Source organism: Acomys russatus, chromosome 19 (assembly GCF_903995435.1).
Source record: "Acomys russatus chromosome 19, mAcoRus1.1, whole genome shotgun sequence".
Classification (NCBI taxonomy): Eukaryota; Metazoa; Chordata; class Mammalia; order Rodentia; family Muridae; genus Acomys; species Acomys russatus.
The window spans coordinates 9951909-10096087 of record NC_067155.1 but is presented as its reverse complement, the minus strand read 5'-3'; the positions used below and the strand labels follow the sequence as shown (position 1 = coordinate 10096087).

General features: G+C 38.3%; 2 protein-coding genes across 2 annotated transcripts; both read right to left on the bottom strand.

Annotated features, from left to right (window-relative positions):
• Window positions 1-62600: 62600 nt before the first annotated feature.
• Window positions 62601-98950, bottom strand: LOC127203615 (sulfotransferase 2A1-like). The gene is made up of 4 exons (XM_051162438.1): window positions 98772-98950; window positions 82224-82432; window positions 80560-80686; window positions 62601-62791 (listed from the first exon to the last, which is right to left on the bottom strand). The coding sequence occupies exons 1-4, from the start codon at window positions 98905-98907 to the stop codon at window positions 62679-62681; spliced, it is 585 nt and encodes a 194-aa protein (XP_051018395.1). The 5' UTR covers window positions 98908-98950; the 3' UTR covers window positions 62601-62678.
• Window positions 98951-111797: 12847 nt separating this feature from the next.
• Window positions 111798-131824, bottom strand: LOC127203083 (sulfotransferase 2A1-like). Its single transcript, XM_051161889.1, has 5 exons — window positions 131588-131824; window positions 127452-127578; window positions 125159-125253; window positions 117842-118013; window positions 111798-112025 (listed from the first exon to the last, which is right to left on the bottom strand). Exons 1-5 carry the CDS (start codon window positions 131822-131824, stop codon window positions 111913-111915), a joined length of 744 nt encoding a protein of 247 aa, XP_051017846.1. The 3' UTR covers window positions 111798-111912.
• Between the last annotated feature and the right edge of the window lie 12355 nt (window positions 131825-144179).

Sequence of the window (144179 nt, the reverse complement as noted above, 5' to 3'; positions counted from 1 at the left end):
ATCATACAACACAGAATTTCATCAATTATGTTCATAGCATCTTCATTTGTTATATTCAGCATCTGGAAATAATCTAGAATAGATATAGAAACTGTGGTACATTTACACAAAAGGATACTATTCATCTATGAAAAACAAGGGAATCTTGCAATTTGCAGACAAATGGATTGAACAAGAAATTATCATCCTGAGTGAGGTAACTAAAACCTAGAAAGACACACATGGTATATACTCATTTATAAGCAGATAGTAGCCACAGTAATGACAGGACAATACACAGACCTAAAGAAGCTAAATAAAAAAGAAGGACCCTAGGAAGAATGTTTAATGTTCATTCAGAAGGGCAAATAGAATAGAAACCAGAAACTGTTGAAAATAAGGAACAGAATAGGAGCTCACCATAGAGGTCCTTTGAAAAAAATCCATCTAGCAGGGGGTAGAAGCAGGTGTTGAAACTCAGCCAAATTTGTGGGTAGCGTGCAGGTTGTCTTGTGGAAGAGTTGGGGGATAGAAGGGCCTGGGGGAGTAGGAGCTCCACAAGGGGACCAATGAAACCAACAAATCCAGGCAGTGGGGGAGGGGTGCTTCAGATACTGATGCATCAACCAAGGACCACCACTGGTGAGGACCTACATCCTCTGTTCATATGTAGTCAGTAGGCAGCACAGTCTCTTCGTGGGCTCCATAATATTGAGTGTTGCAGATACTTCTGACATGGACTCTGGTGCCCACTAGTTGATCACTGGTGGGTCAGCCTTGCCAGACAAAAGAGGAAAAGGTTGCAGGCAGTCCAGATGAGACATAGTAGGCTGAGGTCAGATGATTTGGGAGGGATCCCCCTTTCTGATGACTAGGGGATGGTTAGAATGGGGTTTGAGGGTGAGAGGATGGAGGGGGGAAGGCAGGCCCAGGAGGAGATGATGGAAGGAAATACAGTGGTATATAAAGTGAACAAATTAAAAAAATTTAAAAGAAAAAAACTTTCTAATAATTCATGACCTGTTACCTCCCACCATGGGTCTTTGATCATGCTGACAGCACCAGATCTGAGATTTTCTTATGTAGTGTGGATCTCAATATTAGTCATGAAATGATTTGTTACTTCTATACTACAATTGCCATTATTGCATTAGTGCACATATCTTGTAAGGCTGGATCTCACTGTCCACAGCTAGTGAGGGCTGCTGATAACAATCTCCAACTTGCAGCCTGCAAAGTACCTTCTGACTCTATGTGGGCTAATCAACATTTTTTAGCCCTGTCCCAGTTTGCTTTCCTTATGTCCTATGACATGTGGGTGATGATATCTTTAACAATAGGGTCTTACCAATAGGTTTTTTGAGCAAGTGAAAACTGATAATTACCTATAATATTTTGATCCTCAGGTACTTTCCAGGCAGCAGTTCCTAGAGCACCATCCCATATCTACCAATGGTGTTTTTTAATTTAATAACCTATAATTTCTGGAAGCACTATTGTCCATTAATGCAGTGCCTTTACTTAAACTCTTTTATCTTTTTTATGAATGTACAAACTAGTGGGTTTCCATAAGGTATATACACATTCATAGTTTTGCTTAATTTACCCCCATTTTCCCGACTCAGTCTTTGCATAAATCCCCTTACTCTTGTATTCTCTTCCTCAACTTTCAAATTACAGGTGTTCCAAAACTTCTTGTTCCTTAATTTCTCTTTTTTGTTCTCCATCTAATGATGCTCTATTTGTACTTCAAGTTAAAAACACTAAGAATTTTGTGAGGATGCTCATACAAGAGATAAATGGTAGTGTTTATCTCACTAAGTATATCATTTTGGTAATACTGTTGAGCCTCATAGCCCAGTATTTGCTCCAGCTATTTGTTTTATTGATACTGAGTTTTTAATTTGTCGTATATACTAGATACATATTATTGGTGAACAGTTAGCTGGCCAAGATTTTCTCCTATTCTGTATTCTGCTACTTCACATGATTAATTATTTATGCTCATTAACTGAAATTTTTTAATTTTATAAGGTGCCATATGTTGATGATTAGCTGTAGTTTTCTGACTGAGATATATCCTATTCAGGAAGTTCTTACCTGCTTCTATCTCAAAGTGCACTTCCTACATTTTTCTCTATCAGGTTCAGAATTTGGAGTCTTCTGTTGAGGCTCTTGATACATTTGGGATTAGTGTGTGTGTGTGTGTGTGTGTGTGTGTGTGTGTGTGTAATGACAGATTAAAATATAAATTTATTCTTGTCTATATAGCTATCCATTTTATAAAGCACCATTTACTGAACATCCTGTATTTTCTCCAATGTATACTTTTGGCATTTTGTCCAAAATCAGGTGCCTGCCATAATGAAAATTGTTTTGGTTTTCTAGTCCATCAATCTGTTCATCTTTTTTTTTGTGTGTTGGTGCCACGTTGGCTTTATTACTATATCTCTGTAGTGTAACTTATAATAAGGTATGATTTTCCCTAGATGGATTTCATTTTTTGTTATCTTGTGTGTGTGTTTATATAAATTATATTACTGAACTTTTTCTTTGAAAATTATACATGCACAAAATATATTACATTAATTGAAACATTTTACTATCTTTAATCTCTCTCTCATCTTTATTAACCACCATTCCCTATAGTTATTTTTAATACATTCATGTAACATATTTAGTTTATCCATTATTAGGCCCATCTATATGACAGTTTTTTTAAACCTGGTAGACAGCTTAGTAAGTATACAGTTGATTATCTGGTATGTGTTTGCGTGTGAGTGTGTGTTTCATATACATTTTTTGTAGTGTATATAAACATGTTTTTATTTGATCCCAAGTATGGAATGGGGAACAGACTTGTGAGAAAACAGGTGATATTTATCCACTTAGAAGTCAAACCTCCTTGTGGGGGGCTTGTTTTTTTCCAGCTGAAACATATCTTAGTACAGACTCTGAGGGGATGTATATACATCCAAAACAGGAGGTTGGGGCTGCTGTTCCAGGTTCCAGCCGCAACTTTGGTGGAATTGCTGGTCTACTGAAATCCTGCCAACTATGCCAGGAGAATCGCTCCCAGGAACTGAATTCAACAAGGTGCACTTCTCATGTTCCTATTAACCTTTTTTCTCTTCCATCTAGGGTAAGTGAGTTGGAAGGGAGGTATACACATTACAGAACCCCAAATAAAGTAGGTTTGGAAAAGGTGATGCCTACATGTGGTGCCCAATGTGCTTTGGGCATAATGGGTAACCTAACTTCTAATGTCATGAAGATAGAGGTTTTGAAGAGTTAGAAATGCTGTTTCAGGGTGTCAGCAGACTTGCAGTTGCTGTTGCAAATTTCTTTCCTACTTTATACCCAGAGGAATTTTTTTTTGTTTTTTTGTTTTGTCTTTTTACTGTATTAATTTTTTAAGAAGATTGGAAGAAAGACCTATAAGATACAAAACCTGGAAGGGTCAGTAAATTCTATCATCCTGAAAAGGATTGCAGAGTTGGATATACAACCAGAGTATTTTTTGAATAGAAGTTGAAGCACTTTGAAAACAAAAGGTGCCATTGGTAAAGGAAAACCACCTGGTAACTGAGAGCCAGTGTTTCACACTATTGCTGCCTAGCTCTGCTCCATGGTCTAGGTGGTCAGAGCACCAGTATGTGAGAGAGGGCAGAGGAAAACAGGAAGTAGGAGAGACTGTAAGTATTCTAGAGGAAGAGGAAAGCAGACAGGCCAAAAGGGCTTTGGACACAAGTACTCTGATAGAGGAATTCTCTAGGGCCACACAGACGCCATCAGCTTTTCCAGTCTTTGTGCAGCATTATCCCTGCTAGATGGTGGTGAGGCTTATGATGAGATGGCATGGTGTCCAGTAGATATGCAAAGAGGGGATACAATTATCTACTTGGGCTATAAAATAGCCCAACAAAAAATTCGACCACAACAGGTATAGATCCATAGAGATCAGATGTAAAATATTAATGATTTAAAAAGATAATTGCCCTGGAGGGGGAGACCTGGTGGCACTCAGAGGAAGGACAGCAGGTTGCCAAGAAGAGACTTGATACCCTATGAGCATATACAGGGGGAGGTAATCCCCCTCAGGAACAGTCATAGGGGAGGGGAATAATGGGAAAATGGGAGGGAGGGAAGAATGGGAAGATACAAGGGATGGGATAAACATTGAGATGTAACAAGAATAAACTAATAAAAAATTAAAAAAAATAATTGGAAGACATTAACTGGCTGAGGCCTACAATGGGATTATCTTCTTTTGAGTTAACTAATTTATTTCCAACATTACAAGGAGACTTAGATTTATACAGTCCACAGAGACTAATGGCTGAAGCAGAAAATGAATTATTCCTCATAGAACAAAGACTTCAAGATGCGTATGTGGATAGAATTGATCCTGAGCTTGATTGTATTTTGGTTATTTTTCTTTCAACTCCTTCTCCTGCAGGGTTCATTATGCAAAGAGAAGATAAAATCATGGAATGGATTTTCTTAGCACGTAAACAAAGTAAAAATTGAGGATATACATAGAAAATTTTCTGAATTAATTACAAAGCTTAGAGTAAGACTGTGTCAACTGTCAGGAACATACCCAGATGAAATTTTACTGCTTCTTACTAATGCTGAGATATGTCATTATGTGTAATCAATGAAGATTGGCAAAGAGCATGTAGTAACTACTTGGGAAAAATTAATGACAAATACCCAAAAAGAAAGTGTATATTGTTCATAAAAAGAACTATTGGATTCTTCCACATATTGTGAAGAGATCATCAATTCCAGAGGCACCAATGTTCTATCCTGATGCAAACAGGATGGAAATGGCAGGTTATAAATCAGATAAAATACCTAAGGTGATCAAAAGCCAATATACTTCAGTTCCCAAATCAGAATTGTATGCAATCCTTATGGTTTTGTTATGTATTCCTGAATCTCTTAATATAATTACTGACTATCAATTTGCAGAAAGAGTGTTTTATTTTTCATATATAACACGCTGAATTTACTCTTAGAAGTTTAAAATTATTTTGTTAATCTTTTACTTAATGTACTGTACATATGCAACTCATTTGAAAATGTGGTGTAAAGTTCTAGTCTTATGAAAACTAACTACTGCAAACTGTTCAGCATGGTTGGAGATGAAGTTAGTGGGATCTTACTTGTAGTCTTGTTAGATAATAATCTAGGTAACTACAGAATAAGCTTTATTTAGTCTCTTGTTTATGTTTGCAAGGTAAAGCAGATAGTACATGGCTAGAAACAAGCAATGTTTGTCTATTTATGTATACTGAGATATAGATAAGTCAATTGATTGCTAAATAGATGAATATATAGATAGATAAACGTGTATGATTATGCACTATAGTAAATAGATAGACGGTCTTCAAACACTTCAGTGATCCACAGAATATGGCATTTTATAAGAAGGTTTTTTTTTTTCTGATACAGAGATGTATCTGCTCCTGGCAGCATCTCCAATCTACTTCAATTAAGATGATGGGCATCAGAGAAACAAATGTGTCAAAATAGACACTGGACCAAAAAACTGTTCTTATCTCTACTGCTGATAGCAGACTGACTGTCCAAACTGTGATTAAGCATGACAATGGAAATTGACTGTCCAGTTTTGCAGAGACTAGGTGGCATGTCCTTTAGAATTCCTGCTTCACAGAAATGTCTGTCAGATATTACTGGGCTAGTAGGATGAAGATTGGATGCCCCAATGATACAGAAAAAAACTTTGGTAACTGTCTAGGCAGTCAACTGTCTCTGTCTATACTTTTGGAAGATGCTCGTTTGCACTTCCTCATATTAGATAATATTTCCTTCTTAAGTCCCTAAAGGAGTTGAAAACTAGGTAGGCATAGAATGAGTCCAATGAAGTTTTAGTTGTTCAGGTTCTAAAAACATGTTTATAGGTTGCTAAATGTAAGTTATAAGAAAGTGATTTAGGGAAACTTTGGACACTATGATAGGACTCACTAGGATAGGATAGATATTGGAATAATTTCTGCAAGATTGTCAAACACAAATGGACTGGACCTTGTAAATGTAACTTTTACTGGATAATCTCATATTCTTATTGCATGTAGTATTTTAATAGAAAGAGGGATAGGTAGTAGATGTAAACATGTTTTTGCTTTGAACCCAAGAGTGGGATATGAAACAGACTTGTGTAAGGGTGTGGTATTTTTCCACTGAAAACAAACTTATGAGAGAACAGGTGATGTTTGTCCATTGGAAGAACTGCCTCTTGTTGGGATATGGTCTTAGCCAACTGATAAACATTCTAGTAAGGACCCTGAGAGGATGTTCTGCAAACAAGAGGCTGGGCTTTTTGGTCTTGGCTGTTTATCACTCCACTTTGAGATGCTCCTAGAGAGAACCACTCAAATGAATGCTTTTATGTCCAGATGCTACTCTTGCCTCTGGATTCTGTTCCAGGTTCCAGTGGCTATGGTTACAGCCACCTTCACTGAATTGTTGGTTTGCTGGCCTATTGGAATCCTGCCAACTATGCCAGTGGAACATCTCCAAGCAACTGAATCTAAAAGAGGTCTATTTCTTCTGCTCCTATTAACTTCTTTCCTCTCCTATCTAGGGTAGGTGGTTTGGAAGGGAGGTCTAAGCATTAAAGAACCCCAAATAAAGTAGGTTTGAAAAAGTTCAAAGCCTACAGGTATTGTTTCTCTAATTTTCTTTCTTAGCCTATTTGCCTTGTGAAATGGCTATTGATTTTTTGAGTTGAATTTGTATCCTGCCACTTTGCTGAGTGTGTGTATCAGTTGTAGAAGGTTTTTGATAGAATTTTTGGGCCACTTTTGTATGCTATCATATCATCTATGAGTAGTGATACTTTGACTTCTTACTTTCCAGTTTGTTTCCCCTTGATCTCATTTATTTTTCTTATTCCTCTAGCTAGGATTTCAAGTGCTATATAGAAATGGTATGGAAAGAGTTGGCGCTTCTGTATCTGTAAGCCCCCCATCAGGGACCAGGTTAGTTGAGTCTGTTGGTCTTCTTGTGAAGTTCCTGTCTTATCTTGGTTATTCTATCCTTCACTCTCACTCTTTCACACGGCTCCCTGCTCTTTGTCCAATGTTTAAGTGTGAATCTCAGAATCTGTTTCAATCCATTACTTGGTGGAGCCTCCCAGGGGACAGCTAAGTTAGGCTCCTGCATAGTAGCATATCAGAGTGTCATTAACAGTGTCAAGGGTTGGTTCTCTCCCTTGGCGTGGGTCTTAGGTTGAGTGAGACATTGTTTGGATGTTCCCTCAATCTCTACTCTATCTTTATCCCTGTACATCTTGTTGGCAGTGTAAATTTTGAGTTGAAAGTTTTTTGAGTGGCTTGGTGTTCTCTTGACCTTACTAAGAACCCTGTCTGGTTAGAGGGTGGCCTCTTCAGTCTCCATGAACGCTGCTACTAGGGGTCTCTTCTGCTGAGTATATTGCTCCCTGGATGAGTCCAAGTTCATGCTTTCTGCTGGTCTATGGGTGTCTGTGCTCTGCTCTGGAGAAACTCACTATCAGTAGGTATGAATTTCAGAAGTTACTACTGGAGCAAGAGGTGAATACGATTTTCTTGTTATATCTCTAAAAAAATCTATATACATCTGGAATTCCAAAAGATGTTTTCATTTGAGGGATAGCTTTGCACAGCCCTGACTGGCCTCAAACTCACGATATAAACCAGAATAACCTTCAACTAGTGATCATCATTCCTTCACACACTGATTGCTAAATATTACATTTACGTACAGTGCAACTTTTTTATACAGCACTAGGGACTGAACTCTATGCTAGAGAAGTATTTTATCCATTGAAATTTATTCCTAACCTTACATTTTCTTTTCCTTTTGTTTTTGGCTAAAACAAAATGGATAATATGAAATCCAGCTCTTGAAATCCAGAATAAACCAGAGTAGCAACTCTGTGCCAATGTTAGATTTCAAAGCTTTATATTACATGTCTTTCCACTGTTTTCCACAGCTGTGATAAACACCATGACCAAAAGCAACCTGGGAAGAAAATGGTTTATTTCCTTTACAGTCCATCATGGAGGGAAGTCAGGTGAAGAATAAGAGGCAAGAATTAAATAAATAAAGTTCATTCACATTCAAGGGTAAAATAAAAAAAAACCTCTATAAATGCTACCCCAATATCTAATTTTTGTTCAAGGATGTATGGCGAACTAGGAACATCCCATAGCTTATATTGGGAATGACACATTGTCATAAGATCATCTATGGGAATATCCAATGGTGCCCATTTCATGTTTGCTGTATATGAGGTTTTCTCTGGAGAAACACAAAATTTTCCAAACCTGAAATTATGTGCTGCCAAATTGCTGAGAAGAAATTGTTGCCTCTCTATGGAAAAGGAGAGATGTCTGCTTAAAACTGAAGAGGCTATCAAAGATCACATCTACCTAACTGGCTCCTCATGGATTGCATATTCTGCTTTTATATACAAACCAAGAGTAACTTCCCAGAGTAGGCACTAATAACAACACTGGAGTAGGCTCTCCCACAGCAATCAATCAATAAAATGGAAAAGACTTGACTGTATGCCAGTCAGTTAGAGGAATTTTCAAAATAGAGATTACCTCTTTCCAGTTGCCCCAGGCATATGTTAAGATGACTAAAAAGTAACCATCATATATAAGTTTTTAATGAATAAGCAATGAATTTATCATTCAGTCATTAATGAACCAAATAGCTAATGGTTGCTCCTAAGGCCATGCACATATGAGCAACACTAAATTGACTCAATAGGCATAGAAAGAAGCTACTTTTTTTTCTAGAATCAGCTCACAGATGTTAAAGAAGAGAAAGATAGTGTGCAATATACCTTCTTTCTATTTTAAAGCTTTGATTGTTTACAGCTGTACTTTTTGGTTATCTAAACTCAAGTGGTCACTTCTAGGGACATGTACATATTAATGACACTAAATTGACTCAGTAAGAATAATATATTATACATGCACACACATGTGCACACAAACATGCATGCACATGCACACACACATGCAAAGTGTTTAAGTAACAAAATTTAGGGAAGATAATTTTCTGAATTTCAGAGAGAGAGAGAGAGAGTTGAAGGACAGAAGAGGACTAGAAGTAAAAAAAAAGGGGATAGGATTTAAAATTCTACAAATGCAATATTCATATAGGAGATTCTCAGAATGGTAAAAATGATTAAAATTTTAAAAATTAAAAATTTAAAGGTAGAGACTTTATGTTAAACTACAAGAAGGATTACAAATTAGATTTGGGACTTTGGAATATGACGTATGTCACTGCTAATGGATGAATGAATTAAGGAGAATAATTCTAGCCTGTGTGAAGCTCTTGGATGGTAGAAGGCTTTATTAGACATATGTTTACATTTTCCACGGAATAATGGACAGTGAATTGGCACAGTTATGCTTTGCTGTGAGAATGATAAGACACCAAGTGTGACAAAGGCTGTGAGAGGGCCACTTTAAATTAAAGTGCTTCTGTGTACTGCTCCACACACAATGATTTTCTTACTACTACAAGAGATCTAATATGCTCTTCTGAACTGGGTGGGAAACTTTATGAATGTACACATAGTAATCAAACAAGAAATCATATATAAGCTGGGTGTGGTGGTGCACGCCTTTAATCCCAGCGCTAGGGAGGCAGAGGCAAGCAGATCGCTGTGAGTTCGAGGCCAGTCTGGTCTACAGAGTGAGTCCAGGACAGCCAAGGCTAACACAGAGAGACCTTGTCTTGACAAAAAATAAAAAATAAAAGAGAAAGCATATAATGAACACAATTTTTTTAAAACAAGGAAAAATTGTAATCTGCAATGGATTCTTCAACATTTAAGCTATTGACTGTGTTTTTGTTTTCCATTGTTTCTCTCTCTCTCTCTCTCTCTCTCTCTCTTACTCTCTCTCTCTCTCTGAAGATACATTCCCATCCAAAACAACTCACTCCCACAAGTGCACTGATGAAGGCACTAATTTGAATATGAGGTGGCTTTCCTGGCCCAGGAATTACAATAAGATGAAAGTGGGAGTAATGTATCCTTGGGAAGTAATATATTCAGGAAATCATGGAACAAGTGATGAAAGTCAGAGGAGAACTCTTGGATTGAATAGTGGAGGACCCTTGAAGCACAACCTACTTTCAAATACACGCTTAGCAAGGCATAACATCCATCATAATATTCAGTTCTTACATTTTGATGTTCATAGTAATAGGAAGATTTTCTTTTGGATGTTTAGATGAGGATGAGATGGTCATGAAGAAGAGACACCATTACAAACTGGTAGAGGTGGTCCCTCAGAGAACTCTCTGCAGGCAGAAGCCTTAAGCTTACCTCAGAGGGAAACATCTAGTTCCTGTCAGAATACCCAGGTCCTCCACTTCTCTGCAATGGTAGCCAATATCCAAACATAAAAGAGTGAGCATCGCTGTGTTCCTATTTAATATGGTCTAAGATTCCAAAGTTTGAGTCTCCTCTATTTGGTCACATTTTCCCTTAGGTGATAGAAATGCACCCAAGTAAGACATTCAAGCTGAGAATGGAGACAAACCTAGATTTGGTCTTTATGCTGGCATTAGCATTTGGCTTGGATAATTAATCCTTGAACGAAGCCTCATGAACAATGAGTTTTGTTTCCACTAGAAAGCTAAAAAATGGAAAATAAGGAGAGCAAGCAAGAATCTGGTCTCAGGGCAGCTGTGGAGATACAACATGTCAAAGAAAACATTACAAAAAAGCCAATGCTGCAATACGGATAGTTACAAGAGTATGTCAATTTCCTGGATAATATATAAGTCATATTTACACAGCTCATAAAGTGTGCAGTAATCTTGTATATTAACACATGATTGAATTTAAACATTTGTTCAAATTTTACCATTAATGTAAGATATTGAGAAAAATGTTGCTCACAGAGTCATTCACCTCAACATTGAAAGAAAAATATTTTGAACCAGAAAAATTAATATTTTTATACAATAAAATAAAGTGCAAGAAAGGAAGAAACAGTCATACGGAAGAAGAGGTTTATTCAGTAGTTGTTAATTTTAATTTTCAGCTTGACACTATGTGGCATGACATGATAAAAGCTGAAATGAAGAATTTTGTGGATAAAGGTATTCCATTGGTATGTCTATGCTGGGCTGTCTAGATTCCATTAATTGATGAGGGAAGACTGATCCTGAAAGTAGGTGGCACCAGGTTCTGAGTTGGGGTCCTGCACTGTATGAAGTAGGAGAAAGTGAGCTGAGCAGTAAACATCGATTTATTCAGATGTGACTCTTTTCTCTTAAATGCAACTATAACTAGCTGTTTTAAGACCTTGCCAGCTTGACATTCACAATAATGATGAGCTGCAATCTAGAAGTATAATATAAAATAAACCCTTCCCTTCTAAACTGTTTCTGTCAGATAGTCTATCACAGCAACAGAAATAAGCCAGACACTGGTAGATTAACTACTTCACACACAGCATAATATGTATCTACAGTTAAACATCAGCAACTCAAGGAAGGAATGGAAATGTACCATGAATATTTTCTCCAAGTTTATATTTTTAATCCACTGCTGATTAAATCCCCCAAAAGAAGCCTCAGCATCCATCCTGAATTATGCTAATTTTGCTTTTTGCTCTATAACCCTGAATTTAACTTGGTTTTTTAACCTATCCCTTTTATTATTAGAACAGCAATTCTTCATGTTAATCTTACAGATATTTTGGATTAAGGCACTCAGAAATAAAGATGGGAAGATACAAGAAAGACAAACCTGTGTTTCAGAATACCTCACCTAATAGTTATTAGCAAATGTGAGAATGACCACTGTGAGTATGTCATTATTTAGAGTCATTATTGCCATCAGAGGGAGGAGACAGGCCCTGGAAACAGGTGGTAGCCAATTGTTTGTTAATATAAATGGAACTCATATCTATGCATATGATCAGCATTGGCTCATAAGCTATCTTTGTTTACAATTAATATTTGAAACAATATGTTGTTAATTTGCCTGATGGCCTCAGTGTCAATATTCTCCTGCTTTTGAATCTTAGATACATGGAAAGATGGATAGATGGTTGACAGATGATAGATAGATGATAGATAGGTAGATAGGTAGATAGACAGACAGACAGACAGACAGATAGATAATGAATAGTGTATTGTTCTAGTTATTTGTACCACACATTTATTTTGATTCTGTAACTTGGTCTTATATTAACTCAGCTACTTTTCTATTGTTCAGATAAAGCATGACCAAGGCAATTTATATAAGAAAACAGTTAATTTGGTTGATGGTTTCAGAGGGACAGAGTTCCTGATGGGAGAGAGTAGGGACAATTCCAGGAACACATCTTTTTATCCAGAAACAAGGCTGAGAGGAATAATACCAATCTTTTGAAACCTAAAGCCCACACCCAATGACTCCTCTTGCAACAAGGCCAAATCTCCTACTCTTTTCGAAAAAACATCCACCATTCTGGGCTATATTCACATATGTTATATTAAGTATCTTAAGAACTGAAGAGTAGTGTGTACTTGTGAATCAGTTCAACTGCATGTGGAGTACAAAGTATCCCTTTGTAGGAATACAGGATCATGCCAAATGGTCATTGCAGTCCTCTGCCAAAAGAAGAGTGCTACTTTCTCTGCATTTCCTATGTCACCATGTACAGTGACACCCAGTATCACAGCATGAGAGAATAATAGTAACTGTAGACTTACATACCTCAGAAAGGAGTGTAATAAAATATTGTGGAGACATATGTGAGAAAATGAAAAACAATCTTCATTGTTTCTATATTTTACTTATTGATTAAAATTTTTGACACAATTAGGAATCACAATTGTATGCGATTCATTACTCTATGCTTTTGAAGTATTAATACGATTTAAAAATTACATTAATTTATTTATTTTGTAGGTGGTGCTATCATGTTATATGTGTGTAAGTCAGAGGAAAACTTTTGCATTTCGTTTGCCTACTATTATCTTGGTGTCAGAATTAAACTCACATCCTCATGCTTGGAGGCAAGTGTTTTTACCCGTGAGCCATTTTTCCACTGCAATATTTGATGATAAAAGGATTTTATGTAAAATAATAGGTTTTATGCCATGACACTAAGCCATATACATGTTCAAGGACAGCAGAACATATGAAGTATCCCTGTAAGATTCAGATACTTTATACTATTCCCATGGAAACAGCTCTTTAGGAAAATTTGCCATCTTCTCCTCAAATATTTTATCAAATTCTTCAGCCTGGGCTACTGTGAAGTGATTCTTCCAGTCCCCAACAATGCCTGGAAAACATAGAGAAGAATATTGAAGCAGATCTTTTGATAGGTTTGAGGTCCAGTCTATCCCTAATTTATCTATGTAAATATTTCTACATAGATGCCTAATGCTCCCAATCTAACTAAAAATTGTATAAATGCCACAGACATAAACATTCACATTTTCTTGTCTTTACACACTCCTTCCAAAGTTCAAACGTTCTTTCAGAGAAAAATGTGCAATAGTCTTTGTGAACTAAAAAGTACGTGTTTGTTCTAGAAAATTAAAGCAAGTAGAAAGCTGAGATCTCTTGTTTTCTGGGGTTTGTTCCTATTTAGAGCACTAGGGACAAATCTGTTTCAGGCTTTTCCACTCAGCCTGTATATGGCTGCCTTCTTCCTGTGCCATCACTTCATTTTAGTTGTTTCCTTATGAAAACTTCCTCTTTTAAAAACACTTGTTCAATGTGTATAGTCTCCTAGTTACCACATCTGCTCATTCTAATTTAATTGTCTTTGCAAAAGTACTGTCTCTAAGAAGTGAGGCAATAGCTCAGCAATACAGCACTGTCCACGAACTCAGCATTAAGTATTCTATTCAGGGAGGCTTAGTGTAGATCCCTGCCTATAATCCTCCAGCGAGGAGCATAGGTTAGTGGTAGCTTATCTTTTGAGTATGTGTATGCCCTGTATTAAATATCAAAATAATAGAAATAAACTACCCAGATGCACATAGACAGTGTCTCCAAATAGAGTCACAGTCAAAGTTATTTAAAACTACTTTTTAAACGTATGTAACTGTGAGAAATTATGATTCAGATATATCCTGAGAGAAAAACCATTTCCTAAGAGCTATGTAAAAACAATAAAAGAATGGACTGGGGAGGTGACTCAAGAGATAAGGCACTCATATATCTTGCAGAGGAATTTTCATTTAGTTTGAAGCACCCAGGCTAGACACTGTGCAATTTCCTATAGTGATAGATCCAGGAAATTTAATGTCTCTCCTGGCATTTCAGGTACATGCATGCAAGTAACATGCACTTTTTTACACATAGATTGTGTCACAGTTCTTTTTGCCATAGGTAATCTATTGTATATTTGTGAAATAATATAAATGTATATGTACAAAAATAAAATAATTAAAAAACAAGCAATTTAAAAATTAAGGGTTTTAAGGATTATTGAAGAATTAATAGCACTAAATATTTTTCCAGGTTATCAGCGTTCTATTTCCAGCACTTAAATGGCAGTCACAAGCAGCTCTCCTTCCAGTTCCAGAATATTTGAAGCCCTCTACTTGCCTTCATGGGTACAGTATGCATATGATACACAGATTTACAAGAAGATAAAACATCCATACGTATAAAATAAAAAGTAAAAATCATGATAAGCACACATATGCATATTCTTAAAAAGTGAAATAATTCCTCCTCTATGAGTAACTTTTCTGTGGGCTTTTGATATGAAAAATCTAGAGTGACGATGGCACCAAAATTTAAATGTAGGTCTTTAGAGCCAAGGCAATTTTCATACTTCCTCTCAGTGTTACCTGAGAACTCCTATACTCAGATCGACAGAAATGTCAGAAACACAAGAGAAGATAATACAAAGTGGTTGCAGGTGAGGTAAGAGATATCAAAAGTGACTACAAAAGAGAAATATAGCTTTCCAGAATGATTCCAAAGTCATTTGTCAGTGGTTTAAGCTGGTTCCCATAGATCTACCTTGTAGAGCACATGCCAAGGTATATTGTTTTTTCCCCTAGTAAACTGCTCTGCGTTCTCTGTCTCCATCCTCTAACCCATTTCACTATAACATGCTGTACTGTGTGAATGAATGGCTTCTCAGAAAGTCCATGTGAATTCCATCTCAGATGTCCTAAATTCTTAACCCACTATAGCCTCAACTCTCAGTTCTAAATATTAACTGGGTGTGATATGATAGGAGTATCTTCTTCCTAGGAGGATGATGTTACAGGCCAGGATAAATAATCCCATACAGATGATGAAACATCATGGTCCTGAGACATAAAGGGCCTAACTGGGCAAAGCTACCTTGATTGTTGAGGAATAATCCTTGATATTTTGTTTGTCTGGTCAACTGAATGGCATCAGGTCTGTCATTTGTAAGCATCCAGTGTGTTTCTGGAATGGCTTACCATCTCAGATACTTGAACTGTATCTAGGAATTGTTTTTTCAAAAGTGGATTCTTGTTCCAGTGAGATAGATCAAGATTTAAGAAATTAAATCATATTTGCCTTCAGAGGTCCCGTCTTCACACTCAAGAACTGCCATGAAGGCTTACAAATTAGTGTAACTCTAATCCCAGAGAACCCAATGCCTTCCTCAGCCTATGTGGATTCTGCACATAGGTAGTATACAAATATGTCTGAAAGCAAAACACCCATACATAAAGAATAAATTAAATACAAAAGTAGATGCATTGGAGGAAGGGGTAGCTTTGGCTTTGTTGTGCTAATAGTACAATTCATTTTTATTTGCATGTGTGTGCATCTGTATATATGTATGTGGGCAGGTGCCATGGTGCCTGGAAAGAACAGAAGACAACTTTCAGTAGTCAGTTCTCCTTCTATGAACTGGGTTCCAGTTCATCAAGTTGGATATAAGTCGCTTTTACTACTGAGCATTCTCCTTGGCCCTTCTGTAAAGATTTTGAGGACGCGATCTCATTTAGTACATGGTGATTTAAAAGTTGCTATGTAGCTAAGTTCTTAAACTCCTGATCCTAAAATCTTCACCTGCTGAGTGCTAAGATTAGATGCAGGCTGTTCCTTGCTTCATTTATGCAGTGTTTAGGATAAAAACCAGGGATCCATCGATTCTAGAAAAGCACTTTGACAGGTGGGCTACATCCCAACCCCAAAATAGGTTTGTTGAGAACAGGAAGTGTGCACTTTCATAGAGTGACGTTTATTGATGCAATGATCATCTGGTTCTTTTTGTTTCTCTCTCTCTCTCTCTCTCTCTCTCTCTCTCTCTCTCTCTCTCTCTTTCTCTCTCTCTCTGTCGTGTGTGTTTGTGTGTGTCTGTGTTTTTGCTTTTCTCTTGTTGATTGTTATTTTATTTTTTCCTCTGTTTTAGGAGAGTGTCTCAGATGTTGAAAGTGGCTTCAAATTGGTTGTGTCCCAAAGGATAACCTTAATTCATGATTCTTCTGCCTCCATCTAGCCATTGAAGATGCCTTAGAGAATCTCATAGTCATCTTTTTCAATTGTTTTTATCTTGTTATGTGCTTATGCTCTGGAGCATGCTCTCTAGGCTATTTCATACATGTTTACACTAACATCTCTATCTCCAGCCTGATTTTGATTTTTCACTCCCACACTCAATAAACATACTTCAAGTACCTGGAGCATATATCAGTTCTTTTAAAATATTCCCAGATGCAGGGATGTAAGGATATCTCAGAGTGACAGTAATTAGTGTTGATACATACCTACAGAACCACAGTATTTGTCAGTATATGGTTAGCAGTTGAACTGAACTCTCAATTCTCAAAATACAAATGACCAGCAAATTTTTTGAAGTTCTTAACATATTTAGCTATAATGTAATGCAAATTAAATATACTTGGAGACACTATCATGCCCCAGGCAGAATGTTCATGATGAAGGGTAGCAACAGCCGGTAAAAATATGCAGTAAGGGGAACCTTATTCTCCCTGGGATGTAATGTGCAATGTAAAATATGAGTGTGTAAACCTGTGCAGCTATATGAATGTCAGTATGGATATTTCCCACGAAATCCAAAATAGGCCTACATCATGACCTATATGTACACTTCTTGGGAATACATGCAAAGAATCCTTTATGCAGAAAGAGAAATTCTTTGCATCAATGTTTATAGTTATACTATTCAAAGTATCAAGGAAATGGAACAATCATAGATGTCATCAGCGGATGAGCAGAGAGTGAAAAAATGCAATAAACATATGGTGGAGATGTATTGAGCTACAAAGAAAAACGGACCTTGAAGAAAACTAAACATATCTGGAAACAATGATATTATGTTTAGCGATACATATTCAGAAAAGCAAATGCTGCATGTTCTCTCTTATATGTGGAGCTGGGCTTTTTCCCCGTTATGTATCTATTTATGGATATGATGTAGGAATGAGAGTGTGCATAAATCATAAAATTAGAAATAAAACAAAAAAAAAGAAGAAAGGGGAGCAGGAGAAAGTTGGACACAAAATACATGAAAGCTGAAATGAGTGCACTGCCTTTGGAAGAATATAAGTTGGGAAAGAAGAGAGAAGGAGTAGCAATGGGAGTAAATTATGTTTTAACATACCACAATGGAATGTTGCACTTTGTTTTTAAGTTTTTCAAGTGATAAAAATTTAAGTTTGAGAAAATGATGTCTCCATGCATGAGTGATTTTCCAATCAAGCAAAAATAACTGGGGGAAAACCCCACATATCTCCCTTAAAAGCAGAGCAGGTATGGTAATAACCTGTAATCTCAGCTTTTGGGGAATGAGACTGGGGATCTCCTGTGTAAGATTTCTAGACAGAGGGACTGGAATCATCGTGCTGTGAGTTCAGCTAAAGATCTTGCTTCGACAGATAAAATGGTAAGCATTTTAGCTCCCCTTTATTTTCATTTGGTTTTATTTCTAGTTTTATGACATATGCCCATGCACAGTACTACATATATAAATACATATGCAGCAAAAGCACAGATTCCCATATGAGAGAGAACATGCACCAAACCTGAATTTATTCCCCCCCACACGTATGAATACATACACCAGTTGCATAAACAGGAATAGAAAAATATATAAAATAAGTTGACACATACAAACACCGAAAGTCTTAGCATCCTTTCCAAATAACAAGAAAGATCTCATACATTCAGAGGCATATTACAACTATGACATTTATCCACCTTTTCTCATTACGGAAAAATGGGTTTCCTTATGAATTAGAGTGCTGGTCTCAGGGTTCCTGATTTCTTTCATGACATGGAAGGAGCTGTTCTTTATCACCAGATCCAGTTCCCTTGGTTCCAATGTCTTTCCTAGAAACTCACAGATCTTCTTGATGGCACTCCTAACGTCCTAAAGGAAAACAAAAATACCAGTGAGGATGTGAACCTGAATGACAGCAGAGACAGGAAGTTAGGAGGAAGGAAATCAAAGGATAAAGAGAAAGAGGAGCAACAAACGGAAGTAAGCAAGGAAAGGATGAAAAGGTTTAAAGAGGAGGGAGAACCAGAGAGAGAAGAGACTCCTTTAGTTCTTTTCTACCTTCCACATGTGCACCCCAAACATACACTTTTTAACACATAAACATTATATGCACACAATCACATAAAAACACACACACAAATGCACATGCATGTACACACATTGTATCCACATCCACACACATATGCACACTTAGATGCACAACATATACCCTGACACACACACACGCACAAACACACAAAATACTAATAACTTTTAAAAGAATAAGTAGGCTAACAGGTGGCTTTGCTATGGATGATTGCATTTGTTTCCATAATAGCTCACAGCTACTTATAACATAATTTCTGAAGAATCAATTCTCTCTTATTTTTCTCTGGAAGTATTGACACTCAAGGAAAAAAAACTTATGAACTTTCTCTCTCTCACTCCTTCCTTCTCTCTCTCTCTCTCTCTCTCTCTCTCTCTCTCTCTCTCTCTCTCTCTCTCTGTCAGAAATAAATCTTTAGTCAGGAGAGCCAATGTTTTCAAATGGATAGAAACACACACTTACATAACAAGTAAGTAAGAATTAAAGGAAAAAATCTTATTAATAATGTGACATAGGTGAAACCAGAAGAATCCAGAGTTCAAGGGCATCCTCAGATGCACAGTGAGTTTGAGACTAGCCTGGATCCATGACACTCTGTCTCCAGAACACCAAGCTGAGAAAATAGAAGCACAGGAGGGCAGCATTCAGTAAGACCTATTATCTCTGCTTGAGTGAGGCTGAGGCTGGAGTATGGACCATGAGTGAGGACAACTACCTTCTTACGCTAGGTCCTGGGAAGTATCCTGTTTCTTGAGATGTACGTGTGTTGTGTGCGTGTGTGTGTGTGTGTGTGTGTGTGTGTGTGTATGTATGTATGTATGAATGTAAGTGTGTGTGTGTGTATGTATGTATGTATGAATGTAAGTGTGTGTGTGTGTGAATGTACATGTGTCCTTGTGTGTGTACATGTGTGTGTGTTGCATGCACATTAGTGTGCATGTGAATGTGCCCATAGGCAAAAATGCACGGTATAATCACTGAGTGTTTTCTTCTACTAGTCTTTGCCTTACTATCTTTAGACAGATTCTTCCTGAACCTGAAACTCTGATTTAGTTAGGCTGCCTCACCACTGAGTTCTTGAGATTTACTTATGTTTGCTGCCACATCTTCTGGGTTAAATGCATGTATAGCCACTCCTAACCTTTAAGTAGGTGCTGTGAATTGGATCTCAGGTTTTTATACTGGCACAGCAATGGTTCTTACCCACTGAGTAATTTCCACACACCCAGCAAGAAACATTTACAACCCAAAGTGCAAGTGGAATCTGCTGTGTACTAACACCATATGCAGTAAAAATATTTTTAAAAATATTTTTTGTTTTTTACATACACTTTTATATAATTACACATATGTAATATAAACTATATACAGCAAGAAGAATGACAAAAATCAGAAATTATATTAATACATTCATAGTGTTTTGGCTATTTGTATTTGGCAACCTTGAAGAAAACATTTTCCTATCTTGAGTCAAAAATTCTGAATGTAACTCAATATCTATCATATCTCATCTCTAACAACTTAAAACATCTACCTAGACCTTAGAATATCTTAACCCTTGACAACTAAACTTAATTGTAAAACTAAAATATTTGGTCTTCAACCACATCAGAGACTTGAGAAGGAATAAAATTAATTACCTGAGTATACAGGAAGTGGATGTTAGCAGCTTTCAAGTGACAGAGATAGTTTGCTGCCTGAACAGTCACACAAAACTCTCTAAAGCTTGAGAGCATTGTCCTCAGCCTTCTGGCCCAGTATAACTGACTTACATATTTGTGAGGCAGGAACTATTGAAGACTTGCCTACCCTGTCTTGGTATAGTTTGGCCATCATCTGCCTGAATCCAAGCTTTCTATTTTTAGGCAGAATTCTGTCAGTCTTACACAGTTCTTTAAACCAATGTCTAGATATGGAGATAATGGTGTTGTGGTGCAATTTATGAATGAGATAAATAAAAGGCAACAGTAAGGTGTCCACAAAGTATCCTCATGGCTTCAATACCTTCCTATACAGATCACAGCATGCTATATTTGATTCCAGTGATGTCTACCATGATGTTTTTCTACTAAATGACAGGCTTGTGTACAGAATTATGTCAAAATAAGTAAAAATTAAAAAACAAATGCCACTTAAAAATTAACTGAGATTCAACCATAGTATTTTAGTAAACAACTACATATATACTTATATGCCAAGAGGTTCAAAAGCCAATATTATGAGCCATTCCTGATAGGCATTTTTGGCCAATACTATATGCTAAGAATTGTGTGAAATACTAGAGATAGGAAGAGTAATTGTTTCACCATCACAGTAATAATGTCAATAAAAATAGTATCTGGTCATATGTTGGGTTAATTTTTACAAACAATTTTTTTGCACACACTTTCCCTACCTCACAAAAGTTTTTGAAAGATCTTTCACATACCAATATTTAATTGCAATCTTCCAGTGGTAGAACTGAGTTGTAACTGCATGTACCTATCTGTGCCTCAGTTTAGCTTTCTGAAAATGGGAATAATTGTACTGCCAAACACATATGTACATAAGTAAATACAATAAGTAAAGGAGTTCCCATGCATATAAGGTCCTATGTTAGGACGTGTTTTGAAAACACATAAAGAAAATAGATTATGGAACCATATTAACTATGAGAATAATTTGTTTTACTTATGTACATTGTCATAGCAAAAGTACCAAGAACCTAAATACTATCATTTTTAGTTAATTTTAACATATACATTTATATTCTTACACATGAATAAACCATATACAGCAGGAAGAACCATGAGACAATCAGGAGTTATATAAATGTTACATTCATAATGATTTGGCTCTTTGTATTTGTAAAATTTGAAGAAAGCATTTTTCCTATCTTATCAGGTCCAAACTTCTGAATGAAAATCAATATCTGTCATATCTCACTTCTATTAACTTAAAACATCTATGTTGATCTAAAAACATCTTAACCCCTAACCAACTAAACTTAATTGTAAGACTAAACTATCTGGTCTTCTACCTCATCAGAGATTTGAGAAGGCATAAAACTAAAATACCTGAGTGAACTGGAAGTATAGGTTAGCAGCTTTCAAAATGAAAAAGAGTGACTGAGACAGTTTGCTGCATGAATAAACCCTCTCTATAATGTAGGAGCATCTTCTTCTGCCTTCAAGTCCAGTATCTCTGACAGACATATTAGTAAGGCAGGAACTGTTAAGGATGTGCGTACCCTGTCTTGGCATAGTTTGGCCGTCGGTTCTGTCTGTATCTATGCTTGCCCATTTTTAGGCAGAATTCTGTCTGTGGCAGAAACAAGGACATTTTGCCTAATGGCTTCTTTGCCACATTTGAAGCCAACTCTGTAAGGAGGCTCTTTGATGTTGATCATCTTCTTTGAGGTAGGCTGGGTGTTTCCGGGAGTTAACTTGTCTTGTTATCAAAGAATCTTTAGAATAATTAAAACACCTTTAAATGCCATATTCTGTAGGTCTCTGACGCTTTTGAAGACCTCATTCAACTATTTTACCTTATGTGTCTATAGAATCATATCTATCTGTTAGACTTGGATATATATTCTTGTGATAAAATTAGACTAGTTTTTGACATGACTATGATTTGCACCAATATACAAAATTTTGTATCAATGAATTGAAAATAACCTTATTTGTGAGTAACAGTTAAGTCCTTGAGTTGTGGAGTAGATTCAATAATCTACATTTTATTTTATGCTCCCTCAATAGTTCTATACCCCCCCATTATTTCTTTTCAGTTCCCATCTCCTTACCTATGAAAGAAAGATAAAGAAAAAGAGAGATGTCCCTGAGTCCAACCTAGTTTTCTCTTTGTCTAAAACCAATAGTAGCTTATAACCACCTCCTGATGAAAATAAGCATCTTCATCACAAAAGAGCAAACAGAAACCTACCCAACTTCCGTTAGAGGAACTGAGAAGTCGTTCTTTTAAGGTTTCTTCAGGCTAACTTAAGGCAAATAATACTTTTGACGGCCCCCCGCAAAAAAAAAAAAATGGGGAAAGATGTTTAAGCAAACCAGGGATAGCATTTGTGGTCCAGTTTCTAAATGCTGAGAATTTCCAGTCTTAATAGGATTCCTGTTTGACACAGTCTGAAATGCTGGATCAATTGGGGTCAGATGTTTTCCTCAATGCTGTCCTGGAAGCTGTCCAATTATGATGGGTGACAGCAACTGAGGCACCTGGGCTAGAAACTGGAGGATGCAGAATGTCAGTGTGCAGCATGCTGAGAGCAATGAATCCTGTCAGATCTGATCCAGCATCAGTGTCCAGTTTTTTTTATTCTGAAAACATAATTTCTCACAAGCATTATACAGTTCTAATATTATAATTGTATGAAGTATGCAGGATATGCAGAGCAACTAAGGCTGATTCTCTGCTCATTGTATGTGCAGAAGTAAGATACGTGCAAATCTTCCTTCATGCCATACTAGGAATGGCCTCTAATGATAAGTCACAGGGCATCCGTGTCCAACATGAAACCTTTTCTATTCATAGACATTCATATCTCAGCCAGTGTCAGAGCTATTCTGATGTAGTAGAATTAGCAAAAATAAGTTACCTGATTGTTCTGTAGTTTGAATTCTTTACATTCCGACTGCAGCCCCCTTTCTCCTCCTCTCCCTCATCCCCTTTCCCTCCCTCCCTTAGTCCTTAGAAAGGGGAATCCTCCTTCCATAACATCTGACATCAGCTTATCCAGTGTCCTCTGTACTACATGTAACCTCTTCTTCTGTGGCCTTTCAAGGTCATCCTGCAACTCTCAGACCTCTGTCCAGTGTCCAGAATGCAGTCTCAATAACTGTCCCTACTCCATACTGTGTGGAGTCTCTCAGAGGACATCCATGTTGGAGTAAAATCCACTTATAAGTGAGTATACACAATGGGTGTCTTTGGGGTTTGGGTTATCTCGCTTAGGATTATCATTTTTAGGTCTATCCATTTGCCTGCAAATTTCAAGACTTTCTTGGTTTAATAGCTGAGTAGTATTCCATTGTGTAGATGTACCACAGTTTCTTTATCCATTCTTCAGTTGAGGTACATCTAGGTTGTTTCCAGATTCTGACTATTATGAATAAAGCTGCTATAACACAGTTGAGCAAATGTCTTTGTTGTATGGAGGAGCATCTTTCAGATATATGCTGAGGAGTGGTATAGCTGGGTCTTGGGGTAGAACTTTTCAAATATTCTGAGAAAGTGCCACATTGATTTCCAAAGTGGTTGTCCAAGTTTGCACTCCCACCAGCAGTGGAGGATTGTTCCCCTTTCTCCACATCCTCGCCTACATGTGTTGTAATTTGGGTTATCAATCTTTTCCATTCAGATAATGAAAGATGGAATCTTAAGGTCTGTTTGATTTTCATTTCCCTGATGATTAGGGATGTTGAACATTTTTTATGTGTTTCATAGGCATTTGGTATTCCTCTAATTCCGTGTTTAGTTCTGTACCCCATTTTTAATTGGATTATTTGCTTTGGTGGTGTTTAATTTCTAGAGTTATTTATATATTTTGGATATTAGCCCTTTGTGAGATGTAGGGTTGGTGAATATATTTTCACAGTCTGTAGGCTGTCATATTTTTGTGCTCACAGTGTCTTTTACCTTAGAGAAGAATTTAAGTTTCATGATGTTCCACTTAGTAGTTGTTGATTTTAGAGCCTGAGGTGTTGGTGTTCTGTTCAGGAATTTGCCTCTTGTACCAATGAGTTCTAGCCTCTTGCCCACTTTTTCTTCTAAAAGATTTAGTGTGTCTGGTTTTATGTTGAGGCCTTTAATTCACTTGGACTTTAATATCCTACAGGTGATAAATATTGATCTATTTGAAATTTTTACAAATAGATATCCAGTTAGACCAGCACCATTTGTTGAAGATACCGTCTTTTTTCCATTGTATGGTTTTGGCTTCTTTGCCAAAAATCAAATGACCATAGGTGTGTGGATTTATTTCTGGGTCTTCAATTCAATTCCATTGGTCAAGTGGCCTATTTCTATGCTGGTGTCCTATGGTTTTCATTACTGTTGCTCTATAGTACAACTTGAGATCAGGGATGGAGCCTCTCTCTGCAGATCTTTTATTATACAGGATTGTTTTAGCTACCCTGGGTTTAATTTTTCCATATGAAGCTGAGAAATTATATTTCCAGTTTTGTAAAATATTGTGCTGGTATTATGATAGGGGTTGCACTGAATCTATACATTGCTTTTGTTAGGATGGCCATTTTTACTATGTTGATTCTCTCAATCCATGAGTATGAGAGATCTTTCCATTTTGTGAGATCTTTTTCTATTTTCTTCTGTAGACACTTGAAGTTTTTTTTTTCATATAAATTTTTTACTTGCTTGGTTAGTTTTATACCAAGATACTTTATGTTATTTAAAGCTACTGTGAAGGGTGTGGTTTCCTTAATTTCCTTCTCAGCCCTATTGTCACATGAGTATAGGAGAGCTACTGACTTTTTTGTGTTAATTTTGTATCCCACCATTTTGATGAATTTTTTTTTAATCAAATGTAAGAGTTGTTTGGTAGAATATTGAGGGTCACTGATATATACTATCATATCATCTGTGAATAGGGACACTTCAACTTCTTAATTTCCTATTTGTATCCCCTTGATGTCCTTCAGCTCTCTTACTGCTCTAGCTAGGACTTCAAGTACTATATTGAGGAGAAATGGAGAGAGTGGACAGCCTTGTCATGTCCCTGATTTCAGTGGGATTGACTTAAGTTTCTCTGCATTCAGTTTGATGTTGGCTGCAGGCTTGCTGTATATTGCCTTTGTAGTGTTGCAGGATGTGCCTGGAAAGACCTGAAGGAAGAATCCAGGACTTGAAAGAGGACAAACAAGAGAGAGCAAAGACCACTTTTATGATTCTCCCTAAGCCTAGCATTGACAGAACATGTGGAATAGGGACCCCGAGGATGGAGAATGGTGCATGGAGTGAGGTGGTGAGAGACTGTGTGTTGAGGGTGAGAATGATTCTTACCTTTTTCAGCTCTTCATAACTAAGCAGCAGGATGTTGTCTCTGTCTCTCAAGGACAACCAGCCACGTGTGTGCTCAAACCACAATCCAAATGGTACTGTGCCAGGGAGAGCAGAATGTGAAGAGTAAAGAGAAAAGTCAGGAGATCTGGTCAGATAGATGGCTTAGTGATTACATTTGGTTAATGATAAGCTTCATTTCTTGAGTTTGATACCTCTGACCTACTAAGTTTAAAAAATAACTCAACCCTCAAGTTAACCTCCACAGACGTGCTGTATCACACACCTGCACAGACACGAACAATAATAGAATAAATAAAAGTGAGCATTTAAAAAGAAGTCAGGGACCATCTATTTTTCACTAATCATAACCACTGCACACATTTCTAATCTGATATATACAAACAAATCTTGTTCCTATTTACAGTCATATGATTGTATCTTAAAATTACATTTTTAAGTGTTTATATTGAGATTCATTAGGCCTATATCATTTCTCTATTCATGATCTCACAGACATAAGCAGAAGTGGTGTAAAAGAGAATCTCCTGGAAGAATCAATCAGCACAAATGTGTGTGGAGAAAGCAGGGATCTCTATACAGAAACAAACAGGGACCATGTGATTTAATACAATACTCCCTGAGAAATTATCTTAGCTACATCTAAAAAGAGTTTTTGGTCTTGCCTACTCAGTCTCAACATTTTAAAATATAATTCTAATTGCATTTTTACTGTGTACATTACATGTATGTAGGCGTATGTGTATATGTATAATGCATTATGTGTGAGGGTACAGGAGAACATGCAAAGTATATATACATATGGAGCCTGAAAGCTAACATCAAAGTTATTTCCCTAGTTTTCTCCTCTACTTACTCTAATATGCACATTATTTGAGCCAAACATTTGACAATTTTATCACAGTCTGGCCAGCCAACTTTGTGTGGGGTCTCGTACCTGTCTGTCTATTTCTGTGTTATAGGCACTATGAGGCCTGTCTGGCTTTTTAAAAAAATATTTTATTAATTTATTCATATTACATCTAAATTGTTATCCCATCCCTTGTATCCTCCCATTCCTCCCTCCATCCCACTTTTGCTTTATTCCCTCCCCTATGACTGTGACTGAGAGGGACCTCCTCCCCCTGTATTTGTTCATAGGGTATCAAGTCTCTTCTTGGTAGCCTGCTATCCTTCCTCTGAGTGCCACCTGGTGCCCCCATCCAGGAGATGTGGTCAAATATGGGGCACTAGAGTTCATGTGAAAGTCAGTCCCCACTCTCCACTCAACTGTGGAGAATATCCAGTCCATTGGCTAGATCCTTGTAGGGGTTCAAAGTTTACTGCACATGTTTTCCTTGGCTGGCGCCATAGTTTGAACAGGACACCTAGGCCCAGATATGCCCATCATAATGTTCTACGTGGAGGTTTCTAGGAACATCTGGGTCCTTCTATTTCCCCATTTTCCCATGCTTCTCTCACCTAAAGTCCCAATAGGATTTCCTTCCCTCTGTACCATTTTCCTGGTAAGTGAAGACTTTCATGGGACATGCCCCTTGGGCTAGTGTTCAGATATAAGTGAGTATATACCATTTGTCTCTTTCTGCTTCTGGGTTAACTCACTCATTATGATCATTTCTAGTTCCATCCATTTGTCCACAAATTTTGGGAATTCCTTGTTTTTAATAGCTGAGTAGTATTCCATAGTGTAAATGTACCACAGTTTCTTTATCCATTCTTCTACCGAGGGACACATAGGCTGTTTCCAGGTCCTGGCTGTTATGAATAAGGCTGTTATGAACATGGGTGAGCAAATTTTCTTGTTGTGTGCTGGAGCATCTTCTGGGTATATTCCAAGGAGTGGAATAGCTGGGTCTTGAGGAAGCCCTATTCCCGTTTTTCTGAGATAGCACCAGATAGATTTCCAAAGTGTCTTTACTAGTTTGCATTCTCACCAGCAATGAAAGAGTGTTCCTCTCTCCCCACATCCTCACCAGCATGCGGTGTCACTTAAATTTTTTAAATTTAACCATTCTGATGGGTGTAAGATGGAATCTCAGAGTTGTTTTGATTTGCATTTCCCTGATGACTAAGGAGGTTGAGCATTTCTTTAAGTGTTTCTCAGCCATTCAATATTCCTCTGTTGAGAATTCTCTGTTTAGTCCCAAGCCCCATTTCTCAATTGGGTTATTTGGTTTGATGGTGTTTAATTTCTTGAGTTCATTATATATTTTGGATATTAGACCTTTGTCAGATATAGGGTTGGTGAAGAACTTTTCCCAGTCTGCAGGCTGTCACTTTGCTCTGTTGACAGTGTCTCCTGCCTTACAGGAGCTTCTCAGCCTCATGAGATCCCATTTATTAATGGTTGACATTAAGGCCTGGGCTGTTGGTGTTCTGTTCAGGAAGTTGTCTCCTGTGCCAATGTGTTCCAGGCTCTTCCTCATTTTTTTCTTCTAACTGACTTAGTGTCTCTGGTTTTATGTTGAGATCTTTGATCCACTTGGACTTGAGTTTTGTGCATGGTGACAAATATGGGTCCAGTTGTATTTTTTATACTTAGACACCCAGTTAGACCAACACCATTTGTTGAAGATGCTATCCTTTTTCCTTTGAATGGATTCGGCTTCTTTGTCAAAAATCAAGTGACCATATGTGTGTGGATTCATATCTGGGTCTTTGATTAGATTCCAGTGATCAAGCAGCCTATTGCTGTGCCAGTACCACGCTGTTTTAATTACTGTTGCTTTATAGTCCAGTTTGAGATCAGGTATGGAGATTCCTCTGGAGGATGTTTTATTGTACAAGATTGTTTTAGCTATTCTGGGTTTTTTTGTTTTTCCATATGAAGTTGAGAATTGTAATTTCTATGTTTTTTTTAATTGTGTAGGTATTTTGATAGGGATTGCATTGAATCTGTGAATTGCTTTTGGTAAGATGGCCATTTTTAGTGTGTTAATTCTCCTGATCCATGAGCAAGGAAGATCATTCCATCTTCTTATATCATCTTCATTCTCTTTCTTCAGAGTTTTGAAAATTTCTCAAACAAGTCTTTCACTTCCTTGATTAGAGTAACTCTTAAATATTTTAGATTGCTTGTGGCTAACATGAGGGGTGTAGTTTTCCTAATTTCTTCCTCTGCGTGTTTGTCATTTGTGTATAGGAAGGCTACTGACTTTTTTGAGTTAATTTTGTATCCAGCCATTTTGCTGAAGGTGTTTGTCAGCTCTAGGAGTTCTTTGGTTGAATTTTGGGGGTCACGTATGTACACTATCATATCATCTGCAAATAGGGAAAATTTTACTTCCTTTTTCCCGTATGGAACCCTTGATCTTCTTTTGTTGTCTTATTACTGTGGCTAGAACTTCGAGTACTATATTGAAGAGATATGGAGAGAGTGGACAGCCTTTACTTTTTCCTGATTTTACAGGAATTTTCTTGAGTATCTCTCCATTTAATTTGATTTTGGCTATTGGCTTTATCACCATGGTCACTTATCTCTTTGGAGCTGTTAGCAGAAATAAACTCCCTGCTATAACTATTCATGGCCATGGTGTTACATCACATCAAAATAAAAATTACTTAATACTGCCAGATATTCTCCTGTCTCTCCTTCCTAATACTATAGCACCAGGGCCACTAGTCTATGAAAATCTACTTCCACATTATATGGGTGACGGGGTCTTAATTTTGGTGTTCATAGTTGTTCATATATTACCTCTACCCACTGAACTGTAGCTCACATATGTTCATCTTACATGTTATGACTCTTCAGCATCCGAATGAGTGAACATTCTACAGAGTGACAAAGTAGATATTGGTTTGGTTAGATTGTAAGTCTCTTAAATATAACCTGGGCAATCAAAAGAAGAGAAAAAGAAGAGGTGCTGATAGATATGGGGATAGAGTACTTGGTTGAAATGTGTGGGCTTTTTGGTACTGAAATTTCCAAAGATTTGGAACACCTGGGATATTTAACCATAGGGCAGGCAGAGGGTGGACTACTGTTTTGTCACTCATTTGATCTACTTTCCAGTGTTTATGAAGCCCACAGGCTGCTGGGACAACCAGAAAGATTACAGAAAATTAGGGTTTCCCAGACCAACACTCACACTCATCACATTCTACACAGCATACTCACCATTTCCTTGAATGAAATCCTTAAAGAATTCTTCCAGTGACTCTGGTTTCCTAATGTAATTTGTGGAACGCCAGAAGTAGTAACCGGACACAAGAGCATCTTTGGGATTTCTTAATAGATAAATCATCTTCAATACAAAAATTCAAGAATGAAAACCACAGCACTTAGTTTCCAACATCTTCATATGGTTTCCCCGAAAATTTAATAAAATTCCCTGCAAATACCAATGGATTACTCCTTTTTATTTTGTGCCACTGTATTTGAGCATGTTTGTATGTGTTTGTTTGTGTGTCTGTGTGTGTTGTTGTTTTTATGTGTATAGTGTTTAGACTATATATATGGAAGTCAGAGAGGAACCGTCTAATCTGAGGTCTGTCCTTTTACTATTACCTTAAGACCATGGATCTCTTCTAGCCTCCCCTGCCTGAGAAGAAACTTAACTTCTTATGCAATCTCTCTCTCTTTTTGGGGGGTGAAAAGTCTGGTATAGTGATGGCAGGCCTCAAATTAGTGGTATAGATAATAATTATCATGAACTGATTTTGTTCTTTTTACCTCCCAATTACTTTGATTAATGGCATGTACCAGGACCCCTGACCTTCAATGAATTTTGCTATAAATGGTTTACAGTGTGCTTTAAACAGTTATATATGGTAAAAATTTCATGGACCTGTCTGATAAAATTGGAGCAATGTAAAAACATGATGGGTATTCCACTGGGCCACAGAATAAAACTCCAGGGATGGTTCAAAAGACAATTGGGTTTTAATAATACTTTAATGTATATGTGTCTGTTCCTGTGTTTGTATTTTCATATGTGTGCAGTGTCTAAGAGGCAGTAAGAGGGAGTCAGATCTTCCTGAACTGGAATTATAAGATGTTGTGTTTGAGGTTCATCTGGTGTATTTTGATGCTAATTACTGCTTGCTGTCTCTGTGTCTGTGCCTTACCACTACCTTGCCTAAGAGCCTAACCTGTTTTACCAGTAAAAAGCTTCACACCCGGGCAAGGAAAATAGTTAGGTGTGGCTATGGGTCCAGGGCTTGGGGAGACATAGAGAATCTTGGGATGGAGCAAGACCTGAGGATTGGGGAGGAGAAGAAGGCTGGGCCATGGGTTAGGTGTAGAAGAAGCACATGTCTGGCATGGATGGAGACTTGTCCCAGATGATAACAATTAGCAAGTATTTGAGATTATGGATGGGAGGTATCGTGATAGACATTATTAAAAGCAGATGGCATGGGGGTTGGAGCAGGTATGGGATACTTGCCCCACTATGGGAAGTAGTTTAGGGGATTAAATCTGCCCTGCACCAAGTTTACTAAGGCTATTAAAAATTATAACAGGTGTCTGTGTCTTGATTGATAGCTAAGGGTTTAGAGAACACTGCCATGATAATAATTATAGGCCTAATAATAAACATTTTTAGGCCATACTGGCAAAATAACTGCAACAGGTTGTGAGCCAATGAATGTGGATGCTGAGAATGAAAGCCAGATCCTCTGCAACTTCAGCAGATCCTCTTAACCTCTGACACATCCCTCCATGTAATGCAAATGTAGATGGTTTTACATTTGTTGTGTGATGGAAAATCACTAGCAGTGTCCTGGTTCATAAAGTGTGCAGTGTTCACATGCAAGCCTGTTCACAGAGACACAGCACTGTTCAGTCACATACTTAGACTGCAGTTTAATAATAAGTTTAATAATAATGATCCGTCCTAGCTCTTATATCCAGTTCTCCTCATCACTTCTTGTTTTGCTTTGTTGGCCACAGTAAAGGAATGAAGAATGCTGATCTCATTGGACATCTAGACTCAGTTTGTGTAAAATCAGCCATGAAACCACATCAGTCCAGAGGGTTAAAATACTAGCACTGAAACAACATGCTGCATACCCAGCCATCAACTAACAGTAGTAAGTCATTACATGGTACAGGAGCAACTTATTTAGTTAAACTTGACTAATTGTAAGCCAGTGAAATAGCATAGCACATAAAATGCTATCCACCAAACATGACATTCTTAGTTTGTGCCCCTGGAATCCTGTTATTAGAAAAGAGAACTGACTTCAGAACAGTTGTCAATTGATACTATCCACAAGCATACACACACACACACACACACACACACACCCCACACACACATACTCAATACACACAGACACATACACATGCAAGCATGCATTAAAATCACACACATGAACCTACCCAAATGCATAGATACACACATGATGCACATACATATAACTATACACACTCATGGAGACATATATGCATACCCGCAAATAAACATGCATACACACTAAAACATGCACAAATACATATACACATTAACATGTTCATATGTACACACCACTATGTAAAATAAAAACTTAAAGGTAGAGTAATTCTTTGAATCAATATAAAAGGAGTATTTAGTATACAATACCATATAAGCTCTTGCATGTTGGGCACAGTAGCATAACCCTATAATTCTAGGACTCATGAATTGGAATAGAGGGATCATATGCTCTGTGTTATTGTCAGCTACACAGTGAGGTCAAGGCCAGTGTGGGCTTCAAGATTCTGTCTCAAAAATATCAATAAATTAAACTGGATGGTAATATATTCTTTTTTTTTTTAGTCTATTTTTTTTATTAATTTATTCTTGTTACATCTCAATGTTTATCCCGTCCCTTGTATCCTCCCATTCCTCCCCCCCCCATTTTCCCATTATTCCCCTCCCCTATGACTGTTCCTGAGGGGGATTATGTCCCCCTATATATTCTCATTGGGTATCAAGTCTCTTCTTGGCTACTTGCTGTCCTTCCTCTGAGTGCAACCAGGTCTCCCCCTCCAGGGGACATGGTCAAATGTGAGGCACCAGAGTACGTGAGAAAGTCGTATCACACTCTCCACTCAACTGTGGAGAATATTCTGACCATTGGCTAGATCTGGGAAGGGGTTTAAAGTTTACCTCCTGTATTGTCCTTGGCTGGTGCCTTAGTTTGAGCGGGACCCCTGGGCCCAAATCTGCCTATCATATTGTTCTACTTGTAGATTTCTAGGACCCTCTGGATCCTTTTATTTTGCTGTTCTCCCATGCGTCTCTCATTTAGAGTCCCAATAGGATGCCTTCCCTTCTGTCCCAGTTTCCTGGTAAGTGAAGGCTTTCGTGGGACATGCCCCTTGGGCTAGTATGCAGATATAAGTGAGTATATACCATTTGATTCTTTCTGCTTCTGTCTTAACTCACTCATTATGATCATTTCTAGCTCAATCCATTTATCCACAAATTTCGGGAATTCCTTGTTTTTAATAGCTGAGTAGTATTCCATAGCGTATATGTACCACAGTTTCTTTATCCACTCTTCTACTGAGGGACACATAGGCTGTTTCCATGTCCTGGCTATTATGAATAAGGCTGCTATGAACATGGTTGAGCAAATTTTCTTGTTGTGTGCTGGAGCATCTTCTGGGTATATTCCAAGGAGTGGAATAGCTGGGTCTTGAGGAAGCCCTATTCCCATTTTTCTGAGATAGCACCAGATAGATTTCCAAAGTGGCTGTACTAGTTTGCATTCCCACCAGCAATGAAGGAGTGTTCCTCTCTCCCCACATCCTCGCCAGCATGTGGTGTCGCTTGAATTTTTGATCTTAGCCATTCTGATGGGTGTAAGATGGAATCTCAGAGTTGTTTTGATTTGCATTTCCCTGATGACTAAGGAGGTTGAGCATTTCTTTAAGTGTTTCTCAGCCATTTGATACTCCTCTGTTGAGAATTCTCTGTTTAGTTCCAAGCCCCATTTCTCAATTGGGTTATTCGGTTTGGTGGTGTTTAATTTCTTGAGTTCTTTATATATTTTGGATATTAGACCTTTGTCAGATGTAGGGTTGGTGAAGATTTTTTCCCAGTCTGTAGGCTGTCGCTTTGTTCTCTTGACAGTGTCTCCTGCTTTACAGGAGCTTCTCAGCCTCATGAGGTCCCATTTATTAATTGTTGACATTAAGGCCTGGGCCGTTGGTGTTCTGTTCAGGAAGTTGTCTCCTGTGCCAATATGTTCCAGGCTCTTTCCCACTTTTTCTTCTAAGTGGCTTAGTGTCTCTGGTTTTATGTTGAGGTCTTTAATCCACTTGGATTTGAGTTTTGTGCAAGGTGACAAATATGGGTCCAGTTTCATTTTTTTACACATAGACCTCCAGTTAGACCAGCACCATTTGTTGAAGATGCTATCCTTTTTCCATTGAATGGATTTGGCTTCTTTGTCAAAAATCAAGTGACCATATGTGTGTGGATTCATATCTGGGTCTTCGATTCTATTCCACTGATCAACCAGCCTGTTGCTGTGCCAGTACCATGCTGTTTTAAGTACTATTGCTTTATAGTACAGTTTGAGATCAGGTATGGAGATTCCTCCGGAGCACCTTTTATTGTACAAGATTGTTTTAGCTATTCTGGGTTTTTTGTTTTTCCATATGAAGTTCAGAATTGAACTTTCAATGTCTTTAAAAAATTGTGTAGTTATTTTGATAGGGATTGCATTGAATCTGTAGATTGCTTTTGGTAGGATGGCCATTTTTACTATGTTAATTCTCCCGATCCATGAGCAAGGAAGATCACGCCATCTTAGGTCATCTTCAATCTCTTTCTTCAGAGTTTTGAAATTTTTTTCATACAAGTCCTTCACTTGCTTAGTTAGGGTAACTCCTAGATATTTTATATTGCTTGTGGCTAATGTGAAGGGTGTGGTTTTCCTAATTTCTTCCTCTGCAAGCTTGTCATTTGTGTATAGGAAGGCTACAGACTTTTTTGAGTTAATTTTGTATGCAGCCAATTTGCTGAAGGTGTTTATCAGCTTTAGGAGTTCTCTGGTGGAGTTTTGAGGGTCACTTATGTACACTATCATATCATCTGCAAAGAGGGATAATTTGACTTCCTCCTTTCCCATTTGGATACCCTTGATCTCCTTTTGTTGTCTTATTGCTCTGGCTAGAACTTCGAGTACTATATTGAAGAGATATGGAGAGAGTGGGCAGCCTTGCCTTGTTCCCGATTTGAGAGGAATTTCCTTGAGTATCTCACCATTTACTTTGATTTTGGCTATTGGCTTGCTGTATATAGCCTTTATTATGTTGAGGAAAGTGCCTTGTATCCCCGCTCTCTCTAAAACTTTAAACATGAATGGGTGTTGAATTTTATCAAATGCTTTCTCTGCATCCAAGGAGATGATCATGTGGTTTTTTATTTTCAGTTTGTTTATATGGTGGAGTACATTGATGGATTTCCATTTATTAAACCATCCCTGCATGCCTGGAATGAAGCCTACTTGGTCATGATGAATGATATCTTTGATGTGTTCCTGTATTCGTTTTGCAAGTATTTTATTTAGTATTTTTGCATCTATATTCATAAGAGAAATTGGTCTGAAATTCTCTTTCTTTGTTGAGTCTTTGTGAGGTTTAGGTATCAATGAGACTATGGCCTCCTAGAATGAATTTGGTAATGTTCCATCCATTTCTATCTTTTGGAGTAGCTTGAAGAGTATCGGTATTAGCTCGCCTTTAAAGGTCTGGTAGAATTCTGCACTGAAACCATCTGGCCCTGGGCTTTTTTTGGTTGGGAGACCATCGATGATTGCTTCTATTTCTGTAGGGGAAATGGGACTATTTAGCTTGTTTATCTGTTCTTCATTCAACTTTGGCAAGTGAAATTGTTGAAGAAAATCGTCCATTTCCCTTAGATTTTCAAATTTTGTGGCGTATATGCCTTCAAAGTAGGATCTTATGATTCTTTGAATTTCTTCAGTGTCTGTTGTTATGTCTCCCTTTTCATTTCTGATTTTGTTGATTTCAATACTGTCTCTCTGCCTTTTAGTTAGTTTGGCTAATGGTCTGTCTATCTTGTTGATTTTCTCAAAGAACCAGCTTTTGGTTTTGTTGATTCTTTGGACTGTTTTCTTAGTTTCTAACTTGTTAATTTCAGCCCTGAGTTTGATTATTTCCAGGCGTCTACTCCTCTTGGGTGTTTCTGCTTCTTTTTTTTCTAGGGCTTCCAGTTGTGTTGTTAAGATGCTTATGTGCGATGTTTCCAATTTCTTTTTAAAGGCACTTAGTGCTATGAATTTTCCTCTTAGCACTGCTTTCAATGTATCCCACAAATTTGGGTATGTTGTTTCTTCATTTTCATTGAATTTCAGAAACTCCTTGATTTCTTTCTTTATTTCTTCCCTGACCCAGGTGTCATTTAGCAGAGAGTTGTTTAGTTTCCACAAACGTGTAGGCTTTTTGTTATTTCTGTTGTTGTTGAATTGCAGCCTAAGAGCATGGTGATCTGATAGGATACAAGGTATTATTTCAATCCTCTTGTATCTGTTGAGGCTTGCTTTGTGACCTACGATGTGATCAATTTTGGAAAAGGTTCCATGGGGTGCAGAGAAGAAGGTGTATTCTTTCTTGTTTGGGTGAAAGGTTCCATAGATATCTGTTAGATCCATTTGACCCATGGCATTGGTTAATGATGTTATTTCTCGGCTTAGTTTCTGTTTCAATGACTTATCCTTCAGTGAGAGTGGGGTGTTGAAGTCTCCCACTATTATTGTGTGGGGATCGATGTGTGGTTTAAGCTTTTTTAGGAGATCTTTTACATATGTGGGTGCCCTTGTATTGGGAGCATAGATGTTCAGAATTGTGATGTCATCTTGGTTGACTTTACCTTTGATGAGTATGAAGTGTCCTTCCTCATCCCTTTTGATTAATTTTGGTTGAAAGTTTATTTTATTCGATACTAAAATGGCTACACCTGCTTGCTTCTTGTGACCATTTGCTTGGAATATTTTTTTCCAACCTTTTACCCTGAGGTAATGCCTTTCATTATGGGTGAGATGTGTTTCTTGGATGCAGAAGAATGTTGGGTCTTGTTTATGTACCCATTCAGTTAGTCTGTGTCTTTTTATTGGAGAATTGAGGCCATTGATGTTGAGAGATATTAATGACCAGTGACTGTTAAGAGTCTTAATTTTGATGTTGTTTCCAGTCGAGCGTTTGTGTAGTTGTGTTTTTGCCATGGGATAGTTATCTATTTCCTGGGTAGTTTTGGTTGTAGCTTGACCCTTTGGGATGGAGTTTTCCTTCTAGTACCTTCTGTAAAGCTGGGTTTGTGGATAGGTACTGTTTGAATTTGTTTTTGTCATGGAATATTTTGTTTTCTTTATCAATGGTTATTGATAATTTTGCTGGGTAAAGTAGTCTGGCCTGGCATCTGTGTTCTCTTAGGGTTTGCAGGATCTCTGTCCAGGCCCTTCTGGCTTTTATGGTCTCTGCTGAGAAGTCAGGTGTAATTCTGATAGGTTTACCATTAAATGTTATTTGGCCCTTTTCCCTTGCAGCTTTTAATATTTTTTCTTTGTTCTGCATGTTTTGTGTTTTGATTAATATGTGGCGGGCAGTTTTTCTTTTCTGGTCAATTCTATTTGGTGTTCTGTAGGCCTCTTGTACGTTTATAGGCATCTCTTTCTTTAGATTGGGGAAATTTTCTTCTATGATTTTGTTGAGAATAGTTTCTGGGCCCTGGAGTTTGATGTCTTCTCTTTCTTCAATGCCTATTATCCTCAGATTTCTTCTTTTCATGGTGTCCTTAATTTCTTGGATGTTTTGTGTCAGGAGTTTTCCAGATTTGGCATTTTCTTTAATGGTTGATTCAATATCTGTGATTGTATCTTCTAGCCCTGAGATTCGTTCTTCCATCTCTTGGATTCTATTAGAAAAGCTCACCTCTGTGTTGCTCGCCTTCTTCTCTGAGGTCTCACATTCTCGTTTTTCTTCTGTCTGTGTGTTTATCATTGAATCCATTTTCATTTTCAGATCTTGAACTGATTTTTTGATTTCTTTCATCTGATTTTTTGTATATTCCTGAGTTTCTTCCATTGCCTCTTTATAGGTCTTCAGAGCTTGAACCGTTTTACTTATTTCTTTCATCTGGTTGTTTGCATTTTCCTGCAATTTTTCCAGTTCCACTCTATGTGCTTCTTTTATGTCTCTCACCTGCTTGTCTGCGTCTTCCTGCATTTGATTACGAATTTTATTTGTTTCCTCCATTATCATCCTCATTACTAAGGATTTGAGGTCATTTTCTTGTATTTCCGTTGTATTTGAGTTCTCTGGGTGGTTTTCTTTGGGATAGCTGGAAACTGGAGACGCCATGTTGTTTTGCGTTTTTTTGCGTATGCTTTTTCGTTGTCCTTTAGACATCTTGCCATCTTTGTTTTTGTTGGGTAGCTTCCAGAGTTGAATGGAGGGTGTCTGACGATAGATTCACTTGTTTTCTTTCGATTTCCCTAGGCTGCGAGCTCAAAGCTTCACTGGTGTGGATGTTAGGAGGTTAGCCCTGTTGTTCTGGTCTCTCACAGCCAGTGATCCTCAGTCCCCCTCTGCTGTGGATCCTGCAATTGTTCTGGGTCTCTGAATGAGCGTTGGGTCAGGCCAAGGTATCCACAGCCTTCTGTGTTCCCTGCCAAGTCCAGCCAGGAGCACTGGGACCGAACCACGGGCAGAACTCAGCTAGATTCTCAGGGCCTGAACTGTCTGCCAAGCTCAGCTAGGGATTTTGGGCCCAAAATGCACACAGGGTCCAGCCAGAATTTTTGGGCTGGGACTACGCACCAAGCTCCACTAGGGCCTTTTGGCCCAAAGTGCGTGCTGTGGTCAGTTATTGACTCAGGGCCCGAACTGACCACCAATCTCAGCCAGGAATTCTGGATTCAAACTGCACACTGTGTCCAACCAGAGTCTTAGAGCTGGTGGAACCGAGAGCTCTGTCCAGCCTGTGCCACAGCAGGAGAACTGCGGCTGCTCTGAGTTAGCGCCAGTGGTGGAACAAGTGCTCTGCCCGGACTGTGTCACCGCAGGGGAGCTGCTGCTGAGCTGAGCTGGTGCCTAGGATGGAACCGAGCACGTCACCAAGCCTGCGCCACAGCAGGAGAACTGCGGCTGCTCTGAGTTAGCGCCAGTGGTGGAACAAGTGCTCCGCCCAGACTGTGTCACCGCAGGGGAGCTGCCGCTGAGCTGAGGTGGTGCCTAGGATGGAACCGAGCACATCACCAAGCCTGCGCCACAGCAGGAGAACTGCGGCTGCTCTGAGTTAGCGCCAGTGGTGGAACAAGTGCTCCGCCCAGACTGTGTCACCGCAGGGGAGCTGCCGCTGAGCTGAGGTGGTGCCTAGGATGGAACCGAGCACGTCACCAAGCCTGCGCCACAGCAGGAGAACTTCAGCTGCTCTGAGTTAGCGCCTGTGGTGAAACCAAGTGCTCCGCCCAGACTGTGTCACCGCAGGGGAGCTGCCGCTGAGCTGAGGTGGTGCCTAGTGTGGAGCATCGTGCTCAACTAAGCCTGCGCCACAGCAGGGGAGCTATGGCCACGCTGAGTTAGTGCCTCAGGCAGAATTGTTTGCTGGGCCGGGCCAATACCCGGGACTCTGGGGCCGAACTGTCCGCCGAGTCCAGTCTGGGTCCAAAGGCTCCACGCGACCCAAATCCTGCCCCGAGTCCCCTCTCCCGCAGCAATTCCCACCAGCCACCACACCAATCGCCTCCACCGGAAGGCTATGAGCTGCAAACCTCAGCCGCCGCTGCTGGTGCCGCTGGTGCTGCTGCCTCTGCCGCTGCCGCTCCGATCAGAGAAAAACCACACTCCTCCCGTGTGCAGGGGCACACAGGTTCTCTGCACCCTGGTCCCTCCGAACCGTGGAGCACTCCTGCTGCCGTGATGTTTGGACCTCGGTGTTCCTGGCTCAGAAATCTGTGCAATTCCCTGAATTGTTCACTGGAGCCTCCAAACGCGGTCCACACTGCTCGCCGCCATCTTGGATCCCCCCGGTAATATATTCTTAAGACTGAGAGATGCACACAAATATTTGCTCACACACATAGCACACAGTCATACAATTGTGATCTTATACCAATACACCTGACCCACAGCAGAGTCAAACATGCATTTATTCACCAAATACACATACATGCACATATTACACATCTTTCTGTGTTACAGACACACACACATATATGTACATATATATATATATACACACACATATATAAGCACCAATTTATATGCAATCATGTACACAAATGTGCACATACCACACCATAAACTTACATATATGTGTAACATACAATAAACTTATTTGTGGTTAATATTTGGTTTTCTGAGTTCTACCATTATATCTTTTTTGTTTCTTGAGATATATTTTAATATTAGTTATTATAAGTAACAAATAAACTCCAACTAGTTATTGTTCTTAGTTTTCCACCCTTTCCAAGCTTTCCCCTTTCTACCAGTCACACTGTTACTACCTACGTCTATACTTTTCATTCTTAATGGTATCCCATTGTATCACTCATTTATCTGTTCCTAAAATTTCTTAGATTCTTTCTTTTCTCATGGAGCACATTTTCAATCCTCCTCTTGTAATTATATACCTCCCTATGGATTGTTTGAATAGCACAGTATAGGTAAATGCCCTCTGCTAACTAATTACTCTAATATACAACACATTTGCCACTATATCTTGACACTGGCACTTAACGGGGTGTGAGGTGTATGAGCTACACATGATTGGTCAACAGTGTGGCCAGAGGGCAAAAATCCACTATCACCCAAGGCCTGAAATTCTTAGGCAATACCTCAAAATTCTCAGAGAGATAGGTATTCAGCAATATCCCCAAAGCCTGGTTATGCATGAGAGAGTTACAAAGCCCTCCCTCGGGGATGTGGGTCAGTGGGTAAAGTTGCTGATTACCACATCCAAGGATTTGGGTTCAATTTCCTGTCCAGATCTTGCAAATTGTCCTCTGCTCTCCTTATAACTTCCATGGCCTGAAAACACACACACACACACACACACACAGACCCATGAACACATAGACACATGAACACACAGAGACTTTTAAAGACAGTGTCTAGGAGCTGGAGATATGCTTGTTTGGTTATCAGAGTTCATTGCTCTAGCAAAGGAACTGCGTTTAGTTCACAGCATCCACTTTAAGTTTCACAACCATCTAAGTTGGTAATCTAGCACCCTCTTATGATATTTGCAGGCACTCATGTGTGTGGTACAAATGATGAGAGGCATGCCCATGCACACAATGATCCATACACACACACACACACACACACACACACACACACACACACACACACACTAAATAGGTAATAAGTAAAGCATAGATCACATAACTCTGGACACTAACACTGACCTTGGCTTTGGAACAGAAGAAAGACTTGGGGAAAAGTTGGACAGGAAGATGAGAGGTGATGAGACGTGGGTCCTCCTTATTTTTTAGTGTTCTACTATATTCACCAATTTCTATCCATGGAGCACGCTCCTCGACAGGCAGAGATTTTATCCATGTAGGATCCCCCTTGGAATGAATCAAACAAACAATCTCCATCAACCAGTTCGTTCCTGTATGAGAAAGAAGAGTAGAAGTCTTTCATTTTAACTAGACTTACAAAAAGCTCACATCAAGTTGACACTGTAGCCAATTCCCATGAAGAATCAGATCTTTTTGTTCTCTCTCTTTCTGAATGTTTGTGTTTCTGTCTGTGTCTCTCTGTCTCCTCAACTGTACAATCTCATATAGTGCAGGCTTCCCTAGAATTCTCTATGTAGCCAATGATAATGTTGAACTTCTAGTTTCCTTGACTCTTCCTCTGGAATGCATTGATCACAGGCATGGACCATCCTGATCTGTTTGCCATGCTCTCGAGATGAAACCCATGGATTAATGCATGCTAACAAAGCCTGCTACCAACTGTGCTTCATGCCCATGTCTACAAATTCTATGTGTCTAATAAATAGTGTGGGGTGGTTTGATCATTTAAATATCTGGCCTATTCTGATAGATAATCAGCCACAATAGCATACAGTCACATTAGTGAATATATGTATGCGGCTGTGGTAAGTGTTGTGAAGCTTATTACAATTGTGGTGCTGTTGGTGTCTGTGTTCATATTGACCGAGCATCTCTACTTCATGGAGACCACCTCCTTGCTCCTCCTCCCCTGCACCTGACAACCACATTCTTTTCTTGTTACCATGAGTCTGAAACTCATTACTTCTTGTGGGTGGTATCACTTACCATCTCTTCTTTTCTGATCTGCTTGTTTTGTTGAGCACAACACTTTCATAATCTTGTCCTAGTGTCAGATGTTCTTCTTGTTTAAGGCTAATTCACATATGTGCATGTGTCTATAAACTAGAGTTTTTTTTAAAATTTTTTTTATTAATTTATTCTTGTTACATCTCAATGGTTATCCCATCCCGTGCATCCTCCCATTCTTCCCTCCCTCCCATTTTCCCATTATTCCCCTCCCCTATGACTGTTCCTGAGGGGGATTACCTCCCCTTGTATATGCTCATAGGGTATCAAGTCTCTTCTTGGTAACCTGCTGTCCTTCCTCTGAGTGCCACCAGGTCTCCCCCTCCAGGGGACATGGTCAAATGTGAGTCACCAGAGTACGTGAGAAAGTCATATCCCACTCTTCACTCAACTGTGGAGAATGTTCTGACCATTGGCTAGATCTGGGCAGGGGTTTAAAGTTTACTGCCTGTATTGTCCTTGGCTGGTGCCTAAGTTTGAGCAGGACCCCTGGGCCCGAATCTGCCTATCATAATGTTCTACTTGTAGGTTTCTAGGACCCTCTGGATCCTTCTACTTTGCTATTCTCCCATGCTTCTCTCATTTAGAGTCCCAATAGGATGTCCTCCCCTCTGTCCCAGTTTCCTGGTAAGTGAAGGCTTTCGTGGGACATGCCCCTTGGCTAGTATGCAGATATAAGTGAGTATATACCATTTAAGTCTTTCTGCTTCTTGGTTAACTCACTCATTATGATCATTTCTAGCTCAATCAATTTATCCACAAATTTCGGGAATTCCTTGTTTTTAATAGCTGAGTAGTATTCCATAGTGTATATGTACCACAGTTTCTTTATCCACTCTTCTACTGAGGGACACCGGCTGTTTCTGTGTTCTGGCTATTATGAATAAGGCTGCTATGAACATGGTTGAGCAAATTTTCTTGTTGTGTGCTGGAGCATCTTCTGGGTATATTCCAAAGAGTGGAATAGCTGGGTCTTGAGGCAGCCCTATTCCCATTTTTCTGAGATAGCACCAGATAGATTTCCAAAGTGGCTGTACTAGTTTGCATTCCCACCAGCAATGAAGGAGTGTTTCTCTCTCCCCACATCCTCGCCAGCATGTGGTGTCGCTTGAGTTTTTGATCTTAGCCATTCTGATGGGTGTAAGATGGAATCTCAGAGTTGTTTTGATTTGCATTTCCCTGATGACTAAGGAGGTTGAGCATTTCTTTAAGTGTTTCTCAGCCATTTGATACTCCTTTGTTGAGAATTCTCTGTTTAGTTCCAAGCCCAATTTAGAGTTTTTTTCATACAATTATCTGGTGATGTACATTTTGTATTTTTCTTTTAAAAACATGGCCTTTTAAGATTAGAGTTCGTGGAACCCAGAATGTCTTTGAATTCCTGAACCTCCAGGCTCCATCACTCTGGAGGTAGGATAATAGGCCAACCACATATTACTCTGAAATTTCTTTTGAAAAAAAAAAGCATTAAATTTAAAAATATTGATTTATTTAATTTTATGTATATGATTGAATGTATGAATATTTACCATGACTACTGGAGCCCCCAGATGTCAAAGGAGGTGTCTGACCCACTGGATCTGGAGATTGTTTTAAGATGCCCTGAGAATTCTGAGAATAAAACTTGGGTATTCTGCAAAAGCATCCAGTTCTCTTAAATACTGAACCATGACTAAAATTCCACTTAGAAAGATGTATGTATGTATGTATGTATGTATGTATGTATGTATGTATGTATGTATACAGGGTCTCTCTATGTAGTCCTGACCACCCTTGTAGTTGTTATGTGGACCAAGATACCTAAGAATTCACAATGATCACCCTACCTCTGCCTCCTGATTGCTGTCATGAAATGTTTACTCCAGTCTACCATGCCCAGTTTTATTTTGTATTAATGGATATGGATGCTTTTGTATGGCATGCTGTGCATGTATCAATAAGCTAGGAGAGTCAATACCCTGTTGAGTATGAGTTGCTCAGTGTGAGTGCTAGAATCCCAATCTGGTCCTCTGGAAGAGCAGCCCCCAAATCCACTTAATATATTCCTATTGGCCTTGAGTTTCATCTCCACTCCTATCTCCATGACACTGCCCTAAACTTGGAGGATTTTGTCATGTTTCTACCTCCAGCCTCCATTTCATGCATTTCCATTTTCTTGAATTTGCCTATCTCTGTTCCTTCCCCTGGTAACCACCTGTGAGGACTCCTCTGTGCAATAATGACCTCTTAGTTTCTTCATAAAACCCAGAGGCCTTATAAAATTATGGCCTAATTGTAAACAAGTTAGCTGGGACTAGTGACTGGATACTCAGGTAAAGGTGACTTTGTTTATCAGTTCTATTTTCTGAAGTAACATTAACATTTAACAAGCCAAGATGCAATAATTGTAAGTAGGCATGCAAGGAGTCACTATTGAGAGATTTTAAAGAGAGAATCCCTCCCTCCCTCCCTCAATGCCTCCCTGTATTCCTGCCTCCCTCCTTCTTTCATCCTCCTCTTCAACATTCATTCCCCCCTTTATCAATAAAATCATCTAATTAGAGCTTTTTTCAAGCACTTCATGTCTACCTCCTCCTTCTATGTCAGAGTCAAGTGAAAATGGCACAGACATAACTAATAGCAACAGTGAAAGTCACAAAGCCAGCACAGGTGTTTGAGAAAGTGCCAGAAAAGATGACTCAAATGATGCAGTCATCATTTGATGATGATGCTGTGGTGCAGTCTCCCTCTTTTTGGCCTTCATATCCATCCATGCTTTGGTGGATTTTATTATTCATACAACTTGGGGCTATTGTTTTCATAGACATTTTCTTATGAATCAGTTGTAACTTCTCTCTGGAGTACTGCTTCTAAGGTTCTCCAAGAAAGTCCTGATCACATTACCTTTATGACTTTTGGGGAGATCACCTTACCTGTCCCAACTTGAAGGTCTTCCTTATACCCTGAGGTTGTAACTCAAATAATTATGCCAGAGACTTCATTATAAGGCTCTGACTCAAAGATACACTTGGCACATCTGTCCCTGCACTTACTGAGGAACAAGATAATCAGAATGAAGTCAACTTTAAATGGTCAACAATATTCAGTAGGCCAAAGAATTTTGCAGCAGATCAAATTAATAGCCTATTCCTCATATTCATGGACAAAGAATTTTGTGGATAAATGATAAAATAATAATGTATTAAGAGATCCTTTTTTTTTTTAAAGAAAAGTTAACTAATACCCAGCCACCATGGTGTTGTTTGACTTAGTAAAAAAATAGTTAGACATATAAATCAGGCCTACAAATATAAAAATATAAACAATTTATTACGACAGAAATTGAATAACTACAGGCACATTTGCCTGAAGTGTTTTCTTGGGCCAAGTGAGAATTTGGACTCTGAGTATTAACAGTTGATATTACATTTCTTGGGACATGACAATCTGCCTAGGCTGGATTTGAGATTTTCTTTCAGTCTAGTGCCCTTGAAACCACAAGAACTATTTACTTGTGAGCAGGCTGTCATGTTTTGGCAAAATTTTCCCCTGAAGCTGCAATATTGTTAAAATTTGGGTCATAGGGTTGATGTGGGAAAATGATTGTAAAAGGCAATTCTGCTATGTCCATGGTTTATCAATGATGACTAAACTTATGACAAAGGAGATGTTAAAAGATGGGTCCAAGTACAAAAATTATATGATCTATGCTTTAAAGCAACATGCATATAGCTCTGCCTACTGCCTTCTGTATAAATAAAGAAGCACCATGACTGCCAATCAGTCAGGATGTAAAACTCCTCCCTATCCTCTGGCCTGACTCATTCCTTTTTGATGCTCTTGTATCCACCTTTCTTTAGTCCCTGGCCTCACTTGTAGTTGGACCTTAGAAGCTGACACTTGAACAGGGATGCTGAAGATAGGATAATTTTCTCCCTTCCTGTCTCTATGTGAGATGGACTTACCAGGATGTTACAGACCCTCTGGTGTAATATAAGATGGATAAGAAAGATAAAAATAAAAATGGAACAGACTAACTCCTCTGAGAGACATACGTATAGAGCTATCTCTAAGAAGTCCTAGGAAGAAAAAAATTAAAGTTCAGGAAAGTAACTTGTTAGAATTTTTACAACTTGTACAAAAGATTAGCCCCTGGGTTCTAGATAACATGACTTCAAATTTAAAAACCTGGAACAGATTCAGAAAAGAGATTCAAGTTTGATATCAAGAGCTTGGATGTGAAACTGTGCCTGCTGAGACATTGTCTTATTGAAAGGTGCTTAGATAGGCTGCTAATGTGCCTAACAGCGCCCAAATAGTAAAATGATCAAATGAGGAAGGCTCATGGGAGACCCCGACTCATAAACTCAAAAAACTTAAACAGGCCACTGCAGATTATGGCCACACCTATCCACATGCTACTTTAGTTGAAAGTTTCAAGAGTAGATAGATGACCTCCTATGCTATAGACTGGGGTTCAGGTTTGATAAAAGTATTTTTTAGAGATGCCTGTTAATGGGTGCTATTCATTACTTGGAAATCTGACACTCCTTTGATATGTTAGTTGATGTTTTTCATGCGGGTTTTTATGTTATTTCTACTGTACATTTGGTGTTTGATTATTATGTGCTGATGGGACTTTCAGTTTTGGAAGTGTCTCCTTGTTGTTCTGTTTGCTTCCTGTACTTTGATAAGCATCTCAGTCTTTAACTTTTGTAGGCTTTCTTCTATGCCTATTTTGTGTGCCTTCTTTCACTATTTCTATTGTTCTTTGATCTGATCTTTTCATAGCATCCTAGAATTCATGAAAATTTTGTGCCAGGTGTGTTTGTTTTTTTATTTAAGGTATTTTTGTGCTGTAGTATCTATTTCATTTAAATTTTTATTTATTACAATTTATTCCTATTACATCTGGATTGTTATCCCATAACTCTCATATATTTCATATCTGACCCTCCCTTCTTTTTCCACCCTGTTCCCCTCCCCTAGACTTCTGGGAGGTAGGACCCTCCTCATCTGCCATTTGACCACATCTTATCTAGTGTCATCTGAATTTTCTGCATTCCTTCCTCTGTGTCCATGCAGGGCCTGCCTGCCAATGCGAAGTGATCAAATTGTGGATACAAGAGTTTATGTCAGAGACAGTCCCTGCTCACTTCCATCTCTACATGAAGAATGAGCTGATTATTGTCTATATCTAAACAGGATATCCAGGTTCTCTGCATGAATTTTCCTTGGTTAGTGCATCAGTCTGTGCAAGCTCCCCTAGGTCTAGATCCAGTGGCCTTGATAGTATCCCTATGGGGCTCCTGACCACTCAGGGTCCTTCCATACCCACAATCTTCCATACAATTCTCAGAGCTCCACCCAGAGTCTAACTTTTAGTTCCAGCATCTGTCCTGATCCCTTGCTCAGTGGAGTCTCTCAGAGGATATCTATGTGAGGCTAATATCCACTTATATGTGAGTATATACCATGCATTTCGTTGTGTATCTGTGTTACTCAGGGTGATCTTTTCTAGTTCCATACATTTGCTTGTAAATTTCAAGATTTTCTTGTTTGTAGTATATGAGAAGTCTTCCATTGTTTAAATGTTACCACAATTGCTTTATCCATTCTTTGGCCGAGGAATGTCTAGGTTGTTTCCAGATTCTGGCTACTATTAATAAAGCTATTATGAACAAAGTTGTATGCTGAAGCAATTTTGGGTACATGCACATGAGTGGTATAGCTGGGTCTTGTGGTAGTATTATTCCCAATTTTCTGAGAAGAAGCTATATTGATGTTCAAAGTGATTGTACAAATTTTCACTACCAACACCAATGGAGGGCTATTCCCCTTTCTCCACCTCCTTGAAAACATGTGCTGTCACTTGAATTTTTTTATTTTAGCCATTCTGAGATGTGTAAGATGAAACATCAGAGTCATTTTCATTTTCATTTCCCTGATAACTAAGGACACTGAGCATTTCTTTAAGTGTTTCTCAGTCATTTGATTTGTACATAACTAAACAGCATCCATTTCTTGTATCTTGTGGTCAAAGCCTGTGATTCTTTCATCTATCTTTTGTATCCTGTCATTGAGTACTGTCTCTGACATTTCTGTTAGAATTATTAAGTTTATATCCACTTTTAGCTCAGAATGGGTTTTCTTTATTAATTCTATGCCCACTTTCATGTCTTGAGCAGTTTCGTTCATCTTATTCCACTATTTGGTTGTATTTTCATAGATTGCTATCACCTTTAATGCCCTTGATTATATCTGTGGTACCTATCATTTATGCTTCAGCTCTATTCCATTTCATGGAGCTCTCTGTTGTAAGGTTCTGTGCTCTAGTAAAGACATATCTCCTGAATATTTTGGCTATGCTTTTATTCTGGCTTTTAGGTATCTGGATTTGGAATAAATATAATTCAGTGTGTTGACACCTGGTCTTATCATTATTGTGTGTGTTTTCCAATCTGCTAGGAGAAAAAGTGGGAAGAGTCTTGAACTCATTGGCACAGGAAACAATTTCCTTAACAGAACACCAACAGCTCAGACCCTAAGATCAACCATTAATAAACGAGACCTTATGAAACTAAGAAGCTTCTGTAATGTGAAGGAGGATGTCAACGGAACAATATTTCTCCCTACAAACTGGGAATTTTTTTTCACAAACTCTACATATGACAAAGAGCTAATATCCAAAATAAATAACTCAAGAAATTAAACACCACCAAAATAAATAATCCAATTAAAATGAGTTATAGAATTAAACAGAGAATTCTCAACAGAGAAACATCAAATGTCTGTGAAACACTTAAAGAAATGCTCAACATCCCTACTTATTAGGGAAATGCAACTCAAAACTACTCTAATATTCGATGTCACAAGTCAAAATGGCTAAGACCAAAAACGAAAATGACAGCACATGCTGGTGATGATGTGGAGAAAGGGGAATACTCCTCCATTGCTGGTGTTAGTGCAAACTGGTACAACCACTTTGGAAATTATACTTGAGGTTCCTAAGAATACAGTTCAAAGTATCAATGAAACTAAGAGCTAGTTCTTTGAGAAAATAAACAAGATTGACAAACCTTTAGCCAAACTAACTAAAAGGCACAGGGAGAGTATTCAAATCAACAAAAGCAGAAAAGAAAAGGGAAACATAATAACAGACACTGAGGAAATCCAAAGAATCATCATGTCTTACTTCAAAATCCTATATGCCACAAAATTTGAAAACCTAAATGAAATGGACAATTTTCATGATAGGTACCAACTACCAAAAATGAATCGATATCAGGTAAATGAATTGAATAATCTTATCACACCTTAGGAAATAGATGCAGTCACCAAAAGTCTCCCAACAACAACAACAACAACAACAACAACAAAAGCCCACTACCAGAGGGATTCAAGGCAGAATTCTACCAGACCTTCAAAGAAGAGCTACTGCTATTCTGTAAAATTGAAACAGAAAGAATATTACCAAACTCATTCTATAAGGCCACAGTCTTATTAATACCTAAACCACAGCAAGACTCAACAAAGAAAGAGAATATCAGACCAATTACTCTTATGAACATTGATGTGAAAAATACTCAATAAAATACTCAAAACCTGAATTCAAGAACACATCAAATCTATCATTCACCATGACCAAGTAGGCTTCATCCCAGGCATGCAGGAATGGTTTGATATGGGGAAACCCATCAGTGTAATTCGTCATGTAAACAAACTGAAAGAAATAAACCACATGATCATTTCAGATGCCAAAAACCATTCAACAAAAGCCAACACTCATTCATGTTCAAAGTCTTGGAGAGAGCAGGGATATAAGGCACCTACCTAAACATAATAAAGGTCATATAGAGCAAGCCTATAGCTAATATCAAACTAAATGGAGAGAAACTTAAATCAATTCCACTGAAATCAGGCACTAGAAAAGGCTGTCCTCTCTCTGCATATCTCTTCAATATAGTACTCGAAGTCCAAGCTAGAGCAATAAGACAACTAAGACAGATCAAGGGGGGATACAAATTGGAAAAGAAGAGGTCAAACCATCACTATTTGCATATGAAATGATAGTATACATAACTGACCCCAAAATTCCATCAAGGAACTCCTATAGCTGATGTTCACCTTCAGCAAAGTGGCTGGATACAAAATCAACTAAAAAAATCAGTAGCCTTCCTGTATGCAGGTGACAAACACTCTGCATGGCCCTTAGAACCTTTTATTTGGTGATAGTGTAGACCTAGAAGCAGGGAGAGAGTGTAATGCCCAAAATTAATGTGTAAGGAGAACCTGATCAGAAGCTAGGTAACCATGGAATGCTAGTTATTGTTGTTTTGGTGAATAAATAAAACCTCATGGGAAGTCATTGTGTCTATAAGTTTGTTCTTATAATCCCTGCATTGGTGCCTCAAGGCCATTCCAGATGGTTTGGGGGAATGGTCCTGACCAAAATGCAACACTTGAACACTATTTAATATAGAACACGTTCTTGCTTTAAAGTTGGCACAAAAGTTGCAAAGTTGGTTTCTCTGGAAAATCTCAGGACTAACCTAAGGAAACCCACAGTGGTATCAAACCACACTAAATCTTTAAGTTTATTCTTCACGTCAAAATATGATAGAGAGTTGGGGTCCTATGCATTCCGAAGGTGAGTGGCCACACTGGGAGGAAAACAGTAAGGGGTTTTTTAAACCTAGCTTTCTGTTGTTTCTGGATTCTGGTTATGAGGTACCCTATCTTGGACGAAGAGGCCCCAATGAAACTCCCCAAATCATTTGTCTGGAGCATAAAATGGTGTTCTGCAGCCTACAAATGTTTTTCAACAGAATTACAAAGACCATAAATCATCCTCTGTTTTATATGAATTTGAAATCCAAAGTTGAGGCTTTGGATAGGCCCAACATGGACCTGGGGAGCCAAGAAATACTAGGAATGGCCCTCCTTAATGGGTCCCTAGCACCTGGGTTGTACAGGAAGAAACTGTTAAATATTTTATTTTGCTATTGTCACTTTGGTTTTATGCCTTGTCTTCTAAAAATATATTCTGACTTGTGATTATATTGTGTGCATCCCCAGATAATCAATCCATGTGGGGCTGTGTTGTCCTGTACCAATCTGTGTCCTACTGGCAGTAAAGCTGAGCCTTAGACAACTACACAGCTCCTACTCCAGGAAGTTCATGAATCTGTGGCTTCCATGCCTTCTATATTCATTTCAACAGATTTTCACTTTTCTGACAGAATATATCCAGAGATAAGCTACAGACTTCCAACTGCTCTGCTCTAGAAGTGGTGAAAGCTGACATAAACCAGCCCAGGAAATGTGATTGTGCTCTATCTCTTCATCTGCATCAGCTAATCAGATGCTTCTGAGAAATACCCCATTACCCAGGCTTTGACTAGCCTTTGTACCTTCCTAGTCTCCAATAACAACATCCCAATATCAACTGGAAGCAGTTACAGAATAGACTATATTGTATATTTTCCCACCTAACAGGCTAAAATATTAAGTCAAAAGGAAACTTCCTGGCATAAGGGACAAAATGCTACCTATAATGGTAATTAACATAGCAAAAATGGGCCCATTTTTTGTCAACAAGTAGATTCATTTGCTTAAATAGTTCTCCAGTATGATAGAACACATAACTTGCTTTAGGCAAAACAAAGAAACAGTATACATTTTAAAAACATAATTTCTGTACAAACCATTTGGGATTATAATCAAATATTACAAAGGGGGACCTTAGATAAAACAGATGAATTGTGCCCCATCCATATCCAGGTGCATTCTAGATAATAACTCAGATGGTTGTGAGATTTAAAAACCAAACAACTGTCCATTAAAGGGTCAAACACTTCACCCAGTAATCAATTCTGGATGTGTGTGTGTGTGTGTGTGTGTGTGTGTGTGTGTGTGTGTGTGTGTGTGTGTGAAGTAATGACAAATGTAACTTGTAAACCTCATCTACTCTGGGACCAGGTAACTCCCTACAATTCTGGGAATTATACTTCTTGGGAAATAACAAAACATCTTGGGAAAGTGTGGTGGCCTATATATTTGTCCTTATAACACATGAAACATGTGACTTGAGGCTATTCCAGTGGTGAAATTCCTTAATCATTGTCCTGATCAGGGTCCAGCTCTTGGCCAGTATTCAACATTTAGTAAATGCTTGCTTAGTAAATGTTTGTCCCATAATGATGGGGATTATTTTTCTGGAAAATATCAGACTGAACAAAAGAAGCAAGAATAAACATGCAGAGTAGTTAGCATTCGTCACTTCTGTCAGATACTGTGCAGGCAGAGTTTCTAGCCAAACAGGAGCTGTTTGTTCAATATCCATGAATGTATTAAGCTAAGGAAACAACCATCATGTTGCAGCATTCCTAGTTTAAGCAGACATATTCCTCCCAAGATCATAAACAATGATGTAAAGGACCATAGTTCTCACTGCAGGATAGTGTAGGAAAGTCTGTGTTATGCACAGGCAATATTCTACCTGAACACACCACTCATAATCTAACAATTTCAAGTTCCTTCATTTAATTTACATTTACACATGGTTTCTTAATCTAGGACCATCCTTTCCCTCTTCTTCAGTCATCTCCAAGAATACAGTGTGAGTGTCTCCTGTTCCTGGATCTATTCCTTTTGTTGTGTGTATTTCCTTGGATGGTCAACTGAACTGTCACTTCACCATATCTTTGTTATATTTGATTGTCACTATCTTGATGGGAAATGATGTTAGTTTAACTTTTCTGTTACTCAGACATTGAGCATGGTTATAAATGTGTTAGCACTGATACACTGAGTGCAAGAGAGCAAAGATATGACACTCAAAATGGGTGCTTTGCATTTCCAACTCTCTACTTTGGGAGCAGGAACTACAGCTCAGTGACAAGCACTTCCTTAGCAAGCACAAGGCCTTAACTTTAACCGCAATTTTGGATAGAAAAAAATTAACACTTACCTGATTTGGGATAGGTCACCATGTATATATCTTCATCCCTGACCACAAATGTGTCACAGAGTTCCCTTATGATGTCAGGTGAGAACCATATTGGAGGCACAGGGATTCCTTCTATCCATGTGTAGTTGTCTGACATAATTATAAGCTCAGAGTATTTTGTGTTTGGTGTTCAGCTCAACCCACTGTTGTAGCTGGTGACAGAGGACCAAAGACTATTATGTAGTGAGAACTAAAAAGTCAGTTACTAGATGTCACTCGTTATGCAATCATGTGGTTAATAAAAGCAAATAGTTACTGTGAGATTGGCTTATAACCTTTGTACTCAGTTACTGTTAATGTTTTCATCTGAGTTCCATGACATGTTAGAAAAACAAAGAAATACCAGGGGTCTGGTGTGAAGGCTTTTGTTGGATTTGTTTTTGTTATAACTCTGTCCAGGCAGAAACAGCTTGGAATCTGTCTGATATGGTAGAAAATTACTTGGTTTGTTATGTTCTATTTCATTTGAAGCATTCTTAGGGACTCTAAAAGTCGTCATTAAATTTATCATTTCTGTGTAAATTTGTGGTATGTATACATGAGTTTCAGTGCTTGTGCTACTCAATGCAACTTTGATTTCTTCTTGACAACTTGTGTTCAAGAGGAAGTGCAGAGAACATCATTCAGAATTGTATTCTATCCTAATGTGAGAATGAGGAGTGGAAACCAGGTCTTCAGGCTTGAATGATGACAATATTTGTCAGCAAGCATGACAACCCAAGTCCATCCCTATGTCTTACAAGGTGTAAGGAGATAATTTGCTACCACAATCTTTCCTCTTTGTTGCACATGAGTTCAATATACAAGTCAAACAGTTTAAAATCATTATATATATATATATATATATATATATATATATATATATATATATATATATATATATTCAATATGTATATATCCCATGATTAATCATAGGTGTGAAGAGAATGATGCTTAAAAGAAATTAAATAGTTCTCAGGATGGGTTCTGGTTTCTCTAAGAAGAGTTGCTTTGAAGAATTACTTTTATAATATGTCATATGTTACCAGGGCTAGGCTCAGTCTGTTGCTTCTGTATCTTCATGTAGAAGCAACGTCCACTGCTTGGTAGGAGTCATGAAGCCAGCACAGATGCTTGAATCAATTCCATCAAATATCAGCAGCTTGATACAATTACTTTCTTTCTATCTGTAAGTTTGGGTTTTTCTCTACCTGTTGCATTATTGGGAACTTTCTTCATTAAGATTCAAGTTACATATTTTCCTGAGAAAATTTATATCTGAATCATTTTGGGAAAATATAAAGTTAACTTTATCTTGGCACTATTTGGAAGAGTTTCTTATGCCCTGGAGAACACTAAGCACAGATAAACACATAGTTAGATGTGGCCATGACTTCAGAACTATTCTTGGAATATTTTCCCCTGATATCATACAAAATGTGTATTTATTCCATGTAAAGAGGCAATTGACACACCCCGACTAGCCATAAGAATAATTTCCATATTCAAGGTCTCTTTTTATTATAGGCTTAGAGGTCTCTAGAAATGTAGTTTAAAGATGGTGGGTAACATGTGGTACACTCTTGAAGGAATAAAAATTTAAAAAGTAAGATAGATTGAATAAAGTAAAAATTTTCTACTTTAAATGATAGATGATGGAACATATGGTAAAATACATTCGGTATTAATACTTGCTGCTCATAAAAGGTCCAGTTCAGATATTTTCTGTTTGTATGGTGTGTTATCAAACTACAAACATTGCCAGCCTATAAGCATGCTGTTATATATTTAATGTGTTCACTTTGGAGGAGACATTCTTTATATTCTTTAATTGGAGTTATAGGGCTAATTCTTAATAATAATAATAATAATAATAATAATAATAATAATAATAATAATAAGTTCTGTTCATTTTTTTTACATGTAGCTGAACTTGTAACCCTGCACATGTAATGAAAAATGATAAACATACCCTGTACCACTCTGAGAAACATTAGTCTATCTCTCTTCTGTAAAACTTATATAAGTAAAAAGCATCTGGTTGCTAGAAGTCAGAGCTGTGACCATAATGCTGGGTTCACTTTTTTCCCTCACTGACTCCTCTGAAGGCTGCCCTGTCAGCAAAGAACCTATGAGTCATTTGTGACAAGAAAGTTCCCCTAGAAAGTACTTCCACATGTCGCCGTAATCCTAGATGTAGCTTGGAATATTTGCTCCCTGATTCACTATATGGATAAATATGGAAATATTTTAAGGTGTTTAAAATGGGTATTTCCCCATCCCATTTCTTTTTGTATGAGAGGTCATATATCCAGGTTGGCCTCAGTCAAATACATAATGTAACCAAGATGACATTAAACTCTTGATTAATGAGTTCCTTTCCAGGAGTTTCTTCTGAGAAAGTTTGTCACTATGTCACACTCGGTAGTGTGAAACTCCATGTAAGGCCAACGTGTCCTGAAAGTCATAGAGATCTACATGCCTTTATCTCCTGAGTTATGGGCTCAAAGACACATGCTATTACATTCAGAAATGGCGACTGACTTCATTAGTGTTTTATTGCTGTGAAAAGACATCATAATCAATGTAACTCTTACCAAATAAAACATTTAATTGGCGCTTGGTTATGGTTTCAGAGGCTTAGTCCATTATTATTATGCCAAGGAGTATTGTGACAAGCAGGCAGACATGTTGCTAGACAAGTAGTTTAAGATTCAAGGACTAGACATGCAGTCAGTGGAGAAAGAAAGACCCAATCTGCCTAGCATAGATTTCTAAAACCTCTAAAAGCCCAGCTTTAATGACATACTTCCTCTAAAGAGCCCACAGCTACCCTCACAAGGCCATGACTCCCAATATTTCTAAGTATTTTCATCTCCTGATGACAAAGAATTCAAATTATATGAGCCTAATGGGGTTATTCGTACTCAAATCACCACAGTGGGCATCTCATCAATTGGTATGTCTTTGAAGAGAATGTCTCTTTCTTCCATAACATTTTTATCTGCCCGTAGATCATCATGGAGGACTGGGAGCCTTATGACTTCGATGATGAAAGGCTTATGGAGCCAATTTTATGCAGCTAATTGTTAAATCCTATGCAAGAACTCTAATGTTGATTGACGTCCGCCGATACTCAGAAGTTGGTGGATGGCAAGTACTCCCTGTGATCCATGTTCTTATCCATTGGCTGTGGGATTATAAGTAAGTGTTGTAGCTCTGAGTCATGAACTTCAGCTCTTCACTGGAGTTCCTAGGCAGGCGCTCTACTACTGAACTACAGGTATCCCCTCTACCGCACTGGGTGATTCTAGTCAAATATTACCTGCATTGAACCATGCACTGATCATACGACTTAAACAGAGAATATGTAAATCTAATCATACACTAAATATGACAGTGAGCCTTCATAGATGATTTAGTGACAGTATCTGAATATCTAAGCAAACATCTTTGAGAGAGAAACATGTGACATTTATCTCTGTGAATATGGGTTATCACACTGAAAATGATTGTTTCTAGTTCTATCCATTTACCTGATAATTTCACTTTTCTTGATGTCTAAATAATATTCTTTTGTATAAATGTACATTTTACTTATTATTTCACTCTTACCCAGTTGTGGACTATGTGAGCTACCCGAATACTAGCCTTGCAGGACATGCATATTAGTGGAATAGTGACCAGTCTCTTCCACTTTACAAGATAACAGCCACTCATGTCACAATTACTGGGCAAAGAATTTATGCTTAGATGGGCCTTAGACACTATGGGAGAACCTAGTTATATCATTCTTCTAAGTGCACATAGTAGTAAGACAACTCTTAATGACTTATTGTTATAGTTATAGATTAAAGCATCTCCCATTCTTTATCATTTTTATTTGCAATATCCTGAAACTAAAACAGAGACCCATTCCCAGCCAAGGTACAGAGAATAAGAAACTCAGTGATGTGCAGCCTTAAATGAGACATCTACATAGCACCCCTTCCTCTAAAGGCTTAGGGATCATTTTGGGGAGAAGGCAGAAAGAGTGTTCAAGTCATAAATGGTAACAAGATAAGATGAATCAGTGTGTTCTGAAGTCCCAGTGGTGTGTCATCCTTAACAAGCTGAATACAAATAATTTTCTGGTATGAAGAGAGGTAGGCATGAAGTCCTCCTAGTAGAAGAGTTGATAAGCTAAGGGAGAGAGAGAGAGAGAGAGAGAGGGGGGGGGGGGAGAGAGAGGAGAGAGAGAGAGACAGAGAGAGAGGAGAGAGGACAGAGAGACAGAGAGACAGAGAGAGAGACAGAGTGAGAGACAGAGAGACAGAGAGAGAGACAGAAAGACAGAGACAGAGAGACAGAGAGAGACAGAGACAAAAGAGAGACAAGAGAGAGACAGAGAGAGACAGAGAGACAGAGAGAGAGACAGAAAGACAGAGACAGAGAGACAGAGAGAGACAGAGAACAGAGACACAGAGAAACAGAGAAAGAGACAGAGACAGAGACAGAATTATCTTCAAGACTGTATCCAATGCAAGGTCACCACATGCAAGTACATGGAGACAGTACAAAGTGGACTTTATGGGATAGGAATAAAACAAACAGAGAGTTGGGTGAGGAGAAAAAGGTGAGGGCATCTGGAAGGCATTGGAAGGTGGTGTTAGCGCTATCAAAACACATTGTAAATAATACTAAAGAAAAAGTAAAAATTACCAGCACTAGATTGACACAGCATGTCAGAAAGCACCATGAAACAGGCTTCAGTGAAATCATTTAGGTCTAGAATTGGATTCATTAGATGGCACAGCTACCAATACACAAGAATGGCTACCAGACCATAACTGGGGCAGTTGGAAATTAGGAAAAAAATTACCCTGAGCATTTCTCAAAAACATTGAGTGACAAACTCTAGACCTCCTAAATTGCATTCTGCTAGAGGTAAAAGTATATTTGCTACCCATAAAATGGTCTAATTGTGTCAGACACAGAATCTAGTTCTGGCAGACACCACCCATGGTTCCTGTTCTAAGAAAGAAAGAAAAAATCTACCCAGAGGGATATATGTACCGTTTAGCCTCAGAAATTCTGTAAAGTCTATTGTCCCTTAAAGGATGGGATACTGTTCTCTATACTTATGACGCAGACTGGCAGCTTGCCTTTCATAAACCTTTTTTTCCAACTATGGAGTGGTCTTGTAAAGAGGGTTCATGTATTCACATACAGAATCCGAAGAAGAATGGTCAAGGCAGAGTGACGTTCAGTGCATTGCATGTTGGGAGACTTATTGAAGCAGGACTCGGTGATTTCCCCCCCCCCCCCCTGAAGAGTTGAAAACGCATTTTTCCTCCAGAAGAGGAACAGGAAGAAAATGTATTCTCTGAGTCACAGCAACAGTATTGAGAACTGGTCGCATGTGTTATTCAGAGAAATTTGATTTTGATCCCAGGCAGGCTTCTGTATTCTGGGAAGCAATGGAAACACTTGTTTTAAGACAGGGAACATCCTTGGGCTGGGCAACACATTGGTTGGACAATCACCCAATATCTGCTCTATCTTTACTCCTTCAGGTCTTGTAGGCAGGTTAAATTTTAGGTAGAAGTTTTTGTGAGTGGCTTGATGTTCTCCTCTCTCCTCTAGGAGTCTTGTTTAGTTACAGGGTGTCCTTTTCAATCTCCATGGACCTTGCTACAAAGTGTCTCAGCTAAGGTCACCCTCATATCCTCCCAGGAAACTATGCTGATTTAGTTCTCCACCCTGATGGAAGAGAGTCAAATCCCTGATGCTATTATGGATACTGTGCTATGCTTGCAGACAGGAGCCTAGCAGCTACCGAGGTGTAGCTTTTATGGAAGTTTCAGTTCCTTTAAAAACTCATTTATGTTATGTTAACATTCTTTTAAAATTCCAAGTATGGGATACAAGGGCTGTTCCAGTTCGTTCACAGCTGATAACAACCTTGTGAGATGGAACATGATCATTGTCAAAGAGAACTGCCTCCTGCAGAGGTTTGGTGTTTGCTAGTTGGAAAAATATGAGAGCAGGAGAGAGAGAGAGAGAGAGAGAGAGAGAGAGAGAGAGAGAGAGAGAGAGAGAGAGAGAGAGAGAGAGAGAGATTCTTTAGACATATTTACTGTAGTGTGGTTATCCTATATTACATGGCTGATATATACTTATACATGTGTACATAGCTTGCATTGCTTTCTGGATCATAGTTACCTCTTTCAGGATGGTCTTTTCTATTTCCGTCCATTTGCCTTTAATTTTCATATTTTCCAAAATTTCAACATTTGGCTGTTTTTCATATACTTTGGAAGAGCAGACAGTGCTCTTAACCTCTGAACCATCTCTCCAGCCCAATGTTCCCCATTTTTTAATTGGATTATTTGGGTTTGTGGTGTTTAGTTTCTTGGCTTTGGATATTTGCCCTGTGTCAGTTGTAGTGTTGGTTAAGATATTTTCCCAATCTGTAGGCTGTCATTTCGTTCTGTTGACAGTGTCTTTTGCATTACAGACACTTTTCATTTTCATGAGCTTCCTTTTATTAGTTGTTGATCTTAGAGGCTGAGCTGTTGGTGATCTGCCCAGGAAGTTGTTTCCTATGCCAGTGAATTCGCACCTTTCCCCAATTGTTTTCTGACAGATTTAGTGCATCTAGTTTTATATTGAGGTCTTTAATCCATTTGGACTCCCGTAACAGCAAAGGTATATGGAGTACGATTAATAATTTTTTTTTGTTCTCTTTAGTTTGTGTTTTTATTTCCCCTCAGGTGAAATAGGAATAAGTGTCTATTGTGACAAATTTTTATTTACCTAATGACTGGACATGGGTGACATCAGTCTTCTATACGGCATTGGCTTTATGGCATCTGTGGTTAGTGCCCAGCTATTATATAGCAGTAGCATGAATTAAAGAGGTACAAGAGAAACAAGTATTAAGAATGTATTCAAGACATTTTATTTGGGTACTGAGAAATTTGAGTTCTAACTTTTTTAGGATGATATGGATCAATTGATGAAATGTGTTGCATTGAGCAGTGACATGGTGAAAGTGTCAGTGGCAGTGATTTTACCAGCTAATGCATTGCTATCAGAAATCGGTTCAGGAATGGGTGAGTATGACCATATATGGCTAACAAAGATAAGACTTGTTCTGGCCTGGAGTATATTTGAGATTTTTATCAGTAGAGGACAACGAGAGTTGCCATCAAGTCTAACATAGGACTGAGCTAACCACAGGAGCAGGTTAATTACATTAATGTTGTGGTATTTTAAAACAAGAAAAATGGCACATAGTTTTTAAATGGGGAGGTTTATCTGGGAAAAAGAAGAGATGGGAGACAGGATTATTGTTCCCTTGGTATATTGAATATGTGGCTCTCTGCTGCCCCTGAATCTGTGAAAGTCAAAGAGGCATGAATGATGGGGGATCGGGAGAAGTGGAGAGTAGGGCACCAACCCCAGCAGTGGCATAGATATCAAGAGTTTATCCTTGGGTTAATTGTTGTCTATTTTTTTCTGAGAAGCAAATAAGGCTATTAGCAAAAGAGGTGTGGCTTCTCAGGAGTCGCTGGATATCTGGGAGGGGAAGGGTAAGTAATTATGTCAGATTCTTTGCATATAATTTATAAAGTATGACCTCTTCAGGTCTTTACCATAGTGGATAAAGCATTGGTTTCAGTTAGTAGCCAACAGCTCCCCCTATTGGTGTATGAAGCTGTTCTAGAACTCTCTCAATTTGATAGAAAACTCAACTATTTGGGGGGAAGAACTGAATATAAGAATTTTGACTTAGTGCTGTGAATTAAATAGCAAGCCAGGGAGGCATTTTAATGAGATTGGTAATTTAAAAAGGGGGCTTCCCTGGCTACTTGTGTCAAGGAACAAGTGGAAGTGGGCTTTTGTTGCATTTAAGTAAGTAAAGGCATTAATTGGCTAGTAGGTATAGTGTCTTAGCCAATTAATGTTGCCCAAGAAATGTTGAAGAATATTTAGGGTTAATGGGTCAGGGAAGTCAATGACAGGTTTATCTGGTTGTATTGAGGTTAGGATAATTTTGATTCCTACAAATGTCATATAGGAATGAGCTGGATTTTTTCTTGTTCTATGGGAAAACTTCTGTTTTCTAGGACTTTTATAGCTTGTTGTTTGAGATATTTTAGAGTAAAAATTTTGATTCTGTCTTTTGCCTTGCCACATTAACAGGTCATCCATGTTTCTATCCTCTACTTGACATTCGTCTCTAAAAAGAGCCTCCCATTGTACTGGGCAGAGGAGATAAGCACATATCTTGGCAGTGTTGGGGAGTTAAAAGGTTGCCATTGAAACTTTGTAAAGTAAATTTGGTTGATGAGGCATGGATTCCTTCCTTATCAACAGGTTGGAATAGCTCTTTTAACTCTGTTGCCAGGAAGGAATACCAGGCCAATAGGTATTATCTTGTTAAATATAAATTATCAGAGAAGATCTTTATGGATGGAAGTTCTGTGTTCCTGGGCCATTGAGGCTGAGGTGGGTGAGGACAATTGTTCACAGGCTAGAGATAACTGTTCCCAGTATCCCTAAGATTACAGAGCTGTTTATGGCCATGGGAGGAGGTGCCACAGGCAGAAGCAATATAGATCAGCAGTTATTTGGAGATCTCTCTGTGATGATGTCAAGTTTCCCATTATAGAAAAGAAAGAAAGTGCTGTTTGAGGTGTCTAAAATTCCCGAGGCAAACTCAACTCCTCTAGCGCAATCACCTCTGGGGAGGGAGAAGCCTAAAGTAGGAGAAGATTGCAAAGCAAGTAAAAATCCAAGCAGTACTCAGAATGGGAAAGTAAGGCAGAGGTGGTGCTGCTCACTTGGTAGTGGCAGTGGCAGAGCAAGGGAGGGGTAGTACTCACAAACTCCTGTCCTTCTGGAGTCTGTTGGGGCACCAGCTGTGGGTCTCCTATTCCCTCTGGAGACATTGGCCACTGGGTTCTGGTTTCAGAGTGCTAGAATTCGTGATGGGAGAGAGTAGGCCCATTTCCAGGAACACATCTTTTTATCCAGAAACCAGGATGGGAGGAAAAGTACTTAGTAATACCAAACTTTTGAAAGTTAAAGCCTACACTTCTCTTGCAACAAGGTCAAATCTCCTTCCCTTTCCGAGACACTTCCACCATTGTGGACTATATTCAAATATGTCATATTAAGTATCTTACAACTGACTAGTAGTGTGCACATATGAATCAGTTCAACTGTATGTGCCAACACTTTTCACAATGTGGAGTACAGAGTATTCTTTTGTAGGAATACAAGATCATCCCAAATGGTCATTTCAGTCCTCTCCAAAAAGAAGAGTGCTAGTTTCACTACATTTCCTATGTCATCATGAACAGTGACATTTAATACCACAGAGCAAGAGGGCAAAAGTACCTGTAGACTTACATATGCGTAATAAAAAATGTGGAGACATATGTGAGAAAATGAAAAACCATCTTCATTATTTCTATATTTTATTTATTGACTAAAAATTTGAAACAGGAATCATAATTGTATGAGCTTCACTATTCTGTTTTTGAAATATTAATAAGATTTTAAATTGCATTAATTTACTTATTTTGTAGGTGGCCCCATCATATTGTATGTGTGTAAGGCAGAGGAAAACTTTTGCGTTTTGGTTGCCTACTATCATCTTAGTGTCAGAATTAAACTCACATCCTCATGCTTGGAGGCAAGTGTTTTAACCCTGTGAGCCATTTCACCACCCCAATATTTGGTGATTAAAAGGATTTGAGTTAAAATAGGGTTTATGCTATGGCACTAAGCCATAGACATGTTCAAGGACATATGAAGTATCACTGTAAGATTCATATACTTTATACTATTCCCATGGAAACAGCTCTTTAGGAAAATCTGCCATCTTCTCCTCAAATATTTTATCGAATTCTTCAGCCTGGGCTACTGTGAAGTGATCCTTCCAGTCCCCAACGATGCCTGGAAAACATAGAGAAGAATATTGAAGCAGATCTCGAGATAGGTTTGAAGTCCAGATGACCTCCTAATTTATTTATGTAAATATTTCTACACAGCTGCCTAAAGTTCCCAATTTATCTAACTGAAAATTGTATAAATCACACAGACATAAACATTTGTATTTTCTTGTCTTTAAAATTCTTCCAGAGTTCAAATGTTCTTTCACAGAAAAATGTGCAATAGTTTTTGTGAAATAAAGGTATGTGTTTGTTCTACAAAATTAGATCAATTAGAAATATGAGATCTGCTGGTTTTTTTGCAGTTTGTTTCTGTTTAGAGCTTCAGGGACAAATCTGTTTCAGGCTTTTCCACTTGGTCTGTACATGGCTGTCTCCTTCATTTTAGTTGTTTCCTTACAAAAACTTCCTCTTTTAAAAAACACTTGTTCAAACTAAGGCACCAGCCAAGGACAATACAGGCAGTAAACTTTAAACCCCTACCCAGATCTAGCCAATGTTCAGAACATTCTCCACAGTTGAGTGGAGAGTGGGATATGACTTTCTCACGTACTCTGGTGCCTCACATTTGACCATGTCCCCTGGAGGGGGAGACCTGGTGGTACTCAGAGGAAGGATAGCAGGTTACCAAGAAGAGACTTGATACCCTATGAGCATATACAAGGGGAGGAAATCCCCCTCAGGAACAGTCATGGGGGGCAAATAATGGGAAAATGGGGGGGGGGGGGAAGAATGGGAGGATACAAGGGATGGGATAACCATCGAGATGTAACAAGAATAAATTAATAAAATAATAAAAAAAGGAAAAAAATAAAATTAACATGAAAAAAAACCCACTTGTTCAATGTGCATTTTCTTCTAATCCCCAAATCTTCTCATTTTAACTTCATTGTCTTTTTAAAGGTACTGTCTCTAAGAAGTGGGGTCATAGGTCAGCAATGCAGAACTGTCTGTGATCTCAGCATTCAGTATTTCATTCAGGGAGGCTTAGTGTAGTTCCCTGTCTATAATCACCCAGTGAGGAGCATAGAGCATAGGTCAGTGGTAGCTTATCTTCTGAGTGTGCATAAACACTGAATTAAATCTCAAAATAATATAAATGTACTACCCAAATGCACATACATACTGTCTCCAAATAAAGTCACAATGAAAGTTATTTGAAACTACTATTTAAACTTATGAAACTGTGAGAAGTTGTGATTCAGATATCCTGAGAGAAAAACCATTTCATAAGAGCATTGTAAAAATAATAAAAGAATGGATTAGGGAGGTGACTGAAGAGATGAAGCACTCATATATCTTGCAGGGGAATTTAGTTTAGTTTGAAGCATGCAGGCTGGGAACCCCTCAATTTCCTATACTGATAGCTCCAGGGCATCTAATGTCTCTTCTGGCATTTTAGGTACCTGCATGCAAGTAGCATGCACATTTTTACACATAGATATGCATAATTAAAAATAAGAAAATTAAATTTAGTAGTTTGAAGAATTGTTGAAGAGTTAATAGCACTAAATTTTCTTCCAGGATGCCATTGTTTTATTTCCAGCACACAAATAGCAGAACCAACCATCTCTAATTTCAATTCTAGAGTATTTGGAACCCTCTACTGGCCTTCATAAGCACAGTGTGCCCATGATAAACAGATTTACAAGAAGAGAATACACCCATACATATAAATTAAATGTAAAAAGCATTATGAACACATATGTACATATTTTTTAGTAAAATAATTCCTCCTTCTATAGGTATCTTTTCTCTGCTTTTTTAATATGGAAAATCTAGTGTGATGGTGGTACCAAGTTTTAAATAAAGCTCATTAGGGCTAAGGCAATTTTCATACTTCCTCTCAGTGTTACCTGAGAACTCCTATACTCAGATGCACAGAAATGTCAGAAACACAAGAGAAGATAATACAAAGTTGTTGCAGGTGAGGTAAGAGATATCAAAAGTGACTACAAAGGAGAAACATAGCTTTCCAGAAGGATGCCAAAGTCACCTGTCAGTGGTTTCAGCTGGTTCCCATAGATCTACTCTGTAGAGCACATGCAAAGGTATATTGTTCTTTCCCCTAGTAAACTGTTCTTTCTCTGTCTTGCATGAATCCATTTCACTAAAACATACTGTACTGTGTGATGAATGGCTTCTCAGAAAGCCTCTGTAAATTCAATCTCAGATGTCCTGAATTCTTAACCCACTATAGCCTCAGCTCTCAGTCCTACATATTAACTGAGTGTGAAATGATAGGAGTAGCTTCTTCCAAGCCATACGGTCTCACAGGCCAGGATAAATGATTCCATACAGATGATGAAACATCATGGTCCTGAGACATAAAGGACCTCACTGGGCAAAGCTACATTGAATGTTAAGGAATAATCCTTGATATTTTGTTTGTCTGGCCAACTGAATGGCATCAGGTCTGTCATTTGTAAGCATCTAGTGTGTTTCTGCAATGGCTTATCATCTCAGATACTTGAATTGTATCTAGGAATTGTTATTTCAAAAGTGGATTCTTGTTCCAGTGAGATAGATCAGTATTTAAGAAATTAAATCATATTTGCCTTCAGGGGTCCTGTCTTCACACTCAAGAACTGCCATGAAGGCTTACAAATTAGTGTAACTCTAATCCCAGAGAACCCAATGCCTTCCTCAGCCTATGTGGATTCTGCACATAGGTAGTATACAAATATGTCTGAAAGCAAAACACCCATACATAAAGAATAAATTAAATACAAAAGCAGATGCACTGTCCTGTCCATTGGCTAGTTCTGGGTAGGGGTTTGAAATTTATGGCCTGTATTGTCCTTGGCTGGTGCCATAGTTTGAGCGGGACCCCTGGGCCCAAATCTGCCTATCATGATTGTCTTCACATACTCTGGTGCCTCATATTTGACCATGTCCCCTGAATGGGGAGACCTGGTGGCACTCAGAGGAAGGATAGCAGGCTACCAAGAAGAGACTTGATACCCTATGAGCATATAAAGAGGTAGGAAGTCCCCCTCAGTCACAGTCATAGGGGAGGGGAATAAGGGGAAAATGGGAGGGAGGGAGGAATGGGAGGATACAAGGTAGGGGATAACCATTGAGATGTAATATGAATAAATTAATAAAATAAAAATTTTAAAAAAGTAGATGCACTGGATGCAGAGGGTAGCTTTTGTTTTGCTATGTTAATATTACATTTTATTTTTATTTGCTTGTGTGTGGGTCTGTATGTATGTAAGTGGGCAGGTGCCACAGTGACCTCACAGAGAGATCATAAGGCAACTTTTAGGAGTCAGTTCTATGAACTGGCTTCCAGTTCATAAAGTTGGGTATAAAACACTTCTAACTATGGAACAATCTCCTTTTCCCTTTTGTAAAGATGCTCAAAGACAGGATCTCATTTAGCTCACGGTGATTTAAAAGCTTCAATGTAGCCAAGGATATCTTTAACTTCTCATCCTAAATTACTCACCTGCTTAGTGCTGAGATTAAGCACAGGCTGTACCTTGCTTCACTTATGCAGTGCTTACAATAAAAACCAGGGAATACATCTATTCTAGGAAAGCACTTTGACAAATGAGCTACATCCCAACCCCAAAATGAGTTCATTGAGAACAGGAGTTTTGCACTTTCATAGCATGATGCTTATTTATACAATGGTTATCTGATTCTTTTTGTTTTGCTTCTGTTTCTCTCTCTCTCTCTCTCTCTCTCTCTCTCTCTCTCTCTCTCTCTCTCTCTCTCTCTCTCTTTCTCTCCCTCCCTCCCTCTCTCCCTCCCGCCCTCCCTCTCTCCCTTCTGCCCTCCCGTTCATATGTATCAGTACATATGTTTGTACGTCTGTGTTTTCACTTTTCTCTTGTTGTTGTATTATTGTTTTTCTCTGTTTGTTTTAAGATAGTGTCTCAGATTCTGAAAATGGCTTCAAATTGGTTGTGTCCCAAAGGATAACCTTAATTCCTGATTCCTCTGCTTCCATCTAGACATTGAAGATGCCTTATAGAAGTCCAAGTGGGTTAAAGACCTCAACATAAAATCAGAGACACTAAATTGGTTAGAGGAAAAAGTGGGGAAGTGCCTGGAACACATTGGCACAGGAGACAGCTTCCTGAACAGAGCATCAACAGTCCAGGCCTTAAGGTCAACAATTAACAAATGGGACCTCATGAGGCTGAGAAGCTTCTGTAAGGCAGGAGACACTGTCAACAGAACAAAGCGACAGCCTGCAGACTAGGAAAAGATCTTCACCAACCCTACATCTGACCAAGGCCTAATATCCAAAATATATAAAGAACTCAAGAAATTAAACACTACCAAACCATGTAACCCAATTGAGAAATGGGGCTCAGAACTAAACAGACAATTCTCAACAGAGGAATATCAAATGGCCGAGAGACACTTAAAGAAATGCTCAGCCTCGTTAGTCATCAGAGAAATGCAAATCAATATGACACTGAGATTCCATCTTACACCCATTAGAATGGCTAAGATCAAAAACTCAAGTGACATCACATGCTGGTGATGTTGTGGAAAGAGAGGAACACTCCTTCATTGCTGGTGGGAATGCAAACTAGTACTGCCACTTTGGAAATCTATCTGGTGCTTTCTCAGAAAACTGGGAATAGGGCTTCCTCAAGACCTGGCTATTCCACTCCTTGGAATATACACAGAAAATGCTCTACCACACAACAGGACATATGCTCAATTATGTTCACATATTCATAATAGCCTTATTCATAATAGCCAGAACATGGAAAGAGCCTAAGTGTCCCTCAGTAGAAGAAGGGATAAAGAAACTGTGGTACATTTACACTATGGAATACTACTCAGCTATTAAAAACAAGAAATTCCCAAAATCTGTGGACAAATGGATTGAACTAGAAATTATCATAATGAGTGAGTTCGCCCAGAAGCAAAAAGAGACAAGTGCCATATACTCACTTATATCAAGACACTAGCCCAAGGGGTATGTCCCATGAAAGACTTTACTTACCAGGAAAGTGGGTCAGAGGGGAGGACATCCTATTGGGATTTTAGGTGAGAGAGGCATGGGAGAATGGGGAAATAGAAGGATCCAGAGGGTCCTAGAAACCTACAAGGAGAACATTATGACGGGCAGATCTGGGTCCTGGGGTCCTGTTAAACTATGGCACCAGCCAAGGAAAATATAGGCAGTAAACTTCAAATCCCTACCCAGACCTAGCCGATGGAGAGGACATTCTCCACTGTTGAGTGGAGAGTGAGGCCTGACTTTCATACAAACTCTAGGGCCCCATTTCTGACCATGTCCCCTTGATGGGGAGGCCTGGTGGCACTCAAAGGAAGGATAACAGGTCACCAAGAAGAGACTTGATACCCTATGAACATATACAGGGGGAGGAGGTCCTCCTCAATCACAGCCATAGGGGAGGGGAGTAGGGGGGGAGTGGGAGGGAGGAAGGAATGGGAGGATACAAGGGATGGGCTAACAATTGAGATGTAATATGAACAAATTAATAAAATAAAAAAGAAAAGCAGGGTTTACTCACAAAAAAAGAATCTCATAGTCAATTTTTTTCTATTATTTTTCTATTTTCTGTAGTTTTGCTCTGGAGCATTCCCTAGGCTATTTCATACATATGTTGACACTAACATTTCTCTCTCCAGCCTGATTTTGATTTTCCTCTCCCACACTCAATAAACATCCTTCAAGTGCCTGGAACATACATCAGTTCTCTTAAAATATTTCCAGATGAAGGCATGTAAGATCTCTCTAGGTGATAATAATTAGTGTTGATACATACCTACAAAACCACAATATTTGTCAATATATCATTAGCAGTTGAAATGCACATTCAATTCTCAAAATACAAATGACCAGCAAGTTTTCTCAAGTGCTTAACACATTTAGCCATCAAGAAAATGTGAATTTAATCTATTTGGAGACACTATCTTGTACTAGGCAGAATGTTCTTGATGAAAGGCAGCAAAAAGTAGTAAAACTATGCAGTAAGGAGACCCCTTATTCTCCAAGATGTAATGTGCAATACAAAATGTGAGTGTAAACCTGCACAGCCAATATGAATGTCAGTATGGATATTTCCAATGAAATCCAAAATAGACCTACAATATGTCATAGATGCACATTTCTTGGAAATATATGCAAAGAATGCTTTATTCAGAAACAGAAATATATTAAATCAATGTTTATTGTCCTACCTCTCAAAGTATGGAACAATAATAGTTGCATTAACAGATGAACAGAGAGTGAAAAATGTAGTAACATATAATGGTGATGTATTGAGCCACAAGTAAAATGAAACTTGAAGAAAACTAAGCATATCTGGAAACAATTATATCACGTATGGTAGTACATTCAGAAAAGCAAATACTGCATGTTCTCTCTTATATGGAGAGCTGAGCTTTTGTGGTTATGTATCTATTCATGTATGAATGAGAGTAAGAATAAATCTAAACCTAAAAATGAAACCAGAAAAGAAAGGGAAGCTGAGGAGAAAATTGGACACAAATATATGAATGCTGAAATGAGTGTGTTGCCTTTAGAAGAATACAACTTGGAAAAGAAAAGAGAAGGCATAACAATGGAAATAAATTATGTTTTGTCATACCATGATTGAATGTTGGACTTTGTATTTAAAAATCTCAAGTGATAAAAATTTAAGTTTGGGAAAGTGATGTCTCAGTGTATGAGACATCAAGCAAAAGAACTGGAGTAAAAACCCATATTTCTCATTTAAAAGCAGAACAGACATGGTAATAACTTGTAATCTCAGCTTTCGGGGAATGAGACTGGAAATCCCCTGTGCAGGATTGCTAGGTAGTGTGCCTGGAATCACCTTGCTGTGGGTTCAGCTAAAGACCTTGCGTCAAGAGATAAAATGGTAAGCATTTTAGTTCCTCCTTCTTTTCTTGTAGGTTTATTTCTAGTTTTATGACATAAACCCACCCACACTATTACATGTACAAATACATAAGCAGCAAAAGCACAGATTCCCATATGAGAGGCAACATACACCAAACACCAAATTCATTCCTCCACACAAACCCATGCATGAATACTAATTGCATAAACATGAATAGAAACTATATAAAAATAAGCTGACACATACAAACATCTTAAGTCTTAACATCTTTTCCCAATTACAGGAAAGGTCTCATACATTTAGAGGCATATCAGAACTACGGCATTTCTCTACCTTTTCTCATTATTAAAAATTCGATTTTCTTATCAGTTAGAGTGCTGTCCTCAGGCTGCCTGTTTTCTTTCATGACATTGAAGGAGCTGTTCTTCATCACCAGATCCAGTTCCCTTGGTTCCAATGTCTTTCCTAGAAACTCACAGATCTTCTTGATGGCACTCCTAGTGTCCTAAAGGAAAACAAAAATACGACACCAGTGAGGGTGTGAACCTGAATGACAGCAGAGACAAGAAGGCTCAGGGAAAGAGATCAAAGGATATAGATAATGAATAGCAACAAAGGGAAGTAAGCAAGGAAGGGATGAAAAGCTTCCACATATGAATCATGAACATACACTGTTTAATACATAAACATTGTATGTACACAATCATATGAAAACATACATACTAACACACATGCATGGACATACATTGTGTCCACAGCCACACACATATGCATACACACACACATGCACACACACACACACATAAAATTTGTCACACACACATGCCCAAACACACAAAACTAATAACTTTTTAGAGAGTAAATGGGCTATCAGATGGCTCAGCACATGCAGCTCTCATCGATGATTGGATTTGTTCCCATAACACATGTCAGATAGTTCACAGCTGCTTATAACCACAATTCTGAAGAATCAATACTCTTTTTTCCTCTAGATGTATTGACACTCGAGGAAAAAAACTTATGAATTATCTTCCTGTCTGTCTCTCTCTCCTCTCTCTCTTTCTGTCTGTCTCTGTCTCTGTCTCTGTCTCTGTCTCTGTCTCTCTCTCTCTCTCTCTCTCTCTCTCTCTCTCTCTCTCTCTCTCTCTCTCTCTCTCTCTCTCTCACACACACACACGCACACAGAAACACACACACACACACACTCAAAATTATCAGGAGTGCCAGTATGTTCAAATGCATGCACACACTTTCATACTAAACAAGTAAAAATTAAATGTAAAAAAGATTTAGTAAGAATGTGATATATATGAAACAAGAAGAATCAAGAGAACAAGGGCATCCTCAGATGCACAGTGAGTTTGAGACTAGCCTGGATCCATGACACTCTGTCTCCAGAACACCAAGCTGAGCAAATAGAAGCACAGGAGACTGGACAGCATTCAGTAAGGCCTATGATCTCTGCTTGAGTGAGGTTGAGGCTGGAGACTGACCACGAGTGAGGACAATGACAACTAACCTTCCCATGCTAGCTCATGGGAAGTATTCTGTTTTAGATTTGCATGTGTGTGTGTGTGTGTGCGCGTGCGTGTGCATGTGCATGTGTGTATTTGCATATGTGTATTTGCATGTGTGAGTGTGTTTGCCTGTGTGTGTGTGCATGCAATTGTGAATGTGTGTGTGTAGCATGCACATTAGTGTGCATGTGAATGTGCACATATTCAAACATGCATAGTACATTCATTGAGTGCTTTCCTTGACTAGTCTTCACCTTACTATCTTTAGATAGATTCTTCCTGAACCTATCTTTCTGTTTCTGTTTTGTTAGCCTGCCTGGCCATTGAATTCCTGAGATCTACTTATGTTTGCTGCCGTATTTCGGAGGTTCAAGATATGTATAGTCATTCCTAAACTTTTAAGTAGGTGCTGGGGATTGGAACTCAGGTATTTATACTAGCACAGCAATGGTTCTTACCCATTGGGTAATGTCTACAGACCTAGAACAAAAACATTTATCACCCAAAGTGCAAATGGAATCTGCTATGTACTGCCACTACATGCAGTAAAAAATTTTGTTTCTTAAATATTTTTTATTTGTGAGATGTATTTATTTAATTTTTAAATATATTTTATTAATTTATTCATATTACATCTAAATTTTTATCCCATCCCTTGTATCCTCCCATTCCTCCTTCCCTTTCATTTTCCCCTTACTCTCCACCCCTATGACTGTGACTGAGGGGGACCTCCTCCCCCTATATATGCTCATAGGGTATCAAGTCTCTTCTTGGTAGCCTGAAATCTTTCCTCTGTGTGCCACAAGGCCTCCCCATCCAGGGGGCGTGGTCAAATATGGGGCACCAGAGTTCGTGTGAAAGTCAATTGTGGAGAATGTCCTTTCTATTGGCTAGATCTGTGTAGGGGTTCGAAGTTGACTGCATGTACTGTCCTTGGCTGGTGCCATAGTTTGAGCCGGACCCCTGGGCCCAGATCTGCCCATCATAATGTTCTTCTTGTAGGTTTCTAGGACCCTCTGGATCCTTCTATTTCCCCATTCTCCCCTGCTTCTCTCACCTAGATTCCCAATAGGATGTCCTCCCCTCTTTCCCACTTTCCTGGTAAGTGAAGATTTTCATGGACATATCCCTTGGGCTAGTGTCTCAATATAAGTGAGTATATACCATTTGACTCTTTCTGCTTCTGGGTTAACTCTTAAATATTTTTTATTTTTACATATACATTTATATTATTACATGCATGTAAACTAAACTACATACAACAAGAAGAACTACAAAATAATCAGTAATTATATTAATACATAGATAGTGTTTGGTTATTTGTTTTTAGCAACTTTGAAGAAAAAATTTTCCTTTCTTGATGAGTCTAAAAATCTGAATGTAACTCAATATCTATCATATCTCATATCAATCAACTTAAAACATCTATCAGGACCTAGAAACATCTTAATGCTTGAACAACTAGGCCTGATTGTGGCACTAAACTATTTGGTCTTCAACCACATCAGAGACTTGAGAAAGAATAAAATTAATTACCCGAGTAAACAGGAAGTGCATGTTAGCAGCTTCCAAAGTGAAAAACAATGGCTGATACAGTTCGCTACCTCAACAGTCACCCAAAACTCTCTATAATTTTGCAGCAGCATCTTCAGCCTTCCGGCCCAGTATATCTGACATACATATTTGTGAGGCAGGAACTATTGAAGACTTGCTTATCATTTCTTGGCAGTGTTTGGCCATCGACTCTGCCTGAATCCAAGCTTGTCTATTTTTATGAAGAATTCTGTCAGTCCTACCCAGTTCTTTGCATCAATATCTAGATATGGAGAGAATGGTATTGGGGTACAGTTTGTGAATGAGATAAATAGAAGGCAATAATAAGGTGTCCACGAAATATCCTCGGCTTCAGTACCTTCCTATATGAATCACAGCATGCCATATATTACTCCAATGGTGTTTACCATGATGCTTTTCTACTGGCTTGTAGGTGTACATAATTTTGTCAAAATAAGTACAAATTGAAAACAAAGTCACTTAGAAATTAACTGAGATTCAACCATGCTATCTTAGTAAGCAACTACATATATATTCATATGCCATGAGATTAAAAAGCCAGTATTATGAACCATTCATGATAAGCATTTTTTCCACTACTAATGCTAAGAATTGTGTGAAATACTAGGGTTAAAATGAGTAATCCTTCCACACCACAGTAATAATAACAATAAAAATAATAACTGGTCCTAGCTGGATTCATAATTATCAACTATTTTTTTTGCACACCCTTTTCATGTCCCACAAAAGTTCTTTAAAGGTCTTTCACATACCAAGATTTAATTGTAATCTTCCAGTAGTAGAAATGACTTTTAACTGCATGTACATATCTTCTCCTTGGTTTAGCCTGAAGAAAATGGCAATAGTTGTACTGCCATGCATATATGTACACAAGTAAATAAAATAAGTAACATAGTCCCCATACATAAATGTTCCTATGTTAGTATGTATTCTGATAAGACATAAAGAAAATATATTCTGGAACCCTGTTAATTATGAGAATAACTTGTTTTACTTATATACATTGTTATACCAAAAGTGCCTAGTCTCTAAAAATTATCATTTAAAATTAATCTTAACATATACATTTATGCTTCTACACATGAATAAAATAAACTACATACATCAAGAAGAACCATGAGATAATCAGAAATTATATAAATATTACATTCATAGTGATTTAGCTATTTGTTTTTGTCAAACTTGAGGAAAGCATCTCTCCTAACATGTTGGGCTAAATTTCTGGATGAAAATCAATATCTATCATATCTCATTTCTATTAACGTAAAACATCTATCTTGATCTAAAAAAGCTTAACCCCTAACCAACTAAGCTTAATTGTAAGACTAAACTATCTGGTCTTCAACCCCTTTAGAGACTCGAGAGACAACAAAACATAAATACCTGAAAGAATCAGAAGTGCAGGTTAGCAGCTTCCAAAATGAAAAAATTGACTGAGACAGTTACTCTACGAACAGTCACCCAACACCCTATAATGTTGGAGCATCTTCTTCTGCCTTCTTGCTCAACATTTCTGACAGGCCTATTTGCAAGGAAGAAAATATTGTGGACTTGTGTACCCTGCCTTGGCATGGTTTGGCCATCAACTCTGCCTGCATCTATGCTTACCCATTTTTAGGCAGAATTCTGTCTGTAACAGAAACAAGGACATTTTGTCCTGTGGTTTGTTTGCCACATTTGAAGCCAACTCCATAAGGAGGTTCTTTGATGTTGATCCTCTTCTTTGAGGTAGGCTGAGTGTTGTCAGGAGTTAACTTGTATTGTTGTCAAAGAATCTTTAGAATAATTGAAACATTTTAAAATGCCATAATCTGTAGGTCTCTGAGACTTTTGAAGAACTCATTCAACTATTTTACATCATTTGTGTATAGAATCATATTTATCTGTTATAATTGGATGTATATCCTTGTGATAAAATTAGACTAGTTTTTGACATTACCATGAGTTGTATCAATATACAAAATACTATACCAATGAATTAAAAATAACCTTATTTATGGATAACAATTAAGGCCTTCAATTGTGGAGAAGATTCAATTATCTACATTTTGTTCTATCCTCCCTCAATATTACTATATTCCCCTTTCTTTATTTTCTGCTCCTATCTCCTTACCTATGAAAGAAACACAAAGGAAAAGAGAGACGTCCCTGAGTCCAACGTAGTTTTCTGTTTTCTAAAACCAATATTAACTTATAACCACCTCCGGAGGGAAATAAACATCTGTATCCCAAAAGAGCCAACAGAAACCTACCCAACTCCCCTTAGAAGAACTGGGACTCTGTTCTTTTAAGGTTTCTTCTGGCTGATTTGAGGTGAATAATACCTTTGAAGTACCCTCCCCATTAAAAAAGATTGGGGAAAATGATTAAGTAAACCAGGGATAGCAACTGTGGTCTAGTTTCTAAATGCTGAGAAATTCTAGGCTTAATAGGAGACCTGTGTGGGACAGTCTGAAACGCTGGACCAATTGGGAGCAGATGCTTTCTACAATGTTGTCCTTGAAGTTGTCCAATTCTGATGGGTGACAGCAACTGATGCCCCTATGGGTGGAACCTGGAGGAGACAGGATGTCAGCATGCAGTATCCTGAGATAAATGAATTCTGTCAGTTCTGATCCAGCATCAGTGTCCAGATATTTTGCTGTATAAATATAATTTCTCACAAGTATTATATAGTTCTAACATTATAATTGCATGAGGTTTGTGGGATGTACAGAGAAATTAAGGCTCATTCTCTTTTCATTGTATGAGCAAAAGTAATGCATCTGCAATATTCTTTCATGCCATACTAAGAATGTCCTCTAATGATAAGTCATAGAGTATCTGTGAACAGTATGAGGCCTTGTGTATGCATAGGCACTCATATTGCAGCCAGTCTCAGAGCTCTTCCCATGTAGTGGGATTAGCAATATAAGTCACCTGCTTGTTCTGTAGTTTGAATTGTTTACATGCCAATTGCAGCCCTGTCCTTCATTACCTCTGGATTCCATCCCCTCCCTCATCCCCTTTTCCTCCCTCCCCAAATCCTTAGAAAGGGATTTTACCTTACAGAATGTTTTCAATTTCAGCTGTTGGCACTCTATTCAGGAAGTGGTCTCCTATGCCAATGAGTTCTAGGCTCTTTCCCTCTCTTTCTTCTAACAGATTTAGTCTCTCTGGTTTTATGCTGAGTCTTTAATCCACTCAGACTTTAGTTTTGTACAGAGTGATAAATATGAATCTCTTTGCATTTTTTACAAGTAGACATCCAGTTAGTCCAGCACAATTTGTTGAATATTGTCATGACCCCTCCAGTGGAGTCTGTGTGACAAATACCACACGGCCTGAGGCCACGACCCCTGACAAGGGAGAGCCTTCTGGACTGGGGCTGATGTTTCTGCCAGGAGAAATTAAATTGTAGCTCTTTTCTCTCATTGTGCTGGAATCTATTCTCTTTTCTTAACTCTACTTCACTCCCAAGTCAGGACCTTTCAGGTATGAATGTTGCTATGAGACAACCCTAACTTGGGACTGTAGCCAGGGACCATTCAGGTCCAGAATAGTTCTACTTCTCTTCCACTTATTAAAAGAAACATGACTGAAATTAATCATTAGTTAATAAGTTATATTATGGCTTACAAAGCAATAGAGTATTAAAAAAAACTCCAGATAGTGGCACTCAGATATCAGAAAAGGGAGCTAATGAAAAAACTGTCTTGGCACACAGGTGCTGGGCATAAGTTCCATTAGGGAGAGAACACTGACCCTGGACAAAGGGAGCACGTGCATATTGATACCAAGCCAGTAACTTAGAAGTGATGATGTCTTTGCTGTGTGTTGTGTACCCTGTATTGTTTCATTTAAAGTTGTAATTCAAAATATGCTAACACAATAACTTTGCATTCTGTACCTGAACTGTGTATGCTTGATTGCTCACTGACTTCCTCGAATCTGCTCTGTGGGAAAATGTTACCACAAGCCCTCCTGCTTTTGAAATGTATGTATAAGAATTTAGACTGCTTGCCTGCAAAACACACTCAGACACAGAGTTTTGTCTCTGTTTTTCACCACCTTATCTCTGCCCACTGATACTTCAAGCACTCTTGATCCCAAGGACATATCTCTGACTGAGCTGGTCCATGGAGAAGATGCTGTATTTTTTCCATTGTATAGTCTTGGCTTCGTTGTCAAAAATCAAATGACCATAGGTGTGTGGATCTCTTTCTGGGTCCTCAATTCAATTCCATTTGTCAACTGGCTTATTTCTATGCCATTACCATATTGCTTTTATTACTGTTGTTCTATAGTACAACTTGAGATGAGGGATGGAGTTTTTTTTCATATAAGTCTTTTACTTGCTTGTTTAGATTTACACCAATATACTTTATGTTACTTGAGGCAATTGTGAAGGGTGTGGTTTCCCTAATTTCTTTCTCAGCCCATTTATTATCTGTATACAGGAGGTATACTGACTTTTTCATGTTAATTTTTGTATCTTGCCACTTTGATGAAGTTTTTATCAGCTGTAGGAGTTCTTTGGTAGAATTTTGATGGTCAATGATACTATCATATCATCTGTGGATAGGGTCATATTAATTTCTTCCTTTCCTGTTTGTATCCCTTTGATCTCCCTTAGCTGTCTTATTGATCTAGCTAGGACTTCAAGTGCTATACTGAAGAGACATGGAGAGAGTGGACAACCTTGTCATGTGCCTGATTTCAGTGGGATTGATTTAAGTTTCTCTGCATTCAGTTTGATGTTGGCTGCAGGTTTGCTGCATATTGCCTTTGTAGTGTTGCAGGATGTGCCTGGAAAGACCTGAAGGAAGAATCCGAGACTTGAAAGAGGACAAACAAGAGAGAGCAAAGACCACTTTTATGAGTCTCCCTAAGCCTAGCATTGACAGAACATGTGGAATAGGGACCCTGAGGATGAAGAATGGTATGTGGATTGAGGTGGTGAGAGACTGTGTGTTGAGGGTGAGAATGATTCTTACCTTTTTCAGCTCTTCGTAACTAAGCAGCAGGATGTTGCCTCTGCCTCTCAAGGACAACCAGCCACGTGTGTGCTCAAACCACGATCCATATGGTACTGTGCCAGGGAGAGCAGAATGTGAAGAGTAAAGAGAAAAGTCAGGAGATCTGGTCAGATAGATGACTTAGTGATTACATTTGGTTAATGATAAGCCTCATTTCCTGAATTTCATTCCTCCGACTCACCAAGAATGAAAAATAAATAATCCTTCAAGTTAACCTCCACAGACATGCTGTACCGCACACACACACACACACACACACACAAACATGAACAGTAAATGAATAAATAAAAGTGAGCATTTAAAAAAGAAGTTGTGCACCTTCTCCCTGCTCTTCACTAATCTTAACCACTGCCCACATTTCTCATCTGTAATTGACAAACAAATCCTGTGCATATTTACAGTCACATGATTGTTTTTTGAAATTATATTTGTAAATGTTCATAGTGAGATTCATGATGCCTGAAATCATTACTCTATTCTTGTTCTCACAGACATAAGGGAAAATGGTGTAAAAGGAAACCTCCTGGAAGATTCAATCAGCACGAATGTGTGTGGAGAAAAAAAAGGGATTTCCATACAGAAACAAAAAGGGATTCTGTGATTTAATAAAATACTCCCTTAAGAATTATCATACCTCTAAATGAGAGACGCATGGGAGAACAGCAAAATAAAAGGATCCAGAGGGTCCTAGAAATCTACAAGTAGAACAATATGATAGGCAGATTTGGGCCCAGGGGTCCCGCTCAAACTAAGGCACCAGCCAAGGACAATACAGGAGGTAAACTTTAAACCCCTTCCCAGATCTAGCCAATGGTCAGAATATTCTCCACAGTTGAGTGGAGAGTGTGATACGACTTTCTCACATACTCTGGTGCCTCACATTTGACCATGTCCCCTGGAGGGGGAGACCTGGTGGCACTCAGAGGAAGGACAGTAGGTAGCCAAGAAGAGACTTGATACCCTATGAGAATATATAGGGGGACGTAATCCCCCTCAGGAACAGTCATAGGGGAGGGGAATAATGGAAAAATGGGGGAGGGGAGGAATGGGAAGATACAAGGGATGGGATAAACATTGAGATGTAACAAGAATAAATTAATAAAAAAAATAATTAAAAAAAAAAAAAAGAATTATCATACCAACATCTAAACAAAAAGTTTTTGGTCTTGCCTACTCAGTCTCAGCCCTTTTTTTTTTTTATAAGTCTGATTGCATTTTTACTATATACATGTATGTAGCTGCATGTCTATGTGTATAATCCAGTATATGTGGGGTTACAGGAGCACCTGCACAGTATACACACATATGGAGGCTGGAAGGTAACATCAAATGTCTTTCCCAATTCTTCTCCTCTTTATTTACTGCAATAGGCACTTTGTTTGCACACAACATTTGACAATTAATCTTAGTCTGGCTAGCTAACTTTTTCTGGGGTCTAGTGTCTTTCAATTTCTGTGTTATTAGGGGCCACGGGGCCTGCCTGGCTTTTATATGGGCCTTGACACTGAATTTAGAGGAGATTGTTCGTGGCTGGATCTGTACTTGGGGCCTCTAAAAGGTCAGTCTATACCCTTAACTGCTGAGCAGTTTCTCCAGCCCATCATTTGTTTCTTGCTAATACAACTCTTTAGTATATGCACTATTCTCAGTTGTATCCAGTTCTGCTCTGCTTACTGTTTGCCCTGAACGTTTTGATTTTGTATTCGCTTTTGTGTAGAAACTATTGTTACCTAATTATTGCTGTGTGTGTCTGTGGTTTATTAGCACATCGGTGTATGAATTGGTGTGTTTACCTGTGTGCACTGGGGCAAATGCTGGAGGAGGTAGTTATGTGTCTTCCTCTATTGCTGTCTTCCTTACTACTTTGACAATTGGTCCTTCTTTAAGTTCAGGGTTTAAGATTTTCAGGTTCACTGTCAAACACAAGCCACATTTTGGTGGTTTGAATGTCAGATGTTTGCTGCTACTGTTTGAGTAGGCTTAGGTCATGTGACTTTCACAGAGGAAAAAAATGACACTGGAGATGTGTGTTGAGGAATCAAAAGCTTTAGAAACTCCAAGGTTCCTCTCTCTGTTTCATGTTTATGCTTAACGAAATATGCTATCATCTTCTTTTTTTGAGTTTCCACATGCCTGCTTTATCACCATGGACACTTTATCCCTTCAGAATCACTAGCAGAAAATAAAACCCTTCTTATATAAGTTTTCATGGTCATGGTGTTACATCACATCAAAAGTTACTTAATACTGCTGGATCTTCTCCTGTCTTTGTTTTATAATACTCTAGCACCAGGGCCACAAGTCAATGAAAAACCCACCCCTACATTATGTAAGAGATGTGATCTTAACTCTGGCCTTCATAGTTGTTCATCTAGGACATCTACCCACTGAAAAATATCTGTATCTCATATATGATGTTCACCTTACATGTTATGACTTTTCAGCACCTGAATGAGTGTACATTCTACAGAGCGACAAAGTAGATATTGGTTTGGCTGGATTTGTAGTCCCTCAAAGACAGCCTGGGTAATTAAAAAGAGAATAAAAAGGAACGGTGAGGATAGATATGATGATAGAGCATTTGGTTGAAATATGTGGGCTCTTTTGGTACTGGAATATCTAGAGATTTGGAGCACGTGGAATGTTTAACCATAGGGCAGGCAGAGGAGAGGATGGACTACTGTTTTGTCACTCATTTGATCTACTTTTCAGTGTTTATGAAGCTGACAGACTGCTGTGACAACCAGAAGGATTACAGAAACTTTGGACATCCCAGGCCAACACTCACACTCATCACATTCTACACAGCATACTCACCATTTCCTTGAATGAAATCCTTAAAGAATCCTTCCAGTGACTCTGATTTCTTAATGTAATTTAAAGCACACAAGAAGTAATAACCAGACACAAGAGCATCTCTGGGATTTCTTAATAGATAAATCATCTTCAATACAAAATTTGGAGAACAGAAATCACATCACTTAGTTTCCAACATCTTCATATGGTTTCACAGAAAATTTATTAAAATTCCTACCAAATACCAATGGATTACTCCTTTTTATTTTGTGACACTGTATTTGAGCATGTGTGTATGTATTTGTTTGTGTCTCTCTGTGTGTAGCTCTTTTTATGTGTATAGTGTTTAGACTACGTATATGAAAGTTAGAGAAGAACCTCCTAAACTAACTTCTGCCCTTTTACCATTACGTGAAGACCATGGATCTCATTAAGCTTCCCATGCTTGACAAGAAACTTAACCTCTTATGCTGTCTCTCTCTTTTTTGGGGTGAAGTGTCTCATGTAGTGGTGGCAGGCCTCAAATTAGTTGTATAGATAATAATTATCTTGATCTGATTTTGTTCTTTTTACCTACCAATTACCTTGAATATAGGCATGTACTGGGACTCCTGGCCTTTGATTGATTCTGCTTTAAATGGTTTACAGTGTGCTTTAAAGAGACTTGATACCCTATGAGCATATACAGGGGGAGGTAATCCCCCTCAGGAACAGTCATAGGGGAGGGGAATAAGGGGAAAAGGGGAGGGAGGGAAGAATGGGAGGATACAAGGGATGGGATAACCATTGAGATGTAACAAGAATAAATTAATAATAAAAAAAAATTTTTAAAAAGAGTCACATATGGTTAAAATTTTTGATAAAATTTGGTTTTCTAAGTTGTACCACTATGGTTTTTTGAGAAACATTTTATATTATTTATTATAAGTAACTTTCAAATTTTTCCAACCTGTTATTGTTCTTAGTGTTCAAACTTTTCTGAGGTTTCCCCTTTTTACTGGTCAGATTGTTACTAGCTATCCCATTGTATCAATCATCTATCTGTTCCTAGGACTCCTTAAATTCTTTTCTTTCTTACGGACCACATTATCAACCCTCCTCTTCTAGTTCTATACTTTCCCACACATTGTTTGAATAGCTCAGTATAGATAATATCATATTTAAATCTTAGAGAAAATAAAGAGATTAAATAGTATTCCCAGTCTATTTCAATTTAATATTGGCAAATTAAGTAAACAGACATGCTGTATGATGTAGAAATTGAATTTTGGATAACTCAACATATCCTTTAACAATGAGAGTGATCAAACACACTCCGCTAACTGACAAATTAGTCTAATATACACCACATCTACCACTATATTTTGACACTGCCACTTAACTGGGTGTGAGATGTATGAGCTACACATGGCTATTCAACAGAAAAATAAAATTAAAGGGGCTGGAGAGGTGGCTCAGTGTTTAAGAGCAGACTGCTCTCCCAGAGGTCATGAGGTCAATTCCCAGCAACCACATGGTGCCTCACAACCATCTATAATGAGATCTGGTGCCCTCTTCTGGCAGAGCACTGTATACATAATAAATAAATAAATATTTAAAAAATAAAATTAAAAATAAATAAATAAATAATGAATAGAAAGAATTGATAAAGCATAGATCCCATAACTCTAGACACTAACACTGACCTTGGCTTTGGAACAGAAGAAAGACTTGGGGAAGAGTTGGACAGGGAGGTGAGAGGTGATGAGACGTGGGTCCTCCTTATTTTTTAGTTCTCTGCTACATTCACCAATTTCTATCCATGGAACACGTTTGTCAATAGAAAGAGTTTTAATCCATGTAGGATCCCCCTTGGAATGAATCAGACAGACAATCTCCACCAACCAGTTAGTTCCTGGATGAGAAAGAAGGGTACATGTCACTCATTTTGACTAGACTAACAAAATAAACACACATAAAGTTGACACTGTAGCCAGTTCCCATGAAGAATCAGATCTTTTTGTTCTCTCTCTTTCTGAATGTGTGTATGTGTGTGTGTGTGTGTGTGTGTGTGTGTGTGTTTCTCCATCTCTGTCTCCCCAACTGTATAATATCCTAAAGTCCAGGCTTCCCTTGAATTGTCTATGTAGTCAATGATAATTTTGAACTTCTAGTTTCCTTGACTCTGCCTCTGGAATGCATTGATCACAGGCATGGAGCATCCTCATATGTTTGCCCTGCTCTAGAGAGGAAACCCATGGATTAATGCATGCTAACCAAGCCTGCTACCAACTGTGCTTCATGCCCATGTCTAGAAATTCTATATGTCTAATAAACAGTTTGTGGTAGTTAGATCACGAGAATATCAGCCACATGTGAGATTTTTCACTTCTGCCCACCTCAGCATACAATTACATGAGTGGATATATGTATGTAGCTATAGTAAGGGTCGTGAAGCCTATTACAGTTGTGGTTCTGTTGGTGTCTATGTTCATGTTGACAAACAGTATCTCTACTTCATGGAGACCAACTCCTTGCTCCCCCTCCACCTGCACCCGACAACCACACTCTTTTTTTGTTACAGTGACTCTGAAAACTCTCATTACTTCTTGTGCGTGTTATCACTTACCATCTCTTCTTTTCTGATCTGCTTGTCCTAGTGTCAGAGATGTTCCTCTTCTTCAAGGCTAATTCACATATGTGCATGTTTCTACAAACTAGAGGTTTTTTTTTTCATTCATTCATATGATAATGTACATTTGGTACTTTTAAAAATCTGGCCTTTTCAGATAATAGTCCATAGAACCAAGAATGTCTTTGAAAGCCTGACCCTCCAGTCGCCACCACTCTGGAGGTGGGATTATAGGCCAATCACATATTACCTTGAAATTTCTTTTGAAAAAGATTATTTAATTTAGAAATATTAATTTTTTTATTTCATGTATATGCCTATATGCGGAGCATTTTTAGGTGTATGCACATGAATGGTATAGCTGTATCTTGTGGTAGCATTATTCCCAATTTCCTGAGAAAATACCATATTAATTTCCAAAGTGATTGTACAGATTTTCACTTTCACCAGCAGTGGAGCACTATTCCTCTTTCTCCACATCCTTGCAAACATGTGTTGTCACTTGAGTTTTTGATTAAGGAGGTAAAATCTTCTGGGAAGTATCTCCACGGAATTGGCAAACATAACTGTGTTCTAGAGGCAGCTAATATTGTTCTTCTTGCTTTCAACCAAACATGATAACACAGGATTAACACATATGAAACTGGTTTTGAAGGAATGAACTGGGTCACATAAAGCAGCTGAGGCTCAGTATTGTGTAAGAGGGCTAGAATCCTTGAAAAGAGTACAGCAGAGCTTGTTCTATGAAAGATGAACATTACTGAAGAAGAAGAGTCCACTGTTTTGGAGATACCAATATGATCAGGTGATCACCAATAGCAGCCCCAGCTGTGGACTAGAGACAGACTAAGATTAGGAGACTGTCTATATAAGGTGGATCATATTGAAATGTAATGTGGCCAATTCCTTTGGAGGCAACTATGATTGTGACAGAATCCCAGTATTTGATATTGGTTTATTTTCACTGTTGGAATTTGATTTGCTTGGGCAGGATGTGTCTGTGCGTTGGTATTTCCCTCTTGAAATAAAAAAATTTTTTTGATTTAATTTTTATTTTATGTGATTGCATAATTGAGAGAGATTAGGTTTTAAAAGAAGACTTTGGAAGGTTATAATTTTTATTCTTCTTGTTTCCCTTTTGTGAAAAGCAGACTATCAAATAAATTCTCAATGTCCTTAGTCACCAGAGATGTGAAAAACAAACTGACTCTAAATCTCCATCCAACTCCTGTCAGAATCGCTAATATAAAAAAAAATTAAGTGACAGCATGTGTTGGTGAGGATGTGGAGAAAGGGAGAATAGTTCTCTATCTCTAGTGAGAGTGTAAACTTGTATAACCCCATTGGAAATGAATCTGTAACCTTCGCAGAAAATTGGGAATAGTGCTACCAAAAGACCCAGCTATTCTACTCCTGGGAACATAAATAAAAGATGCTTCACTGTACAATAAAGTGCTCAACTATATTCATAGCAGCTTTATTTATAATAGCCAGAATCTGGAAACAACCTAGATGTCCCTCAACTGAAGAACGGATAAGGAAACTGGTACATTTACACAATAGGCTACTACCCAGCTATTAAAAACAAGTAAATCATGAAATTTTCAGGTAAATGGGTAGAACTAGAAAAGACCATCCTGAACGAGATAATCTAGACCCAGAAAGAAGCACATGATATGTTCTCACGTTTAAGTGGATTTGAGCCAAATACTAAAGCATAAACATATAATACACAGGCCCAAAGATGATTAAATAACAGAGAATATCCAAGGGAGGATGCTTAAATCTCTAGCAGACATGGAAATAAAAAACCAGAGGAAGTTCTTGAAGAGAGCAAACAAGGTAGAAGAAGAAACAGAAAAAAATATGAAGGTGACGATCACACCTGGTGTGAGCAGGCATAGGAGATCGAAAGGTCTGTAGAGAAAATAGAAACTGTGGGCAGGAACATCTCTGTGACATTATGAAAACCAAAGTCAGCATAGGCTCATGGGAGGGTATCTAGCGAAGACTTCTAAAAGCAGAGGATATAGATACTGAAGAGGACTTTCTAACTAGACAAGTCTCCTAGTAGTGGGAGGGAACAGCAACTCACAAAACTTCACCTCAAACTTCACCCTGCCTACAAGATCTGCAGTGATAAAGATAGAGCAGATATAGCAGAAATTGAAGTAAGGTCTAGCAGTGCCTGACCCAACCCAAGATCCACCCTATGGCAGATAAACAACCCCTGACAGTATTAATGATACTCTGCTATTCCTGGCAGAATTTTCCTCTAAAAACTCCACCAGCAGCATTGCAACACATATGCTGGTACTCACATCCAAAAAAATGGGCAACATGTAGAGAGTCTTGGTTTAAATTAGGTGGATGGGAAAGTACTTGGAGGTACCAGCAACATCACAAGAAGCCAAACAGAGGCAAAGAAAGATGACCCAGAGTGGCCTACTGGGAGTGAATTAACAACCAAAGAACTTTAATAGACTTGACCTAGGCCCCCTAAAAAAATTGTAGCTGATGAGAAGCTTGGGCTTCATGTAGGTCCTTTAGTATGGGGAGTGGTGGCTTCCCATGATATGGACTCTCTTGCCAGATTTTAATCACTTTCTCTAACAGGACTTCTGTGCTAGGCCACAGGGGAAGAGAACAAGGTCAGTCCTGATTGGACTTATTGAACTGGAATAAACAAGATGTGGGCTCCCCTTTTGTGAGGAATACAGGAGAAGGGATGGGGAGAAGGAGATATGGTGGTACTGACTTGTGAGGAGGGATGGGAGTTTAATGAGAATGTTAAGTGAATAAATAAACAAATAAATAAATTCATAAAAAATAGACCTATATTCCCTAAGGAAATAGAAAAGTCATTAAAAGTATCCATTAAAAAGATACAAATGGTTTCAGTGCAAAAATATTACCAGACTTTCAAAGAAGAGCTAATACCAATACTCTCCAAACTATTCTACAAAACAGAAATGGGAAGAACACTGCCAAACTCGTTGTTTGAAGTCACGGTCTCCCTGACACCTAAACCACACAAAGAGACAACAAAGGAAGACAATTTCAGAGCAATTTTCTTGAGGAATATTAATGCAAAAATACTCAACTGAGTCAACTGAGTATTCAGACAGTGAATCCAAGAGCACATTAATATTATCATCCACTGCAGGGTATGATGAGATATGTCTATAATCCCTGGAAGATAGAAGCAGTCAGATCTCTCTGAATTTGAGTCCAGCCTGGTCTACAAAATGAGCCCAGGATAGCCAAGGCTACACAGAGAACCCCTGACTTGAGGACAAACAAAACAAACAAACAAACAAAATATCATCAACCATGATCAAGTAGACTTTATCCCAGGGAAGTGATGATATATCAACATTCTAAAGTCTATCATCATAATCCACCATATAAACAAACTGAAAGATAAAAGAACCATATGGTCATGTCATTAGACACCAAAAAACTTTGGACAAAATCCAATATCCTTGCATGTTTCAAGTCTTTGAGAAAGTAGGGATACAATGTACATAACTAAACACAATAAAGGAAATATACAGCAAGCCTATAGCCAACATCATGTTAAATGGAGAGAAAATTAAAGAAATTCTACTGAAATAATGAAAATGACAAGGCTGTTCACTGACTCCATATTTCTTCAATATTGTGCCTGAAGTCCTAGGTAGAAAAAGAAGGCAACAAAAGGAGATCAAGAGGAAACAAATGTTAAATGCAAATTTAAAATATTATTATTCATAGATGATATGATAATATTTATGTATCCCCAGATATTATACCAGGGAAGAGTTGATAAATAACTTTAGCAAAGTGGCTGGATATAACATTTATTCAAAAAATTAGTAGACCTTATATATATAAGTGATGAATGGGCTGAGAAAAAATTAGGGGGAACAGAACCCTTCAGATTAGTCACAAATAATATAAAACATCTTGATTAACTCTAAGTAAAGGGAGAGACCAGTACTACAAGAACTTCAAGTCTCTGAAAACAGAAATTTTGAAGAAGATATCAGAATAAAGATCTCCCATGCTCATGAATATACTGATTACAACAGTAAAAATGGCCATCTTACAAAAAACAAAACAAAACAAACAAACAAACAAACAAAACACAGATTGAATGCAATTACCTAGAAAAATTTCCAACAGAATTTGAAAGAACAATTCTAAACTTCATAGGGAAAAACAGAGAACCCAGTATAACTATAACAGTTCAAAAAGGTCTGTGGAGATACAAAATTAACTCAAAAAAGTCTGTAGCCTTCCTATACACAAATGACAAGCTTACAGAGGAAGAAATTAGGAAAACCACACCCTTCACATTAGCCACAAGCAATATAAAATATCTAAGAGTTACCCTAACTAAGCAAGTGAAGGACTTGTTGGAAAAAATTTCAAAACTCTGAAGAAAGAGATTGAAGATGAACTGAGAAGATGGAATGATCTTCCTTGCTCGTGGATCAGGAGAATTAACATAATAAAAATGGCCATCCTACCAAAAGGAATCTACAGATTCAATGCAATCTCTATCAAAATACCTACACAATTTTTTAAAGACATTGAAAGTTCAATTCTGAACTTCATATGGAAAAACAAAAAACCCAGAATACCTAAAACAATCTTGTACAATAAAAGGTGCTCCAGAGGAATCTCCATACCTGACCTCAAACTGTACTATGAAGCAATAGTAATTAAAACAGCATGGTACTGGCACAGCAACAGGCTGGTTGATCAGTGGAATCGAATCGAAGACCCAGATATAAATCCACACACATATGGTCACTTGATTTTTGACAAAGAAGCCAAATCCATTCAATGGAAAAAGGATAGCATCTTCAACAGATGGTGCTGGTCTAACTGGAGGTCTATGTGTAAAAAAATGAAACTGGACCCATATTTGTCACCTTGCACAAAACTCAAATCCAAGTGGATTAAAGACCTCAACATAAAACCAGAGACACTAAGCCACTTAGAAGAAAAAGTGGGAAAGAGCCTGGAACATATTGTCACAGGAGACAACTTCCTGAACAGAACACCAACGGCCCAGGCCTTAATGTCAACCATTAATAAATTGGACCTCATGAGGCTGAGAAGCTTCTGTAAGGCAGGAGACACGGTCAAGGGAACAAAGTGACAGCCTACAGACTGGGAAAAAAATCTTCACCAACCCTACATCTGACAAAGGTCTAATATCCAAAATATATAAAGAACTCAAGAAATTAAACACCACAAAACCAAATAACCCAATTGAGAAATGGGGCTTGGAACTAAGCAGAGAATTCTCAACAGAGGAGTATCAAATGGCTGAGAAACACTTAAAGAAATGCTCAACCTCCTTAGTCATCAGGGAAATGCAAATCAAAACAACTCTGAGATTCCATCTTACACACATCAGAATGGCTAAGATCAAAAATTCAAGTGACACCACAGGCCGGCGAGGATGTGGGGAGAGAGGAACACTCCTTCATTGCTGGTGGGAATGCGAACTAGTACAGCCACTTTGGAAATCTATCTGGTGCTGTCTCAGAAAAATTGAAATAGGGCTTCATCAAGACCCAGCTAGTCCACTCCTTGGAAAATACCCAGAAGATGCTCCAGCACACAACAAGAAAATTTGCTCAACCACGTTCATAGCAGCCTTATTCATAATAGCCAGAACATGGAAACAGCCTAAGTGTCCCTCAGTAGCAGAGTGGATAAAGAAACTGTGGTACATATACACTATGGAATACTACTCAGCTATTAAAAACAAGGAATTCCCGAAATTTGTGGATAAATGGATTGAGCTAGAAATGATCATAATGAGTGAGTTAACCCAGAAGCAGAAAGGCTCAAATGGTATATACTCACTTATATCTGCATACTAGCCCAAGGGGCATGTCCCACGAAAGCCTTCACTTACCAGGAAACTGGGACAGAGGGGAGGGCATCCTATTGGGACTCTAAATGAGAGACGCATGGGAGAATAGCAAAATAAAAGGATACAGAGGGTCCTAGAAACCTACAAGTAGAACAATATGATAGGCAGATTTGGGCCCAGGGGTCCCGCTCAAACTAAGGTATCAGCCAAGGACAATACAGGTGGTAAACTTTAAACCCCTTCCCAGATCTAGCCAATGGTCAGAATATTCTCCACAGTTGAGTGGAGAGTGTGATATGACTTTCTCACGTATTCTGGTGCCTCACATTTGACCATGTCCCCTGGAGCGGGAGACCTGGTGGCACTCAGAGGAAGGACATCAGGTTGTCAAGAAGAGACTTGATACCCTATGAGAATATACAGGGGGAGGTAATCCCCCTCATTCACAGTCATAGGGGAGGGGAATAATGGGAAAATGGGGGGGGGAGGGAATATGGGAGGATACAAGGGATGGGATAAACATTGAGATGTAACAAGAATAAATTAATAAAAAGAAAAAGAAAAAAAAGAATATAAAAAAACAAAAACAAAAAGGTCTGTGGAGCAACTGAACAGCTTCAACCTTGAATCTCTCATAGCCCCACAGTGCTTACTGTCCTAACCCATCTGGAAAACAGAGATCATAGACAGAGCACTGCCATCTTGAAAGACTGTAGGGAACCTGAGCAACTATGGACTTGGAAATCTACCAACCCATACATCTCCTGCCTGACACAACTGGAGTACAGTCAAGGAACCAAACTGAGCTGAGCTGGGTGCAGGCTCTAACAGCAAAGGTCCAACATCTCGAGGAGTCCTTTGGGGAGCTATAGCAAAAAACCTTTGGCTTGGAGCTCTTTGACTTTCTCCTAACCTGCCTGGCCAATGTGGGACATGGAGAAAATCCTCATTGGAGGAACCTCTAGGCCTGCTAAAACCAGAGACAAGCTGGTGCCTAGATGATAGTGCAAGAAAAATAGCAACCAAACACAGAGTTGTATAACAAAACCAGAAACCAGTGATCTTAGCACAGCAAGCCCTGGAGATATGAACACCCGTGAAACAAGGTCTTTAAATCTGAGGTGATAAAAATGATAGAAGCTTTGAGAAAGGAGAATTGATAAAATGTGATAGAAGCATTGAGAAAGGAAAATAAAGCACTCACAGAAACACAGGAAAATACTTTTAAACAGATGAAGGAATTATATAAATCCTAGAAAGAATTATAGGAATATTCAATAAAACGGGAGAAAAAAAGAATAAGACTACTCAAGACCTTAAGAGGGAATTAGAAGCAACAAAGAAAACACAAGCTGAGACAATCTTAGAGTTAGAAAACATAAGGAAGAGAACCGGAATGACAGACGCAAGCCAGGCAAACTGAATACAAGAGATGGAAGCGAAAATCTCAAGTGTGGAAGATATGATCAAAGTTATCAATCAAAGAAAACGTTAAAACTAAAATGTTCTGACACAAAACACTCAAGAAATGTGGGACACTATAAAAAGACCAAATCTAAGAATAATAGGAAGAGAAGACTCCGAGCTCCAAGGCCCAGAAAACATTTTCAACAAAATCATAGAAGAAAACTTCTCCAACCTAAAGAAAGAAATGCCCATAAACATATAAGAAGCCTACAGAACTCCAAATAGATTTGACCAGAAAAGAATGTCCTCCTGCCACATAATAATAAAAATATTAAATATAGAACAAAAAAGAATATTAAAATCTGCAAGAGAAAAAGGTCAAGTCAAATACAAAGGCAAATCCATGAGAATTACACCTGACTTCTCAAAAGAGATTATGAAAGCTATAAAAGCTTGAACAGAAGCCATGCAAACATTAGAGAACACAGATGCCAACGCAGACTACTATAACCCATAAAACTTTCAATCACCATAGATGAAGAAAACAAGATATTCCATGGCAAAACCAACTTTAATCAGTACCTAACCACAGTTCAGCCCTACAAAAGGTACTAGAAGGAAAGCTCCAGCTCAAGAAGGCTAATTAAACCAAGGAAAATGCAGGAGATAAGTAACTCCCCATCCACAAATCCAAAACAAAGAAACAGACACTCTACCACCACCACCATCAAAAGAAATGGAAGTAAAAACCACTGATCATTAATATCTCTTAACATCAATGACTTTAATTCCCCAGTAAAAGGCACATTCTGACAGAATGGATGTGAAAACAAGATGCATAATTCCTCTCCATCCAAGAAACATACCTCAGCAACAAATATAGACATTACCTTAGAAAAAAGGGTTGGAAAACTATATTCCAAGGAAATGGACCCAAGAAGCAAGCTGGAGTAGCCATTCTTTTATCAGATACAGTAGACTTTCAACCAATACTAGGCAAAAAAGATGGGGAAGGTCACTTCATCCTCATCAAAAGAAAAATACACCAAAGTGATGTCTTAATGCAGGAGCTCCCATATTAGAAAAAGAAATGTTACTAAAGTTTAAATCGCACATCAAACCCCATACATTAATAGTGGGAGACTTGAACACCTCTCTTTCCCCAGTAGAGATCAAGATAGAAACTGAGAATGCTTAGGAATGGGTATGGGGTAGTAGGAGGCTGCACCTGGGATCCACAGGAGGAGTCAGCCTCATAGTGATTCTGAGAGGTCAATATCATTAATATCACTGAAGACTTGAGGAAACTAGAAAGCAGAAAAAGAAATTTAAGCAGAGATCCAAGATGGCAGCGAGCAGTGTGGACTGTGCTCGGAGGATCCAGTGAACAATTGAGGGAATTGCACAGATTTCTGAGCCAGGAACACCGAGGTCTCCACACCACAGCAGCGGGAGAGCTCCACGATTTGGAGGGACCAGGGTGCAGAGGACCTGTGTGCCCCGGCACATGGGAGGAGCGCGGATTTTCTCGGATCTGAGCAGCAGCAGCAGAGGTAGCAGCAGCAATGACACCAGTGGCACCAGTGGCACCAGTGGCACCAGCAGCAGTGGCTGAGGTTTGCAGCTCATAGCCTTCCAGTGGAGGCGATTGGTGTGGTGGCTGGTGGGAGTTGCTGCGGGAGAGGGGACTCTGGGCAGGATTTGGGTCACGTGGTGCCTAGGGACCCAGACTGGACTCAGCATACAGTTCGGCCCCAGAGTCCCGGATTCAGTTCAGTGTGCAGTGCTGTGGAGATGCTGACTCAACTCAGCAAGCAATTCTGCCCGAGGCACCACCTCAGCTCAGCGGCAGCTCCGCTGCTGTGACACAGTCTGGGCCTTGCGCTTGGTTCTACCAGCGGCACTGGCTCAGTGCAGCCACAGTTCTCCTCCTGTGACGCAGGCAGGGTGGAGCACTCAGTTCCACCACCTGCATTAGCTCAGCACAGCCGCAGTTCTCCTGCTGTGACACAGGCAGGGCGGAGCACTCAGTTCCACCACCCACCACCGATGCTTGCTCAGCGCAGCCGCAGTTCTCCTGCTGTGACACAGACTGGTTGGAGCACTCAGTTCCACCACCTGCGTTAGCTCAGCACAGCCGCAGTTCTCCTGCTGTGATGCAGGTTGGGTGGAGCACTCAGTTCCACCACCGGCACTGGCTCAGCACAGCTGCAGTTCTCCTGCTGTGACACAGGCAGGGTGGAGCACTCAGTTCCACCGGCTCTAAGACTCTGGTTGGACACAGTGTACAGTTTGAATCCAGAATTCCTGGCTGAGCTTGGCGAACAGTTTGGGCCCTGAGTCAATAACTGACTACAGCACGCACTTTGGGCCAAAAGCCCCTAGCTGAGCTTGGTGCGCAGTCCCAGCCCAAAAATTCTGGCTGGACCCTGTGTGCTTTTTGGGCCCAGAATCCCTAGCTGAGCGTGGCAGACGGTTCAGGCCCTGAGAATCTAGCTGAGTTCAGCCCGTGGTTCAGTCCCATTGTTCCTGGCTGGGCTTGGCAGGGGACACAGAAGGCTGTGGATACCTTGACCTGACCCAAGCTCATTCAGAGACCTGGAATGATCGCAGGACCCACAGCACAGGGGAGCTGAGGGTCACTGGCTGTGAGAGTCCAAAACAACAGGGCTAACCTCCTAACATCCACACCAGTGAAGCATTAGAGATTCCAGCCTAGGGAATTCATGAGAAAACAAGTGAATCTATCATCAGACTCCCGCCATCCAACTCTGGGAGCTACCCAACAAAAACAAAGATGGCAAGATGTCTAAAGGGCAGCAAGAAAACATATGCAAGATAACAGCCACTCATGTCACAATTACTGGACAAAGAATATATGCTTAGATGGGCATTAGGCACTATGGGAGAACCTACTAATATCATTCTTCTAAGTGCACATAGTAGTAAGACAACTCTTAATGACTTATAGTTATACTTATAGATTAAAGCATCTCCCATTCTTTATCATTTTTATTTGCAATATCCTGAAACTAAAACAGAGACACATTCCCAGCCAAGGTACAGAGAATAAGAAACTCAGTGATGTGCAGCCTTAAATGGGACATCTACATAGCACCCCTTCCTCTAAAGGCTTAGGGATCATTTTGGGGAGAAGGCAGAAAGAGTGTTCAAGTCATAAATGGTAACAAGATAAGATGAATCGGTGTGTTCTGAAGTCCCAGTGGTGTGTCATCCTTAACAAGCTGAATACAAATAATTTCCTGGTATGAAGAGAGAGGTAGACTTGAAGTTCTTTTAGTAGAAGAGTTGATAAGCTAGGACAGAGAGAGAGAGAGGGAGAGAGAGAGAGAGAGAGAGAGAGAGAGAGAGAGAGAGAGAGAGAGAGAGAGAGAGAGAGAAGAGAAAGAGACACAGAGACAGAGAAGGAGACAGAGACAGAGACAGAGAGACACAGAGAGAGAGAGAGAGAGAGAGACAGAGTGAGAACAGAGAGACAGAAGACGAGACAGAGAGAAACGAACAGACAGAGAGAGAGACAGAGAGACAAAGACACAGAGAGACAGAGAGAGACAGAGAACAAAGACACAGAGACACAGAGAAAGAGACAGAGACAGAGACAGAATTATCTTCAAGACTGTATCCACAGCAAAGTCACCACATGCAGGAATATGGAGACAGTACAAAGTGGACTTTATGGGATAAGAATGAAAAAAACTAGAGAGTTGGGTAAGGAAAGGTGAGGGGAGAAGAATGGATAAAGAAACTGTGGTACATATACACTATGGAATACTACTTAGCTATTAAAAACAAGAAATTCCCGAAATTTGTGGATAAATGGATTGAGCTAGAAATGATCATAATGAGTGAGTTAACCCAGAAGCAGAAAGGCTCAAATGGTATATACTCACTTATATCTGCATACTAGCCCAAGGGGCATGTCCCACAAAAGCCTTCACTTACCAGGGAACTGGGACAGAGGGGAGGACATCCCATTGGGACTTTAAATGAGAGAAGCAATGGAGAATAGCAAAGTAGAAGGATCCAGAGGGTCCTAAAAACCTATAAGTAGAACATTATGATAGGCCGATTTGGGCCCAGGGGTCCTGCTCAAACTAAGGCACCAGCCAAGGACAATACAGGTGGTAAACTTTAAACCCCTACCCAGATCTAGCCAATGGTCAGAATATTCTCCACAGTTGAGTGGAGAGTGGGATATGACTTTCTTACATACTCTAGTGCCTCACATTGGACATGTCCCCTAGAGGGGGAGACCTGGTGGCACTCAGAGGAAGGACAGTAGGTTACCAAGAAGAGACTTGATACCCTATGAGCATATACTGGGGGTGGTAATCCCCCTCAGGAACAGTCATAGAGGAGGGGAATAATGGGAAAATGGGAGGGAAGGAAGAATGGGAGGATACAAGGGATGGGATAAACATTGACATGTAACAAGAATAAATTACTAAAATTTTTTTAAAAAATGGAATATTGCAAAAAAATTTAAAGCACTGTAAAAAAAAGATAGAAACTGAATGGAGAAACAAGGAAACTAATAGACATCACAAAACAAATGGACCTAACTGATATCTACAGAACATTTCACTCAAACACAAAAGAATACACATTCTTTTTAGCACCTCACAGACGCTTCTCAAAAACTGACCATGTACTTGGTCACAAAGCAAATCTTAACAGATACAGGAAATATTTCCTTGCAGAAATGAAATGGTAGACATAACGACAGACACTTAGGGAATGCAAAGAATCATTAAGCCTTATTTCAAAAGCCTATATATCACAAAATTTGAAAACCTACATGAACCGGACAATTTTCTTGACAGCTATCAACTGCCAAATTTGAATGAATATAAAATAAATGAATTTAATATTCCTATCATACCTAAGAAAATAGAGGCAGTCATCAAAATTCTCACAGCAACAACAACAACAGCTGCAGCCCAGGATCACATGTTTTCAGAACAGAATTCTACCAGACATTCAAAGAAGAGCTACTACTAATTCTCTTCAACCTATTCTGTAAAATAGAAACAGAAGGAATGTTTCCAAACTCATTCTATGAGTCCACAGTCACCTTGATACCTAAGCCACAGAATGACTCAACAATGAAAGAGAATTTCAGATAATTTTTTTTTATGAACACTGATGTGAAAATACTCAATGAAATACTCTCAAGCCCAATTCAAGAACAAATCAAAACTATCATTCACCATGACCAAGTAGGCTTCATCCCAGGCCTGAAGGGATGGTTCAATATGTGGAAATGAGTCAATGTAATTCAGCATATAGACAAACTGAAAGAAAAAAATCCCATATAATCATCTCTTTAGATGCCAAAAATGAATTCAACAAAATCCAACATCCATTCATGTTCAAAGTCCTGGAGATAGCAGGGATACACGGCACATACCTAAACATAATAAATACAATATACATAAAGCCTATAACCAAAATCAGACTAAATGGAGAGAAACTTAAATCAGTTCCACTGAAATCAGGGACAAGACAAGGCTATCTGCTGTCTCCATATCTTTTCAATATAGTACTCTAAGTCCTAGCTATAGCAATAAGACAACTAAATCAAGAGGATAGAAATTTGAGTAGAAGAAGTCAAACTTTCACTTTTCACAGATGGTAGGATAGTATACATAAATGGCCCCAAAGACTCAATGAAGGAACTCCTACACCTGATAAACACCTTCAGCCAAGTGGCTGGTACAAAAAAATCAACTCAGAAAATCAGTAGCTCTTCTGTATACAAGTGAGAAACTGATAAAGTTAGGTAAACTACACCCTTAACAATAGAAACAAATAAAATAAAGTATCTTGTAGTAACTCTAACAAAGAATGTGAAAATTTTGTATGAAAAAAAAATTTAAAACTCTGAAGTCAGAATTTGAATAAGATTTCAGAAGATGGAAAGATATCCCATGCTCATGGATTGGGAGAATGAACGTAGTAAAATTGCCATCTTACCAAAAGCAATCTACAGATTCAATGCAATCCCCATCAAAATACCCACACAATTCTTTACTGACCTTGAAAGATCAATTTTCATCTTCATGTGGAAAAACAAAAACCCCAGAGTAGCTAACACAATCCAGTAAAATCAAAGACATTCTGGAAGAATCTCCATCCCAGATCTCAAGCTGTACTACTGAGCAACAATAACAAAAACAGCATGGTACTGGCTTAGAAATAAGCTGGTTGGTCAATGGAACCATACCAGAGACCCCAAAATAGAGCCACATACCTATGGACACTTGACTGTTAACAAAGAAGCCAAATCCATACAATGGAAAAAAGATAGCATCTTCAACAAATGGTGCTGGTCTAACTGGATGGCTACATGTAGAAAAATGAAAATATATCCATAGCTATCACCATGCTCAAAACTGAAGTCCAAAAGGATTAAAGGCCTCAACATAAAACCATATGCACTAAAATATGTTGCACTGAAAAGTGGGGAAATACATCGAGCTCACTGGCACAGGAGACCACTTCATGAACAGAGCACCAGAAGCTACGGCCCTAAGATCAACCATTAAGAAATGGGATCTTATGAAAGTGAAAAGCTTCTGTAAGGCAAAGGACACTGTCAATAGAACAATATGACAATCTACAGACTGGGAAAAAATTTTCAGCAACCCTACATCTGACAAAGGGCTAATATCCAAAATATATAAATAACTCAAGAAATTAAATACCATGAAACCAAATACTTGAATTAAAAATAGGTTACAGAATTAAACAGAGATTCTCGACAGAGGAATATCAAAGGGCTGAGAAATACTTAAAGAAATGTTCAACGTTGCTAGTTATCAGGAAAATGCTACTCAAAATGACTCTGAGATTCCATGATACACCTATCCGAATGGCTAAGATAAAAATCTTAGGAGACAGCACATGCTGGTTAAGATGTGGAGAAAGGGGAACACTCATCCATTGCACATTGGAGTCCTTAATTTCTTCCTTGACCCAGGTGTTATTAAATAGAGATGAGAGTTGTTTAGTTTCCATGTGTCATTATTTCGTGGTTCAGTTTCTGTTTCAGTGACCTATCCTTTGATTAAAGTAGGTTTTTGAAGTCTCCCACTCTTAATGTGTGGACATCACTGTGTGGTGTAAGCTTTGTTCTTTACAAATGTGGGTGTCTTTGTATTGGGAGAATAGATAATCAGAATTGTGATGTCATCTTGGTTGACTTTACCTTTGATGAGTATGAAGTGTCCTTCCTCATCTCTTTTGATTAATTTTGGTTGAAAGTCTATTTCATTAGATATTAAAATGGTTACACCCACTTGCTTCTTGTGTCCATTTGCTTGGAATACCTTTTTCCAGCCTTTTACCCTGAGATAACGTCTATCTTTGTGGCTGAGATGGGAAAGTATGGTGACCTATATGTTTGTCTTTATAACCATTGTAACGTGTGACTTGAGGCTATTCCAGCTGCAAAATCCTGGAAGCATTGTCCTGATCAGAGTCCATCTCTTGCCCAGTAATCAATACTTAGTAAATGTTTGCTTAGTAAATGCTTGGCCAAAGATGGTGGAGCTGATTTTTCTGGAAAGTATCAGATTGATGAAAAGAAGCACTGATAAACATACAGGGTAGTTAACATTCATCACTTTTGTCAGATACTGTGCAGGCAGAGTCTTCTAGTCAAACAGGAGCTGTTTGTTTAAGATTCTTGAATGTATTAAGCTAAGTAAACAAACATCATGCATGCTGCAGCATTCCTAGTTTAACCAGACACATTCCTCCCAGGATCATAAACAATGATGTAAAGGACCATAGTTCACACTGCAGGATAGTGTAAGAAAGTCTCTGTTATATGCAGGCAATATTCTACCTTAACACATCTCTCAAAAATCTAACAATTTCAAATTCCTTCATTTAATTTCTATTTACACATGGTTCCTTAATCTAGGTCCTTCCTTTCCCTCTTCTTCAGTCATCTCCAAGAATAGAGCGTGAGTGTCTCCTTCTGTCCCTGCATCTATTCCTTTTGTTGTGTGTATTTCCTTGGATGGCCAACTGAACTGTCACTTCACCATATCTTTGTGATATTTGATTGCCTCTATCTTGATGGGAATGATGTTGGTTTAACTTACCTTTTACTCTGACATTATAAAGGTCATAGCATTGATACACTGAATACAAAAGTACAAAGACATGGTGCTCAAAATGGGTGTTTTGTAGTTCCAACTCTCCACTTCGGGATCAGGAATCACAGCTCAGAGACAACCACTTCCTTAGCAAGCACAAGGTCTTAGCTTTAAGCACAAGATTGGATAGAAAAAAATTAACACTTACCTGATTTGGGATACGTCATCATGTATAAATCTTCATCCCTGACCACAAATGTGTCACGTAGTTCCCTTACCATTTCAGCTGAGACCCACTTAGAAGGGATAGGGACTTCTTCTACCCAATCATAGTTGTCTGACATAATTATAATCTCAGAGTATTTTCTGTTTGGTGTTCAGCTATATCCACTGCTGTGGGTGGTGACAGATGCCCAAAGACTCGATTTTATAGTGAAGACAGAAAGGTCAGTGACTGGGTGTCATTCTTTATGCAATCATGTGGTTGAGAAAAGCAAATAGATACTGTGAGTATGGTTCATAAACCTTGTACTGAGTGACTGTTAGTGTTTGCATCTCAGTTCCATGAAAAGTTAGAAGAACAAAGAATTACCAGGGACCTGGTGTGATGGCTCTTGTTGGCTTTGTTTTGTTACAACTCTGTTCAGGCATAAACAGCTTGGATCTGTCTGATATGGTAGAGAATTACTTGGCTTGTTATGTTCTATTTCATTTGAAGCATTGTTAGAGACTCTAAAAGTCATTAAATTTGTTATTTCTGTGTGAATGTGTGGTATGTATACATGAGTTTCAGTGCTTGTGCCATTCAATGCAACTTTGCTTTCTTCTTGACAACTTGTGTTCAAGATGAAGTGCAAAGAACATCATTCAGAATTGTATTCTATCGTAATGTGAGACCTAGGAGAGGAAAGTAGGTCATCAGATTTGATTGATGATAATACTTGTCATGAAGCATGACAACCCAAGTCCATCCCTATGTCTTACAAGGCAGAAGGTGAGAATTTATTCCCACAATTTGTCCTCATTGTTGCTCATGGATTCAACACACACACACACACACACACACACACACACACACACACACACACACTGATTTTGCACAGGTGTTAACAAAACAAGCTTTAAAAAAGTGAAACACAGTCACAAAATGAGTTCTTGTTTCTCACAGCAGAATTGTTTTGAAGGATTACTTTTAGAATGTGTCATATGGGACCCGGGTTAGGCTCAGTCTGTTACCTCTACATCTCCATGTACAAAGCAAGTTCAAGTTGCTTGGTAAGTTCATGAAGCCAGCACAGATGCTTGTTACAGATCTATCAAATCTCAGCAAATTGCTACAATGGTTTTCATCCTATTTGTATCTTTTGGGCTTTTTTCTGCCTGTTGCACGATTGGGAACTTTATTCATTAAGAGAGATGAGATATGATAGATATTAATCTCCATTCAGAAATTTAGACCCAACAAGATAGGAAAGATGTTTACTTCAAGTTTGCCATATACAAATGGCAAAATCACTATGAATTTATAAAATTCCTGATTGTCTCCTTGTTATTCCTGCTGTATGTAGTTTATTTCACTCACGTGTAACAACGTATATGTTAAAAAAGAAACATAATAAAAGATTTTAAAAAGAAGATTCCAGTTACATATTTTCCTGAGAAAATTTATGTCTGAATTATTTTAGAAAAATTATAAAGTTAACTATATCTGGCCACTATTTGGAAGTTGTTCTTATGCCCTGGAGTATACTAAGCACAGATAAGCACACAGATAGCTAAATGAGGCCATGACTTCAGGAATCTTCTTGGAATACCTTTGCCTGAGATCACTCAAAATATATATTCACTCCATGTAAAGAGACAATTGCCACAATCCACCTGGTTAGGACTGGTCTGTAGAATAGGTTCCAGATTCAAGGTCTCTTTTTAGTATAGGTCTAGAGGTCTCTACAAATTTATTTTAATGATAAGGGGTAATGTATGGTACACTCTTGAAGGAACAAAAACTTAAAAAATAAGATAGATTGACTAACATAAAAATTCTACTTTAAATCATAGATGATAAAATATGTAGTAAAATACATTAGGTATTAATACTTGCTGCACATAAAAAGGTCCAGTTCTGCTATATTCTGTTTGTCTGGAGTGCTATCAAACTACAAATATTGCTAGCCTATAAGCACTCTGTTATAGATTTAATGCTTATGCATTGGAGGAGACATTTTTAGATTCTTTATTTGGAGTTATAAGGCTAATTCATAAAAGATAAGTCTGTTCTGTTCACATTTTTTACTAGTAGATGAACTTGTAACCCTATAGATGCGATAAAAATCACAAACATATACTGTACCACTTTGATAATCATTAGTCTATCTTTCTTTTGTCAAACTTATATAAGTAAAGAAGCATGTAGTTGCTAGAAGTCAGAGCTGCTGAATTCCTCTGACCATCATATTTTTTACTTGCCTTTATCTCCTGAGTTCTGGGCTCAAAGACACATGCTGTTACATTCAGAAATGGTGAGTGACTTCAATAGTGCTTTATTGCTGTGAAAAGACATCATAATCATGCTAACTCTTACCAGGTAAAACATTTAATTGTGGCTTGGTTATGGTTTTAGAGGCTTAGTCCATCATTATCATGCCAAGGACCGCTGTAGCAAGTAGTCAGACATTGTGCTAGACAAGTAGCTTAGGGTTCTACAATTGACATGCAGTCAGTAGAAAAAGAAAGACCATATCTGTCTAGCATAGATTTCTGAAACCTCAAAGCCCAGCCTTACTGACATACTTGCCTCTAGAAAGGGCACAGCTACCCTAATAAGGCCATGCCTCCCAATATTTCTAAGTATTTTCACTCCCTGATGACAAAGACTTTAATTATATGAGCCAACAGGGCCATTCTTATTCAAATCACCACAGTGGGCATCTCATCAATTGGTATATCTTTGAAGGAAATATTTTTTTCTTCTATAACATTTTTATATGCCTGTAGATCATCATGGAGGAGTGGGAGCCTTGTGACTTCCATGATGAAAGCCTTATGGAACCAATCTTATGCAGCTAATTGTTAAATTCTATGCAAGAACTCTAATGTTGATTGATGCCCACAGATACTCAGAAGTTGGTAGATGGCAAGTACTCCCTGTGATCCATGTCTTATCCCCTCACTGTGGGATTATAAGCAAGTGTTGTAGCTCTGAGTCATGAACCCAGCTCTTCACTGGGATTCCTAGGCAGGCGCTCTACCACTGAATTACAGGTATCCCCTTTACCTCACTAGGAGATTATAGTCAAATATTACCTTCATTGAACCATATACTGATCATATGATTTAAACAGAAAATTTATAAATCTACCCATACACTAAATATGATAGTGAGCCTTCACAGAAGATTTACTAGACACTATCTGAATATCCAAGCAAACATCTATGAGAGAGAAAACATGTGACATTTATCTTTGTGAATATGGGTTATCTCACTGAAAATGATTGTTCCTAGTTTTATCCATTTATCTGATAATTTCACTTTTCCTGATGCCTAAATAATATTCTTGCAGGACATTCACATTAGTGTAATGGTGACCAATTTCTTCCACTTTCCATGATGACAGCCACTCATGGTACAATTATTCTGCAAAGAACATGTGGTTAGATGGGCCTTACACATTATGGAGGAACCTAATAATATAATTATGATAAGTGCCCATAGTAGTAAGCCAACTCTTAATTATTTATTGTTATACTTATAGATTAAAACACCTCCAATTCATCATCAAAGTTCTTATTTGCAATATATTGAAATTAAAACAGAGACCCAATCCCAGCCAAGGTGCACAGAATAAGAAACTCAATAATATGCAGCCTTAAATGAGACATCTGTATATTACTCCTTCACCTAAAGGCTTGGGGATTTTTGTGGGGAGAAGGCAGAAAGAGTATTAGAATCGTAAATGGTAACTTGATAAGATAAATCAGTGTGTTCAGAACACAGCAGGACAAACATACATGTGAAGTCACAGTGGCTGTGTCATCCTTCACAAGCTGAATACAAATAATTTCCTAGTATGAAGAGAGGTGGGCATGTAGACACACACACACACACAGAGAGAGAGAGAGAGAGAGAGAGAGAGAGAGAGAGAGAGAGAGAGAGAGAGAGAGAGAGAGAGAAGACAGATAGAGGACACAGAGAGAGACAAAGACACAGAGAGACAAAGTTCTCTTCAAGACTGTATCCCCAGTAAGGTCATCACATGCAGGAATATGGAGACAATACGAAGTGGACTTTATGGTTTAGGCATAAAATATAACAGAGAATTGGGTGGGGAGAGAAAGGTGAGGAGATCTGGAAGATTTTGGAAAGTGGCGTTAGAGCTATCAAAACACATTGTAAATGACACTAAAAGAGAAACTAAAATTTACCAGCACTAGATTGACATAGCATTCAGAAAGCATCATGAAACAGGCTTCAGTAAACATTTTAGGTATGGAATTGGGTCCATTACATTGCAACACAACTGACAATACCCAATAACGGCTATCAGAACATAACTGGGGCAGTTGAAAATTGAGAAAAAAGAAAAATTACCCTCAGCATTTCTCAAAACACCGAGACAGACTCTCGACCTCCTAAATTGCATTCTACTAGAGGTAAAAGTATATTTGATACCCATAAAATGGTCTAATTGTATCAGACACAGAATCTACTTCTCACAGGCATAACCCATGCTTCCTGTTCAAAGAAAGAAAGAAGAAAATCTCCCCAGAGGGATATATGTACCATTTACCCCAGAAATCCTGTGAAGTCTATTGTCCCTTAAAGGATGGGATGCTGTTCTCTATACTTATGACACAGACTGGCAGCTTGCCTTTCATAAACCTTTTTATTCTAACTATGGAGTGGTCTTGTTCAGAGGTTTCGTGTATTCACATACAGAATCCAAAGAAGAATGATCAAGGCAGAGTGACGTTCAGTGCATTGCACGTTGGGAGACTTATTGAAGCAGGACTGGGTGATTTCTCCCTGAAGAGTTGAAAAATGCATTTTTCCACCATATGAGGAACAGGAAGAAAATGCATTCTCTATGACACAACAATGGTATTTGAATCTGATCACAGCTGTTATTGGTAGAAATTTGATTTTGACCTTGGCCTGGCTTCTGTATTCTGAGAAGCAACAGAAATACTTGTCCTAAGACAGGGAAATTTCTTGGGCTGGGCAACACATTTGTTGGACAATCACTCAATCTCTGCTCTATCTTTATTCTTTCATGTCTTGTAGGCAGGTTACATTTTAGGTAGACTTTATTGTGGGTGGGTTGATGTTCTCCTCTATTCACTAGGATGCTTGTCTATTTAGATTGTGTCCTCTTCAGTTGCCATGGACCCTGGCACTATTATCGATACTGTGATGTGCTTGCAGACAGAGGCCTAGCAGCTACCAAGTGGTAGCTGTTAGGGAAGTTTTAGTTTCTTTAAATACTCATTTATAATATGTTAACATTGTTTTTAAATTGCAGGTGTGGGACATGAGGGCTGCTCCAGTTTATTCACAGATGATAAAAGCCTTGTGAGATGGAGCATGATCATCGTCAATAGAGAACTGCCTCCTACAGAGAGTTGGTGTTTACCAGTTGAAAAAATGTGAGAGGAGGGAGAGAGTGAGAGAAAAAGTGTGTGTGTGTGTGTGTCTCTGTGTGTGTATGTGATAAAGAGACAGAGAGAGAGAGAGAGAGAGAGAGGGAGAGAGAGAGAGAGAGAGAGAGAGAGAGAGAGAGAGAGAGAGAGAGAGAGAGAGAGAGAGAGGGAGAGACAGAGATTCTTTATATCTGTATATTGTAGTGTGTTTATCCTGTATTACATGGCTAATATCGACTTATAAATGAGTACATAACATGCATTGTTTTCTCAATCTCGGTTACCTCTCTCAGGATGGTCTTTTCTATTTCCATCCATTTGCTTGACATTTTCATGATTTCCTTGTTTTTCATATCCAGGTAATATTCCATTGTGTAAACAGTCCACAGTTTCTTTATTTACTCTTAGTTGAGGGATATCTAGGTTGTTTCCAGGTTTAGGTGGTTATAAATAAAGCTGATATGAAAAAAGCTGAACAAATGTCTTTGTTATATGGTGGAGCAAGCTTTTGGCTATATGCTCAGGAGTAATAGAGATAGGTCTTGGGGCAATCCTATTCCAAATTTTCTAAGAAAGGCCCAGATTGATTTCCAAAGTGGTTGTACAAGTTTCCACTCACGCTAGCAATGGAGGCATGCCCTCTTTTCTCCACATCCTCACCAGCATGTGTTTTCCTTTGAGTTTTTTAATTGTACTATTCTGATTGGTATAAGGTAGACTCTCAGAGTTGTTTTGATTTATATTTCCCTGATGACTAGAAACTTTGAACATTGCTTTAATTGTTTCATGGCCATTTGATATCCCCTTGTTAAGAATTCTCCCATTTTAATTGGATTACTTGCATTGGTTGTGTTTAACTGCTTGAGTTCTTTATATAATTTGGATATTTGCCCTGTGTCCATTGTAGGGTTGGTGAAGATTGTTTACCAGTTAGTAGGCTGTCATTTTTTTTCTGTTGAAAGTGTCCTTTGCATTCCAGAAGCTTTTCATTTTCATGAGCTCCATTTCATTAATTGTTGACCTTAGAGGCTAAGCAGTTTGTGATCTGTCCAGGAGGTTTTCTTCTGTGCCAGTGAGTTTGTTGCTCTTCCCCATTTTTTTCTGACAGATTCAGTGTGTTTAGTTTTATATTGAAGTCTTTAATCCACTTCACCTTTACTTTTGTGCAGGGTGATAGCTATTTTTGTATTTGCTTTTTCTACATGTAAATATCTAGAAAGCAACTAAATATATCAATGAAATGAAGTGTTGGTTCTTTGAGCAGATCAACCAGATAGACAAACACTTAGCCAAATTAATCAAAAGGTAAGGAGAGAGTATTTAAATCAATGGAATAAGAAATGAAAAGGGAGAAATAACTATAGACTCTAAGGAAATCCGAAGAATCATTTGGTCTTACTTCAAAACACTATATGCCACAAAATTTGAAAATCTAAATGTAATGGACACTTTTCTTCACATATTCTACTTACCAAAGTTAAATAAACTTCAGGTCAACAAATTAAATAGTCCTGTGTCTTCTAAGGAAATAGAAACAGTCAACAGTAGTTTCTCCACCAAAAATTCCCAGGCCCAGAAGAATTAAGCACAGAATTCTACCAAACCATCAAAGAAAAAACTAATACCAAGTCTCTCCAAACTCTTTGACAAAATAGAAACAGAAGAAACAGGAGCTGGAGAGATGGCTCAGATGTGGAGAGCACTGACTGCTTTTCCAGAGGTCCTTAGTGCAATTTCCAGCAACTACATGGTGACTGAAAACCATCTACAATGAGATCTAATTCCCTCTTCTGGCAGGCAGATACACAAGCAGGAAAGTGTATACACAATAAATACATCTTTAAAAAAAGAAACAGAAGGAACATTACCAAATTCATTCTATGAGGCCACACTCACCTCAATACCTAAATTACATGAAGACCCAAAAAAAGGAAAATAATTTCAGACCAATTTTCCTTATGACCATTGATTCAAAACTACTCAATTAAATACTAGAAAACCAATTTCAAGAACACATTAAAATATCACTCACTGTGACCAAGTAAGCTTCATCTCAGGCATGCTTGCATAGTTAAATATACAAAAATCTATCAATGTAATCAATCATATAAAGACACTGAAAGAAAAAAACACATGATCATCACCTTAGATGCTGACAAACCAATTGGCCAAATGCAACACACATTCACATTAAAAGTCTTGGAGAAATCAGGGATACAAGGCAAGTACCTATATATAGTAAAGACAAAGGCAATATACAGCAAGTGTGTTTACAACATCAAACTAAATGGAGAGGAACTTAAATCAATTCCCCTAAAATCAGGACAAGGCTGTGAACTGTCTCTGTAAATCTCCAATATATTACTTAAGTCTTAGCTAGAACAACAAGACAACTAAAGAACATCAAAAGGATGCACTTTGGAAAGGAGTCAAAGAATCACTCTTTTCAGATAACATGATAGTATATATAGGTCACCTAAAAAAATCTAACAAGGAACTCCTACTGCTGAAAAACACCTTCAGCAAAGTGACTGGATTAAAACAAAAACTCAAGAAAATAAGGAGCTCTCCATTATACAAAGAGCAAACAGCCTGAGAAAGAAATTAGGGAAACCACGCCCTTCACAATAGTCACAAAATATAAAGTCTGTTGGTGTAACTCTAGCAAAGCAATTGAAAGTGTTGTATGAAAAAAAACTTCAAATGTCTAAAGAAAAAATTGCAGAAGATATCAGAAAACAGAAAGATCTCCAATGCTAATGGATCTGTAATATTAACATAGTAAAAGTGGCCATCATACCAAAATCAATATACAGATTAAATGCATTTCCTATCAAAATGCCAATGTAATTCTTTACAGATCTTAAAAAACAATTATCAACGTCATATGGAGAGCAAAAATTCCTCACATAGCTTAGAAAATCCTATACAATAAAAGATCTGGAGGTGTCTCCATCACTGATCTCAAGCTCTGCTACAGGACAACAGTAAGAAAACTTCATGATACTGGCATAGAAAAAGACAGATTTATCAAGGGAATTGAATTGAAGAACCAGAAATAAACCCAAACACCTGTGGACACTTGAATTTTGATAAAGAAGCAAAAGCCATACAATGGAAAAGCGATAGCATCTGCAACAAATGGTGCTGATCTAACTTGATTATGTGTACATGTTTTTTATTTAGTGAGTAAGCAAAGACTAATTCCCAGGCTGCCTAAACTGGACTCAATATCAATTCTGTGTATTTAGCTCTGTTTGACATAACTTTTTTCTTTTCTTACTTCAGTCTGTTCAGTGTAGCAAAAAGTAGCTCTTTATGTTCTTTTTCTTTTCTAAATTTTTCTTATTATTTTTCATTTTATATGTACATTTATATTATTACAAATAAATACAATAAACTATATACACCAAGAGGAACCATGAAACTATCAGGAATTATAAAAGATGTTACATTCATAATGTTTTGACTTCTTGAATTTGGCAGCCTGAAGAAAACATCTTTCCGACCTTGGTCAGTCTAAAATTCTGAATGTAAATCAATATCTATCATGTCTCATCTCTATCAACTTAAAATATCTACCTAGACCTAAAAACATCTTAATCCCTATACAACTAAGTGGAAAAGTAGACAATCTGGTCTTCAACCCCCTCAGAGATATGAAAAGGAATAAAAATTAGTTACCTGAATAAACCGGAAGTGTAGGTTAACAGCTTCCAAAATGAAAATCTGACAAAGACAGTGTGTGGCCTGAACAGTCACCCACACCTGGGTAATGCTGGAGCAGTGCTGAGTCTGTGTACACTGCACACTTTATTTGTAAGCCTTATACTTGTGACCTTTCATCACACAACACAAATGTGAAATTATCTACATTCATATTACTTAGGAAAATGGCTCAGAGGCTTTATTCTTCCAGAGGACATGGGTTTTTTTCCCCCAGAATCTTTGTTGTTATGGAATTTCCAGAAAATTTGATTTCCTCTTCTTGTCTCCCACAGACACTTCTCACACATGTGCATACACATATGAAAGACCTACATGTGGGTTTTTCCTTTACTTCGTGGCTATTGACCACCAACACATGTGTGCAAGAGGTGCAGAGACAGACACAGGACTTAGAGGGATGTGGGCACGATGGACTGATGGACTTCCTGGACCAAGTGCAGGGAGGCAAATCAACTTTATTCCTTGGGTAAAGGGAATATATATATGGAAGAAGCCAGGAGGTACTCTGATAGATGCGCACAATGAACCTCATTTGCATTGTCCCATGTTTCATTGGTATTTACATAATGTGTAAAATTATTCATGTTTTCCTCTATAAAGGCCATTGTTTCACCCAGACAGTGTCTTCTGAGATCCTTTATAGGCAGGGAGTAATGTAATCTACAGTGGCTCTTGGAATTGACATTCGTTTGTTCTTCATATTTCTGGTAATTCTCCATTTGGAGGCATTCTTCTTATTCCCCACTGAAGAGAACTACATTTAGGTCTTTTAGGGTGTCTTTGCCCTGAAAGTTGGTGGCCACATTGGCCACTAGAACTCATAGTACAGTTGACCCATCTTCCTCTATCAACTTTTAAAAGTTTTGGGGTGAGACATGTTTATGAAAGGATACCTACATGTATACGGTAAGGCCCTGGTAAACGGGCCGAAAGTGGGGAGCGACATCATCTTGTCTTAGAATGATTTTCTCAGCTCCTGTATCTATTAGGCACCAAAAGTTTTGTTGTCAATTTTTATTGAGAATTTGTGGTGAATTCTTTTAGTGTATTAGTTACACAGTGGAAATGTGGGCTCTTTTTTCTTGCCGGTAGACCTGAGTGTTTGCCAACTAGGAGTTTAAAGGCAGCAGGAACTTCCTATCATTATTATTATCATATCTAGATTTCCCACTTTTCCAAAGGAAACACTTCCTGCAGTGAGGACAGATGCTTTTTTCTATTTTTTAAAATTAATTTATACTTGTTACATCTCAACGTTTATCCCATTCCTTGTATCCTCCCATTCCTCCCTCCCCCCCATTTTCCCCTTATTCCCCTCTACTATAACTTTTCCTTAGGGGGATTACCTCCCCCTGTATATGCTCATAGGGTATCAAGTCTCTTCTCGATAACCTGCTATCCTTCCTCTGAGTGCCACCAGGTCTCCCCCTCCAGGGGACATGGTCAAATGTGAGGCACCAGAGTACGTGAGAAAGTCATATCCCACTCTACACTCAACTGTGGAGAATGTTCTGACTGTTGGCTAGATCTGGGTAGGGGCTTAAAATTTACCGCCTGTATTGTCCTTGGCTGGTGCCTTAGTTTGAGTGGGACCCCTGGGCTCAAATCTGCCTATCATAATGTTCTACTTGTAGGTTTCTAGGACCCTCTGGATCCTTCTACTTTGTTATTCTCCCATGCTTCTCTCACTTAGAGTCCCAATAGGATGGAGGACAGATGCTTTTAAGGAGTTTATGTTAGATGGGTTACTTTTTAGGCAATCTACTTTTAAGTGACTTATTTCTCTACAGTTAAAAACATTTTTATTATAAGACCATGTTGGAGTTGTAATGGCTGGGGCTAGAGAGGAGGTCTGATAAGACGCAGTTGTAATATCATGGATATATACAATCCGTTTGTCTTAGTGTTCATGTTTTTATTCTCTGCAGTGCCTGCCAGTGTTCTGTGGTCATTCTTTCCCAGATGAGATTATTTAGAAGCATTGCTTTTTGTAGTTTTTGCTATCTTTTTGTCTAAAATTGCCTGTATCCTTAGTATAAAATCTGGGAAGATCTCTTTTGGTGTTTGTTTTAGAAGGGTTTGTAGATAGGCCTCTCCAGGTTCTGTAGTCAAGGCAGTTAGATGGTCCCAGGCCTGGTGAGGAGATAAATAAATACATATTGCCTGGCAATTTTATGTTTTGCATTGGTAAAACAGCTGGTTGTAATTCCAGTATATTAATTAATCAGGGGGCAGTTCATCCTTAATGTAGCCCTACCTGTTTATTACTTAGGGTTTTTTGTTTTTTTTTTTTACATTTTACTTTTTTTTACATTTTTTATTTGACATTCATCTCTAAAAAGGGTCTCACATTGTATAAACAGAGGGCTGGGGAGAGAAGATGAGCAAATATCTCTCCAGTGTTGGGGAGTTAAAAGGTTGCTATTGAAAGTTCATAAAATATATTTGGTCCATGGGGCATGGATTCCTTCCTTATGGACAGGTTGGAATAGCTCTTTTAAGTCTGTTGCCAGAAATGAATACTAGGCCAATAGGTATTATCTTGTTAAATGTTGATTAACAGGGGAAATTGCTATGATTTGAAGTTCTGTGGTCCTCGGACACTGAGGCTGAGGTGCCTGGGGACAGTTGTTCCCAGCTGAGAGATAACTGTTTCCAGCATCCCTGAGATTACAGAGCTGTTGGTGACCATAGGACGAGCTACCACAGGCAGAAGCAACATGGGTTGGGAGAGATTTGGAAATTTTTCTGCAATGATGTCAAGTTTCCCATCACAGAAAAGAAAGGAAGTGCTGTTTGAGGTGTCTAAAGTTCCTGAGGCAAACTCAACTCTTCTAGGGCAATCACCTCTGGGGAGTGAGAAGCTTAAAGTAGCTGAAGCTTGCAAAGAAAATAAAAATCCAAGCAGTACTCAGAATGGGAAGGTAAGGCAAAGGTGATGCTGCTCGCTTGGTAGTGGCAGTGGCAGGGCAAGGGAGGAGTGGTACTCACAAACTCCTGTCCTTCTGGAGTCACTGTTGTGGCACCAGCTGGGGGTCTCCCCTTCCCTCTAGAGACATTGGCCACTGGCTTATGATTTAAGAGGGATAGAGTTCCTGATGGGAGGGAGTAGGAACATTTCCAGGAACATGCCTTTTTATCCAGAAACAAGGCTGGGAGGAAAAGTACTTAGTAATACCAATCTTTTGAAACCTAAAGCCTACACCTAATGATTCCTCTTGCAACAAGGTCACATCTCCCTCTATTTTGCCAATACTTCCACCATTGTGAACTATATTCAGATATGTTATATTAAGTATCTTACAACTGACTACTAGTGTGCAGATAGGAATAAATTCAAGTGTATGTGCCAACACTTTTCACAATGTGGAACACAAGATATCATTTTGTAGGAATACAGAATCATGCCAAATGGTCTTCCCAGTCCTCTGCCAAAATAAAAGTGCTACTTTCACTACATTTCCTGTCATCATGAACAGTGACATCCAATATCACAGAGCAAGAGGATCAAAGTACCTGTAGATGTACATATGCAAGAAAAAATGTAAAAATTGCAGAGACATGTGAGAAAATGAAAAACAGTATTCATTGTTTCTATATTTTATTTATTGACTAAAATTATTGACAAATTAGGAATAATAATTGTATAAGGATCATTATTCTGTTTTTGAAAATTAATAAGATTTAAAAATTACATTAATTTATTTATTTGATAGTTGGTGCCATTATGTTGTATATGTGTAAGTCAGAGGACAACTTTTGCATTTTGGTTGCCTACTATCATCTTGGTGTCAGAATTAAACTCACATGCTCATGCTTGGAGGCAAGTGTTTTCACCCTGTGAGTGATTTCATCACCCCAATACTTGGTGATGAAAGTTTTGATTTAAAAAAAGTAGATTTTACGCCATAATGCTAAGCCATATACATGTTCAAGGACAACAGAACATATGAAGTATCCCTGTAAGATTCATATACTTTATACTATTCCCATGGAAACAGCTCTTTAGGAAAATCTGCCATCTTCTCCTGAAATGTTTTATTGAATTCTTCAGCCTGGGCTACTGTGAAGTGACTCTTCCAGTCCCCAGTGATGCCTGGAAAGTATAGAGAAGAATATTGAAGTGGATTTGTGATAGGTTTGAGGTTCAGTCTATCCCCTAATTTATCTATGTAAATATTTCTACATAGATACGTAACGTTTCCAATCTAACTGAAAATTGTATAAATCCCACAGACATAAACATTCACATTTTCTTGTGTTTAAAACTCCTTCCAAAGTTCAAATGTTCTTTTCCACAAAAATGTGCAATAGTCTTTGTGAAATAAAAAGTACATGCTTGTTCTAGAAAATTAAAGCAAGTAGAAAGCTGAGATTTCTTGTTTTCTGGGGTTTGTTCCTATTCAGAGCACCAGGGACAAATCTGTTTCAGGCTTTTCCACTTGGCATGTACATGCGTGTCTTCTTCCTGTGCCATCACTTCATTTTAGTTGTTTCCTTATGAAAATGTCCTCTTTAAAAACACTTGTTCAACTCCTTCATTGTTGGTGGGAATGCAAACTAATACAGCCACTTTGGAAATCTATCTGGTGCTATATCAGAAAGCTGGAAATAGGGCTTCCTTAAGACCCAGCTATTCCACTTCTTGGAATATACCCAGAAGATGCTCCAGCACACAACAAGAAAATTTGCTCAACCATGTTCATAGCAACCTTATTCATAATAGCCAGATCATGGAAACAGCCTAAGTGTCCCTCAGTAGAAGAATGGATAAAGAAACGGTGGTACATTTACACTATGGAATAGTACTCAGCTATTAAAAACAAGAAATTCCCAAAATTTATGAACAAATGGGTAGAACTAGAAATGATCATAATGAGTGAGTTAATTCAGAAGCAGGAAGAGTCAAATGGTATATACTCATTTATATCTGAAGACTAACCCCAGGCATATGTCCCATGAAAGTCTTCACTTACGAGGAAAGTGGGACAGAAGGGAGGACATCCTATTGGGACTCTAGGTGAGAGAAGCATGGGAGAATGGGGGAATAGAAGGGTCCAGAGGTTCCTAGAAAGCTACAAGAAGAACATTATGATGGGCAGATCTGGGCCCAGGGGTACTGCTCAAACTATGGCACCAGCCAAGGACAATACATGCAGTAAACTTTGAATCCCTACCTAGATCTAGCCAATGGACAGGAAATTCTCCACAATTGAGTGGAGAGTGGGGTCTGACTTTCACATGAACTCTGGATGAGAAGGCCTGTTGGCACTCAGAGGAAGGATAGCAGGCTACTGAGAAGAGACTTGATACCCTATGAGCATATACAGGGGTAGGACGTCCCCCTCAGTCACAGTCATAGGGGAGTGGAGTAAGGGGGAAATGGGAGGGAGGGAGGAATGGGAGGATATAAGGGATGGGATAACAATGTAGATGTAATATGAATAAATTAATAAAATATATTAAAAACACTTATTAAATGTGCATAGTCTCCTAGTCCCCCACATCTTCTCATTTAACTTAATTTTCTTTGTAAAGGCACTGTCTCAAAGAAGTGGGGTCATAGCTCAGCAATGTAGCACTGTCCCTGAGTTCAGGATTCAGTATTTCATTCAGGGAGGCTTAGTGTAGATACCTTCCTATAATTCCCCAGTGATGAGCATGGAGCATAGGTCAGTGGTCGCTTATCTCTGAGTGTGCATAAACATTGTATTAACTATCAAAAAAACTTAATAAACTACCCAAATGCACGTAGACATTGTCTCCAAAAAGAGTCAAAATCCAGGTTATTTGAAACTACTATTTATGCTTATGAAGCTGTGAGAAATTTGATTCAGATATATCCTGAGAGAAAAACCATTTCCCAAGAGCTATGTAAAAACAATAAAAGCATGGACTGGGGAGGTGACTCAAGAGATAAGGCACTCATATATCTTGCAAAGGAATTGAGTTTAGTATGAAGCACCCAAGCTGGGCACCTTGCAAGTTCCTGTACTGATAGCTTCAGGAAATCGAATGTCTCTCCTGGCATTTTAGGTTCCTGAATGCAAGTAGCATGCACGTTTTTACACACAGGTATACATGAATAAAAATAATCAATTTAACAATTAAGAGTTTGAAGGATTATCTAAGAGTTAATAGCACTAAATATTCTTCCAGGTTATTAGTGCTCTATTTCCAACACACAAATGGCAGTCACAATTATCTCTCTTTCCAGTTCCAAAGTATTTGATGTCCTCTACTTGCCTTCATGGCCACAGTACGCATATGGTACACAGATTTACAAGAAGAGAAAACACCCATACATATAAATTAAAAAGCAAAAAGCATGATGATCACACATACACATGTTCTTAAAAGGTAAAATAATTTCTCTTTCTACGGGTAGCTTTCTTGTGGTTTTTTTTTTTATATGAAAAATCTAGTGTGATGATGGCACCACATTTTAAATAAAGCTCATTAGAGCTAAGGCCACTTTCATACTTCCTCTCAGCATTACCTAAGAACTTCTATACTCAGGTCCACAGAAATGTCAGAAACACAAGAGAAGGTAAGACAAAGTGTTTGCAGGTGAGGTAAGAGATATCAAAAGTGACTACATAAGAAAAATGTAGGTTTCCAGAATGATGCCAAAGTCATCTGTCAGTGGTTTAAGCTGGTTTCCAGAGATCTACCTTGTAGAGTACATGCAACGGTATATTGTTCTTTCCCCTAGTAAAGTGCTCTGAGTTCTCTGTCTTCCATGAATCCATTTCACTATAACATACTGTACTGTGTGAATGAACGGCTTCTCAGAAAGTCCCTGTGAATTCCATCTCAGATGTCCTAAATTCTTAACCCACTTCAGCCTCATCTCTCAGTACTAAATATTAACTGGGTGTGAAATGATAGGAGCAGCTTCTACCTAGGAGGACTGTGTTACAGGCCAGGATAAATGATCCCATACAGATGATGAAACATCATGGTCCTGAGACAAAAAGGACCTAACTGGGCCTTGAAGGTTGGGCAATAATCCCTAATATTTTGTTTGTCTGGTCAATTAAGTGGCATCAGGTCTGTCATTTGTAAGGATCTAGTGTGTTTCTGCAATGGTTTATCTTCTCAGATACTTGAATTGTATCTAGGAATTGTTATTTCAAATGTGGATTCTAGTTCCAGTGAAATATATCAAGATTTAAGAAATTAAATCATATTTGCCTTCAGAGGTCCTGTCTTCACACTCAAGAACTGCCATGAAGGCTTACAAATTAGTTTAACTCTAATTACAGAGAACCCAATGCCTTCCTCAGCCTCTGTGGACACTGCACATATGTAGTATACAAATATGTCTGAAAGCAAAGCATCCATACATTAAGAATAAGTTAAATGCAAAAGCAGATTCATTGGGAGAAGGGGTAGCTGTTTTGCTGTTGTGATAATTATTACAATTCATTTTTATTTGCTTGTGTGTGCATCTGTATGTATGTAAGTGGGCAGGTGCCATGGCGCCTGCATGGAGGGAACAGAATAAAATCTTGAGGACTCCGTTCTACTTCTATGAATTGGGTTTCAGTTCATCAAGCTTGGTAGACAACATTTTTAACTACTGAGCAATCTCCTTAGCCCTTTTGTAACGTTTTTTGAGGACAGGATCTCAATTAGTTCACAGTGATTTAAAAGTTGTTATGTAGCTAAAGATATCCTTAAACTCCTGATTCTAAATTCTTCACCTGCTTAGTGCTGAGATTAGGTGCAGACTGTACCTGGCTACATTTATGCAGCGTTTAGGATAAAAACCAGGGATACATCTATTCTAGGAAAGCACTTTGACAAGTGGACTACATCCCAAACCCAAAGTGAGTTCACTGAGAACAGGAAATGTGTGCTTTCATAGCATGATGTTTATTTGTACAATGATTTATCTGGTTCTTTTTGTTTTGCCTCTCTCTCTCTTTCTCTCTCTCTCTCTCTCTCTCTGTCTCTCTCTCTGTCTGTCTCTCTCTCTCTCTCTCTCTCTCTCTCTCTCTCTGTGTCTGTCTGTCTGTCTCTGTCTCTCTGTCTGTCTGTCTCTCTCTCTCTCGTGTGTGTGTGTGTGTGTGTGTGTGTGTGTGTGTGTGTGTGTGTTTACTTTTCTCTTGTTGTTATTATTTTACTGTTTTTTCTATGTCTGTTTTAGGATAGTGTCTCACATACTGAAAAAGGCTTCAAATTAGTTGTGTTCCAAAGGATAACTTTAATTCCTGACTCTTCTTTCTTCATCTAGCCATTGAAGATGTCTTAAAGAATCCCATAGTCAATCGTTTCTATTGCTTTTTTATTTTTATGCGTTTATGCTCTGGAGCATGCTCTCTAGCCTACTTCATACATATGTTGACACTAATATCTCTATCTCCAGCCTGATTTTGATTTTTCCCTCCCATGCTCAATAAACATCCTTGAAGTGTCTGAAACATACATCAGTTCTTTTAAAATATTCCCAGATAAAAACATGCAAGGATATGTCTGGGTGACAATAATTAGTGTTGATATATACCTACAAACCCACAGTACTTGTCAATATATGGTTAGCAGTTGAAATGAACTCTCAATTCTCAAAATACAAATGACTGACAAGTTTTTTTTTGAAGTACTTAACATCTTTAGCCATCATGAAGATGCAAATTAAATTTACTTGGAGAAACTATCGTGTCCCAGGCAGAATGTTCATGATGAAGGGCAGCAACAGCTGGTAAAATTATGCAGTAAGGGGAACCTTATTCTCCCTGTTATGTGATGTGCAACGTGAAATGTGAGTGGGCAAACCTGTGTGGCTAATATGAATGTCAGTATGGATATTTCCAACAAAATCCAAAATAGACCTACAATATGACTTAGATGCACACTTTTTGGGAATATATGCAAAGAATTCTTTATGCAGAAAGAGAAATGCTTTACTTCAATGTCTTGTTATACTATTCAAAGTATCAAGAAAATGAAACAATCATAGATGTCATCAGCAGATGAGCAGAGAGTGAAAAATTGCGATAACATATGGTGGTGATGTATTGAGCCACAAAGAAAAATGAAATTTGAAGAAAACTAAACATATCTAGAAACAATTACGTATGGTAACAACATTCAAAAAAGCAAATGCTGGTTATTTATCTACTCACATAGGAATGAGAGTGGGTATAAATTATAAAACTAGAAATGAAACCACAAAAGAAGAAAGGGTATCTGAGGAGAAAGTTGGACACAAAATACATGAAAGCTGAAATGAGTGCACTGCCTTTGGAAGAATACAAGCTGGGAAAGAAGAGAGGAGAAGTAGCAATGGAAATAAATTATGTTTTACCACACCACAATGGAATGTTGCACTTCGTATTTTAAAATTTCAAGTGATAAAACTTTAAATTTGGGAAAGTGATGTCTCAGTGCATGAATCATTTTCCAATCAAGCAAAAAGAACTGGAGGAAAAACCCACATATCTCACTTAAAAGTAGATCAGACATGGTAGTAACCTGTAATCTCAGCTTTTGGGGAAAGAGACTGGGAATTCCCTATGTAAGATGTCTAGACAGAGGGCCTGGAATCACACCGTGCTGTGGGTTCAGCTAAAGATCTTGCCTCAACAGATAAAGTGGTAAGCATTTTAGCTCCCCTTTATTTTCTTGTGGTTTTATTTCTAGTTTTATGACATATACCCACCCACACTATTACATGTACAAATACAAAAGCACAGATTCCCATATGAGAGAAAACATGCACCAAACACCAAAGTCATTCTTCCACACATGCACAGGCATGAATACATACACCACTTGCATAAACATGAATAGAAAAATATATAAAATAAGCTGACACATACATACACCTTGTCTTAGCATCTTTTTCCAATTGCAAGAAAGGTCTCTTGCATTCAGAGGCATATCAGAACTACAGCGTTTCTCTACCTTTTCTCACTATTAAAAAATGGGTTTCCTTATGAGTTAGAGTGCTGGTCTCAGGGTTCCTGATTTCTTTCATGACATGGAAGGAGCTGTTCTTTATCACCAGATCCAGTTCCCTTGGTTCCAATTTCTTTCCTAGAAACTCACAGATCTTCTTGATGGCACTCCTAGCATCCTAAAGGAAAACAAAAAATACCAGTGAGGATGTGAACCTGAATGACAGCAGAGACAGGAAGTTAGGAGGAAGGAAATCAAAGGATAAAGAGAAAGAGGAGCAACAAAGGGAAGTAAGCAAGGAAAGGATGAAAAAGTTCAAGGAGGAAGAAGAACCAGAGAGAGAAGAGACTCCTTTAGTTCTTTTCTACCTTCCACATGTGCACCCCGAACATACACTGTTTAACACATAAACATTATATGCACACAATCACATGAAAACACACACAAATGCACATGCATGTACACACATTGTATCCACATCCACACACATATGTACACTCAGAGACGCACACATATACACTGACACACACACACATGCACAAACACACACAAAATACTAATGGCTTTTTAAAGAATAAATGGGCTAAGAGATGGACTAGTACATGCAGTTCTTAGGGATGATTGCATTTGTTCCCATATCAATCAGATAGCTCACATCTGCTTATAACATCAATTCTGAAGAATCAATACTCTTTTTTTTCTGGAAGTATTGACACTCAAGGAAAAAACTTATGAACTCTATCTCTCTCTCCTTCTCTTTCTTTCTTTCTTTCTTTCTTTCTTTCTTTCTTTCTTTCTTTCTTTCTGTCTCTTTCTCTCTCATTCTCTCAAAAATAAATACCTAATCACAAGAGCCGACATTTTGAAATGCATACAAACACACACTTTCATAATAAATAAGTAAGAATTAAATGTTAAAAATCTTATTAATAATGTGATATAGGTGAAACCAGAAGAATCCGGAGCTCAAGGGCATCCTCAGATGCATAGTGAGTTTGAGACTAGCCTGGATCCATGACACTCTGTCTCCAGAACACCAAGCTGAAGCACAGGAGACCGCACAGAGGGCAGCATTCAGTAAGACCTATTATCTCTGCTTGAGTGAGGCTGAAGCTGGAGTATGACCGTGAGTGAGGACAACTACCTTCTTACGCTAGCTCATGGGAAGTATCCTGTTTCTTGAGATGCACGTGTGTGTATGTGTGTGTGTGTGTATGTAAGTGTGTATGTGAATATATATGTGTCCTTGTGTGTGTACATGTGTGTGTGTAGCATGCACATTAGTGTGCATGTGAATGTGCCCATAGGCAAAAATGCCTAATACCATCATTGAGTGTTTTCCTCCACTAGTTTTTGCCTTACTATCTTTAGACAGATTCTTCCTGAACCTGAAACTCTTTCTGCTTTAATTAGGCTGCCTGGTCATTGAATTCCTGGGATCAACTTATGTTTTCTGCCATATGTATAGCCATTCCTAAACTTTTATGTAGGTGCTGGGGATAGGCACTCAAGTGTTTATACTGGCCCAGCAATGATTCTTACCCACTAGGTAATTTTTACAGGCCTATCACAGAAATATTTACAACCCAAAGTGCAAGTGGAATCTGCTCTGCACTACCACCATATGCAGTAAAAAATTTGATTTTAAACATCTTTTATTTTTTACATATATATATTTATATAATTACATATATTTAAAAAACTACATACATCAAGAAGAACCACAAAATCAGAAATTATATTAATACACTCATAATGTGTTGGCTATTTGTATTTGGCAACCTTGAAAAAACATTTTCCTATCTTGATGAGTCTAAAATTATGAATATATCCCAATATCTGTCATATCTTATCTCAACATACTTAAAACATCTATCTAGACCTAAAAACATCTTAACCCCTAAACAACTAAGCTTAATTGTGACACTAAACTATTTGGTCTTCAAACACATCAGAGACTTGAGAAAGAATAAACTCAATTACCTGAGAAAACAGGATGTGCAGGTTAGCAGGATCCAAAGTTAAAAAATATGGCAGAGACAGTTTGCTGCCTAAACAGTCACCCAAAACTCTCTATAACTTTGGAGAATCATCTTCAACCTTATGGCCCCATATATCTGACTTACATATTTGTGAGGCAGGAACTATTGTGGACTTGCTTTCCCTGGCTTGACTCTGCCTGAATCCAAGCTTGCCTATTTTTATGCAGAATTCTGTCAGTGCTACCCAGTTCTTTAAATCAATATCTAGATATGGTGACAATGGTGTTAGAGTGCGATTTATGAATGAGATAAATAGAAGGCAACAATAAGGAGTCCACAAAGTATCCTCATGGCTTCAATACCTTTCTATACCAATCACATTATGGCATATTTTACTCCAGTGATGTCTATCATGATGTTTTTCTATTGAGTTGTAGGTTTGTGTATAGAATTATGTCAAAATAAGTAAAAATTGAAAACAAATGTCACTTAAAATTAACTGAGATGGTATCTTAGTAAACAACTACATATATATTTATATGCTAAGAGGTTCAAAAGCCAATATTATGAGTCATTCATGATAGGCATATTTGGCAAATACTATATGCTAAGAATTGTGTGAAACACTAGAGATAAAATGAGTAATTGTTTCACCATCACAGTAATAATGTCAATAAAAATAGTACCTGGTCATATGTTGGGTTCATATTTATCAACTATTTTTGGCACATACTTTCTCTACTTCACAAAAGTTTTTGAAAGATCTTTCACATAGCAAAATTTAATTGCAATTGTCCAGTGGTAAAACTGAGTTGTAACTGCATGTACATATCTGTGCCTCAGTTTAGCTTTCTGAAAATGGGAATTATTGTACTGCCAAATACATATGTACATAAGTAAATACAATAAGTAAATTATTCCCCATAAATAAAAGGTCCTATGTTAGTACATGTTCTGAAAACACATAAAGAAAATAGATTATGGAACCATGTTAAGTATGAAAATAATTTGGTTTTACTTATGTACATTGTCATAGAAAAAGTGCCAAACACCTACATACTATCATTTTTAGTTAATTTTAACATATACATTTATATTCTTACACATGAATAAAATAAACTGTATACAACAGGAAGAACCATGAGACAATCAAGAGTTATATAAATGTTACATTCATAATGATTTGGTTCTTTGTAGTTGTCAAACTTGAAGAAAGCATCTTTCCTATCTTATCAGGTCTAAATTTCTGAATGAAAATCAATATCTATCGTATCTCATTTTTATTAACTGAAAACATCTATCTTGATCTAAAAACATCTTAATCCCTAACCAACTAAGCTAAATTATATGACTAAACTATCAGGTCTTCAACCCCATCAGAGACATGAGTAGGGATAAAACTTAAATACCTGAATGAACTGGAAGTACAGGTTAGCAGTTTCTAAAATTAAAAAAAAAGACTGAGATAGTTTACTGCCTGAATGGTCACCCAACTCTCAATGATGTTGGAGCATCTTCTTCTGCTTTCTAGCCCAATATCTCTGACATACATATTTGCAAGGCAGGGACTATTGAGGACTTGCGTACCCTGTCTTGGCATAGTTTGGCCGTTGGTTCTGTCTGCATCTGTGCTTGCCCACTTTTAGGCAGAATTCTATCTGTGGCAGAAATAATGACATTTTCCCCAGTGGCTTCTTTGCCATATTTGAAGCTAACTCTGTAAGGAGGTTCTTTGATGTTGAACATTTTCTTTGAGGTAGTCTGGGTGTTGCCAGGTGTTAACTTATCTTGTTGTCAAAGAAACTTTAGAATAATTAAAACATCTTTAAATGCCATGTTCTGTAGGTCTCTGAGGCTTTTGAAGACTTTATTTAACTATTTTACCTGATATGTCTAGAGAATCATATCTATCTGTTAGATTTGGATATATATTCTTGTGATAAAATTAGACTAGTTTTTGACATGACAATGATTTGCATCAATATTCAAAATTCTATACCAATGAATTGAAAATAACCTTATTTATGAGTAACAGTTAAGGCCTTGAGTTGAGAAGTAGATTCAATAATCTACATTTTTGTTCTATCATCCCTCAATATTTCTATATCCCCCTTTCTTTCTTTTCAGCTCCTATCACCTTACCTATGAAAGAAAAATAAAGGAAAAGAGAGATGTCCCTGAGTCCAACTTGGGTTTCTTTCTGTCTAAAACCAATATTAACTCATAACCACCTTCTGATGAAAATAAGCATCATCTTCACAAAAGAGCAAACAGAAACCTACCCACTCCCCTTAAAGGAACTGGAACATCACTCTCTCAAGGTTTCTTCAGGATGATTTAGGACAAATAATACTTTTGAAGCCCGTCCCCTCAAATTGGGAAAAATGGTTAAGTAAACCAGGGATAGCATTTGTGGTCCAGTTTCTAAATGGTGAGAAATTCCAGGCTTCATATAATTCCTGTGTGGGACAGTATGAAATGCTGGACCAATTAGGATCAGATGCTTTCCTCAATGCTGTCCTGGATGCTGTCCAATTATGATGGGTGACAGTGACTGAGGCACCTGGGCTGGAAACTGGAGGATGCAGAATGTCAGTGTGCAGCATGCTGAGAGCAATGAATCCTGTCATGTCTGATCCAGCATCAGTGTCTGGGTTTTTTTTTTTCTGAAAACATAATTTATCACAAGCATTATACAGTTCTAACATTATAATTGTATGAGGTATACAGAAATATACAGAGAAATTAAGGCTGGTTCTCTGCTCATTGTATAATCAGAAATAAGACATCTGCAAATCTTCCTTCATGCCATACTAAGAATTACCTCTAATGATAAGTCATAGAGAATCTGTGTCCACCATGAGGCCTTGTCTATGCATAGGCATTTGTATTTCAGCCAGTTCCAGAGCTATTCTCATGTAGTAGGATTAGCAATATAAGTACCTGCTTGTTCTGTAGTTTGAATTCTATACATTCCATGTGCAGCCTCCTCCCTCCTCATCTCCTGATCCCATCCCTCCCTCGCCCCCTTTCCCTCCCTCCCTTAGTCCTTAGAAAGGGGAGTCCTCCACCCCTAACATCTGACCTCAGCTTATCCACTGTCCTCTGTACTACATGTAACCTCTTCTTCTTTGGCCTTGCAAGGCCACCATACAACTCTCAGCACTCTGCCCAGTGTCCAGCTTCCAGGCTCAGTAACTGTCCCTATCCCCCAATGTGTGGAGTCTCTCAGAGGACATATTTGTTACAGTAAACCCCACTTATAAGTTACTATATACCATGAGTGTCTTTTTGGTCTGGGTTATCTACTTAGGATGATCATTTCTAGTTCCATCCATTTGCCTGCAAATTTCAAGATTTTCTTGTTTTTAGTAGCTGAGTAGTATTCCATTGTGTAGATGTACCACAGTTTCTTTATCCATTCTTCAGTTGAGGGACATCTAGCTTGTTTCCAGATTCTGGGTATTATGAATAAAGCTGCTATGAACATAGTTGAGCAAATGTCTTTGTTGTATGGTGGAGCATCTTTCAGATATATGAACAGGAGTGGTATAGCTGTGTCTTGGTGTAGAACTATTGCAAATTTTCTGAGAAAGTGCCATATTGATTTCCAAAAATGATTGTACACGTTTGCACTCCCACCAATAGTGGAGGAGTGTTCTTCTCCTTTCTCCACATTCTCACCAGCATGTATTGTCATTTGAGTTATTGACCTTTGCCATTTAGATAGGTGTAAGATAGAATCTCAAAGTCTTCTTTTTTGTTGTTGTTGAGCATTTCTTTAAGTGTTTCATAGCCACTTGATACTCCTCTAATTCTCTGTTTAGTTCTGTACCCCATTTTTAATTGGGTTATTTGGTTTGATGGTGTTTAATTTCTTGAGTTCTTTATATATTTTGGATATTAGCCCTTTTCAGCCTGTAGGTTGTCACATTGTTCAATTGACAGTGTCTTTTGTCCTAGAGAAGGTTTTAAGTTTTATGATGCCCCATTTATTAATTGTTGATCTTAGATCCTGAGCTGTTGGTGTTCTGTTCAGGAAATTGTCTCCTGTGCCAATGAGTTCTAGACTTTTGCCCATTTTTTCCTCTAACAGATTTAGTGTGTTCAGTTTTATGTTGAGGTCTTTAATCCATTTGGACTTTAGTTTCCTATAGGGTGATAAATATGGATCTATTTGCATTTTTACAAGTAGATATCCAGTTAGACCAGCACCATTTGTTGAAAATGCTGCCTTTTTTCTCATTTTATGGTTTTGGATTCTTTGTAAAAAACCAAATGACCATAGATGTGTGGATATATTTCTGGGTCTTCAATTCGATTCCATTGGTCAACTGGCCTATTTCCATGCCAGTATCATGCTGTTTTTATTATTGATTCTCTATAGTACAACTTGAGATCAGGGATGGAGATTCCTTCTGAAGATCTTTTATTGTACAAGATTATTTTAGCTATCCTGGGTTTATTTTTTTCTATATGAAGTTGAGAATTTATCTTTCTAGTTCTGTAAAATATTGTGTTGGTATTTTTTATAGGGATTGCACTGAATCTGCAGATTGCTTTTGGTAGCATGGCCATTTTACTATGTTGATTCTTCAAGTTCATGAGTATGAGAGATGTTTCCATTTCCTTCTGTAAAGACTTGAAGTTTTTTTTTTTCATATAAGTCTTTTACTTGCTTGGTTAGATTTATACCAAGATACTTTATATTATTTGAAGCTATTGTGAAGGGTGTGGTTTCCCTAATTTCATTCTCAGCCCTTTTGTCATATGTGTATAGGAGGGCTACAGAATTTTTTGTGGTAATTTTAGATTGTGCCACTTGGATGGAGTTTTTTTTTTAAATCAGCTCTAGGAGTTCTTTGGTAGAATTTTGAGGGTCTCTGATGTATACTGTCATATCATCTGTGAATAGGGAGACTTTAACTTCTTCCTTTCCTATTTGTATCCCCCTTGATGTCCTTTAGCTGTCTTATGCTCTAGCTAGGACTTCAAGAACTATATCGAAGAGAAATGGAGAGAGTGGACAGCCTTGTCATGTGCCTGATTTCAGTGGGATTGATTTAAGTTTCTCTGCATTCAGTTTGATGTTGGCTGCAGGCTTGCTGCATATTGCCTTTGTAGTGTTGCAGGATGTGCCTGGAAAGACCTGAAGGAAGAATCCGGGACTTGAAAGAGGACAAACAAGAAGCACACTCATGGAGAGAGCAAAGACAACTTTTACGATTCTCCCTAAGACTAGCATTGACAGAACATGTGGAATAGGGACCCTGAGGATGGAGAATGGTGCATGGAGTGAGGCGGTGAGAGACTGTGTGCTGAGGGTGAGAATGATTCTTACCTTTTTCAGCTCTTCATAACTAAGCAGCAGGATGTTGTCTCTGTCTCTCAAGGACAACCAGCCACGTGTGTGCTCAAACCACGATCCATATGGTACTGTGCCAGGGAGAGCAGAATGTGAAGAGTAAAGAGAAAAGTCAGGAGATCTGGTCAGATAGATGGCTTAGTGATTACATTTGGTTAATGATAAGCCTCATTTCCTGAGTTTGATACCTCTGACCCACTAAGTATAAAACAAACAAACAAAAAAAAACCTCATCCCTCAAGTTAACCTCCACAGACATACATGCACATACATGAACAACAAATGAATAAAGTGAGCATTTAAAAAGAAGTCAGGGGCCATCTCTCTAGTCTTCACTAATCATAACCACTGCCCACATTTCTAATCTGTAACTGAAAACAAATCTTGTGCATTTTTACAGTCATATGATTGTATTTTGAAATTATATTTGCAAATGTTTATAGTGAGATTTATGATGCCTAAATAACTATTGTATTAATGATCTAAAAGACATAAGGGGAAGTGGTGTAAAAGGGAATCTCCTGGAAGATTCAATCAGCACAAATGTGTGTGGAGGAAACAGGGATCTCCATACAGAAACAAAAAGGGACCCTGTGACTTAATACAATACTCCTTGAATAATTATCTTAGCCACATCTAAACAAAAATGTTTTGCTTTGCCTACTCAGCCTCAGCACTTTTTAAATAATTCTGATTGCATGTTTACTATGTACATGTATGTAGTTGTATGTCTTTGTGTATAGTGCAGTATGTGTGGGGGTAAAGGAGCACATGCACTGTATACATACATATGGAGCCTGAAAGCTAATGTCAAATGTCTTTCCCAGGTTTTCTCCTCTATTTACTCCAATATGCACTTTATTTGAACCAAGAATTTGACAATTTACTCTTCGTCTGGCCAGCCAACTTTTCCTAGGGTCCAGTACCCACTTGTCAATTTCTGTGTTATAGGGACTATGAGGCCTGCCTGGCTTTTATATGGGCCTTGCCACTAAAGTTACAGGCAGTTGTGAAGCACCCAAATTAGTTTTTAGCTCTTTATTTGGGGCCTCTAAAAGATCAGTCTACACTCTTAACTGCTGAGCAGTTTCTCCAGCCCATCATTTGTTTCCTCCTAATACATCTCTTAGGAATATGCACTATCCTCGGTTGTATCAGGTTCTACTCTGCCTACTGTTTGCTCAGAACACATAATTTTGTGTGTGCCTTTGTGTAGAAGATATTGTTAGCTAATTATCGATGTATGTGTCTATGGTATATTATCACATCTGTGTGCATGTGTGTGCATTGGTGTATTTTCCTGTGTGCACTGGGGCAAATGCCAGAGGAAGAAGTTATGTGTCTTCCTCTATTGCTGTCTTCCTTACTCCTTTGGAGATTGTTTTTCCTTAAGTTCAGGGTTTAGAATTTTTAGCTATACTGGCAACCACAACCCACATTTGGTGGATTGAATGTCAGATGTTTGCTGCTGCTGTTTGAGTAGGCTTAGGTCATGTGATGTTCATGGAGGAAAAATGACAATGGAGATGCATTTTGAGGATTCAAAAGCTCTAGAAACTCCCAGGTTCCTCTCTTTGTTTCATGTTTATGCTTAAGGAAATATAGTATCATCTTCTTGTTCTAGCTTCCAATTGTGTGCTTTATCACCATGGTCACTTATCTCTTTGGAGCTATTAGCAGAAATAAACTTCCTGCTATAAGTTTTCATGGTCATGGTGTTGCATCACATCAAAAGAAAAATTATTTAATACTGCCAGATCTTCTCCTGTCTCTGCTTGCTAATACTGTAGCACCAGGGCCACACGTCTATGAAAAACCACTTCCATGTTATGTGGGTGATGGGATCTTAACTCTAGTCCTCATAGTGGTTTACATAGTACCACTGCCCACTGAACTGTATCTCACATATGATGTCCACCTTACATGTTATGACTCCTCAGCATCTTAATGAATGAACATTCTACAGAGAGACAAAGTAGATATTGGTTTCGTTGGATTTATAGCCCCGTTAAAGACAGCCTGGGCAATTTAAAAGAGAAGAAAAAGGAGAGGTGAGGCTAGAAATGGTGATAGAGCACTTGGTTGAAATGTGTGGGCTCTTTTGGTACTGAATTTTCTGTAGATTTGAAGCACCTGGGATATTTAACCATAGGGCAGGCAGAGGGTGGACTGTTTTGTCACTCACTTGATCTACTTTCCAGTGTTTATGAAGCCCACAGGCTTCCCAGGCCAACACTCACACTCATCACATTCTACACAGCATACTCACCATTTCCTTGAATGAAGTCCTTAAAGAATCCTTCCAGTGACTCTGGTTTCTTAAAGAAATTTGTGGAATGCCAGAAGTAGTAACCGGACACAAGAGCATCTCTGGGATTTCTTAATAGATAAATCATCTTCAATAGAAAAATTGGAGAATGAAAATTACAGCACTTAGTTTCCAACATCTTCGTATGGTTTCCCAGAAAAATTTAATAAAATACCTTGCAAATACCAGTGGATTACTCCTTTTTATTTTGTGCCACTTTATTTAAACATGTGTGTGTGTGTGTGTGTGTGTGTGCAGTTGTTTTTATGTGTATAGTGCTTAGACTATGTATATAGATGTCAAAGAACCGTCTAATCTGAGGTTTGTCCTTTTACCATTACGTGAAGACCATGGATCTCTTTTAGCTTCCCATGCATGACAAGAAACTTAACCTCTTATGCTGTCTCTCCCTCTTTTGGGAGGGTGATAAGTCTGATGTAGTGATGGCAGGCCTCAAAATAATGGTATAGATAATAATTATCATGAACTGATTTTGTTCTTTTTACATCCCAATTGCCTTGATTACAGGCATGTACCAGAACCACTTGCCTTTGGTGGATTCGGCTATAAATGGGTTACAGTGTGCTTTACACAATTACATATGGTAAGAATTTCCTGAACCTGTCTGATAAAATTGGAGCAATGTAAAAACATGATTGATATTCCACTGGACCACACAATAAAACTCCAGGGAAGGTTCAAAAGACAATTGAGTTTTAATATTACTTTAATGTATATGTGTCTATTCCTGTGTTTGTATTTTCACATGAATGCAGTATCTAAGAGGCAGTAAGAGGGAGCCAGATCTTCCTGAACTGAAATTATAAGAAGTTGTGTTGGCAGTTGGTCTAATGTACTTTGATGCTAATTACTGGTTGCTGTCTCTGTGTCTGTGCCCTACTGGTACCTTGCCTAAGAGCCTAACCTGTTTTACCAGTAAAAAGACATCACATCTAGGCAGGGAAAATGAATAGGTGTGGCTCGGGTCCCAGGGCTTGGGGAGACAAAAAGAATCTTGGGAGGGAGAGAGACCTGAGGATTGGGGAGGAGAAGAAGGCTGGGCCATGGGTTAAGAGAAGGAGAAGCACATGTCTGGCATGGAAGGAGACTTGTCCCAGATGATAATAATTAGCAAGTATTTGGGATTATGGATGGGAGGTAGCTTGATAGACATTATTAGAAACAGATGGCATGAGGGTTGGAGCAGGTATGGGATGCATTACCCATCATGGGAATTAGTTAAGGGAGTTAAAATCTGCCCCGCCCCAGGTTAACTAAGGCTATTTAAAAATATAACAGGTGTCTGTGTCTTGATTGGTTGCTAGGGGGTTAGAGAACACTGCCATGATAATAATTATAGGCCTAATAATAAACATTATTAGGCCATACTGGCAAAATAGCTGCAACAGGTTGTGAGCCAATGAATGTGGATGCTGAGAATGAAAGCCAGATCCTCTGCAACTTCAGCAGATCCCCTTAACCTCTGACACATCCCTCCATGTAATGCAAATGTAGATGGTTTTACATTTCTGTTGTGTGATGGAAGATCACTAGCAGAGTCCTGGTTCATAAAGTGTGCAGTGTTCACATGCAAGTCTGTTCACAGAGACACAGCACTGTGCACTCACATACTTAGACTGCAGTTTAATAATAATGATCTGTCCTGGCTCTGATATCCAGTTCTCCTGGTCACTTCTTGTTTTCCCTTGTCAGCCACAGTAAAGGAATGAGTGGTGCTGATCTCATTGGACATCTAGACTCGGTGTAAAATCAGCCATGAAACCACAGCAATCCAGAGATTTAAAATACTGGTACCCGAACAACATGCTGCATACCCAGCCATCAACTAACAGGAGTAAATCAGCACATGGTACAGGAGCAACTTATTTAGTTAAACTTGATTAATTAGGAGCCAGTGAATTGGCATAGCACATAAAATGCAATCTACAAAGCCTGACTATCTTAGTTTGTGCCCCAGGAATCCCGTGATAGAAAAGAGAACTGACATCAGGACAGTGTCCATTGACACTATCCACAAACACACACACACACACACACACACACACACACACACACACACACACTCAATACACAGACACATAACATCTAAGCATGCACTAAAATCACACACAAATACACAGGAACCTATTCACATGCGTAGAGATATGCACACACACAACTATACACACTCATAGAGACATACATGCAGACTCACAAATAAACATGCGTGCACACAAACACATGCATACTCACATATACACACTAATAAGTTCAGACATGCATACCACTATATGTAAAATATAACATTTAAAGGTAGGGTAATTCTTTGAATCGATATAAAAGGAATATATAGTATACACTATACACATGAGCTCTTGCATGTTGGGCACAGTAGCATAACCCTCTAATTCTAGCACTCATGAGTCGGAATAGAAGGATCATAAACTCTTTGTTATTGTTAACTACACAGTGAGGTCAAGGCCAGTGTGGGCTTCAAGATCCTGTCTCAAAAATATCAAGAAATTAAACTGGATTGTAATACATTCTTAAGACTGAGAGATGAAAAAAAAGACTGAGAGATGCACAAAAATATTTGCTCACACACATAACACACAGTCATAGAATTGTCAAGACATACCCAATACACCTGTACCACAACATAGTCAAACATGCTTATATTCACTATCCACACACACATGCAACATATCCTTCTGTATGTTACACACACACACACATACATATATATGTATGTAAAAACACCAATTCATATGCAATCATGTATAGAGAAGTGCACGCACCACACCATAAACATACATACATATAAGTGAAACACACAATAAATTTATTTTTGATTAATGCTTACTTTTCTAAGTTCTACCACTATGTATTTTTGAGAAATATTTTAATATTATTTATTATATGTAACAAATAAATTTCAAATTCTTCCAACCAGTTATTGTTCTTAGCTCTCCACCCTTTCTGTGGTTTCCCCTTTCTACTGGTCACACTGTTACTACCTACGTCTATACTTTCCATGTTTAACAGTATCCCGTTGTATCGTTCATTTATCTTTTCCCTAGACTTCTTAAACTCTTTCCTTTCTTATGGAGAACATTCTCAGCCTTCCTCTTCTAATTCTATACTTTCCCATGCATTGTTTAAATAGCTCAGTCTAGCTAAAATCACATTTAAATCCTATGGAAAATAAAGACAGAAAAATGCATTCCCACTCTATTTCAGTCTAATATTGGCAAATTAAGTAAAAAAGACATGCTGTATGGTGTAGAAATTAAATTCTGGATAAGTTAATATATCCTTTAATGATGAGAGTGATGAAATGCCCTCTGCTAACTGACTAATTACTCTAATATACACCACATCTACCACTACGTCTTGACACTGCCACTTAACTGGATGTACGGTGCATGAGCTACACATGATTGGTCAACAGTGTGGCCTTGAGGGCAAAAAAACTACTATCATCCAAGGCCTGAAATCCTTAGGCAATACCCCAAAATTCACAGAGAGCTAGGTATTCAGCAACATCCCCAAACCATGGTTATGCATGACAATTACAAAGCCCTCCATGGGAGATGTGGGTCAGTGGGTGAAGTTACTGATCACCACAACTAGAGATCTGGGTTCAATTCCCTGTCCACCTCATGCAAATTGTCCTCTGGATTCCCCATAACTTCCACGGCATGAGCACACACACAGAGATGCACACAGACCCATGAACACATAGACACATGAAAACACTGAGGTTTTTAAAGAGGGTGTCTAGGAGCTGGAGATAACGCTTGGTTCGTTACCAGAGTTTGTTGCTGGGAACTGGGTTTAGTTCACAGCATCCACATTAAGTTTCACAACCATCTCCAGTGTCACAAATATCTCCAGTTCTTGGTCATCTAGCACCCTCTTCTGATATTTGCAGGCACTCGTGTGTGTGTGTGTGTGTGTGTGTGTGTTAAAAGTGATGATAAGCAGACCCATGCACACCAATACAAACACACACACACACATGCACAAATTAAAAATAAATAAATAGAAAGAGTTAATTAAGAATAGATCACATAACTCTGGACGCTAACACTGACCTTGGCTTTGGAACAGAAGAAAGATTTGGGGAAGAGTTGGACAGGGAGATGAGAGGTGATGAGACGTGGGTCCTCCTTATTTTTTAGTGTTCTACTATATTCACCAATTTCTATCCATGGAGCACGCTCCTCGACAGGCAGAGATTTTACCCATGTAGGATCCCCCTTGGAAAGAATCAGACAGACAATCTCCACTAACCAGTTAGTTCCTGGATGAGAAAGAAGGGTAGATGTCATTCATTTTAACTAGACATACCAAAAAAAAAAAAAAAAACCCACATACAGTTGACACTGTAGCCAGTTCCCATAAAGAATCAGATCTTTTTGTTCTCTCTCTTTCTGAATGTATGCGTGTATTTCTGTCTGTGTCTCTCTGTCTCCCCAACTGTACAATCTCATATAATGCAGGCTTCCCTAGAATTCTGTATGTAGTCAATGATAATGTTGAACTTCTGGTTGCCTTGACTCTCCCTCTGGAATGCATTGATCACAGGTGTGGACCATTCTGATCAGTTTGCTCTGCTCTAGTGATAAAAGCCATGGATTAGTGCATGCTATCCAAGCCTGCTACCAACTTTGTTTCATACCCATGTCTGTCCTAGACTTGCTTTGTAAACCAGGCTGGCCTCAAACTCACAGCAATCTGCTGGCCCCTGCCTCCCAAGTGCTGGGATTAAAGGCATGCACCACCACTGCCCAACTCAGTTTTTCCCTCTTGAAATAAAAATTTTGATTTAAATTTTATTTTATATGATCCCATAATAGAGAGAGATTAGGTTTTAAAAACAGACGTTGGAAGGTTTAATGTTTTATTCTTATTGTTTCCCTTTTATTAGAAACAGATTCTCAAATAAATTGTCAATATCCTTAGTCACCACTGATAGGAAAACCAAAATGACTCTGAATCTCCATCCTATTCCTGTCAGAATTGCTAATATCAAAAAATCAAGTGACAGCATATGCTTGGGAGGAGGTGGAGAAAGGGGAATAGTCCTCTATTGCTAGTTGGAGTGAAAACATGTATAACCACATTGGAAACAAATCAGCCACTTTCTCAGAAATTTGGGAATAGTGCTACCACAAGACCCAGTAATTCCATTCCTGGGAACATATCCAAAGATGCTTCACCTTACAATAAGGTGCTCAACTATGTTCATAGCAACTTTATTCATAACAGCCAGAATCTGGAAACAACTTAGATGTCCCTCAACTGAAGAATGGATTAGGAAACTGGTACATTTACACAACTGGCCACTACTCAACTATAAAAAACAAATAAATCATGAAAAATTCAGGCAAATGGATGGAACTATAAAAGACCATCCTGAATGAGGTAATCCAGGCCCAGAAAGCAGCATGTGGTATGTCCTTACTTACAAGTGGATTTGAGCCAAATCCTGAAGCATAAATAATGCACAGACTCAAAGAAGATAATTGCACTGGCTGCTTTCCCAAAAGTCTTGAGTTCAAATCTCAAAACCACATGGTGACACACAACCATCTATAATGTGATCTGATGCCATCACCTGGTGTGCAGATGTACATGCAGGCAGAGCACTGTATACATAATAAATAAACAAATTTTTAAAAGGAGTCTTGGAGAAAGCAGTTATACAAGATGCATAACTAAACACAATAAAGGAAATATACAGTAAGCCAACAAACAATATTAAGTTAAATTGAGAAAAAAAATTAAAGAAATTCCACTTAAATCATAGAAAAGACAAGGCTGTTCACTGTCTCCATATTTCTTTAATGTTGTGCTTGACGTCCTATTTGGAAAAATAAGGAGATCAAGGAGATGCAAATTGGAAATGAAGAATTCAAGACACCACTGTTCAAAAATGGTACAATAGTATTTATATGACCCCAAATATTCTAGAAGGGAACAGCTGATAAATAGCTTCAGCAAAGTAGCTGGATACAGCATTTATTCAAAAAATCAGTAGACCTTCTGTACAGAAGTAATGAATGGGCTGATAAAGAAAGTATGGGAACAGCGCCATTCAGAATAGTCAGAAATAATATAAAATATCTTGGTGTAACTCTGAATAAGGGGAAAATCCAAAACAAAACTTCAAATCTTTGAAAAAAGAAATTGAAGAAGATATCAGAAGAGACAAAGATCTCCCATGCTTATGGGTCTACTGGTTACCATAGTGAAAATGATCATCTTACAAGAACAAGCTACAGATTCAATGCAATTCCTATCAAATTTCCAACAGAATTTTTACAGACCTTGAAAGAACAATTCTAAACTTCATAGAGAAAAACAGGAAACCCAGTATAACTAAAAGAGTCCCATACAATAAAAGAACTTCTGGAAGTATCTTCATCCCTTTTTGCAAGCTGTACCACTGAGCCAACATAATAAAAACAGCATGGTACTGGCATAGAAACAGACTGGTGGATTTATGGGATTGAATTGGAGATCTAGAAAGAAATCCACATACCTAAAGACACTTTATTTTTGAATAAGAAGCCAAAATTATACAATGGTTTAAAAAACATCTTCAACTAATGGTGCTGGTCGACCTGAATGTCTACAAGTAGAAAATTGCAAAAAGATCCGTACTTATCACCCTGCACAAAACTCAAGCCCGTGTAGATAAAAAAACCTCATCATAAAACCAGATCCACTAAGTACAGTAGAAGAGAAAATGGGGAGAAGCCTTGAACTCATTGGCACAGGAGACATCGTCCTGAGCAGAACCCCAGCACCTCAGGCTTTAAAGTCAACAATTAGTAAGTGGGTTCTTACGAACCTGAAAATTTTCTGTAAGGCAAAGGGCACTGTCAACAAAACAAACCAGTAGCATACAGATTGGGAAAAGATCTTCCCCAACCCTTCATGTGACAAAATGCTAATACTTAATGCAAATCAAAACAACGCTTAGATTCCATGCCACACAAGTCAAAATGGCTAAGACTAAAAACTCAAGTGACAGCACATGCTGGTGAGGATGTGGAGAAAGGGGAACACTCCTCCATTGCTGGTGTTAGTGCAAACTTGTACAACCACTTTGAAAAACATACTTGAGATTCCTCAGAAAATTGGGAATAGCTCCAACTCAATACCCATCTTTACCACTGCTGGGTGTATACTCAAAGACGCTTGGCCATTTGCATAATTATTCTCATACCAGATTTATTTGCAATATCCAAAAGCTGAAAACAACCCAGATGTCCCTCAAGCAAAGAATGGATAAAGAAACTGTGGTACATTTATACAGTGGTATGCTACTCACTTACTAAAAACAAGGAATTCATAAAAATTTATACAAATGGGTGGAACTAGAAAAGCATATCTTGAGTGAGATAACATTGACCCCCAAACACACAGGTATGTACTTACTTACAAAGGGATATTAGCCATATAGTACAGGACTAAGTAACATGGACAGCAAAAATATTCAATAAAATACTCGCAAACTGAATTCAAGAACACATCAAACTATCATACACAATGACCAAGTAGGCTTCATTCCTGCATTCAGGGATGGTTTAATATGCAGAAATCCATCAATGCAATTCATCATGTATACAAACAGAATGGAAAAAAACCCACATAATCATCTCCTTAGATGCCAAAAACCATTTGACAAATCCAACACCCGTTAATATTAAAAGTCCTGGAGACAGCAGGGATACGAGGCACATACCTAAACATAATAAAGTCAATATTCAGCAAACCAATAGCCAACATCAAACTAAATGGAGAGAAACTTAAATCAATTCCACTGAAATTGTGGACAAGACAAGGCTGTCCACTCTGTCTGTATCTCTCCACTATAGTACTCGAAATCCTAGGTAGAGCTATAAGACAAATCAAGGAGATAAAGGGGATACAAATTTGAAAAGAAGATGTCGAACTCTCACTAGTTGCAGATTATATGATAGTACACATAAGTGGCCCCAAAAATTCTATGAAGGAACTCCTAGAGCTGATAAACACATTCAGGAAAGTGGCTGGATACAAAATCAAGTAAAAAAAAAATCAGTAGCCCTCCTCTATACAAGGGACAAATAGGCTGAGAAAGAAGTTAGGGAACTACACCCTTCACAATAGCCACAAATAATATAAAGTATTGTGTAACCCTAAGCAAGAAAGTGAAAGGTTTGTATGAAAAAAAAACTTCAAAACTCTGAAGGCAGAATTTGAAGATTTCAGAAGATGAAAATATATCTCATGCTTGCGGATTAGGAGAATCAACATAGTAAAATGGCCATCTTACCAAAAGCAGACTATAGATTCAATGCAATTCCTATTTAAAAATACCCACACAATTCTTTACTGGCCTTGAAAGATTAATTCTCATCTTCATATGGAAAAAAACACACACAGAATACCTAAAATGATCCTGTACAATAAAAGAGCTTCTGGAGGAATCTCCATCTTGGCTCTCAAGCTGTACTATAGAGCAACAGTAATACAAACAACATGGTACTGGCATAGAAATAAAATGGTTGAACAATGGAATCAAATCCATGACTCAAAAATAAACTCACATACATATGGACTCTGGATTTTTGAAAAATCCATACAATGGGGGAAGGCATCCTATTGGGACTCTAAATGAGAGACGCATGGGAGAACAGCAAAATAAAAGGATCCAGAGGGTCCTAGAAATCTACAAGTAGAACAATATGATAGGCAGATTTGGGCCCAGGGGTCCCGCTCAAACTAAGGCACCAGCCAAGGACAATACAGGAGGTAAACTTTAAACCCCTTCCCAGATCTAGCCAATGGTCAGAATATTCTCCACAGTTGAGTGGAGAGTGTGATACGACTTTCTCACGTACTCTGGTGCCTCACATTTGACCATGTCCCCTGGAGGGGGAGACCTGGTGGCACTCAGAGGAAGGACAGCAAGTAGCCAAGAAGAGACTTGATACCCTATGAGAATATATAGGGGGACGTAATCCCTCTCAGGAACAGTCATAGGGGAGGGGAATAATGGGAAAATGGGGGGAGGGGGAGGAATGGGAGGATACAAGGGATGGGATAAACATTGAGATGTAACAAGAATAAATTAATAAAAAAAATAACATTCTCTTTAAAGTAAGAAAAAGAAAAAAGAAAAATCCATACAATGGAAAACTGATAGCATCTTCAATAAACGGTGCTGGTCTAACTGTATGGTTACATGCAGAAAAATGCAAGTAGACCCATATCTAACACCTAGAACAAAACTGAAGTCCAAATGGATTAAATACCTGAAAATAAAACCAAATAAACTAAATCTGTTAGAAGAAAAAGTGGGGAAGAGCCTTGAACTCATTGGCACAGGAGACAACTTCCTGAACAAAACACCAACAGCTCAGAACCTAATATCAACCATTAATAAATGAGACCTTATGATACTGAAAAGCTTCTGTAAGGTGAAGGACACTCTCAATGGAATAATATAACAGCCTACCGACTGGGAAAAGATCTTCACCAACCCTATATCTGACAAAGAGCTAATATCCAGAATACATAAATAACTCAATAAATTAAACACCACCAAGCCAAATAATCAAATTAAAATGGGTTACAGAATTAAACAGAGAATTTTCAGCAGAGGAATACCAAATGCATGAGAAACACTTAAATAAATGCTCAACATCCCTACTTATCAGGGAAATGCAACTCAAAACTACTCTGATATTCCATCTTACACCTATCTGAGTGGCTAAGATAAAAAACTCAAGTGACAAAACATGATGGCAAGGATGTGGAGAAAAGGGAACACTTATCCATTGCTTGTGGAAGCGTGAACTTGTACAACCACTTTTGGAATCAATCTGGTGCTTTTTGAGGAAACTGGAATAATTCTATCTCAGGACCCAGTCATAATACTCCTGGAATTATACCTGAAAGATGCTTCACCATACAATGAAGACATTTGATTAACTATGTCCATAACCAGAATATGGCAGCAACCTAGTTGTCCCTCAACCAAAGAAGGGATTTACACAATGGAATATTATTCAGGTATTAAAAAGCAAGGAAAATTTGAAATTTTCAGGCAAGCGGATGAAAGAGAAGATCTTCCTGAGTTAGGTAACCCAGACCCAGAAAGACACACATGGTATATACTCACTCATAAGTAGATGTTGTCTGCAATACAGGATAACTGCACTACAATACAACTGAAATATCAATCAAGTACCATGTACAATGTAGATCTACACCCTCTTCTCAGATGTAGCAGCACAGTCTCCTTGTGTGTCCCATATGTGCTGAGTAGGGACTACTTCCAATATACAATCTGCCCACCGAACTTACATCACTTCCCCCTTCCAAAACAGCCTTTGCAGGGTACAGAGAAATAGGTTATAGGTAGTACAGAAAAGACTTGATAGGATGAGATCATATTTTAGGACAGTAGGGCTCCACTTTCTAAGGACTAAGTGAGGGATGGAGAGGAGATAGGAGATGGAGGAGGGACCAGGTGGGGATGAATGAGGGGGTTACAATTGGGATGTGAAGTATTTAAACTGAAGAATAAGCAGGGAACTTATGTAGCCAATGGGAATAGCTCTGAGACTGGCTGAGACATGAATGTCTAGGCATAGACAACGCTTATTGGCTAGAGAGCCCCAATGAATTACTATTAGATACCATTCTTCATATGGCATGAATGAAGATTTACAGATGCCTTTTATTCTGCTCATCCTTAATTTTTCTGTGCACCATGCATACCTTATACACTTATAATTTTAGGACGGTATAATTCTTGTAACAAATTATATGCTTTCAGAACAAAAGAATCAGACACTGACATAGTATCAGACCTGACATGATTGATACATTCCTCTCAGTATGCTGGTCTCTCTCTCTCTCTCTCTCTCTCTCTCTCTCTCTCTCTCTCTCTCTCTCTCTCTCTCTCTCTTTCTCTTTGTGTGTGTGTGTGTGTGTGTGTGTGTGTGTCTGTGTCTATATTTCTTTGTGTCTATCTTTACTCCATACTGCATGTATATTAGGAACTAGCTATCATCTACATCCCTGTCACCATGTCTGCCTGTCTGCTAACATGCTCCTTTCCATGAAGATGATGGAATAACCCTCTGAAGTTGTAAACATACACCAAACAAAACTAGTAAACATTTTTATATGATGTGCCTTTGCCGTTCTGTTTCTTCACAGAGAAAGAGTAACCTCCCAGAACAGTAACAATGACAGAAGCTTTCAGGGACTGAAATATTGTTGTGGAAAGCCTTACAATGCTATTATAGAGGAAATATTTTTAAAAATTGAGACTTTGGACTAAAACTTGTATGAATACTACTTAAGTGGAAGATATTATAGAGTAGTGGGATTATGGATGATAGTAAGAGCAATGAGCATTAGGTGGTCTGTTTCAAGAAGCCCCAGAGAGGAAGACTATTGTCAGCTATCTTAGAGATATTTTGGCAAAAATAAGGCTGCTTTTTGCCATTGTTCTAAACATATGCCTAATTTGGACTAATTTTCTCAGCAGAGATTTCAAGATAGTCTACCACCGACTCTGTAACATGGTTTTTCAGTGTTCACATTTATGCAGGTCTCCAGTGAAAAGGAACAAGTACGCAAAGACAAACACAAAAAGTACAGTTTGAGGAGAAAAGTAACACACAAAATGTAATGTTGAAGCCAAATCTTGAGCTCACGAAGATTAAAAAAAATGGCTAAAGACAGGTAACTCTGCAACAGATTTTATAAAAAGAAAGGTGAGGGAGAAATTACTAGGCCTAAACAACAACAGAAAGTTTATGAAAAAGTAATAAAAAAGAAGGGGGCAGATTCCATCTCAAACAAATAGAAAAACTTGCAAATTCTGCCATGTCATTCTGAATTTAGTCAAGAAAGATACAGGAAGGAGGTTACCAGGTCTTCCAGTATGTTGAAGGTCTGATTCCAGTCATGTCCTATTTTATGTCTTTTTATATTACATCAGAAGTCTAACATGTGTAGTATACTATTTTGTTTTTAATTTTACCCACAGTCATTATGGTCTCCAGGAGGAGATTCTTATAAGCTTCTGAGTACCTTGTGATTCTTCTGACACTTGCTTTGCCACACTTCTGGCAGTGGGGGTATTTAGCATCACACTGATTCAGCTGTATACACACTTCATGTCAGTGGCTCATTCTGACTTTCCTGCTTCTATCCTCTATCCTATCTTCTGGTTCAAATTTTAGTTTTACTCTGTAAGCAAATAATCTGTTTGCAGAACTCTAGTGATTACTTTTCAATATCACTTTGGGATATGCATTAATTCCAAGTTCCATTGTAGCTAATAAACTTAAAACATTCCCTCCCAGCTGAAGGACTAGAGGACCCCACCATTCAATAGATTCAGAACTATACCCATTTGTAGAGAGAATGTCTTATGTATTGTATGAATGAATTACCTATAAATTAAAATGTGTATAGCCTATAGAAAAGTGTAGAATACAAGAAATCAAGGACAACATGAAAAGACAAAATCTGAGGATAATAGGAATTGAAGAAAGAGAAAACAACCAGCTCAAAGGCCCTGAAAATATCTTCAATAATATCATTGAAGAAAATTTCCCTAATTTTAGGAAGGAGGTGCATATAAACCTACAAGAGGCCTACAGAATACCAAATAGAATTGACCAGAAAAGAAAAATCCTCCTGTCACATAATAATAAAAACACAAAATATACAGAATAAAGAAAAATATTAAAAGTGGCAAGGGAAAAGGGCCAATTAACATTTAATGGCAAACCTATCAGAATTATACCCAACTTCTCATCAGAAACCATGAAAGCCAGAAGGGCCCAGGCAGAGGTCCTGCAAGCCCTAAGAGATCACAGATGCCAGGCAAGACTACTCTATCCAGCAAAACTTTCAATAACTATTGATGGAGAAAACAATAAATTCCATGATAAAAACAAATTTAAACAGTATCTAACCTCAAATCTGGCCTTACAGAAGTTACTAGAAGGAAAACAACAATCCAAAGGGACAAACTACAACCAAAACTACATGGGAAATAGATAGTACACCATCTCAAAAACATAACCACACAAGCACTCTACTGCAACCAACATCAAAATCAAAGCACTTAACAGTCACTGGTCACTAATATCTCTCAGCATAAATGGTCTCAATTCTCCAATAAAAAGACACAGAATAACTGAATGGATGTCTAACAAGACCCAACATTCTTCTGCATCCAAGAAACACATCTCAGCCAAAAGGATAGACATTGACTCAGGGTAAAAGGCTGGAAGAAAGTTTTCCAAGCAAATGGACACAGGAAGAAAGCAGGTGTAGCCATTTTAATATCTAATAAAATAGACTTTACACCAAAACTAATCAAAAGAGATGAGGAAAGACACTTTATACTCATCAAAGGTAACCTCAAGGAAGATGACATCACAATTCTGAACATCTACACTCACAATACAAGGGCACTCACATTTGTAAAAGACCTATTAACTAATATTAACCACATATCAATCCCCACACATTAATAGTGGGAGACTTCAACACCCCACTTTCACTGAAGGATAGGTCATTGAAACAGAAACTAAGCCAAGAAATAACGACACTAACCAACGTCATGAATCAAATGGATTGAACAGATATCTACAGAACATTTCCCCCAAACACAAAGGATTATACCTTTTTCTCAGCACCCCATGGAACCTTCTCCAAAATTGATCACATGTAGGTCACAAAGCAATCCTCAACAGATTAGAGAAGATTGAAATAATACCGTGTATCCTATCAGATCACCATGGTCTAAGGCTGGACTTCAACAACAACAGAAATAGCAAAAAGCCTACACACATGGAAGCTAAACACCTCTGTACTTAATGACACCTGGGTCAAAGAAGAAATAAAGGAAGAAATTAAAGACTTTCTGAAATTAAATGAAAATGAAGGGAAAACACACTCAAATTTGTGGGACACATTGAAGGCAGTGGTAAGAGGAAAATTCATAGCACTAAGTGCCTTTATAAAGAAATTGGAAATATCACATATAAGCAACTTAAAGACACAGCTGGAAGTGCTAGAAAAAAAGAAGCAGAAATATCCAAGAGGAGTAGATGTCTGGAAGTAATCAAACTCAAGGCTGAAATCAATAAATTAAAAACAACGCGAACAATTCAAAGAGTAAACAAAACCAGGAGCTGGTTCTTTGAGAAAATCAACAAGATAGACAAACCTTTATCCAAACTAAGTAAAAAGCAGAGAGACACTGTCTAAATTAGCAAGATCAGAAGTTAAAAGAGAGACAAAACAACAGACACTGAAGAAATTTAAAGAATCATAAGGTATTACGTCAAAGGCTTATATGCCACAAAATTTGAAAATCTAAGGGAAATGGACAATTTTCTTGATTGACTCCACTTGCCAAAATTGAATCAAGATCAGATAAACAAATTAAATAGTCCTTTTTCTCCTATAGAAATCGAGGCAGTCATTAAAAGTCTCCCAACCAAAAAGAGTTCAGGGCCAGATGGTTTTAGTGCAGAATTCTACCAGACCTTCAAAGAAGAGCTAATAGCGATACTCTTCAAGCTATTCCAAAAGATATAAATAGATGGAACATTACCAAACCCATTCTATGAGGCTACAGTCACTTTGATACCTAAACCTCACAAAGACCCAACAAATAAAGAGAGTTTCAGACCACATTCTCTTATGAACATTGATGCAAAAATCCTCAGTAAAATACTCAGAAAACTAATACAAAAGTATATCAAAGATATCATTCACCATGACCAGGTAGGCTTCATTCCAGGCATGCAAGGATGGTTTAATGTACAAAAATCCATCAATGTAATCCACCATATAAACAAACTGAAAGAAAAAAAATTACATGATCTTCTCCTTAGATACAGAAAAAGCATTTGACAAAATCCAACACTCATTCACATTTAAAGTTTTGGAGAGATCAGGGTTACAAGGCACATACCTAAACTTTATAAGGGGTATATACAGCAAGCCAATAGCCAACATCAAATTAAATGGAGAGATACTCAAGAAAATTCCTCTAAAATCAGGAACAAGGCAAGGCTGCCCATTTTATCTATATCTCTTCAATATAGTTCTTGAAGGTCTAGCCAGAGCAATAAGGCAACAAGAGGCGATCAAGGGGATCCAAATGGGAAAGGACGAAGTCAAATTATCCCTATTTGCAGATGATATGATAGTGTACATAAGTGATGCCTAAAATTCCACTAGAGAACTCTGACAGTTGATATAAACACCTTCGGCAATTTGGCTGGATACAAAATTAACTAAAAAATTCAGTAGCCTTCCTATATACAAATGACAATCATGCAGAGGAAGAAATTAGGAAAACTACCTTTCACAATAGCCACAGGCAATATAAAATATCTAGGATTAACTCTAACCAAGCAAGCGAAGGATTAGTTTGAAAAAACTTTAAATCCCTGAAGAAAGAGATTGAAGATAACCAAAAGATGGAAGGATCTCCCTTGTTTGTGCATTGGGACAATAAACATAGTAAAAATTGCCATCTTACCAAAAGCAATTTATAGATTCAATACAATCCCTATCAAAATACCTACACAATATCTTAAAGACATTGAAAGGTAAATTCTCAACTTCATATGGAAAAACAAAAAACCCAGAATAGTTAAAACAATCCTATACAATAAAAAAAATCCTCAGGAGGAATCTCCATACCCGATCTCAAGCTGTTCTATAGTAGAGCAATAGTAATTAAAACAGCATGGTACTAGCACAGCAATAAGAATCGAATAGAAGACCCAGAAATAAATCCTCACACATATGCTCACTTGACTTTTGACAAGGAAGCCAAATCTATTCAATGGAAAAGGGATAGCATCTTCAACAAGTGGTGCTGGTCTAATTGGATGTCAACATGTAGAAAAATATGATTAGACCCATATTTGTCACCGTACACAACACTCAAGTCCAAGTGGATTAAAGATCTCAACATAAAACCACCCCAAGTCTTTAAATTTGTTCTTCACTTTAAAATATGCTTGAGAGTTGAGGTACTGTGGAATCTCAGGAGAATGGCCACACTTGGAGGAAAACAGCAAGCAGTTTTTTAAAGCTAGTTTTCATTGTTTCTGGATTCTGGTTGTGAGGTACCCTATCTTGAATGAGGAGGCCCCAATGCAAGTCCTCCATAAACCATTTATCTGGAGTATGAGAAGGTGTCCCGCAGCCCAAAAATTATTTCAACAGAATTACAAAGCTCAGAAACCATCCTCAGTTTTCCATGAACTTGCAAGCCAAAGTTGAGGCTTTGGATAGGCCCAACATGGAACTGGGGAGCCAAGAAATACTAGGAATGGCCCTCCCTTAATGGACCTCTAGCATCTGGGTTGTACAAAAAAGAATAGCTAAATGTTGTTTTAGTTTGCTGTTGTCACTTTGGATTTATGTCACTTTGGTTTTAGAATGTATTCTAAAAATAGATTCTGACTTGTGATTATATTGTGTGCACCCCCAGATACTCAAAGCAGGTGATATTGTTCTTTCTTGCTCCCACCTGTGCCCCAGCGTCAATGAAGCTGAGCCTTAAACAAATACAAAACTCCAACTCCAGAAAGTTCATGACTCTGTGACTTCCATGCCTTTTATATT

What these genes read in the sequence shown, in the direction of transcription:
- LOC127203615 (XM_051162438.1), bottom strand. Translation starts at nt 98,907, where the DNA reads ATGTCAGACAACTATGATTGGGTAGAAGAAGTCCCTATCCCTTCTAAG. An exon ending in GATGACGTATCCCAAATCAG is followed by an intron (nt 82,433 to 98,771) that starts GTAAGTGTTAAT and finishes TTTCTCATCCAG; the next exon opens with GAACTAACTGGTTGGTGGAG. An exon ending in TCTTCTGTTCCAAAGCCAAG is followed by an intron (nt 80,687 to 82,223) that starts GTCAGTGTTAGT and finishes TTTGTATTGAAG; the next exon opens with ATGATTTATCTATTAAGAAA.
- LOC127203083 (XM_051161889.1), bottom strand. Translation starts at nt 131,824, where the DNA reads ATGACATCTACCCTTCTTTCTCATCCAGGAACTAACTGGTTAGTGGAG. An exon ending in GGACTTCATTCAAGGAAATG is followed by an intron (nt 125,254 to 127,451) that starts GTGAGTATGCTG and finishes TCCCTGGCACAG; the next exon opens with TACCATATGGATCGTGGTTT. An exon ending in GTTATGAAGAGCTGAAAAAG is followed by an intron (nt 118,014 to 125,158) that starts GTAAGAATCATT and finishes GTTTTCCTTTAG; the next exon opens with GATGCTAGGAGTGCCATCAA.